Source organism: Polypterus senegalus, chromosome 5 (assembly GCF_016835505.1).
Source record: "Polypterus senegalus isolate Bchr_013 chromosome 5, ASM1683550v1, whole genome shotgun sequence".
Classification (NCBI taxonomy): domain Eukaryota; kingdom Metazoa; phylum Chordata; class Cladistia; order Polypteriformes; family Polypteridae; genus Polypterus; species Polypterus senegalus.
The window spans coordinates 208203518-208315872 of NC_053158.1; the positions used below are offsets into that span (position 1 = coordinate 208203518).

General features: G+C 53.3%; 4 protein-coding genes across 10 annotated transcripts; 3 read left to right on the forward strand and 1 right to left on the reverse strand.

The window, feature by feature from the left end:
- Nucleotides 1-39799: 39799 nt before the first annotated feature.
- Nucleotides 39800-44211, forward strand: higd1a (HIG1 hypoxia inducible domain family, member 1A). 2 transcript variants are annotated; one of them, XM_039754055.1, is made up of 4 exons: nt 39800-39930; nt 41730-41828; nt 43044-43175; nt 43817-44211. In XM_039754055.1, the coding sequence occupies exons 2-4, from the start codon at nt 41735-41737 to the stop codon at nt 43873-43875; spliced, it is 285 nt and encodes a 94-aa protein (XP_039609989.1). In that variant the 5' UTR covers nt 39800-39930; nt 41730-41734; the 3' UTR covers nt 43876-44211. The 2 variants fall into 2 exon arrangements, with proteins under 2 accessions (XP_039609989.1, XP_039609990.1); XM_039754056.1 differs by lacking the exon at nt 39800-39930 and adding an exon at nt 41553-41658.
- A 9591-nt stretch (nt 44212-53802) lies between these two features.
- On the forward strand, nt 53803-71624 carry ccdc13 (coiled-coil domain containing 13). 2 transcript variants are annotated; one of them, XM_039754064.1, is made up of 16 exons: nt 53803-53906; nt 59622-59883; nt 61653-61801; nt 62320-62462; nt 62864-62941; nt 63120-63236; nt 64235-64339; nt 64564-64731; nt 66510-66686; nt 67522-67725; nt 67808-67902; nt 68662-68739; nt 68835-68954; nt 70268-70404; nt 70519-70627; nt 71094-71624. In XM_039754064.1, exons 2-16 carry the CDS (start codon nt 59660-59662, stop codon nt 71260-71262), a joined length of 2073 nt encoding a protein of 690 aa, XP_039609998.1. In that variant the 5' UTR covers nt 53803-53906; nt 59622-59659; the 3' UTR covers nt 71263-71624. The 2 variants fall into 2 exon arrangements, with proteins under 2 accessions (XP_039609998.1, XP_039609997.1); XM_039754063.1 differs by having other exon boundaries at nt 53804-53906; nt 67802-67902.
- A 667-nt stretch (nt 71625-72291) lies between these two features.
- On the reverse strand, nt 72292-94969 carry LOC120529856 (ALS2 C-terminal-like protein). 5 transcript variants are annotated; one of them, XM_039754058.1, is made up of 28 exons: nt 94846-94968; nt 91325-91500; nt 88002-88121; nt 87805-87919; nt 87251-87443; nt 86897-86962; nt 86421-86622; nt 86152-86280; nt 84473-84598; nt 84190-84260; nt 82819-82885; nt 80404-80603; nt 79300-79365; nt 79127-79225; nt 78810-78971; nt 78605-78716; nt 77456-77533; nt 77144-77274; nt 76645-76848; nt 76434-76530; nt 75996-76153; nt 75637-75687; nt 75376-75552; nt 75027-75069; nt 74255-74316; nt 73557-73706; nt 72512-72608; nt 72292-72428 (listed from the first exon to the last, which is right to left on the reverse strand). In XM_039754058.1, exons 3-28 carry the CDS (start codon nt 88086-88088, stop codon nt 72372-72374), a joined length of 3000 nt encoding a protein of 999 aa, XP_039609992.1. In that variant the 5' UTR covers nt 88089-88121; nt 91325-91500; nt 94846-94968; the 3' UTR covers nt 72292-72371. The 5 variants fall into 5 exon arrangements, with proteins under 5 accessions (XP_039609992.1, XP_039609994.1, XP_039609991.1 ...); XM_039754060.1 differs by lacking the exon at nt 91325-91500 and having other exon boundaries at nt 86421-86619; nt 94846-94969; XM_039754057.1 differs by lacking the exon at nt 91325-91500.
- Nucleotides 94970-99664: 4695 nt separating this feature from the next.
- Nucleotides 99665-111982, forward strand: xrcc2 (X-ray repair complementing defective repair in Chinese hamster cells 2). The gene is made up of 3 exons (XM_039754069.1): nt 99665-100058; nt 106078-106159; nt 109512-111982. Exons 1-3 carry the CDS (start codon nt 100020-100022, stop codon nt 110189-110191), a joined length of 801 nt encoding a protein of 266 aa, XP_039610003.1. The 5' UTR covers nt 99665-100019; the 3' UTR covers nt 110192-111982.
- Nucleotides 111983-112355: the final 373 nt, after the last annotated feature.

The following is a 112355-nucleotide window of genomic DNA, read 5'->3' on the forward strand; positions in this document are numbered from 1 at the left end:
GTACCATTGTGGGCATGAAAAGTACTTACTGTATGCCATAAAAGAATCGAAATAATCTTGGACTGGATATGTGCATACGCATACCGTCAGTAGGCACCTTTTTTTGTGCTTAGGAGGGTTTTGGTGCCAGGCGGTATAATGATAATGTACTCGCCGTGTAAGCCCATCTTGTAAAAAGCCTGGCCTCCTCGAAACTACTGAAATCTGTCGAGATGTCCGCTAATTGAAGGGAACTCCTCTGGGCGTCTCTGTCCTCGGAGGTCTCGTTTGGCCGATGTGTTCGCCTCACTGGTGTATCCTCGGAGGTGCAGCTGTTACCCCGACTCCATCTGGACAGACAAGACGCCGTGAATCGGGGTGTGAATGTCTCTCGTCTGTCTTTTATTAGGCCTTCCATGTTACACTGGGCCCTGATGGGGTCTGCAGCCGCCCCTTTGTCCTGCCTTATTCCTCCCTCTGCTCTTTAAAGTGAATTGTCTGTCTGTCTGTCTGTCTGTCTGTCCCTTTTAATTGTTCTTAGCGTAGACATTCTGTCTGATTGGACCAACTCTCACTCCTGATCTTAATCTCCGAAGTCCCCATTGTGAAATGTCGTATTTTGTAGGCCGTCCAGTGCCAGCACCTGGATTGTCTTCGTCGGCTCACTGCCAGTGGAGCTAATCTAAACCTGTGTGACACTAAGGGTGACACGGCTCTGCACCTCGCCGTCACCGTTTCTAATGTTGCCCTGGCTCAAGTCTTGATGGAGAACGGTGCCAACGTCAATGCAGCTAACAAGGTATGTTGATGCAAAGTAAAAAGGACGGGCAGCGTAGGCATCATTCACGGCACAATGCGCATCAAGTGACAGACAGACTTTGGTCATTTCCACGTCACTCTCTAAATTGGCTGTCGATCAGAAGGTTTGTGTTTAACCTATCAAATGACCAGTAGAGAAGAGAGAATGGAGTCCTGTGCAGCACTGGTGTGCGATGGGAGAGGAGAGGAGAGGAGAGCCTGCACATGAATAGAGTTAACTGGTAAAGCTGGACGGGCCTAGCGTGTTTAAGAGGGGGCGTCGAGTCAGTGACTGGCAACCTTCAAAGAGTACTAAGCTGGCATAGCTGCTGCTGTCAGATGGCGTCCTCTGCCGGTGTCAAGGTGAGTCATGCCAGACACCTAAAATGAGTTACTGGTGGGCTTCCTGTCTGTAGTTGAGTTGAGTATCCAAACTGCCACCTCCTTGACAGCATGTGGGAAGTGAAAATGGCAGCCCTTTGGCAGTACCCTGTTTGTATGTTGTGCCACTTATACTGTTCTCATCTTCTCTAGGATGGCTGCACCCCTTTAATTCTGGCCACTAAACTTAATGATCACAAACTTGTGGAGTTTCTCCTGAGCAATGGCGCTGATGTAAACAGCAGAGAAATCACATTCAGGTAAGTCTACTGGGCCTCTGCCGGGCTGGCACAGCTTGGGCGTCATGCCAGGCCGCCTTCATTCTCTCCACCCCCTCCTGTTGTAGTCCATGTGGGCGAGTCGAGGGTTACAGTGCCTCCTCCATGTCCTTTCTGCTCTCGCTGTCGCCCCATTGTGCCTACCTGAGCGGGCACGTCATCGTGACCTGTCGGCTGTGTTTGCTGTTACCCTGCTTCTGTTTTATGTCCATCTCGAATTTGGACAGAAGCAACCTAAAGAAAAATAAACCTTTAATCTCTGATATCTAAAGGAGTGAAGCTGCCATGTGGGGTCAAATTGTAACATCTTATCAAAGAAAGAAACGTCCTGTAGACCCCTAGCAGGAGAAAAGCTGCTCGTGGTATCTCTTCATTTCTCAACGCCATCATCGACTACGAGAAATTATTAATCAAGAGAGGACACCGACTAGAGAGGTTCATTTTATAAACGACTGAATTTACGTAACGGCGTCCATCAACGCACACACTTCACTCTGATTGGTTCATTGCTTTACACCCATCCTCCATCAGGGATGACTTTACCTCAGGCGGGCAAAACAACGTGGCAGGTGGGCCGTGGCACCAAGTGGGAGGTGTGTGGCACCAAGTGGCACCTGTGAGTACCGAGAGGTGACTTCTGTTTTAGTGCTCATGACAGTCTGCACGGATCTTCAGCAGCTCTAGTCAGGGTGACCTAAGGCCTGAGAGTGAAGGGGCGTCTCTTAAAGTGGCAGGCAGACCACCACACGGTTTAGGGGGTCCAGTAACTAAAAGCTCGACCTCCTACTGTTATTTTATTAATCCTCATAAGCAGAGCGGCGTCTTGAGATCTTCATGTGCGCTCAGGTTTGTAAGTCAAGTTCAGACCAGTAAGCCGGACCTCCGCCATTTAATGCTTTATATGTTAAAAGGAGGATTTTGAAATCTGCCCTGAACTTAACTGGGCGCCAGTGTGAGGACGTGAGGACTGCGGTGATGTGTTCGTATTTTCTAGTTCTTGTAATAATTCTTGCAGATTAACTGGCGGCTGAATGAAGACCAGTCTGAGCATCGACTCGTGATGAGGAGCCTTTTGTGCAAGTAGCCGATTTGTAGGCTGTCTTTGTTCAGACGCGGAGTGCGTGCACAAGTCCTGGTCTACACAACACGCTCACAGCAAACTACTCCACCGTGTATCATTTATGCACATAAAAGCACAAAGTACTTGAAACGCGCCTTAAACGGAGCGAACGCGACAATATGAAGACGTCCTGAGATACGGAGACGGCTGACAGCAGAGGAGAGGAACATTTGGTTGTTGTTTCTCACATATTTTAGAATTTCTATGATATGGTAAATGGCCTGTATTTGATATAGCGCCTACTAGAGTTCAAGAAGCCCCCTAGGCGCTTCACAACACAGCAGTCATTCACCCATTCACACACACATTCACACGCTGGCGACGATAAGCTACTTTGTAGCCACAGCTGCCCTGGGGCACACTGACAGAGGCGAGGCTGCCGAACACTGGCGCCACCAATCCTTCCGACCACCACCAGCAGGCAAGGTAGGTTAAGTGTCTTGCCCAAGGACACAACAGCTGCATTCTCATGCCGGGAGCCAGGATCGAACCTGCGACCCTCCGATTGCTGGACCACCCGCTCTACCGACTGATATTGGATCAGTTATTCTATGATGTTGTATACTGTCATATTCGTTTCTCATCATGGTTGTTATTGACTTATGTATTATTGGTATTGACCTTCTAATATTCTTCTTCTTCTTGGAGTTTAGCTACTAAGCATTTCACTTGACATCGCACGGTGTGTGTGTAACAGACTGCTGTTCAGTATAACAGAGAGGGTCCCAGCGCTGAAGATCTTAGCTAACCGTCCTCTGGCCACCTCTTGTGTCCCTGCGTCGTCAAACAAACACATGGCACATGGGAAGGACTGCAATGCCGATGGCCTCTGTGGCTCCCACTTGTTTCAGTCCTCAGACCGACTCTCACTGTACGTGCGCCTGGGAACTTTCTGTTTTCAGAGTTCCTGTTCTTTCTGACGAGTCAGCTGGTTTTTCTTCTGGTTTCTTTGTTCAGCACCAGGGCGTATGCCCGCGGGTGGGGCTGCTGACACTGCCAAAGGCCACATGCCTGCTGCTTGCCTCCTAAAGCAGATTTGCTTACCCAGCGTGCATGTCGTCCATGCCAGTGACTCCTTCTGCCAGTCTGCTCCTTGGCCTTTATTATGTCAGACATGCAGCTCAGAATGTGTTCATCTTTTCTTTCTTTCTTTTCTTTCTTTCTTTCTTTCTTTCTTCCTTCATTTGAGACACAATTGGAGCCCAGGTGAGTGAAGTGACTTGCTGAGGGTCACAGAGTGTCAGTAGTGCCATATGAACTCACAGCCTCAGGGTTTAACCACCGTGCCACACTGTGATGAGAGGCGGGTGGCACCTGCACACCTGGGCACTGCTAGCCCACCACTCTTCACCCACCTCCTGTGTTTTGATGTATGATGGTCTGTCTCTCTTGTTATTTCTCCTGGCTATGGTTTCGTGATTCTGTTTCCTGTTTTTCCGCTGCTCTCTCTGCTTATTGACGGTGGCTTTGCCTTCTGTGGATTGAAGCTTTTTGCATCTCTCCTGACCCCAAGCTTCCATTACTACTCTTGCTATAACCATGCAACCCACATCCCTGATTGAACAGTGCCCATCCTTCATTTCTGAGAGTTTACATGAATTACAAACGCTGTGGGCTGCCAGGAATAAAGCTAAGTGTCTGTGCAGGTAACATCATCCATATTCTTCTTCTTCTTCTTCTTCTTCTTCTTCTTCTTCTTCAGATCCCCTTTGGTCTTTGCGGCTATGAATGGCCAAACAGAAATGATGCGGCTGCTCCTTGCTCATGGGGCAGATGCCTCCCTGCGGGACTGGGAACAAATGAGCGCATACGATCATGCAGAGACTTTTCCTGAGTGAGTTGTTTCGCAGTAATCGCTGTACGGTAAGATCCTCGCCTCGTGAGCGCCCTGCTGGTCCAGTGCTGCCCAGTGGTGGTCCGCCTCACCCTCTCACCCTCTCCCCTCTCACCCTCGTGCTGGTTGTGCTGTAATGTACTGCCAGGTGTGTACACTCTGTGTGTGTGTGTGTGTGTGTGCGTGTCTGTATATGTAGATTTAAATTTTAATTTTTTTACGGTCAACGGCTTGTAAAGCTGCTGCACACAACAACAGATCGTACAGAAGAGCTTTTACGCCCATATTTGTTAATTATCTCTCTCTCTGGTTTCTTCCTTGAGTGCCCTTCGTTCCTAATGGTTTTTAACTTCAGAGATGTTGTGCTTGCTGCCCCACGGGGTCCAGCATTTGGCTTCATATGCCATCTTTGCCCTTCTCTTCAGACTTGGCGTGTTGTGTCCTTTCCTTGGGTTCATCTCTAGGCAGCCTGGCTTTTCTTCCAAATCCCCAATCTGCATTTAATTTGGGGTTGGCACGGATGTGCACATTTCCGTGCCCTTTGAGGCACCAGCACCTTTTACTGGGGGTTTCCTGCCTTGAACCGCGTACTGCCAAGGTAGGCCTTACAGGTTTGAGGACAGACGGACGTGCGAATTTAACTGAAAGAGATTTTTGAAGACGTGCCCATCCACGTGGCCTTCAGTTTTCATGACGAGGCTCGTTTCTGTGGGTGAGAGTCGTCTTCATCGGCGCCTGGTCACTCCATACCTCGAAGCAGGCAGGGCTGAGGCCAGAGGAGCTCTTTGAAGTTGTATTTGTTAGACGGGCACACATGAGCCTGACCAGCGGGGTGGCACTGCTGGTGTATTCTACCTGAAGACCTTGGAGGAAGCTTTGCATTGACCTCTCCATCTTTACATTGACTAGTCTCGCTGGTAAGGATGGATGAAAAGATGAGATCACGAGTCCAAGAGGATGACAGGTTGGGGGTCTCGCTCTCCATGCTAGTAGGGGATCTTGGGACCAACTTGTGTTTCAGTCCCTCCTTGTCTTCGTTCTTTTAGGTTAAAGTACTGAGTGTGCAGACGCGCCTCGCGACTTTGGGGCTCTTCATTGTGTTCTCCAGCTTCCTGTCCATACTGGAGGAGTGTGTGTGTGTGTGTGTGTGTGTAGCGTGTTTCCATTTTGTGCCCAGTGCAGCGCCCAGTGCAGCGCCCAGCAATCCCAAACTATAACAACCCAATCCCAGCGTGCCGTTTTGAAACTTGACGGGCTGACATTTGCCTTCTTGTTGTTCTCCGGCAGACGTGCTGTGGAGTTTTTGAATTTGGAGACCGTTTTCTGTTGTCAAACGACTGTTTCCTCAAGGACACGCTGTGACATTGTGGGCCTCTTGTCCCCTCAGGTGTCTGCAGTTATTGCCACCAAAGAAAGTTTCGAAACACAATGAGCTCGACTCCAAGGCCACGAGGTTTGAGGCTCCAGGACGGCCGTCGAGTGCCGCGTATGTGGAAGGTAAAGGCTCTCGTTTCACTTTCTTTATGTTTAGTGGGCGTCCAGCCCTGTAACGAGGGGTCCTGCAGGGCTTCATTCTGGTTTTAATGAGGACCCTGTTTGTGCTGCTAATTCATTTTCATTGAATTGCTTTTTGAGATCTGCTCCCCTGAATGTCTTCATTTTGTTTTTCATAAATGGCACCCAAACAGAAGTGAAACGTGACGTGAGGGAGCCAAGAGAAGACCACCTAAGGCAGGGCCTCAAACTCCAGCCAGCTGCTTTCACTCTCGGCGTTCATTAGCCTCGTTCTTTCATTCCGTGGCCTGTTGCTGCTCTCGTGGTGTAGGAGCAGACGTGTCCGATGTTGTGGATTTCCTCTTTTTTTCTGAGACCACCGCAGACCTGAGCAGATCCTCACCCCTGAGACCTTCATCTCTCTCTCTCTTTTCAGATCTCGCATGATGGACACCAGTTGTTTTGGCTCATTTTGTGTCTCGTTGTTGTCCATCCCTCCATTATCCAACCCGCTATATCCTAACTTCAGGGGTCTGCTGGAGCCAATCCCAGCCAACACAGGGGGCACGGCAGGGTGCCAGCCCACCGCAGGGCGCTATCTCGTTATTGCTAAAAGGATCAATCGAAGGGGTCTGAGTCTTCAAGATCAAGTCAATGAAAATGAATGGAAAAGAAGTGAATTAGCAGCACAAACTGGTCACCCATTAAGAAAGGGGTGAGAATGAAAACCTGCAGCCACGGTGGTCCTCCAGGACGGAGTTGGTGACCCCCTGCTGTCAGACATGAGTTTATTTAAAAAGAAAATAAATGAAAAACAGTCGGGTCCACCAAAGCGCCCGCCCTGTCTTGTCCTGAATATGCTGGTGGGCTTGTGCCACTTTGACCCGACGCACACCAAGGGGTCCCACGGGGCTCAGATTTCATCACGACTCACGAGGTTTTGGAATGAATGTCATCGTGTCATCGTCATAAACGAATACGTTTTATCGTAGAGTGCGCAGACTGAACGTACTCACTGAGCGCTCCTTGTTAGTCATTGAAAGTCAAAGACATGTGACCAGCGAGAGGAGGCCATGCAGTCCGTTTGTGTCGCCACACGAAGAAGCCAAGTGTTCCCCTTCACGCTCCATCTTAGACAGCGTCCATGACAAGTGTGACAAAGGAGAGGAGCATCGCGTCATTTGTGCAGCCAACGTTTTCTCAGGCTGACAACCTTCATGAGGGCCAGAGATGAAAAGTATGAAGGCACATAAAACTGAAAATGGCCGTGTACTCCAACGGGAAGATGAGAAGCTGGAATGCTGCTGTGCTGCCAGCTCACCGTCCACCACTGGAATATCGCGCTTAAAAATGAACCTGACCTGTCCATCCACCTGGTGCCTCGTAGCAGGAGAGCAGCCGGGCATTGGCCTCAGAAAAGGCGCCAGGGTTCTGTTTGAGTTGGAACTCAATGGTCATGGTGATCAGTCGAGGACTTCAACCCATCGGTCGGCTTCTCTTTAATCCTCGCGGACCCCTGCAGACCTCCACGCTGATGGCTCCGTTTTGTTCAAAAGACCCTGAATGGTGTTCAGCAGAAACAGAAGCACTTGGACTTTCCGAAAACGTCCTATTAAAGCACACAGGGCAGCCCCGGCTTTGGTCGGTGACGTGTGTTAGGGTCCCGTGACGGAGTGGGTCGAGCTGAGCGGCCCTGGGATCAGCAATGAGGAAGCTGTGGAAGTGCGGTCAGCCCGGCCAGATCCCTCAGCGATGTTCTGGGGGTCATTAGGCAGACAGTCTGAGCAGGATGGACAGAGAAGAGGGACAATGGGGGGGAAAGAAGTCAGTCAGGGCCGTGAGAGAGCGGGGGGCTGCAGAGAAGAGACCCCCATGTACAGCAGTGGGGCGCTAGTGGTGCGTAGGGCAGGAATGGCCGCTCCTGTTGAATGCTGTGGAGGAGCAGGAGCCACCGTCTGCTCCCAAGAGTCTCCTGGGCGAAGAGAGCAGGACGTGCGGCGATGGAGACACAAGCCAGCTAATGGTGGACCCTTAAAGGCCGTCCTGGGCGCAGGGCCTCGTGGTGGTGCCTGTCGTTACTTTAGCTTTTGATTTAGCCTGATTGATTGATTGAGTGATTGATTATGCTTTGAACCCCCATGACCTCTCTTTATATCGGAGACTGTTTAGTTATTATGGGTTGCACCGCACGCTGTTAGGACTTTATGAAGTAAAATGCACTAAGCCCTTTTGACGCCCCCACTCTCGTTGTCTCCTTTGGTCTGTTACTGTCGATGCCAGCTGCAGGTAACCTGGGCGTCACGGCCTGGCGTCGCTGTCGTTGATGTGAGATCACCTGCCGCTCTGCACGTCTCGCTCGCTCGCTCATGGCCTCCCCTGTGGACTTTCCTCTTGTCCTGCTGGCTCTCTCATGCCTTCTCGTCGTCTTTTCTGTTCCACAGACCTGTCCGAGGACAGCTGCAGTCTTCACATCATCAGCCTCTCTGAGGACGACTTCACTGGGGTGCCCCTGCATGAGCTCCGAGGCGGAGAAAATGACCACTTGGATGCACGTGAGTCGTGTGAGTCGTGTGAGGCAGCGCAGCATCGGGGTCAATTATAGCGAAAGGTCAGTAGGCGGATTTGGAGTGGCGTCTGGGCTGGTGGAAGGCCTGCCAGTGTAGGTGTGCCAGGCAGGGCAGTGAATCATGGTGGTGGGCAGGGAGCAGGGGCTGATGGCTCACCAGTTATCCAGTGTTGTGTGAAGAGCGTCCCGCTGTGCTCTCCTTCCAGTAAACCGCAGGTCCAGACGTCAATTCTGTCCACGTGACACAAAGTAACTGGTGTAATCCCAGTGTCTACAAACAGAATCCCAGCTCGCAGTTTCTGGCCATTTTATAGAGCAGTTGAATAGAAAAGAAGGGGGCCCATAAATCAGAAGTGTGTCCTTGAAGGAGCTCGGGCTGCTGCTACGCGTGTCTACAGCAACGAGACGTGGTCCACGTGGTCCGATCTGGGCCTGCATGGTGACGAGGGGCTGTGGCGTTAACCCTCCTCCTCCTCCTCCTCGTCGTCCAGAATCTCCGCACTCGCTCCTTCAGCAGGCTTACCCGGTCAGCACAGGATCCGCCGTGAGGCCACGTTAGAGTCGCTGGGCAGTGGGAGGGAGCAGCAAGAGAGTCGCCAACTGTGCCATCCTGTATCTTGCATCGTTAACCAGTTAGTGACCTCTTATGACTTCTGTCTTTGAACTTAGCAGTGCGGACTGAAAACTTGTCATTCGAAATGCACAGAACTTGAGGGCTTCAATGGCGGCCTTATTCCTATTGATGAAAACTAACATGAAATATGCTGTGTGAATGTTAGCTGGCACCGCTGCCCCTTTAAACCCAACAGACAGACACGCAGGACACAGGAGAACAACTCTTAGAAGATTTGTAATTTCTCTTTTCTCCTGTTCGCTGCCTCCAAGCACCACAGCCACAAAAAACACAAGTAAATACAATAATGGCCGCAATTCTCTCTCTCCCTCTCTATGTAGATTATATATATAGAGAGAGAGAGAGATACAGAGATAGGCTGGCACGGTGGCGCCGTGAGGAGACCCTTAATAAGGGTTCACTTCCCAGGTCCTCCCTGTGTTTAGTTCACATGTTCTCCTCGTGTCTGCCTGGGTGTCCAGCGACATGCATTGGCCATCCAAAATTTTACCAAGTGTGTGTGTGCCCTGTGGTGGGCTGGCACCCTGCCCGGGGTTTGTTTCCTGCCTTGTGCCCTGTGTTGACTGGGATTGGCTCCAGCAGACCCCCGTGACCCTGTAGTTAGGATGTAGCAGGTTGGATAATACGTATAGATAGTGAAAAGGCGCTATATAGGCGCTGGACACGGAGGCACATTATAAATAAACTTTCTTTTTCTTCCTCGTGTCCCACAGGCAGTACACAGTCCCAAGCACAGCGACTGAGACCCCAACCCAAATAAAGCGCACTCTTCTTCTTCTTCTTCTTCTTCTTCTTCTTCTTCATCCTCCCGATTCTGTCCCCCGAGTGGTGGCCGCCATCTCCTTTTATCAGTCACCCAGAAGAGCTCCAAATGCTTGATTGCAGCGCCCCCTGGCAGTGCCTACAGAACCCAACAGGGCTGCCCAAACTCCAACGCCGCGTTACTCGTGTGTGTGTGTGTGTTTAGATTTAATCGGGTTGTTAGGACTGATGTGTCAACGTGTGTGTCGTGCGATGTCACATGGCATTATGGTGACCCTCTCGATGTCAAATCCTAATGTATTTCGAATGCTGCAGTTTTAGGACATTAGAGCACGCTGGACGAGGACCGGCCACTCCTGTCCACTAATATGGTCGAGTTCTGAAAGCCCTACTTGGTCGCTTATTCCATCTTCCTCATGTCTGTGTGAAATTGACCCTCCACAAGTTGCCAGCGGTGTGTGTCCCCGTGATCTTGATGAACTCCAAACAGAAGGTGACGTGACGTGACATGATGGCTTGGGAGCTCGCCAGCGCCGTTACGAGAGTAGTGTGCCAAGTGTGCCCAGCATTGAAATAACCTTCTCCGTCGAGCATCGGCCCGCTTCACATACAGGATTCCCTCCAGACTGGCATCTCGATATGTCACACAATCGTGTTATTGTGGTGTCACTTTGTCATTCATTTCTCTTGTGTTCCTTTGAGATTTCAGAAGGTGCTACTTAACGAAGCGTAGGATGACCGAGATCAGGTTTGGCGCCAGCCTGCCCAGCGTCTGTGTGGTTTGTAAGTCGACCGATTGCGCCGCGTAACGTCGGTTTTGTTGCAGAGCTCGACATTTGCCAACTCGAGTTTATTCCAGCGTGAGATGTTCGACGACGTCCTCCCAGTTTGGGTGCACTGGGAGCTCCCCAGGCTTTGTGTGTTGCTGTGGCTGTGGTGGACGTTCGGTGTTTCGTGTAAACTCGTAGACGTGCAGCGTCGGCGCGTGGAGTTCATCTGTTTCTGCTGCTGTTGTTAAGACGGCTCAAGTGGTGACGTGGAGGGGACGTCGAAAAATAAGCAAAGTGCCAACCCTTTTTCAAAACGTTTTGAACTCGATCGGTGGCATATAGTCGGCATCGGGACATTTTGTTTGTTTTTGTCGCCGACAATTAGGTCGCCATGTGTCACCGTCTGGCCCTGCCTGCTGACTAATGTGCCGCAGTGACGTCTTCGTCTTCGTCTTCGTCTTCGTCGTCGTCCTCCAGATCTCCTTCCTGTTATGTGCCAGTCGTCCAAACCACGGGAGTCGCCGCTTGCCAGTTTGTTCGCTTGCCGTTTTTTCCCGCTGTTTCTTATCCGTAGCCGCCTCGTATCTGTGACTTGGCATTCTTAGAGTGGCATCGGGAGTGCATGTGTGTGGCGGGGCAGCGAATCTCCAAAATAAAAACAAAAGAACAAATGTTTTGTGTGTTTCTTATTTTTTAACAAGGATGGGCTGCTAGCCGGACGCTCATCTCTCCTCCAATCACATCCGGACTCAGGATCAGCAACGGGAGATTGTGGAGACCTTGAGGAGAGAGAGAGACAGAGAGAGAGAGATGAGGAACGTCGAGCGAGAAGCCTCTGAGGTCGGTCAAGGGTCAAAGGTCACGAGCGGACGTGCTGCAGCCCAGACGAGGCGAGTGATGGAGGAGGAGGAGGAGGCGCTGAGATTCACCGACTTGGGTCACCAAGAAGGACGTGCAGATGCCAAGTGCCAATCGGGAAGGAGGATGAAGAGGATCTCCCTGGAGGTTAAGCTTCACCCGCTCACCGTTGTCGTGATCCAGACGGCCATTTGTGCCAGCAAAGCCTCGGAGGCTTCAGCAAGTATCGGCAGGGGGCCTGAGCTCCTCGTCTTTCAGCAGACTTGCCTACGCCACATGCTCAAGATCTGACGCTGCGACCTCGTCGCCAAAGGAGAGGCTTTACAAAGACGTGCAAACGAAGACGATTCTGATGGCTGGCAACGTCCTTCGAATGGAGAACCTTGGGATCCCAAAAGCTACAATGAGAGGGGAACCTCCAAACGGCCGAGAGGACGTCCACGGGACCCTCGGAGGAGAAGATCTGAACAGGACGTGAGCGCAGCAGAGGGCTCTGCCAATGACCGGCTGCCCGCTGTGCTATGTGGCATGAAGTAAGTGGAGGCCTTGAACGGTCACGGCACGAGTGGCATACAGTGGAGCACTTTAAAGGAGACTTTATTTTCCCATTTGGTAGTCTGCGTCTGTGTCGGCACTTTAGTTATGTTCTCGTTTTATTCGGTTTCTCTTACTCGCCCAAACTATTAAACCAAATAAACACTCGCAGTTGGGTGGGCCGAGGGGGACTCCCGCTGCTATGTTGACACGTTTGGTCCTGGTGGGCAGTGTGGCCTACTGGATGTGACACAAGCACACCAACGAACTCCAGCCTGTGATTGGCGGTCGGCGTATCGTCATGTGACCTGTGAGACCGACTACCTGTGCAAGACACGCGACTCTAGCGTATTTATAAGACGACGCACGAGTCGGCTCGGCTGCGGTGATCTCTCAAGGCCTGTGCCCCCCATCGAGCACGACGGGGGGCCCACCATGGAGCGTTCAAACACACACCTGAAGTGACGACGTTTCTGCTTTGTCTTTCAGGGCCCCCAGCGATGCCACAGCCTTTGTTCGGTGGAGCAGAGTCTCCGACGCCTGAAGAGAGCACGAGGTCCGCAGCGGAATCTCCATTTGTGCCTGGCACCATCGTCCAGAGTGAGGGCACTGAAGCTGGAAGAGAGAAGAAAGACGAGACCGTGTCGCCAGTCCTGGGTTAGTGGGGTCATTTCAAATTCAAGGCGCTAGATTGTCCAAAGTCGGTAAACCTAAAGTGTCCGGCGTGAGGTCCTGTAATCTGGAGGGTGAGGGTCAGAGGCGGGCACAGCAGGCACACTTGAGCTCTGTTGGCCCCCAGACCACTGTTACAAACAGTTCTGCAACTGGAAATGTCTGAAGTTCTTATTCAGAATGACGACAGCCGTTCCATCCCATTGACTGTAAATGATTATGAAGGAGTTGAGTAATCTATACATGTAAAGGAGAGTTGCGATCCGAGAGACTGTGTTTGTGTGTTTGTGGCGGGATCGAGAGTTAAGGCGGGGCGGGGAGTCACGTGATCATCTCCCCTCCCATTCACGTCATTTCATTCACGTCATTTCGCTCCGAGCTGAGCTCCGCAGCTGACGCGGTCTTGCCGTTTTTATCCTCAGTGTTCAGTCTTACGTCGGCCTTCCTCGGGCGACTTCACTGCGCGTCCTTCAGGAGATCCACCAACGCAATCGAAAGCTAAAGCAATGCCAATAAGTGCCAGTGCTTCAGGAGGACTGGGGACCACAGCGGGCACCAAAAACATTTAACATGCAACAAAAGGACCCCAAAACGGCACCTTGTGACTGCACAGAAACGGCGAGACCTGCACAGTGTGGCCTGTAGGGGTCGCTGCAGAGTCAATATTTGAACGTTCTTAAAGGCTTCTTCTTCCTTTTCCTTTTCTCCTCCCCAGGTGAGCTTTGTCCTCCTCTTCCTCGCCCATCTCCAACTCACCTGCAGCGACTTTTTTTTTTTTGCAATTAAAACCCAGCTGTCCTCGTCAGGAGCTTCCTGCTGGCCTTCCAGGCTCAGTTTCAGTGGTGCCCACCAGCGAGAGGAGCCACACTGTACCACACCAGGATCAGAGCCACGTCCAGCTGGCCCATCCTGACCCAGGAGTACTTCTGGGCCACAACGCTCCTCCAGTTAAAGAAAAGCGTCCTGCGTGAAGTTCTCTCCTGGCAGCAACCAAGGAACCCCCTGCGGTCTTGTGGGAGTACAAGCGGGACTCCCGCCAGAGGGAAGACGGACCCCCAGGAGGCTGCTGCCCTCTGGAAAGAAAAGGCAAACCCAGCTCAGCCGGGACAGACAGCCATCCATCCCCCAAAAGCACGCACTATAAAGGCCTCCTGCCCAGGTAACTGATCATCCATGCCAGCCAGGATGCCAGTCCATCCTTGCCTTCCATCCCAGCAGATTTGTTAGGCTGGCTTGATTTCATTTTTGAATACTTAGAATAAATTATCAGTAGGTAAGAGAGACCACCCAGTGGTCCAGGCTGTCTCTGGGCCATCAGGTGAGACACAACGGCAACACTAAACGACGGCCTGTCATTGGTGGAGAATGTTCTGTCAAATGTCATTGGCAGGATTGTCACATCAGGTTGGCACTGCCAATCTGGACACGTGAGGGAAGAAAGGAAATGAAGTAAATGTGGAGGCCGCAAGAATTATTAAAAATAAATACAGATAATGTCCCAAGCTCCTGTAGTGCATTCACACGAATGAGAGGACCGCGGGCGGGCATGGGCAGTGAGGTGGGCAGGACTTGGAAAAATCTCTTGGCAAAAGTCTCGTCTTGTCTCAAGATTCTCTTTTATAATAAACGTATATATTGTGGTGGTCGGCTGGGGGCTATGGACAGACCAGGGGAGGGCAGCCACCCTGGTGGGTATGCAGGCCACGGGGATGGACTGTGGAAACTCAACCTTATAGGGGCCTGTGGCCACCACCAGGGGGCGCCCGGACGAGTGAGGGGTCCTGGATGTCAGCACTTCCACCATACCCGGAGGTGCTGGTGGACGAAATACCAGGGACACCAGGAAGTGCCACAGGAAGCTCATTAGGGGGCACCTGGAATACATCCAGGTGGAAATAAAAGGGGGCCGCCTCCCTCCAGTCGTCGGGAGGAAGAGGATGAAGCTCGGAGGAGAGGAGTGGAGGCGGTGAAGAACGGCCCGGACTTGAAGGTGATTGGTGGAAGGACGCTGGGTTGTGTGCGGGACTGTGCTTAATGTGAATGGTGTGTAAATAAACGGGACTTGCTGGTGTCTGCCTGTTGGTCTTTGGGCTGCCTTTCCACAATATAGATATAGATATAGTAGATAGATAGATAGAGAGATCTGGATAGATAGATAGATAGATAGATAGATAGATAGATAGATAGAGATAGAAGAGAGAGAGATAGATAGATAGATGGAGAGAGAGAGAGAGAGATAGAGAGAGAGAGATAGATAGAGAGAGAGATCTGGATAGATAGATAGATAGATAGATAGATAGAGATAGAGAGAGATATCTCAGCGGCCCCCTCACTGCCCCCTGCTGGTCACCACTCCTAACATCAGCCAGTTCTCAGGAGGTTCCTCACACCATCATCACCACCTTCTTCTTCCTGCGTCTGTGCCAGTTCTGCACCCGACTACACACCACGTCCTGAACTGCCACTCCTTTTAGTTTGATGCCCACCCTCTCAGGTGGCACCTCATCAAATGCTCTCTGAAAGTCCACATCAATCATCTCATCTGCTCCTCGTGGGATTCCAGCCTGTTAGTTAAACACGACGTCCCTCTTCTGGCCGTCCTTGCCATGCGTCTTACTCTTAGTAATTCCTTCCACTCGTTTTCCTGTAACGCACTCTTCACGCTTGGCATGTTCTAAAGAATGTCCAGCCTTAGTTTTGCACCCACTGTGTTGACCCTAAAACACTGAAACCAGGAAATGGCCGTTTGCTTCATTAGCCTAGCAATCCAATTGAGAAAGAGAAGTCGGTTGGCACTTGGAGGGTCCAGGGTGACGTCGTAAAGCCCTGTGTCTGCCAGGCGTTGTGTTTCCAGTCCTCCTCCTCCTCCTCCTCCTCCTCACTTGGTGCTGCAGTGGACCATGAAAGGCCGATGTTCGTGTAACCGATGCCACTGTCATTCCTTTCACAGAGTTTGTGTACTCCGACTCCATCAGTCTGGGACCACCTAACCTTCCAGCGAACTCCGGTAAGACACCAGAGACGAGCGACCGGCAGAGCCAGGCTGTGCCCCCCAGAGCAGCGCATTTGGACCTGGCAGCATGGGCTCCTGCAGATGCTAACGGCACAGGTCAGTGTCTGGACACGGGGACGCTGCTCGCTCCCCGCCGTTTAATTCCAGTCTCGGCTGCCCGATCGTCTAGCTGGGGGGGCCATGGCAGCCTTTCGGGGCATTGGACACCTTAAGAGATCCCACATGTTTTGTGAGAAATTCCCCAGAATTTCTCCATTTAGCCGAAAAGCTTTTATTGGATTGCAAAGAGGAGCAACCTTAGCCTTGAAGTCTCCCTTGAGCCTTTAGATAATGCCATCTGCCTTGAGTGGCATTAGAACTGCTTGGCCCTGCCCCAGCACTACATGGCACGATGAATATGCGGCTGTGCTGTTTGAGGCCTCTCTAGGATTTGACCAGCAGACCTGGCTTAGTAAAGCGAGACATCACAGCGGACGAGCTCGGCCATCTAGATAACCGTATGCTGGCAGAGTGGCCGTCACTTTGTGTCACCCCAGGAAAGTCACTCGACTAGTCCACAGTTGTGTCCGCTGTGCGCGAAGCCCCAGAAAGTGAGGCTTACGGTAAGATGTGCCAGTCAGGTCATCGGCGTACCCTTCAGCTGCTGTGACGGTGACCTCTTCAGTTGGCTCGCGGAGCCATTTGCACACCAGTCCTTGTCCACACTGCACAGGATCGGTCACTCAGAGGAGAACTTCTTCTTCTTCTTCTTCTTCTTCTTCTTCTTCTTCAGCTCAGGGCGTGAGTGTAACGTTCATCTTTCCGGACTCGCTGCCTGCCTGGCAGGGAGTGCAGTGACTCGCCAGCTAGAAAAGCTTTGGCATAAGAAGCGTCCTCCCCACCCAAAGTTTAAAGCCTCACAAGCACTTGGACAGTCCAACTGGGATGAGAGACCCGCCGTGTGCGTCGTCATTTGCAGCAGATGTCTTGGGACGCATTGCAATGCCACCATGGCGCCCCCCATGGCCACTGTTTGCCCATTTGACTTTTAAAAGCCATCGGTTTTATTTTCGATGCCACTTTACATCGCGTTGAGTTAAAGGCCACTTGACACATGCAGGGGCAGGCTGGATATGACAGAAAGAAGTGACATCTAAAGAAACCTCTGATTAGGTTGGCAGCAGTTTAGGGAGCCAAGCTGAACTTACTTGTGCCCCCCGAGTGGGACACTTACTACCTTTTGGTTTTTGTTCTAGATTATTCGGATTGGGACTCCAGTAAGAGTGAAAGTCTCCCACAAGACGTCACCAATGTGTCTGCGAAGAGACACGATGCTCCCTCGGCCCCCCCACCGGATCCCGCGGACCCCCAGAACTCAGGCAAGGACGTGTGGCAGTCTTGAAAAGGGTCAAAGGGGCAGAATCCCCCTGTCACCTGTGTGGTGGCACACACGACAGCCCCCGATCCTCTGACGTGAGCAGGGGTAGAGATGAAGCAAACGAACTGCAGGACCCCCTAATGGGGCTGGTGGCCTTCGGCTGATTCAGAGGGTACTGCGACGCCAGTCCAGGCCTCCACACTTTACTCTGCCCACATCCGTCGAACGGCTAACAAGGAGAAAGCAGCCAACTGAACTTCAACAGCAACCGTTAGATTTGAGCCAACAGGTGACTGGGGGGCCTGGCAGCTCCTGAGGTCCGACGGTCCTGGAGAGGATGGCATGCCAGCTCTGTGTGTGGCACACGTCATGAGTACTCGGCCTTACATCCTGTGAATTGTGTGCCACCCTTGTCATATTTCTGTTGTATTCAGGGTGACTTGTGCCCTCTTCTGTTGTGTTGACCCCCCGCTGCACGCCCAACCTACCGGGGGGGGACGGGGGGTCTCTCTCTGAACTGCCTTTCCCAAAGTTCCTTCCATTTTTTTTATCCTATAAGGGTTTTTTGGGAGTTGTTCCTCGTCTTCTTTAGAGAGTCAATGCTGGGGGGCTGTCAAGAGGCAGGGTCTGTTAAAGCCCACCGTGGCACTTCTTGTGTGATTTTGGGCTGCACAACAATACGTGATATTCTATTGTATCGTCTGCTTCACCCTCCCTTGAGATCTTACAGCTGGCAGATGGGTGACAGTGGCTTTGGTGTTTCTTTCAGAGGGCAGCTCTGCTGAATGTCACCTTTTATGTTGTCATTTCACAGATTTTTCCGACTGGGACTCCAGTGACAGTGGAAGTCTTCAAGGAGACCTCGTCATCCCGGTCCCCAAAGAGAAGGCAGATGTGTCCCTGAGAACGTCACCAGTTTCTTCACACCCCTCTCAAGCAGCCAAGGAGCCAAGTGGGTCCTGTTCTTCTGTTTGGGGAATTGGGAGTAGGAGGGAGGGAGGGAGGGGCGGCACGGTGGCACAGTGGGTGGCGCTGCTGCCTCGCAGTTAGGAGACCCGTCTGGTTTCGCTTCCCGGGTCTTCCCCTTTCTGGGTGTCCTCCCACAGTCCAGAGACAAGCAGGTCAGGAGCAGTGGTGACTCTAAATTGTCCCAAGTGTGTACTTGGTGTGTGTGCCCTGTGGTGGGCTGACGCCCTGCCCAGGGTTTGTTTCCTGCCTTGCACCCCGTGCTGCCTGGGATTGGCTCCAGCAGCCCCCCGTGACCCTGTAGTTAGGATACAGCGGGTTGGACGACGACGAACTGACTGACATTAAGAGGCCGCACATGAAAAGGGAAGGCAGCCACGCACTGATCGCTCAGACCCTCACCAGACGTCACCCGAGACCCCACTGCCCGCTCCGCCCGCTGTCTCTTGTGACGCTTGCCATGTCCTGTCCCAGGCCCGATGTAGCAGGTTGGTTAATAGATGGATGGATGGATTTTTCCCCCACTGTGCCATCCTGGGAAGGGCTGGGCGATGGCAGACTCGGCTTCCTTGGTTTGCCATTGCAGGGATGGGCCAGCTGGACGTGGCTCTGATCCTGGTGTGGTACAGTGTGGCTCCTCACGCTGGTGGGCACCACTGAAACTGAGCCTGGAAGGCCAGCAGGAAACTCCTGACGAGGACAGCTGGGCTTTTTATTGCATTCATCTTTTCCATGACTCACACTGAGCGTCCTTTGCTGTTTTCCAGATGTGACGCCCAATGAAACCAAAAGGCATGTGGGAGAAGCTCGGATTTCCTCAGGAGCTTTACATCGGCCTTCTAATGCCGCAGTTCCGTCTGAGGAGACAAATCACGTGAAAGGTGACAGCAGCTGGAATTTGACAGCCAGAGCCGATCCTGGCAGCCATCTTAAGAAGTTAGGGAGCAGAGCCGTCAGGGAGCTGTGAGAATGACAGGCGGACGGAGAGAGGAATGAAAAGTGGGCACCTCAACTGGTCACTCGCCGTGGAGCCTTGCCGGAATACAGTTTGTCCTACCCCAAAGATCACGTGACCGAGGACAGCCAATCGGCAGGGCCTTTTCAAGGTTTGGCGACCTGCCACAGTGACCACCGTCTCGAACGGTGACCCATGTTAACGCCCTCCACTGGGACGCTGGACTGGTCACCCGCACCTCTGGTGGCTCCACGGCCACTTTACAGTTTACAAGCGAAAATCCAAAGACCAGTTTGAGAGAACCCAGTTAGGCAAATGGGACAAAAACGGACCCTAATTGACGTATTATTGTGAAAAGTGAAGTTTATGTGCAAACAAATCTGTCAGGCTCAGTTTCAGTGGTGCCCACCAGCGTGAGGAGCCACACTGTACCGCTACATCCTAACCACAGGGTCACGGGGTGGGTCTGCTGGAGCCATCCTAGCACTAAGTCCGACACCGGGCACACGCTGCTCAGGCCGTCTCTCGCATTTCTTCGCTCCTTTTTATTTTTTATTTCGTTCTTCTTCTAATAATTTCCATCGGGTGACTTGGCCTTGGCACACGGCGAGAGTAAAAAGGCCCGGGCGTGTGGGCAGGCAGCCCCCCGCTCTTCCTCCTGTTAGTTCCTGCCGTTTCGCCTTCGGACTCCTTCAGCCCCAGTGAGGTGATTTCAGGTTCGGTGGGTTTGCTTTGCTGCTTAAATACGCTTTGCTTTGCTTTATGAGGGGCTTCGCTGCAATCGCGCCTTTCAAATCATTAAAAACGCCCAGTGGTCCTGGCGAGAGATCCGACTCTACCAACGTGACGTCCACATAAACGTACAAGAAGGGGGACGAGGTGGGCCCGGGAAAGCTTTACATCCGTCGAGTGTAAGATGATCCGTGACAAACTAGGAAAGCCCTCGGGTGACAATCGGGTTTAAAATGGCCCAAGATCTGCCAGGACAAACTGGGAGACAAAACTCCAGCAAGAAGCCTTGGAAGCAATTCCAGGGTCGGCAGCAAGTCTGGGCGTGGAGGCAGAAGTCCTTTGTGATGGGCACACCGGTCTGCCCACCACTCGCCTGTCTGTTAGACCCGTGCTGGGGTGCCCAGTGGCTTCACGTCTTTGTCCTTGTAATTGATCTCCTTGTTTAGAGAGCCGTTGTTTTGTGATAAAGGCGCTATATACGCGCCCGACCCGACACAGACTGGCAACGGACGCACGTTAAAATGCTTTTATCGTCTTCAGCTGAGGTCCTCGTCTTCCCCGTGTCCCTCAGCGCACCACAACACCCGACTCAGCATCCTTTTATAAGGCACCCGCAAGTGCGCCAGGTGCTTGATTGCCCATTTCCAGCTGCACCCACGAGGGCCCCCTGGCGGTGCCCGCGGATCCCAACAGGGCTGAACCAAACTCCAAATGCCATGAAGCCCTGGGGGAGTCCGAGGCACCGCTGCCATCTAGCGTCCACGGGGAGGTATTGGGTCCCCCGTGCCTGCTCCCCCAGAACATATGCTGAAGGGGCGTCCCGGCCGGGCATGGGCCCCGGCCGTCCGCCACAACGGGAACGTTACTCTTGCTGTTGTACTCAAATGCTCCGAGCACAGCGGTGCCACATTCAGGCGTTTGTCTGTTTTTAAGAACTGTTTCTAACAGTTGGCATTCCGTGTGTGCCCCCTTGTCTGTCTGCGCGCTCGTTACTAAGCGTCCATGAGTGGCACAGAAAAGGGCGTGCGAGGAGGAGGGCTGTGGCACTGCGGTGCTGGAGGGCTGCGTTTCGGCCCACGTTCTGATTTACTGTCACTACACGTCGCTGTCATTTTAGCCGACTTGCTCTTTAAGGTGGGGTGGCACGGTGGCGCAGTGGGTAGCGGGTATTGCTGCCTCGCAGTTAGGAGACCCTTAAGGGTTCGCCTCCCGGGTCCTCCCTGCGTGGAGTTTGCATGTCCTCCCCGTGTCTGCGTGGCTTTCCTCCGTCAGTCCAAAGACATGCAGGTGAGGTGGGTGGGTGTTTGTGTGTGTCCTGTGGTGGGTTGGCGCCCTGCCCGGGATTGGATTCCTGCCTTGTGCCCTGTGTTGGCTGGGATTGGCTCCAGCAGACCCCCGTGACCCTGTGTTCGGATTCAGCGGGTTAGAAAATGGATGGGTGGATGGATGCTCTTTAAGGTTCTGAAGCCGCCCTTCTTTGTTTCTTTTTTCTTTCACCCAGAGGTCCTCAAATTGTGGGGCGCAAAGTAACAAAAAGGGGGGGCGCGAAGATGTGAAAAAAAAAGAAAACAAGAATCAAAAATACGAAAAGTCCATCTGTTGAAACCAAAACCAACGAACTTAAAGCACACGCTGATACCAGAACAGTAAATCTAGAGTTAGCTAAACGGCGATAAGCGTGAAGTAGGGATGGATAATAAAATGAAAAGGACACATTGGCATTAGCGGGCTCCTTTCAAAGACGTTAGGGGAAAACTCGGGTCGCAAATACGGAAAGGCTGAGAAGCGCTGCCGTAACCTCACAATAACGGGCACGGGGTGATGCCAGCAGGTGCCCAGGGGGTCTGAAAGGCCACCGGTTTCTTCGTGAGAAGTCGACTGAAGCAGACGCTTTAATTTGTGCCAAAGCAGCCGTTTGCACAGCAGTTCATTTTCTTTGCCATCAGCAGGTTTTGTGGGCATCGTGTCTCTGTAAATGTGACGTCGTAGGGTGGGCACAAATGGGGTCAAGTGAGCTGTGCGCCTCGCTGTCATTTACCCGCAGTGACAATGACGGGTTCTTAATCTCAAAAAGCAAGTCTGTGCTCATTAATGGCTACTAATAAAGAAAGTGACTGGAAAGAAGCCCCTCGGCCACTGTGGCCCACCAGACCCCGAGTCTGACTGCCCACAATTAAAGGGTACAAACATTTACGAATTTCTCATGGAGCAGATAACTGAACAACGAGATCAGTTGAAAGGAAGAATGACGCACTGAAATAAAAACCTGAACTTGGGGACCCTCCGCGTGTCCCGAGACCCTGTGAGTCCTCAGCAGAGCAGGCAGCGCGGGGTCACAGCGGATGTGCGGTGCCTGCCAGAGACCACCACCTCAGAACCGTCTCCCGTTCCCATGATGCTTTGCAAGGCCTGCCAGGGAGCAGCATCTGGTGAGGTGGTCTCGAGTCTCAGTCCGGACCCTCTTCCTCTGTCCTTCCTAGTTGGTGGAACGTGGTGCCCACCTCCACCCATCTGGCCGACTGACTGAAAACAAATCCGCAGCTCCGGGATCTTCTTTTATATCATTGGCTGTCTTGCTATTGTTTGAGTCACCTGTGATTGTAAATGGTGGCACTCATCGTTTGTCACCTGTCCCACTCTGCTGGCTGAGCACACGGGCCCTCGCCTCATGTGTAAGTCGCTTTGGAGAAAAGTAGCAACCGTGCTGTGTGCCATGAGATTTGCTGCCCTCCCGACCCGAGTAGCATGCCACTTGAGGGGTACGTCGGCTGACCTTCATTAGAGTGTCATGAGAACTGTCACCAGATACGTAACCCTGTCCCTGTGCCACGCTGCGTCTCTCGGCACCTACAAGTCAGTGAGCGCTGGAGGAGACGGCACAGGATTTGTTGCCATTTGTCAGGCTTGGGTTTGGGGGGCAGAAGCACGCGGGCACTGCCCAACATTGGAACGCCGCCAGTGTAATGATCTTTTTGATTTTTTACACATCGCTAGTTTCTATTCGTAGAGAGTGGCACGGTGGTGCCTCAGAGCTGAGATCACATTTTTGGTCCATCGGGGACCCTCAGCACGCCAGGTCACCATTTAATGTACCCGAAGCGAGTTCAGTTCCTCCTTCCCTTCAGTTCATTTTGTAGAGTTTGGTGAAGTTCGCTCATCACTAATGGGGTCCTCGTCCCGGTCCTCTAATTCTCTAAGGCATCACTTCAGTTGATCCAATAGAATTATTTCAGTTAAATGGGGAGTCGCGTACTCGGAGACATCGATGGCAGTTAATGGGCAGAGCCCTCAGGTACGAGCCGAGTTATGGGAATGATGAGCCTGCAGGAGTCTTGGAGTGAGGCCATCACTGGGACCCCTCACTTTCTGACTTGTCCCTAAACCTTCAAAGCTCCACCACCGAGTTAGAATGACAAGGACACAAGTTCAGGCCGTTAAGACATGGCAGCGCACGGCCACACCACAAGTGTCACCACCCTAATAAAACACGCGTGTGTGTGTGTGAAGATTAAATAAGTAATCATCTCATCATCACACCACTTGTGTCGCTGCCCACCGCCCCTGCTGTCCCTCTGCTCCTGTGACATCGTGCCCACCGGGCCCACTCCAGGGCTGGGCTTTAGTGTCCTTAGAAAATGCATCGCAGTGTCATTCCAACAGATGGCGTATGCACCCAACACTCCAACCTAATAACATCTAATGCCACCACACTCCTGGTTTAACTGCGGGGGTCTCAAAGCGGGGTCCTGGAAGGATTTTTATTCTGCTCTCGTGTCGCTGCATTTGGTGAGGGCGGACCACCAGAGGTCTTAATCGACTTCAATCAGATCAGTCCCCTCCCTGCCGTTCCTTGTTTACGTTTTCCTTTATTGTCCTACAGGATTCTCCACAGCAGGGCAAACGTTTGCGGTGTGGCATCTGTTGGCATGAATGCTGCAATGATTTTAATTACTGCATGAATTGTAAAATACATTCGACAGGGTGAACCTGCCATTTTATAGATACATACATACAGTATGCCCAGTGGTGTCCTTAAACTGGCAGGAGGTCCGTGAGTGATGCCCACCGCCGGACGGGCTGAGTGAACAAAATGAGGCTTTTCCTTTTTTTTTTCTCAGATGTGCCGTTCAGTGATGGCTGTGGATTTGTTTGTGAAGACGAGATGTCGCCAACCAGGAGTGCAACGGCAGGTCTGTCTGGGGATAGAAGCCCTCCATCTGCTCAGGCTGCCCACGTGAGGGGTGAGTGCACGAGTCATCGGTAAAAGACCCCCGTAGCGACCCACCGTGGACATCGGCGAGTCTCCACTTCCTTTTGTGACGGCCCAGGACTGCTCATCCTCTCGGACCGGTCCTGGGCACTTGTGTTGGCACACAGACAGGGGCCTAAGAAAGGTGCTGCAAATTGCCAGGTGGCGTTAGAGGGCTTCATCGTGGAGCAGGTGGTGTCCTGTGCCCTGTTCTGGAGAAGGGGACCTGGCACTTTGAGTGTGTGGGTTTGCGGGGGTCTCTAGGGGGCACTCGGACGAGGTGGTCACAGGAAGTTGCTGAGGTTGGGAATTACCTGTGAAGTGCCCCCTTGAGCTTGGAGTTGTGCCAGGCCGTAACGGGCAGCGAGGCATCATGCTCAACAGAGAGCTGGTAGTAAGTGGATGGTGGGCAGTGACACCCATCTTACAGACACCTCCAGAAGGGGCTCCTCAATGGCAGAGTGGCCTTGGCTTTGGTTTCTTGCGTTCTAACTGTGTGTTGTTACTGCGTGTTGTTCGCCCATCTTGTTTTTGGCACTTTTTATTTTCAATTAGATGTGTGAACGGGCACCGATGTGTGCCACTCTGAGGTCAGCTGTGGATCCCATAGACAGACAGGCAGCACTTAAATTCTCCCCTTGAGACAAAGAACTTTTTCCAGAAGGCCCCATAAATAAAGAAATTGATCAGCAAACAGCAGCAGCCCCACTAGGATGGCAACAATGAAACAGTAAAGTTGGCGAGCGCTCTGGTGAGGTGCCCCTGCCACCCTCCTCTTGACGTGTGCCACAGAGGCGCTTGTTCAAAATGGCTGTCGGCTGGCTCATCGTCACGGCAGCCCGATGCTCACCAGGTGGGCGTGGCCGTGCAGGTGAGGTGGGCTGCTGCTGCTCAGCCGCTCTTACCAGTTACTCCAGTCAGACAGCTGGGATTTATAAAAGGCTTCCCATCATCCTCAGACAAACCGAAGACGTGGAGTCCAGTTGACCAGCAGCTCTGAATTGACCGTGACAGAGCGAGCGAGTGTGTGTGAGTGTGTGAGTGAGTGTGTGTGTGACGGACCACCAGGCCTCTTACTGTCCTCACCTCATAAACGGGGTCTCGCTGACGCCTCAGGAATACGACGAGCCGCCTCTCCGTTTGCCTGACATCAAAGGTCCTCCGAGAGTCTGGCCAGCTGTGCCATCAACAGCCACATTTGTGCTTCACGAGATGAAAAGAGAAAAATAAGAGTAGGCAACACAAAGAATAAAGTAAGGGGTGACGGCCAGGGAGGACAGAAAAAACGAAAGCTGCAGGGCCTCCGAGACCACCCGGACCCCACTAGGCAATCGGGTGTGAGACACAGAGGGTGGGGTGCCTGGCCGACGGGAGTCGTTTCTGTATGGAGACCTGTATAGGGCTAAGGGGCCGGTGGAGGAAGATGAGGCCTGGCGCCCGAGTACCTACAGAAGGGCTGTCGAGACCCCGTTAGTGACCACGGGATGGCGTTTACTGCTCCCTCCGATCAGAGCAACGCAGTGAAGGCAGCCTGGCAGGAGGAAGACTTGTGAGAATTTAGCACGTCAGCGAGGTGCCAGGGAGGCGCACAGCGGGTTAAGCTACTCGCTCTGTTTTAAAGGGGCACAACTGCTGGCGTCTTGTGATATTTTTCAAAAATGACCCAAACAATTGAATTGAGGGGCGCCTGATCAGTGAAGTCCTACAAGATTGCTTGGCCTTTGTTTGCTGTTATTTAGAATATTGAAGTTCATTCAAGAAGTCCCCTGATTTTAGTTCATATGGGACAGGCTGACTGGGGTCCTCGAGACCCCCTTCTACACAAAGCCCAGGAGATGGAAAACTCACAAGGCTGCCAACTCAAGTGTTTTGTGAGGCTGCGTCGCCCCCTAGTGTCCACTCCTGTGTTTCAAAATGGCCAGACGCATTGGAGTTCTTCTTTGGAGGTTCGGTTTCACACTTCTGTGGTTGATTGCTGCCCACTTTTTATTACTTTCTCCTGTGCAGCTTTGACGTTTCCTAAGTTTCCATCTTCTTTAGTTTTACTTTCTTTTGTAATTCTGAGTTGTCATTCATATTGTAAAGTGCATTGAGGGGCTTTCATGTCAGAAACTCGCTGTGGTTGTGCATTTGTGACTCGAGCTGGACGTGGAGAATCGTCTGTCTGCCCGCCTGCCCACCTGTCTTGTCTACCCGCCTGTCCGTCTGTCCCTCTGTCCGCCCACCTGTCTGTCTTGTCTTGTCTGTCTGCCTGCCCACCTGTCTTGTCTACCCGCCTGTCTGTCTGTCCGTCTGCCTGCCCGTCTGTCCCTCTGTCTGTCCATCTGTCTGCCTGCCCACCTGTCTTGTCTACCCGCCTGCCTGTCTGTCCGTCTGCCCGCCTGTCCATCTGTCCATCTGCCCATCTGCCCGCCCACCTGTCTGTCTTGGCTTCAGCTTCATGTCTTTCTCCCATCTTTACCTGACCTTGTCTGAAGTGAACAAACGAAGATGAAGCAAAGGTCTGCGCAGGACGTGGCACTGGATGGCAGGTGCCCTTCCACGTTTGCAGCGTTTGATAAACTCGTCCCTTAGTTTCAGGCTGGCAGTTCTCATCTGAAGGTGTGTCTGCTGTCACTCAATGCCGGTGACCTGCTGTGCTGTCACTAATTGCGGTGACTTGATGCATCTTCCGTCCCCCTGATTGAGACGTCCTGCCATCTGGTGCTCAGTAATTTGGATTTTTCAGTCAGAACCCGCTTCTCCCAGCATCCTTGAGGTTTGCCCTGTTGGTCTAATCTCCGTGTCACTCGTGCCATAGCAGATCAAATGCCATCAAGTGCTACTCGGAGGTCTGAGACGATAGTTCAATGTCTAATCGAATGTATACTCTGGAGAGGACCCCCACAGAGAGCCCCCAGTGGAGACCACCCTAGTAAAGTAGCCCTGGATAAGGAGGTCGGGCCCAGGAGGTGCGTAAACTGGGACTGTGATGGCCGATATGAGCCCCTTGGACATATCGGGGGGGTTTCTCGTAAAGAAAGTCCGCCGCCTTAACCCACTGAGCACCTCGGACTGATGGGGCCTGGGCCAGAAGTCGGAGCGAGACCCTCAGGCTGCCCACTGTGCCCCCACGTGGCTCTGAAGACGTGCCCAGTGGGTTTTTATGTCTTGAAATGTTGTGAGCAGTGAGGGGTGGTCTCGTGCTCCGATATTAATGTGTCTCTCAGATTACGTTAAAAGGTGTGAGGGGTGCTGGGAGAGACCACCCGTCGTCGTGTTTGCTTTCTTTCTTTCTGCTGCATTACGTTCTTCTCTTGTCATCACCAGAAACACTCCATTCAGTCTGGAAGAGCGCCGGAGACGAGCGACGTGAGCAGGTGGTGATGGAGGAGGAGCGGGTACGTGTGGCGGCTCGGGGAAGTGGCAGCGCCCTCTGTGCCTTTAGGTGTGCGCCAGTGGGAGACGAGCTGCGAGATCTGCCAACTAACGGGCAGACCGTGGCCCACCCCGGCTGGCAACATGCATGTGCAACGAGTCGACGCTTCAGTCATTTTAGGAATCGGTGAACGTGTGACTGCTGTTGTCGTAAAACAAAATCAAGTTTGGGTCTCTAATGGAAAAATAGGCTTTGACGGCCCGGCGGTCTGCCAGGAGGTAAACCGTGACGGCCAATGAACTGCTCCGTAGTGAGGCCAAGTATCCCACAATGCACTCCTTTAAGAGTTGCAGACATGAAGACGTCTGCAGGGTTTGGTGTGTTTAGAGAAATGAAACCTTTTTAAAGTTTGACTGAAAGGCGAGGCGTCAACGTGTTTGATTACATTGAGTCTCGCGCCATAACGGCTCAGGTCCATGCAGGGCACATTGGGGCTCTGCCCCCTGCCCACTTGGGATGTCCAGTGTCCGGCCAGTAATTAACCGAAGTTCAAAAAGAGTAAAACGTCACAAGTTGAGAGGTGACGATTGTGTTCGGTTTGGCTGTGAAGTGAACACGGAAACAAATCTCGTGAAGAAACGCAACCCGTCGCCGCTGGCTGGCAGCGCCAATCGGACGACCCACAAGTCCTTAAAGCCACACAGCATCGCCGTACTTCTGTCTTATGGCTGTCGCGCTATTCCACCGAGTTAATGATTTCCGCTTGTTGGCGCTCATGTGATCTTTGCCATTGCTTTTTGAATTGGACTCATTTCATACTCTCTGCCCCGCTCTGCCCGCTCTGCCTCTGCCTCTTTACGCCGTTCTACTTTGTCTTCTACTCTTTGGCTTGTATTTCCGTCCCCACGAGGTTTTCACTTCCGGGCTGCTTGTCAGACAGTCGGTCATCGTCCAACCTGCTATGTCCTACCTACAGGGTGACAGGGGTCTGCTGGAGCCAATCCCAGATGGCACAGGGCACACACACTACGGTCCATTTAGGATTGCCAGTGCGCCCGACCTGCATGTCACGGGGAGGACATGCAAACTCAAACTCCACACAGGCAGGGAGGACCCGGGAAGCGAACCCGGGCGGGTCTCCTAACTGCTACCCACTGCGCCACCGTGCCGCCCCATCACGGGGTGACTGCTGGAGCCAATCCCGGCCGGCACAGGGGAGGGCGCAAGGCAGGAACAAACCCCGGGCAGGGCGCCGGCCCACCGCGGGGGCTTTCCTTACTTTCTGATTTTTCTTTTTCTTTTTTGAAGTCTTTCGGTTCTCTTTTCGACGCGCTGCCTTTTCTTCTTCGTTTAGTCGTGACGTGCCATCTTGAACTGGACGATTACAAACGAAACAAACCGATTGTACGTCTAACCGGACAGTCCAGAAACGGGTCGAACGGAGGATTTTTCATCAATGACTTTAAACGAGGGAAACGTAAAAATGAGTACGAGCGTCTGACGAGTGAGAGGTGATTGGCCCGTGAGAGGAGGGCGGGACTTGAGGAAATCTCGCGGCCAAAGTCTCGTCTCGCGGGACTTGAGGAGATCGCGATGATAAAAGTCTCGTCCCAGGATCTCCTTTCATAAGCGAGAGATTTTCTCACTTCCTCTTGCTGTTCATTGGCTTTGGAATGGCATTCTGTCTGCCACGGCAAGGGGTCTCGTCTCTCATAACACGAGTGACGCTTTAGAAGAGAAGCGACTCAAGCCTGGCGCTCTGGGGACACCTCGGGCACACGTGGGCTGGAACTCCTCTGCGGGCAGTGCCAGCTGCGCCAGTTCCCTGGGTGGACTGAAAGACAGAAGGGAGGCCGAGGTGACGGGGAGCGAAGTGGCGAACGTCCCGGGCCTGCCTTTGCTTTCATTAAGCGACTCTCGTTTTCTTGTCCTCTGCAGCGGCTGCAGCCTAAGCCCGGTGTGGACTCGAGCAGGACGTGGAAACCTAAAGACCGAGACGCCCAAAGGCATCGGGACAGGGCAGCTGGGGCGCAGCAGGTGGGTGTCATTCACTGATGGAGTCAAGTGGCTGGCTTGGTTGGGTGGGCGTGAAGCAGCCATTCAGTCCCCAGTCTTGTTCAGCTCGTATCTCCAACTTGACACCGACCTCGAGAATCTGACTGTCCATCTCTTGTGAGCCCACCCACCGGAGAGACCCCGGGCGCTGTACTTGACTTTGTGGAGTCTCTCCTGGCAGCTCATTTCAGTCCAGTGTGACTGTCCAGTCGGCCCGTTCAGCTCATCTGACGTCACCGTACTTATGAAGTGAGCGTGAAAGAGACGGGCGAGGCGGCCTCATGTGGTGGCTCGCTCCTTAATAAGTTACCCCAAAAGCCAGAAGTTAAACAGATCAAAAGAAGTGGGGTGGCACAGCGTCAAGAATCGGGGTCTTTGGCGTGCTGGAAACGGAGGGCCGAGTGTCACCATCTGTTTAGCTGTTTGTTAAAGTTTGGACGTTAAATGAAACTCACAAGTGTGCCAGGCAGTCCTGTGCCAACCACAAGGCAATGCTGAGTGCCGGGACAGCAGGCAGTTCACATTCGCCAGCGTGTTACAGGGCACACCTGGGCACACCTGCTGGGACGCCACTCATCCTTCATGTGACTCAAACTCTCATATCTGACACCTTCTTCTTCTTCTTCTTCTTTCGGCCGCTCCCATCGCCACAGAGGATCATCTTCTTCCATCTCTTCCTGTCCTCGTCATCTTGTTCTGTCACACCATCACCCGCATGTCCTCCCTCACCACATCCATGAACCTCCTCTTACCTGGCAGCTCTGTCCTTAGCACCCTCCTCCCAGTACACCCAGCGTCTCTCCAAACCAACGCCATCTCGCCTCTCTGACTTTGTCCCCAAACCGTCCCACCTGAGCTGACCCTCTAATGTCCTCGTCACACCCAATGCCAGTCTTCACAGCCTATATCACACAGCTGGTCTCCCTCACTGTCACTCTTGCTGACACCCGTCTGTCACCGATCACTCCTCACACTCTTCTTCACCTCTCCTTCTGCTATGCTTGCGGTCGACCCGTCAGACGTCCCCCAATTTACAGGTGAGCATCAGATACCTCGAAAAGACCAGAGGCTGGCGCGTCACCACGTCTGTTTTCCGCCTGCATGTTGTTTCATTTTGTTTGTGCGGCTCCATGAGCCGCCGTACTTGTGCCACCCTCAGACCGGCCGAGTCTCATGACGCAGTGGCTCTCGCTACTTTATGGGGGGCCTCCTTTTTTATTGTCCTCTTCATTCGACCACTCACTGCCCCCATCTTGTACCCACTGGCACTTTGACTTTCTGTATTCTTTTCACCCTCAGCTGCCAAGACGAGATGCCCGGCACAGTCAGATGCAGCCAAGAATGTCGGCCTTCAAGAATGGAGAGGCCATGAAGGAAGAGTGGAGGCACGCGAGGCAGCTGGAGCGACGTCTGCAGAGGTGCGTTGTGAATCCCCATGGCAAGTGACACCCACCTGTGCCAGTGCTGCCCGCCACGTGGAATGAAAAGCACAAAACTATAAGGAAGCAATGCAGCAAGTGCCCCTGGCCTGCGCCCCCACTTTCTTCTGAGCAGTGCCCAAAGTGGACCAAAGAAGCTGAGAAACGCACCTGCCTGAGCCTGTTGGGCATCCCATTCCAAGCCCGTGGGCGCTAATATGGAGTTGGGAATTTGAGCCACGATGGTGTGTTGCGAGGTCGGTCATAACGTTGGCGTCCCAGTTCATCCCAAAGGTCTGAAGTCCACGCCCTGTGGAGGCCATTCGGGTCCCTTCACGTCTTTATGGCCCTGGCGTTGCTCAGAAGGGCACAGCCTTCACAAACTGGGTCTAACTCAGCCCCTGCCATGATGCCACTAAACTCCTAGCGCTTACTGTAGTGCTCCCCTGGCATTCGCCAAACCCTGACAGTGAAGTGTGATGTGTCACATCTTGATTGACATTACGTTACGGGGACCTGCTTTTCATTTGACTGAACCCAGCTGGCCGGCTCCTCACTCGCTGCTCCCTTTTCTTTCTGTCACCAGTCCGGGGACCGCGTCTCTGATGGCCTCGGCCCGGTCATGAAGCCCCTGGCGCTCAGTTCTTGTGCTGCTGTTTGGAACTCCGCTGAGCGTCAAGTCACAGATGAAGGCCATTTTTACGCACTTGAGTTCTCGGTGGCCCCAGTCTGCGGGTATGCATGGGCCACCACTTTGTGGCTGAGGTGTCATCGCTCATTGGCGCGTCCACTTGACAGCACTATTAGCACTTAGCGTTGACCGGGGCAGAGCTAGCAGGACAGAACTGTCACGTACTGGCTGGCGGCCAAGTTGGCATCCTACGGCCGTGCCACGTCTAAAGTCCCTGAGCTCTTCACTGCGGCTCTCCGCTCCGTCTGATGCGCCTGAACTCAGTCATTTGGACGAGTTGGCCATTTAGTGTTTATTTGGTGCCCACATGTGCCACTCGGTGCCCCTGCCAAGCCGTTCTGCCATCTCAGATGGAGGATTGCAGGAGTCATCGGGTAGAGGGGTCCTGTCATCGGATTGGCCGATAGGCGGTGGCGGCTTGATGGCCGAGGTCTCCAGGACTCTGTGAACAAATCCGAATCGTATTATGGGATGTCATCGACTGTGGAATTCCGCTCGGCACTTGTAATATTCCTATTGTGTCGACATGACTTGTGTCCTGCCCTGCTCTGTGTATTGTGACCTCGCTGCAGGGGGGTCTCTCGTTGAATTGCCTTTCCGGAGGTTTCGTCCATTTTTTATTTTTCTTGTCTTCTTAGAAAGTCGAGGCCGGGGGGCTGTCAAGAGGCAGGACCTGTTAAAGCCCACTGCGGCCCTCCTTGTGTGACTCTGGATGATACAAAAACAAATGGCATTGTTTAGGAATGTTATTGTACTTGAGTCGTATGTCACGCGTGCCGTTTTTTTAAATGTGCCTCTGTTCCCAGGATGCGGGACCACCCTAATGTCATCCGGGGGTCCGTGTGATCTCGCTGCTTGACTGTCACAATCACAGTCTCTCGAGTCCTCACTAAGCACAAGCCAGGGGGCTCGGTGCCATCCTCCTGTCCCCTCCTTCACGTTGAGGGTCTCGCTGATCCTTCCTTCTTGTCTTCTGTGGTAAATAATGAAGGGGTTTGGGGGCAGCCATCCATACACCTGAGAGAGAATTGGCTGCAAACGCGAAAAACGGTTGAGGAAAAAGACAAGAACTGCACAGGTTAGAAATCGTGGCGGGAAGAGGAGGGACCTTGGGACCCGACCCGGAAATGACGAGGTGACACCATAGAGGACCTTTGGGATCAGTGCCATGTGCCACCCCCTTGTTAGGAGCCCGCGTGTGACGCTTCTGGTAGTGGGCGGCACATTGAATGTGAAGGCTCAGAGCAGACTGGACGTTGGTGAAGGTGGCAGGCCATCTGGGCATGGCTTACCGTTTGCCTACTGCATTGTTTCGGGTCGTGAGTTTATTTTTTATTCTATTTCCTGATTTGTTTCTTAGTTTTTAAATCGCCCACATGTACTGACGGTGAGCGTTCCCCCTTAACGTTGCCTCAGCTGGACCAGAGTTCTTTTCCCAGACGGTGCTCCTCCCAGCCGTTCAAACCAGCGGACATTCCTTGGACCCGTGTCTTTTGTTTTTATTCAGATCTGTTTTAATGTGTCAAAGGGTCCCGATGTGAATAGCAGTTGACAAGGCGGCCCCCTAAAACTTGGTGAGCACACAAAGTGAGTGTCTGAGCAGCTGCAAGGCCTCTTTCTCTCATGCCAGCAGGGCCCATCACAGACCCCTAACACCATTAATGGTCCATCACAGACCCCCTAAAACCAGTAATGGTCCATCACAGACCCCCTAACACCAGCAACGGCCCATCACAGACCCCCAAACGCCAGCAGGGCCCATCACAGACCCCCTAACACCAGTAATGGTCCATCACAGACCTCCTAACACCAGTAATGGTCCATCACAGACCCCCTAACACCAGCAGCGGTCCGTCACAGACCCCCTAACCTGCACTGACCTTGCTTGTCCGCTGTTAGAGAGATCCGTGGCTCTTCCTTCTGCTGTCCATCACTCAGTAACACCGTCAACCGAATAAGAAAGACCACCACAGATGAAGAAACAAACGGCCCGTCACACACACCTCAGTTACTGGCCTGAGGCCACAGGGGGTCTCGCCAGCTGACCCAGCAGCCTCCTCCTGCATGGAGAATACAGGTGGTCTTACCTGGGCTATGATGGTGACAGATAACAGAAAATGTAAAGGGTCCGCCCCATTAGCTTGGCCTTCATCATCACCCTCCTCATCCTCCTGACTCCTCGTTTCTTCTTTTAATGAATTGAGGTGTCAGTCAGTTGCTCCCCTCTGTCTCGTGTGCCCCCTCAGGTCCTTCTTTTAAATGACCAGAACTGTTTGTGCAGTGGTCAGGAATGACCAAGTGGTCCCGTGTCATTGAGGGTCTTAACAAAAAGTACTAACACTTTGAGAAGTTCCTTGTGTAAGCCGCAGACAGCGCCCCCTGTGGGTCATACAGGTTTCAAGTCTCTCTTGTTGTCCTTCAGGCTACAGAAACAGAACCAGGAAATAAAAGAGACGATCAAGTGTCACGCCAGTGCCCTAGGAGGACTGGAAAAGGCCATGGAGGACTCTGGGAAGGGGGAGATCCTGCGACTCGGCTCTTCAGCATGTCAGGTACGCCTCGCCTCACTTGTGCCGGGCGCCCCCTTTCTGCGCTGTGCTCACGGTGCTGCTCTTGTTTTGTGGACCCTCCGACAGGCTGCTGCGTCCCAGAAGCTCCTCGGACGCTGGGTGAAATGTGCCTCGTTGGCACAGCTGCAGATGCCCCAGCAGAGGAGGAACAGGGCTGACCTGAGCGCCCGGGTGAGTTCTGTCTGTGTGTCTGTGTGTGTGTGGAGACCACAAAGAGTAGGCGGTGGGACGGGGTGACGTCCAAAGGGGGTCCTAGCCAGGCTTCAAAATGGAGCACAGAGACGTGCCTTCACAAGAGGCCAGCTGACCTCCTATGTGGACATTGGCTTAGCATACAGGAAATTGAGAGCTCTGGCCTTTTAGGGGGGCATTCACCTCTCTTTACTTTGACCCTGTGAACAAAACGTCCCCCAGGGTCTCCTCAGGGGGCTGTCGTATCAACTGAGCACGATGTCCAGCCATCGCCGTGGCCGGGCCTCCTCTGCTGTTGTCTCTGAAGCTTTTCAGGGGGGCGAACATCAGACATTCTTCACTATGCAGAAGTGCACGTCCCAGGGGGTCTCCCTCCGCCTGATGTTGCGCACCCCCTCGGTCTTCAGGCTGCTAAAGTAGAGAACTCTGGTCTGGCCAATGGATGAGCTGTGCCTTCTCCATTCCCTTCCATTGTGATTTGGGACTCGGACAGACGTGCTCTCCGTCTCTCTGTCTGTCTGTATTTTGGGGGTCTTGTCCCGTTCGCTCCTAGTGTGCCGCCTTCTCACTCTCTGCTTCCACTCTTGAATCAGATGCAGCAGCTGAAGGAGAACTTTGCTGATCTGGAGGGCCGGATTGAGCGGATGCAGGCGAGAGTGCGGCAGTGGGAAGGAAGGAGAGACTTCATCCAGTCCTCGGTCCGCTGCTGCTCGGCCTCACAGTCGCTCAGGAGGCTGGAGGAGCAGATTGCCAGGTGGGTCCTGCAACACGGGCACAGTGTCGCTGTTGCCACGGCCATGCCAGGGTGACTCTGACGCTGCTTCTGTTGGAGACCACATCATATTCGGTGGCATGGACACTTGTAGGTGGCACACACCTGCCACTAATTCCCAATGCTGCTGCCCACGCTAATGTACGACACGCTGAAATGACCTCCTCATCGTAAAGAACTCTCAGGCTTTTCTGGATTCTTCTCGTTTGTAGGCTTGAAATGCAAACCTCGAGGTTGAAGCCATCAGGATCTGCGCTCGGGCGACTGACTCCAACCGGTGAGTGGCCTCCGCTTTACGGGAATCACAAGAGAGAAAGTCAAAGCCAAGCCTGCTGTGATGCTTCACGTGTGAAGGGCCGAACACAAAAACTCACCGATTTTCATTAGCCCACCTGACCAGGGGCATCACGATTTGCTTGATGCTCCGCAGCTCAAAGTGGCAGTGGACAGATAAGTCGTGGCAGGACCGATGGCCTTGTCATTGTCACCTTGAAGAACTGCAGTGTCCGGCCCCAAAAAACGAGCAAGGAGGCCAAGATTAAAGATGACAAGACGGCCTCTTTGGGTCTACCTAAGCACAGCACGAGGGTCCCTCCCCGGCCCCTCTTCCTCCTGGCAGGTGTGCCCATGCCCACTACGTCTCGTTGAGTTAACCAGAAGAGGCCTGAGGACTAAGGAGGGTCTCGGGAAACTCTTTAGAACATTCTAGACGAGAAGAGGCCATTCAGCCCACCAAAGCTCGCCAGTCCTGTCCACTTCATTCCTCTATAATAACGTCAAGTCCTGCTGTCCACCACACCACCTCTTCCTAAAGTGGGTGTGAAATCCTCCCTTCACAAGTGTCCAACGGTGTCCTCGATGACCTCATTTTAAAGCCACTGCACTAATCCCCTTACACGCTTACTCTTCTTGGGCTGTCCGTCTGAAAGGGCCGCTCCATCCCTGGGACGCCCGTCTGTTGTACAAGGCACAAGGGGCCTGACGAGACGAAACCGACATGAGAGCCTCTTAAGGCGGCCCCAAAATCCAAGATGCCTGCTGACCCCCACTGCTCAGGCCCGTCCGTGGTGACCTCGACTCTCAGAGCTCAAGAGGTGCCCCGGGACTTGCGTTTTATTGCAGGGCTGACAGTTGCTGCCTTTAGCGTGGAGACGTAGAATCCCAGAGTGACCTCCCTGGGTCCCCAAGATGGACCAGATGTGCGCTTGAGCCGGAGAGGACTGGGTGCCACAGGCCTCAAATACACCCTGGGCAATGCAGTAGAGTCCAATGGCACAGCTGACTTGTGAAGAAAACTGTCACGATGCTGCAAGGCCAACGTGGGCCAAAGGGGATCCCTTTTGTTTAAAAAGGAACTTCACAGGGAGATGACTGATGGGTGGTCTCGTAATAATGAGCTGACCTACGGCACACCTGAGTCAGAAGACGGGCCATGTGGAGGCTGCCACCCCTGCCCTCTGCCCTGGGCGCTCGCTGGTCATGGTCACCCGGTGAATTCTCCTCATAAACACCCGTCTTATCTCCCGTCACGTTTTTAACTGGCTGTTTCCTCTTCCTCCTTAAACCTGACAGGTGACCTGAAAGTGAGCCGAGATGGCTGGCGCTCATCTGTCACCTGTGGCCAAGCTCTGCACACTGAGACTGAAGTGAAGTGAAGCAGGTGTGAATGAGGACACGCGACATGGAGCTCCCGGTCTGCATCGTCGTCTCAATGCGCCATCATGTTGTTGCCTCAGGTGAACTAAAGATTGATTGATTGGTTTAATGATCTGCCATTGCAAAGGAGGACTCGCAGAATCAGCGACGGGTCACTCACACCAGTGGTTGGCACAGACATGTCGACTGACCCGGGGTGCGTTCTGTGTAAAAGGCAGGCCCGGGGGAGCTATGGCGGTGTCATGTCATCTTTAAGTCTGGCCAGCAGGGGGCGCATGCTCACTAGAATTGCAGTCACTCGACAGCTGGCATTCATGCCAACACCGGGACCCTAAAATGAGAAACAAGAGATGGCACTCGCCTTGAAATGCTGCAGTTACTCCTGCAAACAAACTGAGGAAGCCCACAGGACCCCCGTCTTACGGTGTTTTAGCGGGGCCCCCCGATGCTCACCGGTCCATCCGTAGGACAGCCGTCTGATTGACTAAACTGGGCCATTTTCTACCCTCAGAAGAGGAGCACCTGCTGCCATCACTGGCCGTTACCCTAATTAACCAGTGAGTGACCAGTCAATGCACCACCATTTGATTTGCTTTCACAAGATACACCCTTGAGCCCCTGATTGCTGTCTGCTGACCACCCTGCACCCGCCAGTTCACTGCCAGCTCCCTCCATGGGCGAGTCTTCGGCTCACAGACAGCAGCGGCGCCCGCTTAGGCTTAGCCTTTGACGTCAAAACGGTCCTCCTGCTTGTGGCCAAGAAGGTCCTCAGTTATGCATTAACTTGCAGTAAAATGATCAAATATAATTAGGGACATAAAAATGGCTTCAAGGCCGTCTCGTGATGTTCTCTTCTGGGTCGCCTGCTTACCGTATGGTTGTAGTTCCTCATTCATTTTCGAATCTGGACAGCAGGGGGCACCCAGCAGCACTATAATCACACCAACTGAGGTGGAAATGAGGAGGTCAGCTTCAGGTTTGGCTCCACGGTACCGTGAGGGTCTTCTTTGTGTGACCAGGCTGTCGATAAATTAACACAACTGCAAACGGTAAACATGGCAGGGCCACCCCTGGACTGGGCAGTAGGAGTGGCAGACCTGTGGAGTGCTGGTGGTGGCGGTGCATTGGAGGAAGGCTGAATTGTGGTTAAAGTCTTCCTGGCCAGCACATGACCTTCCTAACCCTCACCGAGGGCCTGTGAGTGTCCCCCAGAGCCACACTGCACAGATGGCCCTTTGAGTGAACACATTTACAATGACATTTCCATCAACTGCCTTTCTAGAATTATAAAGGTGCTGATTATGCAAATGTGATCTTTGGCATGATGGGTAATTGCCCTTGGAGGCACTTGACAGGTCAGGGTCACACAGAAAGTGGTCACAGTAGGTTCAGGGAGTCCTTCAGGCTCGTCGTATTCAACGTCTGCATTGTGTGTAAGGTTGGCGCTTGGCACCACCACCACTGAGTTAAGACATCGGGCTGAGGGCTTGGCCTGATTCTCTTACTCGAACCCAGGTCTCCTTACTGCGAGGCAGCAGCGCCACCCACTGTGCCGCCCCTATGTAAGGAATATATAAAATTTAATTAAAAAAAAAAAAAAGATGCCGGGATGAGGGTTCAGTGATGTCATTGTCACACCACTTAGAGGAGACGCCAAGTGCCCCCATCATCTCAACTGCACCAGTTCCAGGCCTCACTTGCACAGCAGGCTCCAAACACAAGGGCAGGAACAACATGGCTGGCAAGTCCGAGTGGCGAGGACCCCTGCTGGCTCCGAGTCAGAAGTGTAAAGCCTGTGGTCACCAAAATGATTCTAAGAAGCAAGTCTGAGTGGCTTAGGTACTTTGGGATGGTGTTGACTGTGAAAGGCACTATATAGACTGACAAAAGCATGTGGTCCACAATACAAGGTGAGAATCTGGCTGACCAAGTACAACTGGCAGCTCTTCTCCTTACTTCAGGCACTTGCGGCCATCACTGTTGACGTGAAGCCTTCATGCCATCTCTCTTGATGGTCAGGAGTAGCCCAGTTAAGGAAGCACAGAGGGTCAGAAAGAATAGCGGCTGGACAGCAAGTGACCTCTGTTGGCAGGGTGAGATAATTGGCAGTGCCAGACTTGTCCAGTTTTGGCTTTCATTTGACAAGGCGGTCAATCAAGTAACAGTAGCTGGACGGTGTGGCGTGTGAGACACAGAAAGGTCAAAGCAAACTGAGGTGCAACATGAGCTGTCGCTGTCATATCTGAGGACACAGTGACCGCCCATGTGCACTAGTGAAAGGTCATTTCACGGCTTCGAGTGTCCAGTCCATGTAAAGTGACCCGTTCACATCAAACCAGTTTGTACACCGGGGTGTGTACACGAGGCCTTTTTACGTCGATACTGCACGGTCGGTGGCTCCTAGATAAGGTGCTATATATAAATAACGTTTGATCGACTGAGCCTGACTTGCGCCCAGGGCCGGTGTCTTGTTAGTTTTGCTCCCTCGGCCAAGCTTATTACTGCGCCAACCGACTGTTCGGTAAACTAGCCCGTGCGGCCGGGTTTCGCCCGCCACTCCAAACCTTATGATCTGCGCCCTTGGCGAACACCTCGTCTTAATGGTGGCGCCGGCCCCGCTTGCACCTGCCACTTGCCTCCGGTGGTTTCCTACCCTAGAATGTCCGGCATGACCACCGCCGGTCACAAACGCCCCGTTTCGGGCGGGGGTTCTCTGTATGAGGCTGGTCTTTTTTTTTTCCTCGCATTACATGGAGCTGCAGGACATGACACCGACTTCTCCAGCGCTCGCTGCAGGACCGTCACCGCACTGTACAGCACTCTCTGTACCCGAGTGCGGCGGCCTCGGCAGCGGTGCATTGTGGTAAATGTAGTCTCGCCGTGTGACGCGCTTCGCGACTTGTCGACTTTCGCTTTGGTACTCGGCGTTTCAGTTCTCACCACGCGTGTGACTTTTACGTGCGGCGCTGACTCGCGCGTGCCCAGACACTCTGCTTGGCGTGGATTGTTCGCCGTCGGCCGCAGTCACGTCAGGTGGACTCCAACGTCCGAAATGCCGCCCGGCGGGTTAAATTGAGCGCCAATGAGGCGAGCGCGCTGATTTTTTTTTTCTAGTTGTTCCCGCCTCCCTGCTCACGCTCTCTCAGTGACGTTCGATGACGCAAGAGGCGCGTGTCCCCGGTGCCGGCTGTCCGGTATAAAGTGAACGGCGGAGAGGTGAATTTCAGTGAGCTAAACCCGTTACAAGGCCAGTGAGCGTTTAAAAGGTAAGGGGGATGTGAGAGCTGGGAGTTCCCGTTAGTACGTGGCAGGAGCTGCTGGCACGTTCGGCGCTGCTCAGCCGGCATTTTGACGGACGCCATCGGGGAGCCCTCGCCGGTGAGGATTAAACGGTACTGACCCCTCGAGGGTGCTGGCCAGTGACGTGAAGTGACATTCCGTGTCGCATCCCGTGATGACCTGACGTTTTGTAAGTGCGGTTCGCTTAATGTTACGAATGTGGTGACGCAGCGGTGCGGCCGGGACTTCCTGTCCATTTTCGGAAGAGCACAGATGGAGAATTGAAGGGCCGAGTGACCTGACCTGACCTCCCCACTGAGGGACGGCGAACCCCCGAGTCCGGCCACCATTTTAGAGGCCCAGACCTCTAAAGAGGCCTGCTGCGGGAGCAGCCCCGAGGCCAACCAGCATCCATTGAGGTCAGTAAGGGTTCAAGTGACCCCGCAGAACCCATGGCGTTGGACTGGCAGCACAAGGTCACAGGCCCAGTCCCGTGCACTGCACTGCCGGTGTGACCCTGACGTCACCTGCCACCGTACCTGCTGTTGAAATGTGGGGTGACGTGCAGGTGTGTTATGACAGGTGACCAGTAAAACGTGCAGACTCTGACCTTGAGTGAGTCACAGGGGTCTCTACAACACACACAGACTGATGGTCTCAGATTTCGACAGGCACCTCGACTCAACAGGTACGTACGGTTCTGCTCATTCCTCTTAGCTTCACCCTCCCAAGTGTCCGTAGTGGGCAGGCTTGGTGTGGTGGTCCCACATGAATGTGTTGAGGGGTCTGTTCTCTAATCTGCCCTGCAGTCCACTTTGACATGATGTCACTCGCTGTCCTGTCTCTATTACAGTGTGCAGGTAAGCTGGTCATGCCAGCAGGTCGCCACTGTAACAGATGAGGATGCGTGTGCTGTAACTGACTGAGGAGGACCTCCGAGTCTTCATGAAGCTGAAGCCCCCCCATCTGCCCTCCAGCCTGCTGCACTGGGGTCCGGGAACACAATGGAGGAGCAGATGCATATGCGTTTGCCACCTCTTGACCGTGACCAGGCTTTCTGTGTGCGGCTCTGTGGAAACGACTGGTGCTGCCAGGACCCCGGCCTTCCTGACAGGTCCATCGTAAATTACCTGCTGCTGGCTGAATGCCACGTGAGTGGCTGGCATCTCCAGCTGAAGTGTGTTTTTCTTGATGATTTGAGGTCCACATAAGGCTGTGGGATGAATTAATAGCCGGAAAGGTGGGCTTGCAATATTCCAGCTGGCTCCTGGTCAGTATCTCGTTTGGACTTGACAGTGTTTTCGTTGGCACGTTATGGACTTTGATTTATTTAAGCTGAAGAGCACCTGAAGTCTGCCTGTGAGATCAAAGCCAAGCAGAGTGCCTTTGGGTCAGACGGGCGCTCCTGGCCATCAGCTGCCAGACCAGATCCTGCGGCCCCTTGTTCTCATGACGGCGGCGCCCGGCGACAGGCTGCTGGGGGACTCGGATTGAGCTGTGGTTGCGTAATCGCACGTCGTCTACCTGCCCTGTGGCGTGCGTGTGTGTTTTTTTTTTTCTGGATTGCTTTGTCATCGTCGGTTATTTGATTGCAACACCTTGTCTCTGTGTAATTATCCCTCGTATATAAAGAGGCAGGCAAGGAAGCGGTGACATTGTGCCGAGAGCCAATTCAGTGTGTCGTGCTCCTCCGCTTGTCAGGGCAGGTGTCTCCGGTAAGGCTGGTGGGGGGGCTGATGGGGGTCTTTGCGCTTCCCTGATGCTAATGTTGTTCTTTCTGTTACAGCAATCATGTCTGCCACCAGCAGCGTTTCCTCGTACTCTGAGGAGGGCCAAACATCCAAACTGCTCAGGAAGTCCAAAGAGGCTCCCTTTGTGCCAATTGGTGAGTGGCTTTTTCAGTTCACGTTGCGCGGATACTTTGTTTGGTGGGCACTGTTAGGAATGCCCGTTGACGAGTGCCCACCGACTCATTGGCTGGCCAGTAAAAGTTAAGGTGCGAGCCTAACAGTGCCCTGTGAATCCGTTAAAAGACTAAAGGGGTACACGATGATAAGAAGACCCATTAAGCAGAGTTGTGGTGCGTAGCCCAGCTGGTACATCGCGATGGCATCACCAGTTGAATACATGAATGAGAAAGCAGCAGTTTGGCTAAAGATCAATAAAGTCGGGGAAGAGCAAATAATAAAAACATACACAGAAGTGGGGGCCACAGACAACAAGTACGGAAGACTAAGTGAACAGAAGGTGGACTCTCGGAGACCCCCCTCACCTCCCACCCACACAACACAAAAGAGCCAAAGCTGAAATACTCTGAAAGGGGGTCTCCATGAAAAGGTAAATGGCAAACTCGGAGGGGCTTTGAAAATGGTAAAGCATCTGCCCCCATAGTTTATTGTCCGGGGTCCCAACCTGACAGAGCACATGGGGGTCCCCAGATGGCACCAGAGTGAGTGAAGATAAGAAGGACTCGCTGCTCTGTGCAGACGTGGGGTCTTGTCAGGTTTGTTTTATTGGGCTCTGTGTGCTCTGGGCACTGTCAGGACCTCGGGCCTCCATGTGGATTTCAGTCCATCATCCCAAAGGCTCCAACAAAGAACACCTGAGAACATCCAAGATCTTCAGATGGACAGAAGTAGCACTGCTGCAGGGGGTCCGAGCAAAGCGTCGTGTTTCTGTCCTCCGTGAGCCCCACTGCAGTTGTGGAATTTTCAGTATTTTCCAGAATGTGGCAAAGGCAGGCGGGCAGACGCTTCACCATGTGAGTAAGTGCTGCTAAACAAGTAATGTGGAGCGGGCATAACGGCCAGAAGGTCCAGGGGTACCGAGTTCAATTGCTGAATTTTTGTTGCCATTACATGCTGGTGGGTTTTCTTCCTGATGTTCAGATTGGGTTCTTTTGGGGCTGTAAACTGTCCCAGTATGAGGGAGTGTGCACACCCAGCCTCCTCTTCTGGGATGTGCTGCTCTGACTCGTGTGGTGACCCGTCCTGTCGGGGGCCGCGGGTCCTGCCATTCCGTTAATCGCGGTCCTAATCCTGAGCTCATGGATTGGAGCGTCCCAGGTGGTCACGGCTCTCTTGTCTGTCTTCTCTCCAAGGTATGGCGGGCTTCGCTGGGATTGTGGCTTACGGTCTTTATAGGCTGAAATCCCGGAACACGAAGATGTCTGTCCACCTGATCCACATGCGAGTGGCCGCACAAGGATTTGTCGTTGGAGCAATGACTGTGGGTGAGTTAAGTGGTTGTCACGGGGGAGAGGGGGTCTGGCACTCTTAAGGTTTATGACTTGCAGGTCCTGTTCCATCTTGTAGGAAAACTGCTGGGTCATTGGAGGCGTTCAGGGACCTGGGCGTGTGATTGGTTAGAGCTGGTGCCTGTCACGTAGCCTGTGGCACTTCATTTATTTTGTACGTGGCACACTTCCCAGTTCACATTCACAAATCCTGCCTCACTGTTTTGCTGAGAAGGTGCCATAGACGGCTGCTGTGTGCCATGTTGCACTTTTGGCAAAGCTCCTGATGGTGCAGCACCAGAATACAGTTGGTTAGCACAGTGCCACACGTCCGCCTTGAGCACGTTATAAATCAAAGAACTTCCCAGTGGAATTACAAAGGGTGGGTGTGAGCAGGAAGTCTGCAGAGTGACGTGGGCAGGATCCGAGTGCCAACACTGCTGGAGTGTCACTTTGTCCCCGGTGGTGGCCTTTTTAATTGAGCAGCTCACCGGTGTGCTTGGCAGTGTCGAGTGCATTTTTAGTGCAACGCCTGACACCCCTCCTGATGAATTGGCGTGTAAATATGGGATTCAGATGGTACAACTTGGGCACACCCCGGCACCGTGACAGCTTCTTGTTGTTGTTTTGTCTTACAGGGGTGGTCTACTCCATGTACAGAGAGTACTTTGTGAAGCCCCGGGAGCAGGAGAAGTAGTGACGCCGACCACCGTGATGCCTTTCATCAGCGCCGCAGTGCACGTGAAGCGCGTCTCACAAGTTTTATTAAGAGTTTTGTTTTATTTTCTTACACTTAAACGTATTTATTAATTAACGTTAGAGCGTGGCACACATCCTCCGAATGGGACCAGAATGGCAGCAGCGTTTACCAGACTTGAACACTTGACTTGGCAGCAGGATGAGTGGCAGAGCTGATCCTCATACCCAGGATGGAGCAGGAGACGCTTTTATTTTTATTACCAAACCTGTAAAGTATTTAAATTCTAAATCTTGAAAGTCCTTCTTACTGACCACATAAACCCTTCAAGTTGACCGACTGTCTCTGATCCTTCTGTTCTGAGCTCACTTATCACGCTTGTACCGCCTTGGCACACCTGAGTTACGCCTTTTGTCACAGTGTGCACAGTTGCCCACAGCTGATGATTTTGTGGCCCCTGCCGCTCTCTTTATTCCTAAGGTGATGGCAGGATGGTCACAGGACTTGCCTGGCACAACATGATTTCAGAGCTTTAGGTGGGAGTGATGTCTGCATGTCCTCCCAGTGGCCTCCCATTGTGGCACATTTTAGCACACACTCGACTAAGTTCATCTTTCACTTGGCTGCACCTCCACGATTTACGAGGGTCTCTGACATTTGAACCGGAGGCTGGATGGAGCAGAGGCCTGGGCTTGACTGGCACGTCTTAACTGGCAGCACCTGTGGCACCTAAACAGATGAAGGATGTGGCCATGCCTGGTGTGACGGCAGCAGCCCCCAAAAGTGATAACAGATTTGCCCCCTAAGATCAATAAAATGCTGTTATAATTCATGCCATCTTGAGTTTGCTTTATGAAATTTTCTATGGTGTGACTGCACCACCCTCGGCTGCAGCTCTCTGCCACCTGCTCCATCCGCTCTCAGGGGGTCCACAGGTGCCATGCGCGCACACGTGACGATTATGATGTTCAACGGTGTGTTAGTCTGATTTGTAAAGGTGGGCACAAGGGCTGCGACGGGCTGATGTCATGGAGGAAAGGAGACGAGGCAGCTGGCACAGCAGCAGTGAAGACATCAAAGGCTCCGCTGGAGGGTCTCTCGGCTGTCCCGTGGGTGTGGACCCCCTGGCCTGTGGCTACCGTTCAAGAGGGCGATCAGACCCCTGAGCGCCAGGCCAGCTCAAGTTGGAACAGGTCCCTTGGTATACCAGGGAACGCGCTGCATGAGCCTCTCCTAAGGCGGGCAGTGAGAGAGCCCACTGTGGTGTGGGTGTGAAGACACCCGAGAGGTCATAGTTTGGGACGGGGTCCGAGCAGGCAGCTGTCTAACGACGACTCCACTTGTTACATTTATGAAGGTGGCTGGCAGATGAACCCACAATGCACTGCATGTACAAGGAGCCAATGGGACGAGTCCAGGGTGAAAGGCGCTGTAAAGAGCAGCCCAGTGTCTGTGGGGCGTGTGACCTTCAGGTGGGCCGCCCAAACGTCCGCCGCCACGACCGTGAACTGACGTGAGCACAGGGTGGGCTTGTCCATCGATGAAGCCGAGTGCCACGTCGCCCTCTTGGTCTTCAAACTGGCGCAGTGTGAGGTTGGGTGCACAGGCTCCCCTGCACAGTGTGTGTCTGTCCACTGTCTCCATTACAGGGTCCCAAAGCAGACCCCTAAATCAGTGAATGTGAGAGCCAAACTGGTAACGGTGCTGAGGATTCTGAACGTGAAATCTGAAGGATGGAATTGGGTTGGTGGTCCGCTGACATCCTGCAGTCAAAGAAACAAAGCCAGGACCCTTGTACAAAGGTGGCAGCCCACCAAAGCAAAACGCCAGGAGGGCCGGCAGCCCCCATCTGTCGGGAAGCTCTTTGTGTTTGACAGCCTCAGGGCCCCCGTTGTATCAGGCAGACCACCTTGGGTGCGGCCACAACACTGAAAGTACAAGCGAGGTGAAGCCCGGAGAGGAAAGGAAACTCGGCATTGTGAAGGAACAGCCCGAGGCGCGGCACCCGACTGCTGACTCACGGTGACAGTGAAGCGACGGCTCCTCACCTGAGAGAAGTTCACTCGCGCTGGGTAAACGAGTCGACTCAGAAACACGGCGGGCACCAAACGTCAGCGAGTTACCCTCCGCCTCTCCTCCTCGTAGCCCCGAGTTACGACGTTTCAGACAGACGGCAGCCCCAAAGGCCCCATGTGACCAAACGATGACAAAGCAGGCAGGGCGTGGCTGAGGCACTCTTGGGGTCCATGACATTCGATCACTTCGGGTCAGGGGGTGAGTGTGTGCTGATGCTTGGCACTCCTCCTATTCTGCCCACTGTGGAGGTCTGCTTCATGCTGAGGGGGCTCAAGCCCTTGTATCGAGAGGAGCCTGTCCCTTTTGTCACCGGTGCCTTTTTCAGGGCGATTGGCCGATGTGCCGTGAAGCCAGTGGGGATTAGGGGGCATCGTTTCCTTTCGAGACCCCCAGGCTGTGCGTCAGCAACAGGAACGGGAAAATCAAGTAATAAAATGGACCTGGCGGGCCTGTTTAATAACAAGTGTGTCGGGGGGCCGAGTGTCGTCAGTCAGGCAGGACTCGCCCACCACAGCCTCACTTCCAGCTGCTGCCCACGGGTCACGCGTTCAAGTTTCTGCGCCTTCACCCCCCACCCCTCTGTGACCCTTAAGCGTGCGTCTAACATTGATGAACGTCCAGAAGTTGTCCTCGGGCGCTGCTCCGGGCTTCACGGTGGTCTCAGTTTTCCATGTTACGCTGCAGCAGGTGAAAGTCCCGTTTCAGTGGAATTGCCGTTGACCTCCATCAGCTCACAAAGCCCACCTGCCTGAAATGAGCGACTTTCAGTTTATTATTCGGCCCCATTTGAGCCCTAGGGTGCTCCGGTCCCTTCAGTAGAAGTGCTAGCGGGTTATTAGAGACACCTGCGCCATAGCTGCAGCAGCGCCAAGGCCTCTCTTTCGTGGGTTGAAAGTCATGGGCCCGCCCGCCTAGTGTTCAGATCTCACGTCTGTCTGCTGAAGGTCATGCCACGGGGCAGAACGCCAACAAACGGCACACTACGGCGTCTGTTACTGGCCCGAGGGTCTTGGCACTTCTGCAGGCCTGATTACAGGTAAGCTGAGGATATGTTGAGATGGGCACCCGTCAGCGCCCTCCAAAACAAATGGCCAAGCCGCAGTGCGCCCTCTGGATAACAAAGGAGGGCTTATGGATGTTCAAGGATTCTCTTTAAAATGTAAATGTAATGTTAATGAAAAAGAACCTCGTCCACCGTAATAAAAGGGTGAGTGTCCGTGTGTCCGGCCAGTGGCTGTGTCTTTGCCTTTCCAACAGATGGCGCATCACAAATATTAACACTGTTTTTACGAATCCCATACCAGATGGCATTAAACAGGGACCTTCACTCCCTGCAGCACCGCAAACGTTGATTTTTTAGACTTTGACCCCTTGGAGGGGTCGCCCGCTGGTGGGGTTATTAAGGCGACCCCATATGTAGCTTTAAGAATGGTGTGGCACTGACCCATCAGCATTAATTCAAAGACTTCATGTGAACAGTTGCGCTCTGTGACTGCCCGATTCAAACAGGATGTGCCCGTCACGGGGCTGTCCAGGGTGGAGTGCCCTCTTCCTCCAAAACCCGAATAAACGCTGCATGCCCACCTGAGGGACTTTTAGGACCACCGTTTGGTAACTTCTGTGATATTTTGTGCTGCTGTTGATTTGTTCTTTTTCTCTCATTTAACGGCTGCACCAAACCTTGAGGTGGTGACACATCATCATCATCATCATCATCAGTACCAGCGCCAGGGGTGCCTATAAGAACGGCAGCAGACGGCCATCAGTGCAGCGCCGGCTACGATACGAGCTTCATGCAGTTGATGTTCTTATCGTTCTAATTTCATCAATGTAACCATTTTATAATCTCGCTGCTTCTTCCTCAGTTTGTCTAAATGACTTCAAGACTATTGTCCTTCTGCCTTAAATATGGAGCTGCTAGAAGACTGCTACGTTTAACATTTCCTTTACGGGTGTGTACTTTCGTGTACTTTATGACTTTCAGGTCTTTCTTATTTATTTATCGTTCACTTTTCTTCCTTCTCTCCTTTTATGTAAGCTGAGCCTCGTGCTTCGCTATTCAGATTAAGGTGGTTAATTACAGCGAACGATGCGCCCCATTGGTTCTTTAACATGTCAATAAAAAAGAAAAAGAAAAGCGACGACAACAACAACGACTTCCTCACAGCCGCGTCTCTCGCCAAGTCGTCGATGTCGCTGCAGACCGGAGTGAAATGGGCGTGACTATCATTATCGACTTCAGCCAATCATATATTACATTTGTGTACGTCAGGCACTGATCAGCCAATCGAAAATTTAAACTTCGCGGTCAGTCACCTCTTTAGTTAACAAGTCGCTAATCGGTGTTATTTGTCATTCATGTCCCCCTTTAGCCAATTGCCTTATGGATACGTAAAAAGAAAGGTGGGAGTCACTTGTAAATGTGGACGGTCCAGATAAAGTGACTGTAAGAGACGGGGTGTATGTTCGTAAAACACACCAGCGACGGTACTCTACTGGTGCCACCATCTGTCGAGTGCATTATTAAGACCGCAGTGTATTCTTGTCATTTAAGGAAAAAATAATGACAATAAAAGTTTGGATATGAGATATTTATCGTTACTAAACAACGTCTGAAGAAAGTTTAAATGAACATAACAATACAAACTTGTGTCCGCCTGATTTTAACGGACTGACGTGGACTTAAGTGTGGGCTCAACGTGATTGAGTCGCTCAGATTAAAACAAATGTTTAACTGTTGTTGTTATCCCGAATGTCCAAATGAAATCGTCGCCTACATTTAACAAGTCACCTTAAAGGCGGGCTATAAACGTACTAAATAAACTGTCAGAGTTAAACCTTTACTTCTATAATACACAACCCTAAAATGTGTTTTATTGTTCTCATTACTATTTATGATTCATGTATTCCTAATATTCCACTGCCCACAGATGAGCCTCAGTTCTTTCTTTGCTGATGTCCCTCAGATATTCGCCGCTCTTCATGTCTGCTCTCAACACACCAGCAGCTCCAGTGAGTTTCCTGCCTGCGGATCTCAAGTTTGGTTTTAATTGTATTATGATTACAGAATATTAACAATCATACACTTGACACGCTCACGTTCAGGTATCAGGGAAGAGAAAACGTTAAGAAAGCTGCCAATAAAATTGTGACTTTAAAGAAGCCATCGGCTGCCTTTTATTATTTTTATAATGAAGTTTATTATGTTAAATGATCTGTGAAGAGCAAATGTTATGCCTTCAAAAGAGAATAGTTTTGCAGTTTTTGTGACTGTGCACCTGTTAATCAGGGGATTCAATTGTTTCACTTTTGTGGATCTTTATTACTTTTGGGATTTTAAATACCTCTGTAAGATCATCCAATACATGTTTATTATAATATTATTATAATAATTATACAACAGTCACATTTAGAGAGAGACACTTGACAGACGTTTGTTTGTAGTTCGTATCTCATTGAGCCTCCATTTGAATCCGGCAGGTCCACTGGGGTGACTTTAGTGTCTCGGAGACTGAAGGAGGAGGCCAGGAGTCCATCTGTACAGCGGGCACTGACGGGCATCGGCCTCACGACTGGTAACAAGATAGAGATGGCAGAGAGGGCAGCTGGGCATCATCCTATATGACTACACAAGCAGACGGCACATTAGTAGCACTCAGAGTCTCTATACACCAGTATGGCCCTGACAGAACAACCAGTACAGCGGCAAATGACACCACTTTACTGGTCAGCTGGCACACACTGCACTGGGGCTGCCAAGTCACAGCCATTAAATCATTCACTCTGGACAGCTGGGAATTTATCTCTGCTAAGGCATTTTTTAAAATGTTTGTCATAGGTTTATACTGAAAAACTGGATTATATTAATGTAGTTATCTATAGGATAGATAGAGTGAAAGGCGCTATATGATAGATAAATAGATAGAGTGAAAGGCACTATATGATAGATAGATAGATAGATAGAGTGAAAGGCACTATATGATAGATAGATAGAGTGAAAGGCACTATATGATAGATAGATAGATAGATAGAGTGAAAGGCACTATATGATAGATAGAGTGAAAGGCGCTATATGATAGAGTGAAAGGTGCTATATAATTAGACAGATAGAGTGAAAGGCGCTATAAACATAGATAGATAGATAGAGTGAAAGGCGCTAGATAGAGTGAAAGGCGCTATATAGATAGATAGAGTGAAAGGCGCCATATGATAGATATTGCTCAAAAAAAGTAAAGGAAGCATTTTGAATGGGAGTTCAGCATCAAGTCAAGTCACTGGTGGTCTACTGATGGGCTCAGTTAACTGGCAGAGGGGCTCATCAGTTTATTAGTTTCAACTGCTTTGGTGCACTGGGGGGCAACAATGAGACGACCCCCAAAACAGGAATGAATGGTTGAACAGGTGGAGGGAGGCCACTGACATTTTGCCCTCCTCATCTCTTTTGTCACTCGTATTTGTCTACGGTCAGCGTCACTACTGGTGGCATGAGGCCATACGTGGACCCTACAGAGCTGGCACAGGTAGTCCAACTTCTTCAGGATGGCACATCAATACCTTGTGGCATTTCCAGAAGGTTTTCTGTGTCTCCCAGCACGGAGGAGATTCCAGGAGACAGACAGACAGACAGACAGAGAGACGGTTTTCATTCCCATCTTTTCGTCCCTAACTCATCGTCATATCAGTCCATATGAGTCGAGATGTCCAGCAGGATTTTCTCCATTGAGATCTGCTGTGTGTCCCTTTAATTTCTTTCAGCAGTGTACACACACACACACACACACACACACACTTAATGTCAAGACCTTAGAATAACGAGGTTCTCGCTGTGAGTTACGGTTTTAAAACAGTAAACCTTCACGTATGTAAGCAACAGAAAAACTACTGTAAGAAAAGTGCAGAAACAAATGTGCCGGTGCTGTCCTAATAGCAGCGTGAGGCTGTGTTGCGGTGACCGGTCGCACGATGGACGTGTCCTAAACGTACAGCAGGACAGTAAGCGTGCACTTCAAACGGCGATTATGGCGACACTGACACGCATTTACAGGTTTCTGTTACACACTCAGGGTTTATTTCTTGTATTGAAAGTGTGACTCGCACGTCGAGCTCAGTAAGCCCCCCGATTTTGGACAGCGGGCTGTAAGTGAAGAGCCGGTCTTGATCCGGACGCTCCGTTTCCTGCTCCTGCCTGCGAGTCGAGCCGAGCGAGTGCCGTTTCTAGACGGTGTTCATACACGAGGAGGCCACTCCGTATCTATCGTCCCCACCTAACACAAAGCCGGACTCCGAACTATTCAGCATTAACTGTACGTCCGCTTCAAGAAATATTCACAATTCACAATAAGGATGAGTCGGTGGAAGTGAAAGCACAACTCGTCTCGTTTGTGCATTGTGACACACGGACTGATCAGAGAATACATTAAAGAGCACGCATGTGTATGGACGCCATATAAATACTGTAATATGGAAGGGGGGTCGACGATTAGCCTGAACGGAGACACACCGAGAATTTCAAATCTAGAGAAGTTCATGAACAAGGCAAGGCGTCCGTTCTTCTTCACATCAACACGACTCTATTATTATGTTTGACACTCAGAAATAAAAAGACAAATAAAGAGAGGGACGCGTTTATCAGAGGAGACCCTCAGTGTTGCTGTCTGTCCTCGACCGGCGACTCCAGCTGAAGGTCAAGTTTATCAAAGACTTCAAAGTGTAAGTGATGTGGATTTTAACTTTCACTTCAAACCCAGATTTACATTTCTACGTGTCCTCTCGTAATTCACGACTGAGGAAAGGGCCGTCTGCTCCCAACACCACGGGACGTCCCGCTGACCGTCTGCTGGTCCATCTTCTCACTCACCGAGAGACTTTCTGTACTCCTCCGGCACCGGCACATCCACAACGAGGTGAACTCGGGTGTCCATCTTCACAACGGCGCCTGCCGCTCTTCACAGAACGTCATCAGGTAGTTGACGAGGCCACCTGTCCCCATCTGTCCGTTACCCGGCGGTGACCTTAAAACCATTTGGATGACACCTGGGGCTCTGAAGTCATCGCGGCTCTCTGCTATTCGACAGATCACAATAGGAAAGTAAACTTGGACTCGTTATCTGAACTCGGTTACCCGGCCCTCATGGTGAACTCCAACGGTTCTTCATGCCGAGTCCTCCTGGAGGTCCCGCTGGTCTCTGCAGCCCCCCGTCACGGTGGACACCTCAGACTGTCCCATGGAGTGTTTGTCTTGTGCCAGCCGTCCGGTTTGGGCCTCCTGTTGTCTCATAGAAGTGGACACTTTGGACTCGAGTTCAAACTGAGAATTCGTCTGTGCTTCATTACAAGAACTCTCGTTGGCGGGTATCTCAATCTCCATTATCTCAGAGTATTATGAAGACCCCAATCTGGACACGACCTAAAGTGATCTGCAAGTCAGATAAAGACGATTATTGGCACCCCTTGTAAAAATTAGTAAGAAGGGTCAAAAGAAAATGAAAATCCCCGTTTGCTGAAGGAATGTCACCTTGAGACACAATAGAAAAACAAAGCCCTCGTCAAAAAGTACAGATTTTTATAAGGGGTGTCATTAATAGTGGAGGGCACGTTAAATGAATGCGACGCATGAAGAAAATCTATAAATATGTTAGCAGCATCCTGGCAGTAAATTCAAAGAGCTCCTTCCTGCTGGTCAGATGAAGAGCAGACTGAGAGAGAAGAAGAGCTAAAGGACTGAACGACCTAAACACAAATGTAAAGTCACATAAAGTCCATCAACGTGTCTGCTCCACAGCCTACTGAACCACCAGGGGTGTCCTAAGAAAAGAAGAGAAGACAAGAGACACGTGAAAGTCAAACACGACAAGTTTAACAGACGGGGGTTTGCAGTTCACCTGATTTTTTATTAACATCCAATTTCCAGAAGATCATCCACTGTATATCAAATCGAAATGTCACCTGTAATTAAATTGAAAGGCTCTGTGAACATCGCGACTGCCAGTCTGGGTGGCGCGCTGCCCATTGCAGGACATCATCTGCACAAAACTACCATGAAATTGGATTCAAATTGACAGTACAAAAACATTATTATTATTAGTTGGTATTACAATTTCGACACGTTACTCCAACTGAAGGAACTAAACTGAAAAGAATAAAAGGAATATCGGGCCCCGCTGCAGTCAAAGCGAACTTTCTCGAAAGCCAACTTCACGACGCATTAACGGATCCGAGTTTCTTTGATGCTTCCTGAAGTTTCGTTTTCCACGCACAGTCGAGGAGTTCTCGTGAAACTCGCTTTGTGGAATTTGAAGAGTTGCCGGTACCGCGGAGTGCCGATCCACTTCAAGTCCTGAATATAAATCAGTTACTACAGCGAAAATGATTATTAATACAAACGTATGGTTCACGGTACAACCATAACCATGCAAAACAACGTTATTAAAAATACGAAGAAAACTGTGCAAATGTCAAACGTTTTCATTTCGAAGCACACTTACTTCCATCGTCAAAAATACGAGCTATTAGTTTCGTCGCTTCTTCATCTTTCGTGTAATGGAGTTTCGTCGCTGGGTACAACGGCAGGTTATTTAAGAGGAAACTCTATAAGGCGGAACCTCAAAGAGGTAGGGAGGGATCGCGAACTGTGACGCGTTTAGTTAAAGTTACACTTGCGAGACAACTTCAAACGTTGATAATTGGACAGGTGAGTTTTTGGTTGTCATAGACGAACAATAATCTCATTCGTTGAAATTCTGAGTCAGCCAATAGTATCCACTCGCATTTCCAGTTATCCCGCCTTCAGATCCGCCCATAATGTCTCCGGTCTGCAGCAAATCTACCCGGAACCCGACGCCATGAGCACCGCCTTCCCGGAGTGACGTCACAGCAGCCACGCCACTGTTACCATAGAGACGCCGGGCGGGCGCCTCGCATCAAGAGCCGTGCCGAGTGGAGTGTCGCGCTTGTCGGTGAGTACGTACGCCGTGTCTGCGCTTCGACTCGTTCAGTCTTTTACTTTTAAACAATTCCTGCGAATGGCGAACGAGGAGTTTACGGGGACGGAGCGCAGGTTATGAGGCGCCTTTCACGGCGGGGATGGCGTCGTGCCCCCTGTGTGCCGCTGCGGTGTTAGTGTTGGTGGGGGCTGCCCGGTGAACGTGACGCCTCCTTGTTGAGTCGCGTGGCCGCCCGGTAGAACAGGACGGAATCCCGGCGGGGCTGACCGCTCCCTGCTGTAGTTTTCGGGATTTGGCCTGACGTTCCAGTTTATTGTCCACCTGCCTTACGGCGCCCTTTCCGTTGGACCCTTTTGAGGTCCACTTGCCCCTCTGCTTGTTGCTTCGTTCTGTGAAAATCAAATGACATCCCAGCGAAGTTCACCGAGTGTTTAAAATCGGGGTTCAGAATGAGAGCCGGGCCTGGCGAGAAGATTTGAAAGAGAGAGAGAGAGACCCCCCGAGTGTCTGTGCCAGTCAAAGAGAGGGTGGCAAGTCTGGGTCCTGTTCATTATGCCATACTGAGGTGGTCTTTGAGCTTCAAGGGTCGAATATACAGACCAGAAAGTAAAGTGGGCTCCAGAAAGTCATAATGGAGACAAAGCAGGCGATGGGCCGCCCCACGTCATGTTAGCTGGTGAGTGGCAGGCGAACGATCGACGTTACCCATCAGCGAGGGTCATTGCTTGGTGTGACCCCGGCTGGTGGCCCGAACAGACGAGGAAGTGAAAGTGAGCCTGTAGGATGGTGGGGGTCTCTACTAGTACTGTGTGCCACTCAGGATGGCATTCATCATACGTGTCCTGGACTGGAGGCAGCTGTGTGGTAGTGACATTCTGAGTCCCCTTCACCACCATCTGTGTTGCCCTGTGCCCGTGAGCTAGGCAGATGCCATTACAGTCGTCTGTCTCCACATGATGAACGCAGACAGATCAGGCTGCTGTGGGCTAAAGCTGTGCCAGGACACCATGCCCGGGCACCATGGGCTGAACCACTCTTGACTCCTGTTAGGGGGTGGCAGGGTCTTTAATGCCTGCTGTGTTTCTTCAGCTGTGCGGTGCCATTCGTGCCATGCCAGTGTGAAGTGCTTGTTTTGAATGATTGGACTGGGGTGAGTGTGTCTGGGTGGTACGTGGTGACCCCCTTGACTAAACCCTAGGCTGTCCAGTCGACTCCCACCCTCTGATACCAACTGGCAGCCAAGTTATTTATGCAGTGCCATGCGGCCTAAGGCCAGAGGTGCCAGGCTCGCTGTAACTCGCAATGATGTCTGGACAGCTGAACCCATCCGGCCTCACCATGTGGAGACAAAGAGGGGGCCGGAAAGGACTTATGAAGCCCACCGTTTAGTGTGAGTCACGCTGTTCACCTGCTCTGAGTCCAGAAAGCACACCATGCCTGGCAGTGCCACTTGAGGAGAGAGCCGGGTCGCCTGGCCCTGGTGACTCGTGTCTTTGAAGTGCTGCTAATGTCACCCGTGCCCATCTGACTAGGCCTCGGTGTGCCACAGAGCACCCATCTTTGGTGTAAGCGTGCCATTTCAGTGCTGGCACCATGGCTCCAGGTCACTCGGCAGCCCCTCTGATGTGACGTCTTGTTGAAGTGACGCTGCTGAGAGTCATATCTGGTGCTCTTCGAGGTCCCCTGTGTGTCCCCTGTGTGTCTCAGCGTCAGTCACCTTTGTCCCTCTCAGCTGCCATGTCCCTGTTTTAACACGATGGCAAACAACCCCCTCAGCCTTCAGAGTTTCAGATGCGTTTGTTTGTTTCCTCAAACTCGAGGGGCTGATTTGGACATCGGTGGGGGCCGCAGGGCAGAAGCAATGAGCCCCTGGCTGACAAGTGGCAGTGTTCTGCCCACCTGGCACTGCACACACATGGGCAGCCTTTAAACATGGAGACATCAGAGGGGAGAGAAATAAGGACCTGTCTGGGACACCTTGGTGACAAACGGTGGTCCTCACCTCAGAGAACGGTGACAGCCCTTTAAAGGATGGCAATAAAAAAGAAGACAGGAAGAAACGAGAGGAGGGCACTCGGCCCATTTGTCACTCGTGAGTGCGGCCACTGAGTGTCTCACGTGCCATGTGGTGACGGGGGGTGTGCCGCATGTGTGTGACGTCACCTGGGGGACCCTTTAAAAGGCCTGCGTCTCGCCGGTCCTCCAACTCCAAGGCTGCAATTCGCTCCTGGGGTGCTGCCCACTCGGTTACGTCACCCGTGTCCTGCTCGTGAACGTGTGGTGACGCTTTGCCGTTTAGTGGAGTCTGCTGGTCGCCTTCTCGACGCCCTTGAGGACCCTAAAGACACTTCAGTCCCATGATGCTCGGCTTCGAGTGCTGCTATGTCTCCCGTTGGGGTCTCATTAGGGTGCCCGCCACGTGACGTCTCCCCTTCTTTTCTGTTCGGCGCTTTTTATAAACGTAACCCGACATTTGCACGTCACGTGTTGTGTCAGTCCTTGTCAGGGGTCTCTTCCTACAGGACGGTGGTCTCCCATCTTGTATTCTTGTAGCGCTCAGCACTTTTCCATTTCAAGCTCCGTTGTCCTGAAGTTCTTCTGGTGGTCTCTTCTGTGAGTGACCTCGACCTCCGGCTAAAGACAGATTGGAAGAGCAAGGGTCAAAGGACAGACAATACAGTACCCCACTGTTTATTGTGGGGGGGCCGCAATGGGCTTGAAGAGACCCCTCCAGCCTTGACTCTCAAAGAGAGACCCCCTGCAGGTAGGCTGGGCACGCAGTCGGGGTCAAAACAACAGAAATATGACGATTCAGGGGGCTCCACGGGTGGTCTCGCTGACCTGAGCTCCAGTCTGGTGGGCCGCCTCACCACTGTCTTTGTCAACGTGTGACACTCGTTTGGTGACGTTCTCCCAGTTGGCTCACTGCCAGGTGAAGTGGCACACTCAGGGTGCCATTTGTGGGATTTGAAGCCAGAGCCTTAGCTTCTGTGCCATGCTGCCCGCCAGTAACGTTGGCTCTTTGTAAAAAAAATGACAAATATTTGATAAATAAAAGTGCAGTGTGAGTCATGTGACTTCTGATCCACTGATTAAGTGCTGCCACTGGCACTGATGCCCATAGTCTTATGAAATGTGCCAGGCGACACAGTTGGCTGTAGTGTAATAAATAATATTCAAGAAGGAATTGCAACGTGTCGTTTGATTTGCTTTGGAACGTCCTTAACGGATGTGACGCCATCTGCCAGGTTTTCCCTTTTCCGGGTTTTCTGGGTTCTTCTTCGTCTTTTTAGTAAGTGACAAGTCTGTGTCTTGGTGGCCGTTTGTGAGATTTCACCCCTTTGACTTCTGGGAGACCCAGAAAGCCGTCACACTGTGCTGGGCTTGAAGCCCACCGGCTGAGAAAGACGCCCGTTTGCCCTCTTTAAGTCTCTGTGGGGACTTCCCAGTCAGTCAAACCCGCAGTGACCACCGCAGTGTGACATTAAACCACATGCTGCCATAGCCGACATGTCACAAGATCTCTGGCAGTGACTCGGCCGCATTGAGCTCGTGGGCCCGAGTGTTGATTTGCACAGGTGGCGCCGTGCCAGTCCTTCATGAGGGCCGAGCTGAAGCCTCAGCAGCGCATCGGGCAGTTTGAGCCGCAGGACCCCCAGCACAGGCGGGCAGACAGACGCTCGTTCCATAAATAGATTCATTAGTTGACACACACACACGAGAATAAATGTAAAGAAATAAAACTCAAAAACCTTGTGACATGGCAGTCCCAGCCCCAGTGAGGCGCTATACAGGCGGGCATGTGAAGGACCCCCAGTCCTGTTGGCTGAAAGTCCTCAGCATTGTTGTGCCGCGTCGTTCATAAAGGCACTCAGTTTTGTCCTCATTCTCTCCATCACCACTATGACCTCTGGGGGTCTACAGCGTGTACCTTTGTAATGAGCTTGTTGACCCAGTGGGCTTCGCGTGGAGTGACATCACCAGCCCAGCCCACCACAGTGGCCACCACAGACTTGTAGAAGATGTGAAGATGGACGTCACTACCCTCATTCCAGATCTGCGGTCTGCCCCTCCTTCTATAGCCCCTCTGCATTATGAGACCAGCCCATCCGGCCATTAATGTGGACCCCCAAGTACCTGTAGGAGTGGACCACCTCCACATCTACTCCCTGAGTGGTGACCGCACGCCGAGGCTCTTTGGCTTTGCTGATGTTCAGTTGCAGACACTCCTCCCCCAGACTCCCCCTCATCCGGACCCCCCGGGTAACCCGACCTGCTGTCATATTTCTAGTCTGAGGTGCTCAGAGTGACAGGCCCGTGCCTTGTGCTGCTCCAGCGTTTCCCAACTGGTGGTCACCCACTTGCAGATCTCGGAGGTGCCCCCTTAACAGGGATGGCACTGAAGAGATGAAAAGCCAGAATCCTCACAGCCCTGTGCGGTGGGTCTGGGTGGTCTACCACAAGAGGACTGGCCTCTCAGGGGTCTTCATGATTTGAGATTTAGGCACCACTGGTGTAGTCATGAGGTGACGCGCTGGCCTCCTTACAGTGCAGCAGTGGCACTTTCTGGAGCCTCGGTGACAGAGGACACCACAGCGCTGGTCACCTTTTAGAACTCGAGGCCCAACTCCCCGTGCTGTGTGTGGCCTCCCTATTTGGTCTTCAGTTACGGACAGTGATGGTCAGAGGTGGTGGCCTTGTCACTGGCCATTTCAAGTGACTTGTTGATGCTTTGGGGGGACCGTCATTTCCATCGCATCTCGTCTTTCGTCCTTTGTGCCAGTCTACTAGTTAATGACGTGTCCATCTTGCATGTTCTGCTGTCAGCCGAGCCGTCACATGACCCAAAGGGACCCCCCCCCAGCCGTGCCCACCTCATTCATACGAGACCCTCGCTCCAGAAGCCGTCGCTGAGTTGACGTCCCCACGTTTTGTGCTCTCAGCCTGTGGCCTTCTGCTCTGACAAAGCGGCCATTGGGAGTTCGGGTGCAGGCCTGCTCTTCATCTTAAAGGCCCTCGTCATCCTCCTCTGTTTTTAGGTTGTCCTTCCTTCAGATGCCTGTGAGGAGCCACTGGTGGCCGTTGGATGTCAGCCTGGGGGGCTTCTTCACTGCAGTTGAGCCCCCTCAAGTTCACTCACCTCTGTCCTCCGTTTCTTTGTTCTTCCTGTCAGCTCCGCCATTTCAAGGATTCTTATAAGCCGCGGGTTTACGCTGGGTGGGTATGATGAAGTGTCCCCTCGTCACCAGTGACCTGCCATCTCGAACCAAATCCAAATGCCCAGCCAGAGTCTACAGGACCGGCGTTGCCCACCCTGCTTTGCCCTTTTCCACTTGTCAAGCTTGGCACACCTGCCAGCTTAGCCACAGCTGAACACGGGCGTGAGGGACCTCTGCTGGTCTCAAACCTGCCGTAGCGTCCCACTTGACTGCCATCTGCGCCTTTGTAAGGTTGTAAGAGCAGAGCGGCCCTGCCGGGCATCCCCGTGTGCTTGTGACGACAAAGTCCAGCCTGCCCGAGTGTGCCCTCGGCGTGTCGATGCTGGCAGCTGCCATGCCTGTAGTGTCAGAAAACGTCCACCAGACTGAGGAGTGTCACTCAGGGTCACTAATGGCCAAATGTGAGCCAACCGAGCAGCGTGGCACGGCACCCACGACTGACTGTGGTCTTGAAGTGCCACGCGCGAGTCCACATGTTTCATACGCCGTGTTGCTTGTGTCTCCACAGGTCCAGTTTGAGGTCCAGTTTGTCCCCGAGCGTCCGCCATGATTTCCAGCGACGCGGCGGTCAACGAGAACCTCCGGCTGCAGTTTCAGGCCCTTCAGGAGCAGCAGCAGCGGCGGCTCCAGAAACAGATGGAGCGGAAACAGGAGAGGGTGCAGCGGAGCGACAAGACCCCGGCCAGCCAGACGGCGGACACGTTCCGAGTGGGAGACGACCTGCACCTCCTGGACGTCATTCGGGACTCGCCCGACTCCGTCAATGCCAGGTGCTGCTCAGTAAGCGCTGCCCTGTTGGCGCTGCCAGGGCTTTGCTTGGCTTGATTCTGCTACGAAGACGCAGCTTTTTGTTTGTCTAGTGTACCCCGTGACGCCTCGTGTTCGGGTGCGAGGCGCGATGTGAGCCTTCATTTTAGTGCTCAGCTGGGGGGGAAGTGGCGGAGCAGACCACCGCAAGGAGCCGGGGGACTCGTCGGTGGGCACCAGTGACGGGCAGGCAGTGCGGCGTAGCGGACCTCGGACTGAGCTGAGGATGTGGGCTCAGATCTCACTGCTGACATTGTGCGGCCACCGGGGGTCACTGCGCTCGTCTTCGCTTCAACTGGAAACGCAAACGAAACGGAAGCAGTTGAATGTGAAATGTGGGAGGAGCTAAGATACGATAAGAAGATACGACACGATAAGACGATACGACGATACCATACGGCAGCACTGAGTGGTCCACTGCAGCCTCTCCTAAGGGGTACTTTCAGGCTCCAGGCCCCCCTTCTGTGACTTTGCATTTCCATTCCATTCCATTTCAGATGTGCCCAAGCTGGCGTGCCGCGCAGGTTCATCTGTCACTCATACTTTAGTTCCGTTGTCATCACGTCTCATGGAGGTGGTCCTGCAAGTCTGTAAGACCCCTCAGCGTCACCCTCAGGCTGCAGACGAGGACCGCCGTTGTTGGAGCCGAGCTTGGCGTTATGAGCTCTTGGTTGGCACTGTAGGCTGTGCTCTGATACTGTCACGTGTGCTAAGTGACACTCTTGTTGTAATTTTGATAACTCAACACCATTTATTTCTGTCACACATTTTCATACAACAAGTAGCTCAAGTGCTTTACATAATGAAGAATAGAAAACTAAAAGACACAGTAAGAGAATAAAATCAGTCAACGTTAATTAACATAGAATAAGATTAAGGTGGTCCGATGGCCAGGGTGGACAGACAAAACAAAAAAAATAAAATCTGTAGGGATTCCAGACCACGAGACCACCCAGTCCCCTCTGGGCATAATGTGTTCTGCCACCACCTTGACTTGCGACACAGTAAACGCGCAGCACACGTCACATCAGGAGCCTGAACTGAATTCCAGTGGGACATTACTGTGGGGGTCCGGCCTACTCGTGTGACGCCCGACGGAGACAACGAAAGTCTGGTGGCCTCACAAAGGCCACAATTAGAGCCACCGTGGGTTGCCATCGCGCTTGGCAGGAATGAGCTGCCAAACCTGACGCTTGGATTGCAGGATTGTTGGTTGATCCTTTGGCAGAAAAGACCCCCCAAAGTCCAACAAGGACCCAAATAACCAACAGCGTAGTGCCAGTTTGGGGCTGAGGCTGGAGGAGTCGGAGAGGTGGGAAGGTCGTTGGACTGGACTGTGGTGACGATGACATGGCAGCTGAGACCCTGAGCCAAACTATTTGTGGACCAACCAGCCCGCGTCCCCATCCTCGATGTAAGCTCTGACATCTCGAGGGTGCCCCCCCCGTTCTGGTTAGTAGGACGAGAGCACAGGAAGGCCTTGGAGTCGAGCCACAGCTTCTCGAGACGGGAGGGAGCCCATTGAGTGACCCTGTGAGAGGGCCAGCAGTGGCCTTGGGGACACACTGGAGGGACCCTCTTGAGCGTGTTGTTAACGGTCTGGGCTGGCGTGTCTGTGATCGGGGCGTCGGTGGGGTGGCTGGTCCTGTGACGCTGGCCTTGGTGCTGATGATGGGATGCCTGTGTGAAGTTAAGCACCACGCCACTCGGCTCTTCCTCTCTTCCCTTTCAGGCTACTCGAGGATGAAGTCGACCAGCTGCAGAGTCAAATGAGGGAGCTGCGCGATGAGAACAGCAGGCTTCATAAACTCCTCAGTGAGAAGGACTTTGAGATCAAACATCTGATGAAGAAGAGAGAGGAGGACAAGCTGGCACTGGCCGGTAGGTGCCTGCTAGGGGAGTGCAATGGAGGAGACCTCGGAGTGTGTTCAGACTTGGGTGGTCCTCAGAGGTCCCCCGGTCAGGTGACAGCAGTGAGATGTGCCATCAATGTGTAGAAATCGTCCAGGAGTAGTGACGGCGACACACATGGCATCTTAAGACACTCTGTCCAGCCAGCACCCCATTGTCCCATCACCTTCCTCACACATCAGACCTTCTGTCAGCTTTACGTGCCCACGTGTCACACGCGGGACTGACGTGTCCCCCGAGCCCGAGGTCGTCCTCGCTTGCCTGATCTCACCTTGAAGTCTGAGCACATCACACAATGACATCTGTGACATCATCATTCTGTCTGGTGCCATCCTCACGAGGCGCACCGCACGGCCAACAAAGAAAGATCCACAATCACAGCCGAGCCCGGACCCCCCACCCCTGTTACGGCCCCCCGCTGCTAACTGTGAAGGACTCCTCATGGCGCCGCCGCACTTGACGTTTCCATTTCTCTCCGTTTCTCGAAGGGACCTCTGGGATGGCAGGAGACATCGCGGCAACAAAAATCGTGGAGCTGTCCAAGAAAAACCGGGAGCTGACGGCCGAAACGGAGCGGGAGAAGAGCAAAGTGAAGCAACTTGTGAAGAGGATCAGGGAGCTGGAGCGGGAGGTGAGGGGCTGCCCACGCCGGCCTTCTTCACATCTTGTCATTCCCAGAGTGTCTGTCCCTAGTGCTGAGGGACGAGGGACACCCAAAGCCAAGGCCATCGGCCTGATCAAAGACTGGCAGTCAAGACAAGAAAGGGGGGGGCCAGCACTGACGACCGCCATATTTGATGGCACTGCGTTGTCCTCCTCCTCGGGCCTTACGCCCCACTGAGGTTACAGGAAAGGACCGATATGAGCACTTGAGTGCCCAAGGTGCCCAGCAAAGCCCTGGGGTAGGTCGCAGTGGGGTGGGCATCTTGTTGTCCCTTCACTGTCAGGCCTCCCGCATTGGGGCGGGCAGCAGGGTGTGGGTGCTGTGCCACTGATTATGACTTCATTTCTGTTTATTTTTTGTAATCTCAGCCCGTGTGTGCCAGTGCCCATGATGGAGCAGACAGCAGAGGTCACCCGTCCGGCTCGGCGAGTGCAGAGAAGACTTCGGTGAGGAATACGTTTAGCTCTTCGCCTGCAGGACTGCGCTGCGCCCTCGTCTGTCGTGACATTTCTGACACGCCAGTCAGTAGGCACTGACGAAAGGGCACAGCTGGGTGCCATCTTGGGTGTTCACGGGCATCACGGGCGGCCCTCCCCTCACGACGTGTCCTTCTGATTTTTTCAGCCCGAGAATCCTGAGGTCAGAGCTCTGCAAGAGAAACTCGCGGCGGCCAATTTCAAGATGTCCGAGTACAGGAATCAGCTGCAGACTGTCCGGCAGGAGCTCAAGGTCGCCCACAAGGTACGGAGCGACGCCCGAAACGGTGGGCACGCCGGAGCGTCCCGGGGAGTGATGAGGGGGCCCCTGCTTCTCTTTTGTCGTCCCCCCATCTCCAGGGTCCTCCTTCACCGCTCTCGCCCCGTCGGCCATCTGATCAGCAGCTAAAGGTGGTAGGGAGACGCAGCAGGCGAGGTGTGTGACGGGCGACCCTCCCAGCTGGCACACCTTCCATAGGTCAGGGGGGGCTTTCAGTCCAGTAGCATGTATGGCTTTCCATAGTCATCGTTTTCCTCCCACCCTGCAGCGTCTTGCTGGTGTGGGGGGCAACAGGAAGCTGGGGGGCTTGTCAGGCTTCGCCGCTCTTCTGATCCAAAGAAGTCAAATCTTCAGACACGTAGAGTCGTGTTTACCTCGTCACAGATGTCCCCCAAGTCATTAATCGCATGACACCTCCATCTTGAGAACGGCGGCCCACAGAGTGCGGCACAGATGCCCCCCTTTTAGTTTCGATTTTTGTACTTCTGAGGTGGAAGATCTCAGCTGGCATCGATGAAAAGCGACTGGCAAACTGGCCGTTATGTGACATCGTAAGAAAGGGGGTCTGCACATGTGCTTCTTTCATGCCCTCTACAATCTGTGGCTGTGTGCTCACTGGCACCTCTCGTGAAGCGAATGTGCCGTACCAATGGGACCTCCTCGAGTCACCTGTCCGCCAGAGAGCCCACCCTCAATGTCCTCACTTCCTCTCTGAACAAACAAGTCAGCCCAGTGTTGCCATCACAGCTGCGTGCAGGTGACGTGTCCCTATCTGAACACCTTGGCATTCTCCATTGGTGCCAGACGAGTACCCGCCTTGGGCTTTGCCATCTTTCTTGCTCAGGTCGACTGTTCCGCCCTCATTGTCCCCGTCGGTTTGCTATTCCTTCTCCATTGTCACATCGTCTCTTGCTTAGAGTTGATGTCACCCGATTGTTTGATGTCCTGCTGCAGGCCTGCATTGTGTTCTTTGTCATCGACAGGTTCTGGCAAATGAAGTGGGTGAAGAAGTCAGCATCCAGCAGCTGGTGGGCTCCCCGGGGAGCTGGCGTGGACGAGCCCAGCAGATCCTGGTCCTTCAAAACAAGGTGTGGAAAGGTCTCGGGACGGGCACGGGGGGCTCCGATTTGGGCTTTGGCTCTCGGCCACTCCTTACTGACCCTGAGGCCTGGGAAGATGGCGGCGAGGACTCTGGTCGCTGAGCCCCTGCGTCTGTGCCAGATCAGCTGATTCATTGGCTCGTTGGGCTCGCCAGTCGGGGGGCTCAGTGGTGGCCTTTATCCTCACCGAGGGGTGTGTCCTTCGTTCTCAGGTTCGGGATCTCGAACAACAGCTTGGCCAAAGTTCACAGAGGAAGCGGACGTCGCTCAGCGTCGAGGAGGAGATGCTGGGATTGGCCGCCCTGCACAAAGCGCCGTTACAGGAGAGAAACCAGAGCCGCATTCGCTCGATGGAGAAAGAGAGGAAAGAAGCCGTGGAGGTGAGTGAGCCATGACCGAGCAGCGGCTACAAGGAGCAGGACGTGTGCCACCTTCACCCTCCAAATGTTGTCAGCCTTCAGCGGCTCGACTCGGAGGTCTCATTCTCGTGACCCTTTGAGCAGGGGGCTTCCATCTCGAGTGCACATCTCCCCAAGGGACATCGGCTGTGACAGTAGGGGACGACGCCCTTCTGACGCTGCTGGCTCTTTGTTGTACCAACGCCATCCAAGCTTTACTTTTTCCGAGCCCAGTGAGCTGAACTTTTCGTTTCATTTCCCTTTTTACGTGTCCATCGAGTTCTGTTTGGATGGCGTAAGGCTGGCGCTCCTCGTGTTCATTGGACGCAAGTTCACATGAATGTACTCAGGACTCCCCTTTGGAGACGCTGCCCGCCATTTTAGTTAATCCTGGTGGTCCCCGCGGCGCCCGCCCACGTGGTGGTGAAACAGGAGAGACTTTAATTAAAAAGAAATGTAATGGCGGCCAATTGTGGCTGCTAAGGTGACGCAGTTGGCACCACGTGTTCTTATAGGTGCGCTCTGGTGTCAGACGCTGGCACTGTATCCGATGGTGCTCAGAGAAGAGCATGTGGCCGTGATATATGTGCCAGTGGGCAGCTACCCTCTCTGATCTCTGTCTCTGTCAAAAGCGTCAAACGTCACTCCGTAACAATCTCCAGATGATGATGATGATGATGATGATGTCTGCCGAACAAACGCCCATCGCCTCAACACAAGAAAAGCTTTGGGACAGCCAGCCAGCCAGCCAGCCATATATTGTCCCTGCAAGCTGCAAGCGGGTATTTGAGATAAAGAGCCCTCATGTGCACTTGTCGGGTGTCCTACTTTTGAAAACGTGGCGGCTTTAAAGGCCAAGAGCGGATGTGACATCGCGGAACCGGAGGTGACATGCTGACATCTGAGCACCGGAACCGGAAGGGATGTCTTCAAGGTTGAATCAGGCAGGTTTGCTCGTGTTTGGTCTGTGGAGACAACAGAAGGTGGTTTAGCGCCCACTAGACCCACCCAAGGACTGGCGTGGAATTACCCTCACCTGGTCCATACAGCTTCCTCCTACTCACGTGTGTGTGACACTAGCTAAGCGGAGGCGAGGTGCGCTCCAACACGTGGCGAGAGGTAGAGCGACTGGTGTGTGAGTGAGGAGGGCCCCGCCCAGCTCCGTCCTCCTGAGGGCCCCGCCCAGCTCCCCCACTCCTGAGGGTCTCGCCCAGCTCCCTCCTCCTGAGGGCCCCACCCAGTTCCATCCTCCAGAGGCCCCGCCCAGCTCCCATCTCCTGAGGGTCCCGCCCAGCTGCTTACTCCTGAGGGTCCCGCCCAGTTCCATTCTCCAGAGGCCCCGCCCAGCTCCCTCCTCCTGAGGCCCCGCCTCCCCTCGGCCCACTGTGTCTCTCGGATTCACACAAATATTTCGCTCCTGAAACCGAATTGTGATTCTTAGCGCGATGAGAGAATTCACAGAATCACCCGGAATGTTCAAACAAATTCTAGGAAAAACCCCACTCTCAACCCGTGACGTAATTCACTCGTGAAAAGTGGACGGACGGACAGACGGACGTTGGATTTTATTATTTGTAGAGACAGAGGTAAGAGGGACAGTGAGATGCCATCTTGATTGCTGCTGCGTGTAGTAAAGATCTCTGAAGGGTCATCTGCATTGGCATCGGGATGTCATGAGTAGCGGAGCACCAACTGCCAGTCTGCCTGCCTGCCGTGCCCTTCATCTCTCGCTAATGTCGTTTTATTTCCGCCGTCTGCAGAGGCTCGCCACGGACTTTGAAGCTTTGCAGAAGGAATTTGAGGAGCAGAAGAAGAAGTTGGACGCCTCAAAAGCGAGAAACCAAGTGCTGGGCAGCGAGGTGAAGTCCCTCAAGAGTCAGATCTGCACCCTGCTGGAGAAGGGCAGGCACGACGACGAGCTGGTGGATGCCCTCCTGGTAAGAGACGTGAGTGGGCTGTGCCTTCAGACATTGGCACAAGTCGAGTGGTGGCTTGCAGGCGGGTATGAGGGGGGCTCGATGTTGTGACCTTGTGTTGCTGAAGGCTCCGTCGGCCATCTCTTCAGGTGACGGTGTCATATGGTGTCGCCCCTTCTGTTAGTAAAGTTACAGAAACGTGAAGCTGCAGCCTTCGATTTGCCCACCGCACTGGGCACGAGATGAACTCGCCTCCACCGTGTTTGTAGGTTTGTGACGATGACACAGGTGTGGGTTTCACTCTTTCCACATCCGCGTCCTGTCATCTGCCCACGATCTGTGCAGCCAATGGGAGGCGCCACAGTGCCAGGTTAGTGGGCGGGCTCACTGCCATTGTTATACCATGCCACGCCCCCTCTGAAATGTTTCTACAGGCACATAGGAGGTCAGTAGGAGGGTGGGGGACAGGGGGGGCTTTCAGAGGAGGAACTGGGTGGGGTGCAGTTCTGCCCCCGGGACCTTTCATCAGAGGACAGATGGAGGGTCCGTAGCCTCCATACCAATGGGATTATCGGTCCAGAGGGTCCTCATTTTCATCCGTATGGTGACACGGTGACATTCACACTCGCATGTGCTAATCAACACGTCGCCACTCGCTGGCGATTGTAAACGAAATCCCAGACTGGAGCCAAATTGCTGCGTGTGGCCCTCACTGACACTTTAGTGACACGTCTGAGCCTGTCTCGGGTGTCCTTGTCACAATTCTCATCACAACCGTAAAGGGTCTTAACCCAAAGCACTGGCCTCCCCCGATGCCCACCGCTCTTTAAGCCCCTTTCTCCGCTCAATTCCACAGAAACAACAGAAGCAAATGCAGGAGCTCGTGAGTCGCCTGAGCCAGCAGGAGCAGAGCAGCAAGATGGCGCAGCACAGCCAGCAGGGCGGCAGCAGCGAGACCCTCAAGCACAACTCCTTGATTGAGCAGCTCAAGCAGATCGTGACGGAGCGAGAAGGCAAAGTGCGAGAGCTGGAGGAGGAGATCAAGCAGCTGACCTCCAAGGTGACCGAGGGGCCCTCGTGTGGTTTTGGCTGTGCCGTCACTCGAGCCCCCTCAGATGCTGAGTCGTGTGTTACAGAGACAGTCGAGGGAGGAATCCAAAGCCAAGATGGCGGCGGCAGCGGGCGACTCCGAGGGAAGAGCAGATATCGACGGCACGGCAAGGATCGGCTCGGCCCGGTAAGACCCCTGCTTGGACTCGGTGGCTGCTAGGGTGACGCTGTGGGCACCGCGTGTTCTTATAGGGTGGGCTGGTGGAGGAACAGATCCCCCCCCCTACATTTGGGATTTGAGGGGCAGTTTAGACAAGGAGGCAGTGCCAATCACTGAGCCACCATGCCATGCCTTGTAAGTGTGCCGGGGTCTCGGGCAGACCAGACCAGGCCAGGCCAGCCGGACCCCTTTGTGTTTAACTCGTGCCATTCATTTGTATGAACAATAAAACTGAAGGGGACACCCGGTAGGCCATTAGCCTCAAACCACGCACTTGTCTGACACACGTCCCCAAGACCCTCAGGGGACATGTCACAGCTTCGTATGGAGACACTTGACGGGCCCCCTCCTTGCCCCCTCGTCCCACTTCATTTCTGTGCAGCGAGAGTCACCAGGGGTTAGTGGTGCCCTCGCCCTTTCTGCTTCGCCGATGTGCCATAAAGTAACATGACCAGGCACACTTGCTGTTCGATCACATGTATTCTGTCACTGTCACACTGTCACTTCACTTTAGGTCACCGTTTCACGTATTCCGTGATTGTAAAGAAATGACTTGAACTTGAAAATACTCGAGTGTCCCTTTAAGGTCCCTGGCACCCACGGCCGGTCCTTTGTCACTTGTCTAGACAGACGCTGGCGTAGTGAACTCTCATGTGCAGGACTGGCTCTCTCGGTGCCCGCCCACAGAACCACTCACACCGGGTGACTTTGCCCTTCTCTCCGCAGCACCGTCTCTGCATTGGGCCACACGTTAGTGGAGTCGACGGCCGCCCGGCCCCTGTCTGCGAATGCCGCCGATACGAGGTGAGTAAGCCGCTCGGTGAGACTCCGATGTCACGGGCACGTCTTTTACTTCTGATGCCCGTCTTTCTGTGATTCCTTTCCTCTTTCTTCTGCAGCACCAATGTGGCCGAGCTGAAGTCACTGCAGGCCCAGTGCACCGAGTACCGAGCCGTGGCTCAGGCCGCCGAAGTCGAGCGAGAGAAGCTGCTGGAGCTGGTGACCGTCCTACAGCGCAGGTAGGGCTGGCAGGACCCTCGGTGGGCACACCTGACTGTGGCTTGGGCTGCAGAGGTGTCGTCACTCGTCACCGCCGGTCCGCGTAGTGCACGTCTCACCTAAAACTCAAAGGTGAAGGAAGTCGCGGCTGCCGAGTGTAAGCGAAGGGTTAAAGGCACACGTGGTCAGCTGGTCTGAAGGGGACGACGCGCTGCATGAAAACAAGATGGCGGCTCAGGGGGCTGCTTTGTCTCAGCCACTTGTGGTGGCCTTTTAAGATTACGTGACACTCCCCACGTTTCCATCTGGGACTCTCAAGCCGTCTGTTCTTATTGGCCAGTCGGGGAGCTTCAGCACTGGGGGTCTGAAGTTCTCATCCCCGTGCAGAGAGGCCACTCGCCAGTAGGGACAATCAAGAGGTGACCTCGGGCGTGTTGGCAGCAGCCAGTAAGTGGCACTCGTGTCATGAGTTATAAAACCTGCCAGACATCTGTTACGTTGGGGGGGTTTAGACACTTTGGGGACATGGGCGGTGGGCACAGCATGTTAGATCCTGCAGGCGGACCCCTATTTCCGTTTGCCAAGACTGCCACAGCTCACCTGGGGGGATTGTTAGTGCAATGAGTTGATTGAAAGCAAAGGCTGTAAGTTTATTGGGGGTCCCCTGGGCATCAGGAGACACACAGTCAGAGTGAGAGAGCGATGGCACTTTATGGGTACCCGTTGATGGCCAGTAAAGAAACAATGGAGGACGCCACTGCTGAGGGCTTTCAAATGACCTGGGGGTGGTAGCAGGGGGCTTGTAATGGGAGGGAGTGAGGGGTCCGTGCACACAGAAGTAAAGAACAATTAGTGGGCTGGCATCAGGGAGGGGTCCTCATTCTGGGACTAAACGCAGACCCTTAGCGGCACCCCCTTGCCTTGTGTACCCATCTGACATCAGGACCACCTTCACCCGCCGAGCCCATTCACAGTTGACTTTTCAAGCCGACGTGTCATCTCAGACCCTGCAGGCTCTTTAGTGGGGGTCTTCACTTCTGCCCATTCTGTCTCATGTAGCCGATTGTGTCCCATCTAAGGTGGGCTCCTGGCTTGTATCCAGCTGGGCGATGAGTTCTGGACGGGAATGCGGTACTCGAGCCCCACACAGAGGCGTGACGTTTGTCTTTGGACCCCTGCCGGCCCCCGTGTCACCTTTAGGAGTTGATCAGGTGGCTCAGAAGGCTCACAAGTTCAGCCATTTTGAAAAAGTGGACCCCAGCACTGAATCCTTTGCCCCCACCCTCCCCGGCATTCTCCATCCGACTGACTTCTTCTTCTTCTTCTTCTTCAGATTGGATGAAATGAAAGGACTAAGTCTGGAGGCCGAGCAGAAGCTTCAGGAGGAGCGCAAGAAAGCGGTGGTCCTGGAAAAGCAGCTTGAAAAAAACAAGCTGGAGCGGAACGGCCAGCGGAGCAAAGTGACAGCAGGTGAGGGTGGCAGCACCCATGGCCACGGAGTCCTCGAGGGCCTGGCAATCAGAAGTCCACAGCGGACTGGCCCAATGGCAGGTGACCCCTCTGCTCTCATGTCCTTTATTTCAGGTGCCATGTTAAGCAGCTCTAAAATGAACAAGACGGAGAGTCTGGATGTGGCACCTGCTGGCTTGGCACCCGGACCCCTGGAAGCTCAGATCGAGGAGTTGAATGTCAGGTGAGTCTGTGCATGTGGGCGTTTGGATGGGACCCGTCCTCGGGTTCTTGTCATCATTCATCTCGTATGGACTCGGCCAGCTGAGTGACCGCCATTAGCCGCTCGGGCCGTTGGAGTTTTCACTGATCTGCCAGCCAAACATCCAGAGAGATACGAGAGGGCGCCGCCTCAGTCCTAGGAAGGCTTTAGGGGGCACGTCACACACCAGCTGCGGGCACTCATGAGCGTGGGCTAGCAGAGCAGCCGAAACTGGCCAGTGGCATCACCAGGAGTGAGGAGAGGGGCTTCAGATAGGACAGGGAGGGGGAGCACCACTAGCCAGGGCACATGCGGGTCCTGCCCAAGTTATTAGGTTACTACGTGACGACGTGCCCCCCAGTGATATCGTCCCTGTCCTTGGTGTAAGCCCACCAGGCGTTCACTGCCCAGTACCCGTGCCATTAATTGTGTTTTCCTTCATTTTTAGGCTCACCAGCCAAATGGAGCAGAATGCCACCCTGAAGATGGCACTGAGGAGTTCTCAGAAGTCCAAAGAAGACGACCTCAAGCTGTACAATGAGATGATGCGCCAGGTGAAGCAGGTCTTCCTACAGGCGCTGTGGCAGCACAGACAGGACAAAAAGATGAGCACTTAAGGCAGCGCCATAGCTGAAGAGTGGGCCGACTACAGGACTTTGGTGGGCTGCCCATGCAGCTGGCATCACTCTGGACAGGGGGAGTGAGGCCACAGGTGCGGGTCACCAAAGTTGTTATTCAAATAATGTGGAGAGATGCCACTCAGTCGGGGGGGGGTCTCTCTTGTCCAGTCGGACCAGCCTGGTAGAGGTGGTCCGAGAGCAATCATGTCGGGTGTAGCAGGAGTAACACGAGAACTGCGGCGTAATCGATGACAAACACAGGGACGAGACATCGAAGGTCAGGGCCACATGTCACACGTCGACGTGACCCTGATTCTTCTGCGGTGTCAGATGAAAATAAAGAAATGTCTGACAACGTCTGAGACGAGTCTGCGTGGGTGTGTGCCGAACACGGGGGGCTCACCAGTGGTCTGCTCCTGAACCAGCGCCATGGGCGGCCGGGGAAACTCGTGAAATGTTTGGCTGGGCAGTGGCAGGGAACACGGGAGGACGTGCCAGGCCAACAGTTGGCGCTGCACCAAATACGACCTGCCGTCACATCCACCCCGACCCGCGACAGGTGGTCCCGGACATCGCATGGTAGTGGGTACTGAATGGGGACAGTTGGCAGGTCATGATGTCTGTTGCAGACGGGGATGCCACACTGACACCTCCAGCTGTTTGTCTTCCAAACGGGTGCGTTGAGCCGATTGTGGGCAGCGAATCGACCGGACCACCTCAACTTTGGAAGCTCATTGCACTCCGTGATCTTAATATGTGATGCCATCTGTGGTACCCCTGTGACTGGCCGCTCCACACGCGTGTCAAACATGTTGTGTGCCAACACCTGCACTGGCACTGCCTGCGTCTGCTCAGACTTCTGAGGGTCTCCTCGCTGCTCTCGTCACATTCAGCAGTAACCAAGCCCAAGATGGCGATGAAGGACACCGATGCCCGGGACGTCACACCCGCCCACTGTGGCTCTTGGAGTGGCGCGGCCCAAGGGGGTCTCTCGCTTACTGAATAACATCCCGTAATACCATTGGATCTCCCAGAATAAAACTCTATTTTAAATATCAAACAAAGGACATTTGAAGTTATTTACAGAGAGGACCCCCTCAGACCCCTCAGTCCGGCACGCGGCCGCGTCGAATCTCGTCCTTCTGAATGTGTTCGTAGCAGGACTGTGGAGGCAAGAAGAGGGACAAAGAAATGAGAAGCTGGGGGGCTCGGGGTCCGAGACACAGGCGGGTGACACACGGCGTACCTCAAGTGCCGTGAGCAGGAAGTCGTACAGCCCCCCGGTGCCGCTGGGGTCCATCATGTCTCGGATCAGGTGGATCTCTGCACCCAAATGCTGAATCCTGCAAAAGCAAAAGGGGATTCAGAAAAACCGACGAAGCCCCCCGATTGATAAAAGCACAGTGATCTGCCGTTTTTCGCTGGCTTACGGCCCACCCACTCGACATGGAGGGCCGCGGCCCCAACGAGTTTGTCATCCTAGGCTGCTGGTGCTGAGATGTCACCACGCCCCACAATTTGTCACTTTGCGTCTCGATTGCTGCCAGGCGATTCGCTTTTTAGTCAGAAAGACGGACGACTACGCCAAACTTCTGGGGTTGCTGGGGGCTCTCTTCAGCCGCTTTACTTCTCTCGTTTTTAAATCAGTCGCTTGCTGCTCATGCCACCCTCCTGTCATTTGTACCCGTGCCCAGCCCTCCTCCACACTCAACTGCCTTTTCAGACTCGTTTGCAGTTTACATTTTTTCCCACAGGGGTCGCTGTTTTCACTTTTTTTGGAGCTTTAACTGTAAATTGTGTCCCAATAATGACAAGTGACAAAGGGAGCCGCTACACCTGTGAAGTCACCGGCAGGTGACCCCAGTGAGGTCCACCCAAGGCCGTGAACATCATTAACGTGTCAGGACACGGCTGATGGTGGATGTGAGTGAAGACCACGTGGACCTTCAATGGCTTTGATTTGGCACCACAGCCACGGGACACAGCAGCAGAGCTCCGGGTCAAGAGGGACAAAAGGCCACCGCAGACACCAGTCAAGAGGGACAATAGGCCACCGCATAGCTCCAGGTCAAGAGGGACAATAGGCCACCGCTGAGGCCAGACAAGAGGGACAATAGGCCACCACTGAGGCCAGTCACAAGGGACAATAGGCCACTACTGAGGCCAATCAAGAAGGACAATAAGCAACCGCAGACACCAGTCAAGAGGGACAATAGGCCACCACTGAGGCCAGTCAAGAGGGACAGTAGGCCACTGCAGAGGCCAGTCCCGAAGTCGCAGATGTCACCTACTTGGCCCGGGACACCACGTAAACAAGCAGCGGCAGCAGGTCGTCCATGGGCAGCTTGTAGTCTCGGTTCAGCACCCACGCCACGCTCTTCTCGATCTCCTCCAGTGTCCTGAGCAGGGTGGTCAGCTTCAGCTGGGGATTGGCCGTCATGCTGTGGGGACAAAGGTGACACTTCAGGCAGGCTAAGACCAAGGAGACCTCAGTTTGTGACAGGCCACAAGGGGAACAGGACAGGAAGACCCACCCAAGTACCTGGATGGGCAGAAGCTCTAGAAATTATGGGATTTTTTTTTTACTGTTTTGTTAAATGGAAGAAATGCAGAAAAAAAAATTTGTCTGAGCTTCATCCTGAAGTGTGACGATGACATGGGACAATGGACACGTTGGTTTAGTCACCACATTTGTACGTCCCCCTTATTAAACTCCGTTCACCGGTCATTCACAGGAATCGCCTCCTCATCTTCCTCGGACCCTTCTCACTGTTTCCTGTTTTTTTAGGAGTCATGGTGACCAAGGCCATAGGAGGTGACACCTGAGTAGCACATGTGACGGGTGACATGTGACTGGGATTGCACCCCACAGACACTCAGCCCCCTTCCAGATGTCCTGCCTTTCCATCCCACAGCCTGCAGGACTGTCACCACTGGCTGCGTTTGGGGTCCGTCAATCAGATGCGGTGACCCCCGCGTCCCCCCTTACCTGATGTTCTGCAGACATTTGATTGCCGACAGGAAGCACTGGTCCTTCACCAGGGAGTATCTCTGCAGGACACAAAATGACACATTTGCAGTTGGATGTGACATCTAAGCAGGTGGCACAGACACACAGGACGAGCACAAAAGGGGCCATCGACGTGTGGCAGTTCACTCCTGACTGCCATCTGAAGAGGACACCACCCTGCCAGAAGGGACCACTGAGAAGGGCTTGGGGCTTGACGTTGGCACGACAGTCGAAACAACGTGTGGCAGCTGCTAAAGCGGCAAACGCACCTCGGGTTACGTCGTAGAAACTTCTGAAGACAAATTGAGGAACGTTACCCTGGGACCCCACAAGAGAGACCACCACACTTCAAGAAAGACTGAGTGGCACGTGAGGCTGTGCAGGGGAGAGCAGCGCAGGACTGAGGATTACACGGGCAGAGGGGACAACGTGAGGGGCTCGTCCAGCTGCTCAGGACCCCCCAAGGTATCGGTAAGGGAGATCTAGCGGAATGAATCTCGTACTCGAGGACACCGATTGGTGACACAGGGACAAACAGCCAAGCTGAAATCTGGACGACAGCAGAGCAAACCAAACGAGTGACAAGTGACAAGTGATCTCCTCACGTGTCTCAGCTTCCGGTGTTCTGCGACTTGTCACGAACAGCAGTGCCACCGCGGCAGAAATGTCTGTCAAGCAGCCACACGACGGGAGATGACACACAGACAACTGAGAAGAAACGAGGAGGTCTCAGTCGGGGGGACCACCTTACCTTGCTGGCTGTGAGGTGAAGATCCGTCAGCGGCCACAGATGCCTTAAAAACAAAAAAGAAAAGAAAGAAGAAGAGACGTCCATTAGAAGAAGGAGAAGAAGAAGAAGAGGCGGCAGCTCTTTGCGTCAGGGGTCATCAGCTCAGGGCCCACCCGATCCGCCAACCCTCATCATCGACTTGGTGGCTGGCATGGAGGTGCGGGTGACACTGAGGGCACACTGATCCCATTCATAATGGCAGGCACCCACTGGATGGTCTCACACTTTCCACTCGTCCCCCTTTTGGATTTCTTTCAGCTGGCAGTGCGAGACCCCAGGCCCTTGGCACCCCCAAAGAGGCTTCACTTACTTTTGCACGTCAAGGAACTCGAGGAGCTTTGTGTCGGACAGCAGGCCCAGGTGGACGATGCCCTGCCAGTACAGGCCATTGTCCCTCTCGTGGTTCAGCATGTACAGCATGAAGAGCTCGGGGCAGAAGTGGGGCAAGATGAGTGGCAGGACGAGGGCATAGCAGCTGAGGCCACATCTGTGGGCAGAAGGAATAACAGAAGGCCATCACTCGTCACACTTGTCCCCAGACGCCCAGGCCCACCCCCATTCCCTAACGTACCCCGTGTCTTTGTCTTCAGCTGCCATCACAAACGACTCGGACAGATGGGCCCTAAAAGACAAGAGGCCATCAGAGTCCCCCGATACCTGAGGTCCCCACTGGCTGACCCCTGATGAAGGAGCCAACGGCCCATCCCCTGTCCATCAGGTCTGCCGAGTCGATATTCGTTAACGGTCACTTTGGACCACAAAGCTGGAGGGAGGATGGCACTACCCACTGGCAAACTACCCCCAGCAGACTGGCACTCACCTGTGTTCTGTTTCACCTCCATCTTTGAGTACCCCCCCCCAGTAATCTGCCCAGCCTTTACATATTCAGCGTCACATCATGGGGGCCACAGACAAGAGTGCTGTACCCACCTGACAATATGAAAGATCTTGGTGGCATGGCCCTTGACCTCCTCCTGTGCCATTCTTAGTAGGTGCTTATTTGCGCCCATTCCGGAGTAGGTGGCCTGGAACGCCATGGTCAGGAATCTCACGAGTTTGCCCAAAGGGTGCACCGACGACTGGAAGGCCTGAAACATCGAGAAAGGAAGAAGAGTGGCGGTCACAGCGAGCTGGCGAGTCCCAGCACACCCAGCTGCAGCTGTTCACTCCTGGATGGCATCGGAGGTCTCGTGCCCACCCCGTGCCACTTGTTGGCGGGGCTGGCCGAGTATACAGATATACTAAAGTCCTACTGATGACACCTGGAAGGGCCCACTCCACTGATAAGGAGTGGTAAACGCCGTGGGTGACCTGCCAACGTGGGCCCACAAGGGTCCCCGGCTTGGTTGGCACACTAGCCCAGCGTACCTTTTTCAAATAAACTTCCAGCTGCTCCACCTCTGTCACTTGTTGGAGGTCCTGGATGAAATCCGAGTTCTTCACTGGCACGTCGCTACTCGTCCTTCTGTCTCTCAGGGGACAAAAACACAAGAAATGACACCCCAAGACAAAGACGGGGCCATGGCAGCCTCCCCATCGCCCACACGTAGCCTCCACTCAGAGCGCCTGCCCCGCTCACCCGCTGAACACGAGGTACTCCTCCGACCCTGTGCCCTCGGGTGCCCCGCTCAGCTGCTTCTTCATCGCTCTGCTGCTTTCGACGTGAAAACCGAGGAAGGCCTCCTCAGAGAGATCAGCCGAGCCGGACCGCAGGTACTCTTCAAGCGGGCCGTAGATGCCCACCCACCTCGTCTCTGTGGTCAACGTGCCGATGCCCAGCTGGCTGAAAAGCAATCACAAGATGGAGAGGAGAAGGTGACTTGCCAGTAGTGGCACCACATGATGTGGCACCACGCGGTGTGGCTCAGAATGACCCTAATGACAGCACGTCTTTGTTTTATTTACAGCATATAGCGCCTTTCATGCTCAAAGCCCTTCACTGAGACACGGTGCTTGTTTGTCACCTAAATACCCCCCCAGTCAATCCTCAGGGCAGGCTGACACATGCCAACACGTTGGAGGGCGCTATATACAACCCAGATTTGTGACCAGCGGCCAAACGACCGCTCACGACTTACAGATGCTGCACGTCTTTGGCACTCCTGTCACTGTCGGCGGTCATCAGGACTCCAGTGGTCTGCAGGCCATCTCCAAAGGTGCTGCTGAAGACCCCCTCAATGCTGTAGCCGTTGGGCAGGACCATCTTGCCCTGTGAAGCACGATGACAGCTGAAAGACTCGAGTGACAGTACATCAGTGCCACTTACCGAGGGGCTACACTGGCAGCCCTCCCTTACCTCCCACCCTAACCGATTCGATAAAAACCACAAAGTCGTCGTTTACGCCGATTACACGAGACGTGAGCACGGCGTCCCCCTCTGTAAGTCGCACCTTGCCCCTCAGCTGCAGCTCCTCGGTGAATTCACCTTCAAACGCAGAATCGTCGTCCGACAGCAGAGTCCCGACTCCCTGGCAAGAGAAGCGCACAGAGACAGTGGGTGAGGGACGCGTGCAAAGTACGGTACGGACCACCATTAGTCGCTAGCACAGGCCCAACAGCGGGTTCCCTGCCATATTCAGTATGTGGCGCCTTTCAGGACAAATGGAGGACTGAAAGGTCACGTGACTCGCTCAGACTGGTAGCCGTGGTCCATGTCTGCCACTAGGGGGCGATTTGGTCCACAAAGCTTTTAGATGTTTTGATCTTTGACGACACAAACAGCGCCCAAGAAAATGTGACTCGAGTTGTTTGGGGACATTTGGGACCCCCGGTGCTATCCGAGTCACTAAACTCATTCAACCGATGACCTTCTGCTCAAGATGTCTTGGAGTCACAAAATGAAATCGAGGTGAGGTGCCCACCGAGACTCTTGAATCGAGTCCCCAAACTAGACACACGTGGCACCGCCCAAGTTTCAGTTGCGTCACAAGACACCTCCAAGGCGTCTGCTTTTGGATTGTCCCGCCAATGACACAGATGGAGAGGTCCGGTGGTCCGAGCCTTTCGACTGCTTCGTGTTTCTGCTTTGGACTTGTGGACTCGGTTTCTTCTTTTCACGAATCGCGTACTCGAGGACTGCGGCGGGAATTAAAGGGAACAAATGATGCCCCCTAAGAGGATCTGCACGAGGAGACGTTAGAGGCGAGCGCCAAATGGCCGCGTGTGACGCTCTTAGGTTGGCACCTCGCTTTCTCACTCTGCTCCTGAACATTCGTGGGCCTGGGGTTTTCAGGAATTCCCTCTCCCACTTCAGAGTTGTTGGACCTGCTTCTTCAGTTTGAGGCTGCAATTCGGGGTCAAAGTCTCACTCTGAGAGCCTGGCACAAAGTCATCGGCGTGCCCCCCCAGACTGTCCCCATGTCCCACACTTGTCCTCCACTGCCTGCCCACCTATCGGCCACTGGCTCAAGGCAGGTCTCCCATCACCACCCTTGGACTTCAACCCCTTTCCTTGATTCTTTATTGGACGCTCACACACTGCTGGCCCAAGCTGACCTGCAGGGTGCCCACGTGCGCAGGCGCCAAGCAGACGTACTTACAGTCAGCTTGTTGTTGACGAAGCAGCCCTGGTAGCAGAGGCCTGACTGGGTGACGACGACTCCGTGGCCGTGCCGCTGGTTGTCCTGCCACATGCCGATGTAGCGCTGCCCACTGAAGAGACACACAAGACACCGGTCAGTGGGCATTCGGCTCACACTGCCAAGGTCGAGTGGGCGCACTCCTCACACGCTCGGGCCCCCTTACCTGTCGTAGTCCTCCAGGACCCCGTAGCCGCTCTTCTTGTTATTCTCCCAGTGGCCCACATATCTGAAGGTGGCCTTTTCACCTCTGGACTTCTCCAGAACTCCAAAGCCATGGCGGGCATTGTCCAGGAAGAAGCCTCTGTAGGTCAAGTTGTTGCCATACCTAAGTGGAGGAGATGGAGGCGTCAGGCCAAACTCACCTGTTGAGGTGGGCACCATGCGTTAAGAGACCCCAGAGAGGACGGAGGTGTCACTTTAACGACCAGCAGCGCATTCTGACTGTGGTCTGCTCCCAGCGGGGTCTCCCGTGCTACTTACTCGCAGATCCCGTAGCCCTGCATTTGTCCCCTCTTCCAGTGACACTTGTAACAGTCGTGTGCCTCGCCTCCATGGCAGGGAATGACAAAGACCCCAAACCTGAAGAGCAATACAAGAGCCGTGTGAGCAGTGCCATCCTCCATACACCTCACTGCCAGAGCCCCCCTACTCACCCGTGCTCCTGGTGGTCCTTAAAGTCGCCAGTGTAGTTTCGCCCATCCTCCCAGCTTAAAGTTCCTCTAAAATAAAAAAGAAGCCCATTAACTGGGAATGGCTGCCAGCACAACCCAGGGGGCCTGGAGATGGAAAGGACCACTGGCCCAATGCATGGCCACAATGCCCACGGGGCACCCCCAGACCTGGCACACAATGACAATGCCAGGCTGGTGACACAAAAGAGCAGCAAACTGCTTGGAGCTCTGGGGGTACAGCGAGAGAAAACTGTGTGGTGGCAGCTCAAAGTGGTCTGCATGTGGGCAGTGCCAGGGCAAAACACGCACTGCCATCTTTGTCACAAGAAGAGTGGTAGCAGTGGGCTGCATGAATGCCACTTTGAGTTTCTGCAGCCTGCGCTCACAATGACACTGGTGGCTTCAAGAGCTGTGTAGAGATATGAAAGGCGCTATATAAATAAAATGTATTACTATTATACCGTTGCCAGCTTCCAGCGTCAGGATCACCAGGTAAAGCCACCTGACCTCGAGACTTCTGTCCTCCTCACTTGATAAATCTTAGCAGACGTTTGTCACCAACAAGTCACGAGCCCTGCTGCCCACCACGCTGCTTGGTCACTTGTTCCCGGTCCCTTTGCACTTTCTTGACCCGCATCCATCTCTGTGCCATTCTAAAGTGATCCACTGGACTCTTCTAACTCTGGGCCAGTCATCTTGTGATGGCTGCCTCTGTTGTCCTACTGGTGGACCTGAGCCCATGGTGCCAGCACGGGCCTGATGCCACCGACTTTGTAAACGGCCTTGGTCTTTGACTTAGCATTTTGGTTTTGGTCGTCTCCCCATTTCCTGGTACTTCTCTCCACCTGCCAGGGGCTCCTTACATCCTGCAGTGTTGGCAGTGAATTGGGGGGCACACTGGCACACTACCATGCCACGATATATTTTCAAATGGCACACCACTGACTTCTGGGCCTTCCCACAAACCACTGATAAATACTGTGACCGACAGGACTGTGGCATCAAATAGGGGTGGGCCAAGGTGCCACCTCTTCACCCAAGCCCAGAGTTGGCCATGCTGCCCCCTGGCACTGCCAGCATACTCACTTGCCGTGTAGTCTGCCACAGGTCCACTGGCCTTGGTATGTGGCGTTCTTAAAGCGGCCTAGATTTCTGAATGTGTACTCAGCAAACCGAGATACCAACGACTGCTTCTTGTTGTCTGTTTCTTTGCCCCACAAAGGGAAGTCCCGGTGCCCGCTCAGACACTGGCGGATTGCTTGGTCCAGCTTCCACTGCCACACCACCTGCAGAGATAACACAAAGGCACGCTGGGATTGGTGAAGCCCACCAGGTGCACAGAGGCCTTGGGGCAGCAGCTCTTTGACACACAGGATGCCACCTCACGTGCCGAGAGTTGAATGACCGCGTTGCCACCCCAAGTGACTGTGACAGTGCCCGGCTTGCGGAGTCTCCAGAATGTCAGTGGCCACCAGCACAGCAGTTCTGGGGTTTGTTTCATTGAATTCACATCTCTGTCTTGGGGGTTTACTGGGGGATTTTCAGACTACCATCTCACATTGGCACATCACTTCACCAACCTGCCCACTTTAAATGGGCGCCTAAATTGCTGTTACAGAAGTAGAAGACCATCTGCCCACTGAAACAGAGCGGTCCTGTGTGGAAGTCCACTGTGGCCCCCTAAGCTTGAGTCCAGGAAGGAGGAGGAAGAGGCACCTAGGGGCCCTTCAGACCACCCAGAGGCCACATTAGATGTCACGTGTAACGTGAGAAATGCGAGGACTTCATCTCAAGATGTCGGTGTGATGGGCATAAACTTCAAAGCGTGAAAGTGGCGCACGAGGACCTGAGCACAGCAGCCGGACCCTCAGCTCCAAGCAGGCAGCAAACCCACCGAGGGTGAACGTAGCTGAAGATCCAGGAGGAACGTCGAGGGCCGCAAAGCCTGCGCAGTCCAAAAGCGACACCTGCCACATCAGCCTAAGGGTGGCAGCGACAATCAACAGGGCACTTCAGCCGTGGCGGGTCGGCTGCCAGAGGGGTCCTTAGGATGAAGGGGGTGTGTGTCCTGCGTGTTTGCCGTGTGTGACGGTGAACCCCTGTGACCTCTTCGGCTCTCCCAATTGTTGTAGTGCCCGTCACTCGCGCCCCTCGATTTTCTTCCGTGTTTCTCTCGTATTCCACCTTCTTTCTGTCACTTAACTGCCGACTGTTTTTGCCTTATTAAGGTAATTCACTGTCTGTTACGGTGAGGCAGGCCCCCAGTTCGACTACAAAGCCCCCCAGTGCTGCCAGTCTGGGATGGACACATCAGCGGGTCAGCCGACTTCCTCTTGGTCAGCTCTCCTTGTTGTGGCGACGCGCCTTACCGAGAAGCACCACACGAGGCACACTGCGGGCTGAACGACTCGCCCAAATCACCTTGGAGACGAACGTCTGCCCGTCACTCCAGCTAAAAAGTCGCGTCCTTCATCTGCGTCTTCGATGGCGTCCACCCTCCTCTTCTCTGCGCTGCGTTGGTGGAGAAGCTACCGGAACTCCAGCAAGGAAGGTCGTGTTTAGGGCTGGAGTGGCGAGGATGCCACCGTTGTTTTGGGTAACCGGAGTGGACCCACCGGGGGGCGTCACTGAGTTTTGGCTTTGCGTTTCTTGGGTTTCCCTTTGTGTTTGTTTTTGGTATTCCTGCGCGTATTTTGACTTTTATTGTTTGCTCTTTTGTCATTTTTGTGACTTTTTCTTTATTTAGTATTTGGACTTTGATCTTTTCTTGAAATGCAGCCATTGGCTTTGGGATTTCTCAACTATTTGGAGTTTTGCAATTCTAGAAATATTTGGGTTGTGTCCTTAAATAATGAGCACCTCGTGTCACGGGCCACGTTCTGAGGGCTTCTGTCCCCTTTGGTGACACCCAGGATGACACCCCTGACTCTCGGTGACGTATGACAGCTCCAGAGTGACTTGATGTCTCCTGGTGTCACCCCCCAATTGTACTTGACGTTTAGGGCCGAGCGTCTACCGGACAGACGTCATTGTTATAAGTGGGAGGTCCAAAAATGTCCACCAGAGGGAGAAATCCCATCAAAACCCCGGCTTAGATACACAAACAGGGCCTTGGCGAATCTTCAGAGTTCTTATCCCAAAATGCTCTGTAAACACAAGGAGCTCCGCAGAGCACACAAAGTGACGAGTCCAGAAAGGGCCACATGGTCAGCAATCCAGACAAAGGCCAGCAGTCAGAATGACCCGCCAGAAATACAGGGCACAGGCAACTCCTAGTGGTGGTGGGCAGGTGAGGGACACAAACAAAAGTCGGTACACATCTGGAGGAGGAGCCACAAGGACATGAAACGAGGAGGTGAAGCCCCCCGGCGGAGATGCCAAACCAAGACATGTGGACATTTACGTCAAATGCAATGAAGATAGCTGACCCCTGGCAGGAGATGTGCCAATGTGAATCAGCCCAGCTGACCGGCCACCATAACTTCACACAAAGTTACCAACCTCATGCTCGGCTCGTTCTGCAACCAGAATCAAGTCGTCTTCTGGACTGGTGACCCTGATGCATCTCCTATGGGAACAAAGAAGACGATGAGAAGAGTGCCAGGGCGGGCAAGGCAGGGCGTTCAGGCAAAAAGAGGCGGAGTTCAGCGCAAGCCGACGTCCATAAAACACAACACCAAACCTGGCAGGCATCCGACTTGAAGAGACCCCCGGTGCCTAACAATAAAAGAAACAATTCCACCAAATCGAGCCCCGGCTGCTTCATCACAGCAACTGCACACACGCGGGCGAGGGTCTCGAGGGGCTCCCATGTCTCCATTACAAACTCACTACAAACGGAGGGTAAATAAATCGACGCCCCCCCGTTTGGTCTGATGACATCACCCACAGGCCTGTGGCAGCAATACATAGAGTGGACTCCAACTCCCAGCAGCCCCGGCAGTGCTGTGCTATCGTGAAAGATGAGGCACAGGACTGCCCCACAATCGGATCACAAATGCCAGTACACGAGGGTCCTCACTGTCTGTACGTTTGTGTCTGTGGGGTCCGCTCTGCGTGCGTGGGTGGAGTTCTTCATGGCACAGCAGGAAGTGGTCAGCCCACCCTTCACCTGCTTTGCCGTTGACCCTTATGTGTTTTGTGGGCTTTCGCCCGTTTCCTTGTCAGTGAAGTCGTCACCACTGTTGGGGTTACTCGGGTGGGCATTGTTGTTAATTGTCTATAGTCTTCATCATCAGCCATTGGCGTGAGCCCACTGAGTCAAGGCAGGGTGGGCCCCTGGCATCCCTAAACAGAATCCCGTGACCGCCACAAGCCCTCTGAGCAAGCAGGCCAGGATGACACAGCGTGACGTCACCGGAGCCCGTTGACCCTCTCTGTGCCCCAGTGACATTGTTTGTGTTTTGTTGTCACTGTCCCGTCTCTCCGCTCGTCCTTTGCTTACGTCATTTGCCCCCTGGTGTCACCTGGCCGGCCTGCCTGCCAGTCCCTGCTGGGCCATCGTTTGATTTTTTTTGTCCTTTCCATTGAAGTTTTGCGTTTTCTGCTTTGGTGGCCGCGTGTGGTGGCCTTGTAAAGGGAGCCATCAGCTTGCCAGGTGTCATTCCTGCCTGGCGCCCAGCGGCTCCAATGATCGGGCGGACAGACGGGTGGGACTTTGCTTCATTTTGGATTTTTATCTGCTACAATGGGGGGCCGCCAGTCGACTCGACCTTTCGCACGGAATTCTAGGGAACGGGCCAACAACAAAAAAGAAAAAACGAGAAAAACTAATAAGCAGAGAAGTGCGGCAAATCACGAGGGCACTCGACGGCCAGCCGGCCAGCCCACCCACCAGGCAAGGCATCAGAAGAACGGCGGGCGACATGTCACCTGTCACAAGTCTCCTCCACGATGGCTTCGGCCCACAGTGTTGTCAAGTTGTAGCTGCACACATCGGAGCCCTGGAAACGAGAACAGACGTTCAAACTGCGCCCACCTCAGCTCCTGCCAAGACCTGGCCCTTTGAGGTGGCACCAGGTCTCCAGCTGGGAGGGACTTCTTTACTGTCACAATCTGACGGAAAATCAAACAGATGAGGTGCATGCTGGCTGAGTGGGCACCCTGAAAAAGCCTACTAGGCTGTGTGCCAGGATGGTGCCCACCGAGGGCTCACCTGAAGCAGCAGGAGCAGATCGTCAAAGAGCAGGACTCGGTCGTATGCGGACCGCCCCAGGGATGCCGAGATTGGCACCTGTTTACTGTCCTCTTGAAGTCTGCGGGCAGGCGTGCGGAACAAATCCTGGAAAAGAAAAAAACAAAAAAATGAGGTAAGTGATAAGGGTCTCGGCCATCACCCCTCTGTAAACCCACCAGAATGCCCGACAGGGCCAAAAGGCCACCAGATAGACAAAGCTGAATGGCATCAAGCCAAACTACAAGGCTGCCACCCAGGAGCCTGGCAAGGCTTAGGAGGACACGCCAGGCTGGTGGGTGCAGCACTCGTGCAGGTGGGCACAGTGCCCGCTGCCATCTCCCCATTCATTCATTTGCTCATTTCCTGGACTGTTTAGATGGCCACATAACATTGGGTGGTGGTCATGTGGTCCCCATGGCCATTTCCCTGGTGACGCGTTTTGTTTTTAGCCCCTAAGGGTTTAGTTGAAGTAGGCAGGTGTTTGCTGTCTAAAGCGGGTCCTTGTGGGCTTCGCCCAATGGCCTGTTGGACGAGTGGTCCCTCCTCTCTTGCCTTGTGTATCTCCCGGTCACAATTTAAACTGTGGCATATCAGTGGCACTTCTTTGACATTGACAGGACTAAACTGAAGTGAGTTTACTTCATAAGAAGAGAACTGGCAGTGTGCGCCCAAGGACTGGGCACCTCTCCTGGTCAGAGCCCACCGTCACCAGCACAAGACCTGAAAAGGTCGAGGAGGGTGACAGTGCACATCACTACTTATCTGTCATCCCTGGTGTGCGGCAATGCAGTGATGGGGGTGACCTTTGAACTTGTCACACACTGTCACACCACTGTCACACCACTGCCAATGTGGGAAACAACACATCATCTCAGACCACCTGCAGCTTGGCTTCTATGCCGTGGGCTCATTAGAGGGGCACAGTGCCACCTCACCTGCTCCACGACTGGCAGCATTTGAAGGGACAATAAGACCCAAGTGACAGCATACCCATCCAGCGCACGCACACACACACCGGTGGCAGAGGCTCCATCGCGTCACCCCGGGCAGCCACACTCAGGCTGAGACTGAAGAAATGGCTGCCAAGATGAGGACAGCAAAGTGCGGCCACTCAGGAGGAAGTGCAGGTCACGATGACAGCAGGAGGACACAGCGAGGGCAAGGAGGACGTGAGGAATACAGAAAAGACCCTGGCATTCAGTCAGGCTGAGGAGAAGAGCCCACCCTACACTTTTCATGCCCCCCATTGTCCATACCGTTAGTACATGTGAACTGTTGAGGTTTAAATGCCTTGTGGCAACCATCAGTGACGTCCTCAGGTGGGCACAATGAACTGTCAAGAAGGCTCGCCAGCACCGTTACTGCTAGATGCCCCCTCTATGCTTGCCGACAGGTGCCCAATGGGTTTGTTTCACCAGCGGTAGGGCACCTGCTCAGCCTAGGGCCACAGGACACCACAGCCGGCGGCACCGAATATGACGGGTACCCAGCTGCCTTTCACTCAGGACACACTGCCCACCAGCACGGTGACCTTTCCGGACCCTTAAGGCATTTCTTCAGTCTCTCGTCTGCCCCAGTGGTGCCGGTCTGTGTTTGCGTCACGCTGTGGCCTTGTGACCAGAAACTCCACAGTCGCTCACCCGCTCCGGACCACCTACCGTCAACTTCTGCCCCGTGAACTGCCACAGCACCTTGGTCGAGTTGGCTTCATCCAGGACCTGGCTGACATAGTGCTGCAGTCCAACCAGCTCCTTCAGGGCACTGCCCACCTCCTGGCACTCCTCGGCCTGCAGTGAAAGGGACAAACGTTAGGACGCTCGCTGCCTGCCAGGCGATCCACAGAGACGGGGAGGCCGGGCACGCTCGAGTCAGAATAGATGCCGTGGGACTCTGCATTGATGCCCGGGTTTTTTATGGGACATCGCACCTGCCGTGACCCTGCCGCTCCAGACACACCCAAGTGGCACACCTCGTCGTCAAAGAGCTGCGTGAGGACCAACGCGTACTGGCTGATCTGCTTCTGGATCCTCTCGTGGAAGAGCTGATGAAGGCAGACGGACGCGCGACTCCCCGACTTTTGCACGTCACTCACAAGCCTCTGCAATTCTTTATTCTTCTTCCAGACGCTGCTGTAAAAAAACAAAGAGTGGCATGAGAGACACTGAGAGTCTGTCACCGCCGGCATCACAAAGGACACACAGGCAAGCGCAGGATGACTCCACAAAGAGCATAAGGACAAGGGAGTGTGTGAAGGAGCGGGCATATGAGGGGCATCCTACACCAAACAACAAAGGAAATGAGCAAGAAGAGCAAAGTGGCCAGCGGGCACAGCCAGGCCTCCCAATTGGAGCCCATCATGCACAAGTGAGGACACTCAAGGACAGCGCTGTGCCAATGTCTCACCTCATCTTCCTGGACAGGAACTCAAAGCCGCCCAGCACCACGACATTCGTGAAGCAGGAGAAATACCTGAAAGATGAAATCGGGCAGTCAAAGATGGCAGGGGCAGCTGAAGTCTCCATGCCCCCCTGGCAAGCTAGCCGATAAGTCCCACTGGCACACAATCATGCCGGGGAGCAGAAGTCACCACCTCCTGTGGCCCCAGCGATGCCCATGAGCTCAGAGAGGTGAGGCAGTACCGCAGCCTGTGCCCATGGGACCCCCACCGTCATTTTCATTTCTGTAGTCTCTCTCTGTCTGCCATTTCAGTCCTGGAATAAAAGGCCTAACAGACGTTGGGGGGCCGCGCAGACTTACTTGATGTAGGCGTCTCTGACACCCCTGGCATCACCGACGAGGTAAATGCCCCGCACACCTGCCATGGGCTCTTGGCACAGCCAGCGGCTCAGCGATGTGCAGTTCTCCTCCAGACGCTCGCAGAAGGCACAGAAGCCCTCGCTCAGCCTCATGATGTTCTGGGCCTGGCACTGCCACCTTGGATCGGCCGTATCTGCAAGGGAGGAAGATTGAACCTCAAAGTCACAGTGAAGGAAAAGACCCGTGGCATCACGTTACAGATTTCGAGTGCCTTTACAAGGTGAGCCCTCAACCAAGGCTCTTAAGTGATATGAGGGGCCAAAGTGGTGCCAACCCGGACCCCAGTGCTGCCTCGCAGTGTGATCACAGGCACGTCTTTGAGGCAGGGGCAGAACATCCAAACTGCACAACATCAAGGCAGGGTGGCACAGCGGCTAAAGCCTCAGCTGTAAACCCAAAGGCGCGGTTTAGCTGTGGGGTCCTCGTTGGGTCACTAAAGCTGCACAACAATCTTAAAAAATCAGAAACGATAAATCAAAAAGTGCCCGCCTTACCATCCTGGGGCAGCTGGTCAAGAACGGCATGCCTAATATCAGTCAAGTGCCGCAGCAAGGCCTCATCGGCATCCAGCAGGGTCCTGGCAGCGGCCGTGCCATATGAGCGCACTTCCTGCAATGAGGACACAAGACATCAAGCTGGCACTAAGATGTGTGCCCACAGTTCTCTTGCCAGGGTGAACATCAGTACTTACTGACGAGTGCAGCTCCTTGGCAGTGGACTCGCATTCCCAAGACACCACGCTGCCCGTGTGCTGCCGCCAGTGGTCACAACTGGACATAGAGGAGCTGGCCTGGGTTTACAAATGGCACACCTTCAAAAAAACAAAGACAGGCATTAAGTGACAGGCAAACAAAAGAAAGAGCAAGGCCAAACCACCGAGCCACCCTCTTCATGCCCTCTACTCCTCAGATTGGCATTAAAGACAACTTCCACCTGCAGCCATCTGTGATGAAGAGGAGCCGCGCATGGTGCCCGCTGAGCTCAAACTCGGGTTCAGGTGACTTCACTTCTAAGTTACTTTGAGACTTCGGGGGACTTGGTAAGGTCACAGTGGCAGTTCACGAAGGTAGACATGGTGGCCTGTGTGCCCAGTTCCTGACCGGCCCTAGTGCCACTGCCTGCCCATTTTTGGTTTTGACTCTCAGAACTAAACATTTAAACAAAGACAACAAAGCAGTATGACTGCCCCCCAGGTCTTGAACCCATGTCTGTCACCCTAACCTACTAAAATGTGGCATGTCTACCCCCCACTCAGGGGTCTACTGCCCTCCACTTTGGGACTGAGTGCCCCCCACTGCTAGGTGGTGTTTCCCGCTCTCTCTTTGAGGCTGCCTGCAGGACTTGACCACAGCCTGTGCCATCCCTGAGGTCCCTGTGCCAGCTCACCTCATCCAGTCAAAATGTCCCACATGTGAAGATGTGGGTGTAAAGTGGTGCCACCCTTCCAGCTTCAGGGCTACATTTTGACAAGATGCCATGCTACAGCTCACCAATCAGGACTTTCTTCATAGAACTACATGTGCCTGGCCTGTGCCCATGTAATGCTGACCAGTAAAAAAAAATCAATGTGCCAGCCAAGTGTGTGAGGATGCCAGATGAACCCGAGTCTCTGCAGGGCACAGCCCAGGGTGACAACAGACAGGTGGCTGACTTCTGAAGGTCAGGATAACCACATGCCATGCCTTGTGCCATCTTTATTTTGCCTCAGCAGTCTGTGGGGCCTGGCATGGACAAGAAGGGCACCTACAGAAATTCATCAGCAGTCACACAACTGTGCACACATGCCAAGGCCTGGCCTCAGGTGACCTGCGCACTTGGCCCCGTTTGTCTTCATATAGCGCCTTTAAGCATTGCATTCTTTGTCAAGGTTGGTTGCCACATGGACTGGTAGACCCTGTGCCCATCTGAGTGACCAAGGCCACTGCATCGACTCCTGTGGCACAGCCTGATCAGCAACAGACAGCAGAAAGCAAAGAAAAGCCAGCAGCCCCAACCCCCGACAGACAAGTGCTGATTGTGCCAACGTCATCTCTGGTACCACAGCTTCCCACACGCGACACTTCCTGGTAGCTCACATGCTGCCCCCAACAACTTCCTACAATTGGCCTTTTGTCGTGTGGTGAAAAGCTCGCCGTTGAGGTGCTGGCAAACATCAAGTGAGTGGCTGGCGCTAGTATGGCGAGTCCTGTCGCCCGTCTCGTCACCCCAGGCATTCTTATTATCACTCAGACCTGGTAATGAAAGCAGCATCCATGACGACAGGACATCTGACCCGCTGCCACACAGCCTCCCAAATCCTCACCTCTGGTGCTGCCCCTGCCCAGGTGGTCTCCTAGGTGGGCCCTGCCCGCCTTGACTAGTACCAGGGCCACAGTGGACCACCTAATGCCAATGAAGGCCCCTTTTTAATGAACTTCCATTTCATCTGTTCAACATAAGAGATCCTCACAGGCCGACCCCAATAATGCAGTCATGACAGGCATTCAGGGTGAACTGTGAAAGGCGCTATATGAAGTCCACTTACACCCGCCACTTCCTGCAGCTGAAGCCTGAGGTGGAGCAACTTAATAATGATCCCAGGATTTTGAGCCCCTCAAGCACCTCCAGAAAATGCTGCAGGTGCCACTTGCCACCTTCAAATGCCTGCCCAGCTCAAGCACGGGGGGCCGAGACCCTCTTATGACATGGACGGTCAGCTTATCTCTCCTGGTTTTGAATTCACTGCTCCAGCAGTCATTTGGATTAAAAGGTGGAGGCCCCACAGGAGGACAAAGGCGCCAAGATCTGAGGTCAGGGCCAGTCAGCAGGGCACTGCCCGCCGTGCCATCACTCCCCACTTAAAACAGTTCTGTCCTTCTGTGTCCGAGGGTGGCACTGTGACAAGCCTTTCTTTACCCGCTTGCGCCATAGGTGCCCCTCTTCGCAGCACGAAGGCGAGTCTGGAGTCGCCAACACATATGGAGGGCAAGAAGGAAGGAAGGAAGGAAGGAAGCAAAAATGAAAAAAAGCAAGCAAGGTGCCAGCGTGCTGACGTACTCACCGCCCAGCGCCCTGGCGGTCCTGCTGCTGGATGACACAAAGCCCCTCGACCTCGGGTCTGCCGCACATTCAGTTGGCGGCGACAGCAGTGCCTGACTGTGAAGCACTGAGGGTTTCATCAGATGACCTCACTTCCTCTGTCCACTCACGTGGTGGGCTTCCCAGAAGGAAGTGGAGCAACTTTAGATCTGGACAGCCGGGTGCGTGCATCTGTGTGTGTGGGCGGTGGGAGGAGGCCTTGGTGTGGCAATCAAGGAATCGCCGACTCGGGACAAGGTGGACAGACGGCCATCCAATGCCAGCAGAGGGTGCCAAGGCTCTTCCTGGGAGGCTCTCTCTGGGCACCCAGCAGGCACTGGGCACACCTGCTTCCACCACACTGTAATATGATGGCAAGAGGCAGAGGCCAAGCCACCAATCACCAACACTCCAGGAGTTGGCAGAGGATGACAGAACACTTCTCCTGATGCTGGCATGCCTGGGGAGTCACCAACATCAATAGCAGAGAAAGCGGACAATGAGCAGACACAGTGGACGACGGGCACAGGCCCACACTGACTGCCTCCAGCATTCCTGCATCCTGGACAAACAACAGCAGCGCCCTTTGTATGTGACGTGGGCACCACATTCAACTGCAAGCGTCTGACAAACAAAATGCCTCCTCTGTACCACAACATGTGGGCATTTGGGGGATGAAGGGTAGAAATCTCCAAGAACTCATAAAATACGATGATGAAGGGGCACAGACGGGTGACACTAGCCTGTTCTTGAGCTGCCACATACCCAGCAGTGGCTTTTCCAGTGGTGCGCATTGTGCTGTTTGCTGCCCAGCTCTTTGCCAGACCCCCTCACTTCAGTACAAAAAGTGCACAAAGACAAGCAAAGGGCACCCACCATTCAAGAGGTGGCATTGACTTCCTAAGTTTATGTCTTAGAGTCACAAAACTGGGCATACTGGCATGTGAGATGGCTGACCTGGCATACGGCTATCATGAGCGCCTTACAGCCGTAAGTGGGCCTGCCTGCCTGCCGGCCGGATGCCACTGGCCTGTCCCTCTGGCGTGTTGAGCATGCTGTGCCCGGCCCCATCCTCTTCCTCTGCTCCTTCCTCTTCCAATTCTTTTGTTCGACAGACCGCCCTCAGAAACGCTCTGTGACAGGAAGACAGAGAACAAAGGCGGTCAAACTGCCAGCACCTAATGGCAGGGGTGCAAAAACAGTAACGAGCAAGACGTGGCACAGAGTGACAGAACGGCATCAGACCGATGTGCCAGTCCTGTGGACCCGAGTGTCAAACTGGCAGAGCCCGCAGTTATGACGAGCAATGTCTACTAACTCCAGGCCTCCATCGGCCAGTAACACGAATGGCATGCAGGCAGAGGGTCCGCATCACAGACACACACGTGACACCTCCAGACTGCGTTGGTTCACCATGTCCCTCAAAAGAGACGTCACATTTCTATTCAGGTTTCTCATTTTCAGCTGGAAAAGCTGGGTGGTCTAATCAGCAAACAGCTGGGGGCGGCCGTTAGGAATTCACAACTGTCCGACGCTGGCATCGTGTGGCACAGTGGGGCTGCAGGACCTGCTTATGACTGGACAGCAGGAACTGACGTGAGGCTTCAGGTCCGAGCGCACTCTTACTGACCGTGGTGCCGGACAGCGGGCATGTGTGGCATGCTGACCACCGCAGTCCAAAGACAGAGCAATATGGCGACCTCTGCAGGTCATATAGTGCCCTGCATATCTCTCTGTCCACCTGGTGTGTAGTGCCTGTTACGTCAAGCTGACTCGGCCGGCTTGTAGCGTTGTGGTCACATGTAGAAGTTGGAATTTCACTGGACTCTGGACACGGGGCAGTAGGAACCCGGCGGCCATCTGCTTCATATATAGCACCTTGTCTATGTCTCCATCTACACCCCACCTTCACTCTACCCAGCAGCACCAGGCTTCAATGCCAGGCTCGGCCTACCTAAGACAGACCAGTGCTGGGCAGTCAAACCACAGCGCCCTCTAGCGGCCTGGGGGTCATTTACAAGGATGACATGTCTACGAGGGGCTGCTCCTTCAGATGTGGTCAGGTTGGTCAGTAGAGCATCTTGGCACCAACTGGACGTTGACCTGGACCCGAATTGTAAAGGCCCCTGCCAGCCAGTAAGCAGGGGGCAGCCGATGATGAAGGCTCAATGGGTGGACAGCGTGGTGGAAGGAGTAGAGCAGCCAACCCACGAGTGCCCCCTACAGTCCACACCCTGAAGTTCAGCCCCTCGTGGAATTGGGCGGAGGGTCAAGAAGGGAAGATGGAAGAGAATTTTGAAAGGCTGCATGAGAGCAGAAGAACATGTAGAAGGGACAAAGGTGCAAGAGGGGGCTTGGTCGGCAAGAAGTCAGCTGGTCTGCCGTGGACAGGAGTTGTACAAAGTGCAGGGGTCAGTGGTCAGAGACCAAGGAGAGGAGGAAACTGAGCTGGACACGAAGAGCAAACGAGGGATGAAGGTCAGCAGGAGAGAAAGATGATGGGTTAAGAAAATGGAGGAAAAGCGGGGAGACACGAAATGAGATCGGGTGGGCAGCATCTGACCTCAGTAGTGGACCCCGAGGATCCCCCCAGTCCTGGTTTTGATATCTCAGGTCAGCAAAGCCCCCCCATGACTGCCGTGTTTCGACATGTCAGCCCCATTCTGCCCTTCCTGCCGTGACCCCATTCCATTCATTCATTTGTAGTTTACATGGTCCGCCAGGTCAGGGGCCTGTCGGGTGAACCCTACCTCTTACACCACCCTGCCCCCCATCTGAGCCACATGCCACCCCAGGTGCCATGCCGCACCAGCCCGTTTGTCCGTAAAGAACGTGTGCGCCACTGTGAGCCCACGCTGCAGGCTCATCCAGGATGTGCGTTGCAGGTGGTCTTCCTGTCTGCTCTTCTGTCCTCCGTTTGACATCGCCAGGCATGCCCACTCTAATTTACACCCACACGTGTCCACTCCTCTGCCTCAGCCTCCTCTCCTTGCCCAGGTCACCATGTAAGCCTCACTCACATCTCTCTGCCAGGTTAATGCCCATTCTCTGGCTTCACACAGGTTGCCCCTCCAATTCTGGGGATACCAAAGCAGAAGACTTCATATATAGTCCAATGCCCTTCATGGCGCCAACCTCCTTAGTCACCTTTTAAGACACATCAGAGGGACAGTGACCTTATTCTGACTCCTTATTCTGATCATGCCATCCGAGGTCTTGGGGTGGTACAAACTACATACAATTAAACGTTACGTATGCCAGTCAGACATTTCATGGTACCTGAGGCATCTGCCATTCATTCTGGCCGTTTCTAGGCAAAAGGAGGGCACCACACAGCAAGCATGCCCCATTCACACTGGACAAACATGACATGCCAGCCAGCAGTTCAGCCAGGAAGTGAAAAGCACCAGCGTGCCAGCCGCAGAGCCAACAGGAGGTGCCCCCTTAGAATTACGACAGTTCAACAGGAAGTGCTCCTTGCGACGTTCATGCCACACTGGCACTAACACAGAAGAACCTAAGGTGGGCAAATTCACTTCACCTTTTCAAGGGTCACAAGCTCAAGACCCTCGCCAGTCCTACCAGACACACTGGCACAGGTTGACACCCCCCTTAGTGTGTCCTTATCACTGAATGGCGTGCCCACCTGAAGGGTGGGCACTCAGTTCAATGTCCACATCAAGCTGCTGGAGAATTTAGATCTGCAGTTCAGTAAAGCACATCTGCACCTGAACAGTTTTATATAGAGCCTTTCACAGCTACAATGACTCAATACACACCTCAGCCTCCTGCCAAAAGCCTCCATGCCAGGGACTGCTGCATCAGGAAGTTGACAAGTGCCCAATGCCAGGGTGCCAGTCTCAAGGCCATTCTCCATGTAGAAGCCGCATATGAGTGCCCATCACGCCTTTGTAGCTGTTCCCACTACTGTGGTCTTTCACTGGTGGGCGTCTCGGTCATCTCCATGTGCCGGACAGGAGAACTGATGACAAGTAAACATCCCAAAAGGGCTGGGTGGGCATTAGCACCCAGCCAAGTGTGCCTGACTGAGCCTTCAAAATGACAGGTGGGCACTCTGGTGTGAGACGGGCATGCGAGAGCATGCCAGGCTGGGCACGTGCCAGTGTTGAATAAGCCCATTTGACGCAGGCAGCCTGTCATTGTAAGGCTGCCAGAGGTGTGCCAGGGGTGTGCCCATGCCCAGCCCACGGCAACTTTCGGCGACTTTAACTGTCGACTTTTTAACGCGGTGACTTTACAAATCTCACCAGCCTCTCTGCTGTCCGTCACGCGTATCACCTGTGTAGGTGACAGAGTCGCGCTTGTCACCTGTCACCCCGTCGTTCGGGGCCTTCCTTAAACTCTAAGGCTCCGCCAGCCCCTCGACGCTCCCGGGTGGAGCGCCCCTGCCGCCCCCTGGACCGTCCGAGCCTGGCAGGAGTGACCGGCCGCTGGCCCCGCGCTCGCCTCACTCCTACCTGCCGTGTCCGGCCCGTTCTGTCCCCACTCAGTCCTCCGCCACCACCTCCTCCTCCTCCTTCGGACGATCGCCTCCAAGTCACTCCGTGATCCGAACTCGGCCGGCGGCGCGCACGCTCCTCGCTCGCCCCCGCGCATTCGCGGGATCCCCGCACGTCTCCGACACGCCATCCCGGCATGCACTGCTCGCATTCCTGGTCTCCGTGGAGACTGGAGTCGCCGCGGGCAGGCGCGCGCGCGCCGGGCAAAAGTTAAAGAGCGGCGGCGAGAAACTGGGACAGTCGGGAGAGCTGGAGCCGAGAATGGGGGTCGGCGAGTGCACGCAGTGACTGGATGGGGACGCCGCGCGCTCCCGATTACCCCGGTCGCATTTTTTAAGACGCCCTTCTGTGAATAAAACGTTTCACTTGAATTTCTGCAAGAAAAGCGCAAGTGTTGTCTTGAAGTGGGCCGCGCGCGCGCGTGTGTGTGTGTGTGGGGGTGTGGGCGCCCCCTAGTGGACACAAGTGTCTAATAGGCCGCCGGGTTAGGGTAGCATCAGAAACCAAAAAAAAAAAAGAGAGAAAGAGATGAAACACCACGTTGTGGGGCAGAACATGAAGGCAGCAAAGACACAGGAAAGAGAAAGTGCTAGAAGGCGGTGGGCAGATAAATGAGCCCACCATAAGGACCAGAACAGGCCCTCCTGAACTGATGGGTTGTAAGAGGATTGGGTGAGCCACCAGAGCCACCGCCTGGCATACTGTAAGTGGGATAGGCACAAAATTGTGGCACAGGGATGCCTCATCCCCACCTAGCTCACCCCCCATGTCACACAATCTGCAGATGCCACTCTTATCATATCTCAAGTGCCTGAGGGTGACCGTCACAAAGTCTCTGTCCAGCTCTGTGACAGTTAATAAAATGTGTGCCCGTGCCCACAAGCTTATGGAGTGACACACAGTGTCAAGCTTGGCATTTGGCCTGGTTTTTCATGAAATAAACGCATCAATAAAGTCAATGACAAATATGAGGAGCACTTCCTGTGCAGCACGTGGAGCGGACTGAGTGACAATGCGGGAGATGGGTGATCAGGGGGTGACGCTGGCAAATCCGTTAGGGAACGCAGGAGAGACAGTGGCAGGTAAGTTGGTGGTGGCAGTAGGACCAGGTGGTCTCATGTCGTTGGCCAACACGTTTTTGCCTCGATTCGGCAGACGTGGCACTTTGACTCCAAGCCTTGGTCTGCATGTGTCCTCGTTCCCATGGACGCCTGGCCTTGTGACATTTCAGAAATGCTGAAGTCCGGGAGGTCAAGGAGGGTCGGGTTTCAGGCGCTCACTTTGCGGTTCTTCGTACTTTGACTGCAGGTTTTCAGTCGCCGGTTTCCACTTCGACTTCGCCATTCGCTTCATTGAGTGAGCAGCCATTCAGCGGTTCGGCTAAATTAAGACGAGCGTGAAGGTGACCGTCAATAAGGGAGTGGAGTGGCACTGAGCCAGAGTGATTCAGTCACCAGGGGACCCGGGGACGGCCGCTCGACTTGTCGTCTTCCAGTCCTGCCATGTGAGGGCATCACCGAGGCAGGCAGTGCCGGCATCCAGCAGGGGGCAGCAGTGTGGCCACTAAGGTGTTGCTGCCATTGCCTGATGCTGCCTGGCCATACGGTCACCCCAGTGAGGCTGGTGAGCATTTGATTGGCCTGCCGGAGCGTGCCCGCTGAGACGGTGGGCAGACCACCCTGCTGTCACCCTTAGAGACACCGGACAGCAACTGGAGGGCTGTGGCAGGATAAAGCCGTGGTGGTAGTGGGCTGAGGGGGGACGGCGTCTGTCTCAGGGTTACCTGATGTCACCCTCGGTGCACGTGACCATCGGATTGTGGCAGTGAGCAGAAGGAGAAGTCACAGAGGAGTGGGAGACGCTGAGGGCCGCGTTTATGAAAGCGATTTGCTGAACACGATGGAAACTGACATCTGCCACAGAGTGCCAAGGAGTGGCCGTCCCACCCTCGCTGGAGGCCGATGGCCTGGCAGAATGTCGTCTCATTTTGTGTTCAAAATTCTCCATTCTTACCACAAGCCTGTTGGTGTCTGGTCTCCTCACAGCCACCTTAAAACACTTTGGCTCAGACGTGTCATGAATGAGCCAGCATCTCTCAGTGGATCTCCTCATGCCCGCTGTGCCCACTTGGTGCCACTGCTCTACTGCCAGGCTGTTCTCCTGCCCATGGAAAAGTCATTGGAGACCTCCAGGATCATCAGAGGAAAAGATTCTGTCATCCGATTGGACGTCCAGCCCAGACTCGCCCATTCAGTCCACAATAACTTCAAGTTGAGTCCTGCTGCCCACTCACTTCCTGTATGCCACGTGTCTGTGCCTTTCCTCCTAATGCTGGTGTGTCATTCACCCTTCACAAGTCTTCAGCAGTGTCACCCCCGTGTCCCTGATGATCTCATTTTCAAGTCACCATCTCGGTCCACTGGACTCATGCCCTTCATCGTTTTAAACACCCCAGTCAGGTCTCCTCTTCATCTTTTACTCTTTTCTCATCACTCACCCCCTGTAGCCCCCCATAATCAGCCTTTCTCTAGTGCTGTTATGTCTTTATGGAGACCAGATGAGGCCTCACCAGCTTCAGCAGGACCCCTAGTGACTTTTAGTCTCGTGTCCTCGGACCCCCTGCAGATTTTGTTTTTTTCTGTCCTCCAGGCCATCGCCCATCATTGTTATTCGGCGTTCATTAGTATCGACTCATTTTATTTTTAACATTTTGTCTTTTTTCTTCATCCTGTAAAGCATTTGAATGAAAATGTCTTCTAGAAGTCAATGGTGTTGTTCTTCCGCATGTCAAGGCGCTATATAACCTGGCATTCTGTGAGCCTTCTTAATGAACACTACGACTCCTAAATCCTCCTCATCAGGTGGACTGTCAGACCACCCATTTTAACTTCCTACATGTCAAACTTTACATTTACTGACATTACGTGCCAACCCACCACCCATCTTGGCATCATCTGTGAACTTTACCAGCTTGTTACTTATATTCCTATTGACTTCACTTAAACATATTAGAAATATCAGTGGCCTCAGCACTGCCCCCTGCCGGACGCCACCCTTAACGTCAGCCAGTTCTGATGAGCTTCCTGTCACCATCACCCCCTGCTTCCTGTGTCTGTGCCAATTCTGTGCCCGTCTGCACGCCACACCCTGAACTGCCACTTCTTTTACTTTGATGCCCACCTCTCATGTGGCGCTTTGTCCAATGCGTTCTGATTGTATCCTTTTGTTGCTTCCTGACAGAATTCCAGCCGGTTGGTGACACTCGTCCTCCCCGTCTCTTCTCGCCATGTGTGGCTCCATCTTCTCCTTATGAATTCCTTCCATTCATTTGCGGGTGATTCATGTTAAGCTGAGTGGCCTTCCGTTGTGCTGATCTGCTTGATCTCCTCTTTTATGACAGGGTCTTATCGGCCGTCTCTGCAGTCCTGGGCACCAGTGGCTTCCACCCGCACTCAGCAAGCTCCTCCGACTTCCTCCGCTCAGAAGCCAACGCCGACTTCATGGCGGACCTGGCTGGGCTCCATCGCTGCTCCTCACTTCAATCAGCTGTGCTTTGCTGTCTCTTTAAGTGCTGCCATCTCTCTATGTGCACTAATGGCGTCTTTAATAACTTGTCAGGTTTACACTTGCTTTACCCTCGAGGAAGAGCGCCGCCCGAACGTCACGAATCTCCCCAGCAAGCCTTCCAGTTTTGACTGGCGGGCGCAGACATCACTTTAATCCAGAAGCTTCTCTTATTTGGAGCAACTTTAATATTGTACTCAAAACTGAGCCTTTATGTTATGAGCTCAAGAAGGACATCCAGCTGGCAAGTCCGACGGCCCCCTTATCAAGGCTGGAGTCTGTGGGGTCTTCACCTGGCGTGGCCCCTCACTGTCCCTGCTGACTTCTTCTCCAGCTGGTGGTAAGAATTGTAAGATAAGAAGCAAAGTCCTTTCCATCCCCTCAGCACTTTCTAATTTGAACTCTTTACAGACGGGTGACCACTTTGGGCCTTACAGTTTTCTTTTTTTCTAAGCAATAACGCACAAGAAATTTCTGTTAATGTAATTCATACGTTTGACCCTAAAACTACACAAGTAGGCAGACAGGTGAGGTGGAGGTAAAATGTGCTGACTGGGCACTGCGCCCAGAAACTGTCCTTCGGTTACTTTGGACTGGCAATTAAATTCATAAACTCGGAAAAGATATTCGCGACTTTGCTGCTATGAACACTTCAGCGAGTTCTTTTGAGAATTTCACTTTCAGTGCTCCTGGCTGGCAGGCAGGGTGGTGCAGCGGTCAGGCCGCGGGTTCAAATCCCACTACTCACACGGTGTGACCCTGAGAAAGTCACTTCACTTCACCTGAGCTCCGATTAGAAAAGAAATGAAACCCAATGAACCAAATAAAGGGTCTCAATCAGCAAAAATGGACTTTTACTATTAGGGGCATTTGTAAAACATTTATTAAACCATCTCATCTTTAAATGCAAAGCAGTTAGAGCGATGGCATGGCATGGCGTGGTCTTCCTATCATAAAGCATTTATTCCTTAACTTTCCCACCTCTCAGTTCTCTGAACCACAAATGTCGCCTGCTTTGAGCGCAGACGTCCGGGAATTCTTTGCGCCCCCGTCTTTCATTTTCCAAACCCGCAGCCCGTCCCTACGGACGCCGATCTGTTGTTTGCGAAGGTTTACATTTAAAAGGCTTCATGACAGGCACGTCATGCGTGAGATGTCGTGCCCTGCGTGCCGCCGGGGAGCCCGCTTCTTACGGGCTCCCTCGCTTCATTGGAGTTTTGTATTTGTTACTAATGCGTTTCTTTCGATTTCTTTTTGGACTTCTTCTCGCTGCTCCGTACGTCCACATCGCCGTTTAACCCTTCGGACACGAGGAATCCCCCGTGTAACGAGCGCGAGCGCTAGCGCAAGCCCGAGACACGGACTGACTCCGCCCATTGTAGTGACAAGCACACATGTCGTAATGCAATTTCCACGGGAGCCACACCCCCTTCACGTAGCGTCCGCAAGTTCGTCAGACGCATGGCGCGCTGCTAAACCCGGAAGTGGGCGGGAAACGGAGAGGTGGCGGGACGGTTGAGAGACGTCGTCTAGTGAGCGGTCGCCACTCAGGCTCGAAGAGGTGCGAGATGGCCCGCGAGGCGAGGCTGACAGAGTCCGGCACGGAGGTAAAGGTTCATGCAAGTCGTCGCCGGGTTCGGTTCACAAGTTCAGGGTCTCACAGGTTCAGTCCTGGCCCAAACGCCATCACTTCTGTTTTCGCAGACTTGACTGACGGCCGTCGCGGACAGCCGGCAGGGCAGGGCAGGGGCCGGCAGGGCAGGGCAGGGGAGGGGAGTGTTGTGTTTGGAAACGCTTCGGCCTTTATAGCGCCTCCCTGGGGCTGCTCGTTTACCTTTAGAGCAGGGGTCCCCAACCCCCGGTCCGCAAGAGAACTGACGACAACGGAGACTCGCGCATTGAAGGGCTACAGCAAAAAAGGCGGCCCCCTTCACTGAGGACACTTTTCAGAACGCTGGGTGGCCGGCCGGGGCTTTGCAGCGGCGCACAGAGAGGGGACAGGTCGAGGTGAGAGGGGGTTACAACCAAGTCTTTTAATGGCTTCCCCATATGACGCGAGTCTACAGAAATCTCGTTACTACGAAGTCCATTCAGCAGCAGATACTTTTATTACAACGAAGTGACCGTGAAATGTCCGAATGAATCCTCCGCAGAGCAGTTGTGCACACAAATTCCCAAACAGAAACATTGTGAAAAGTGTCTTTCTTGGAACTTTCCTTGTGCTGTTTTTGTTTTCTGTGGTTTTCAGGGATACCTTTTCCTTTTTGTTCGTCAACATCTGAAAAACATCCTCAATGTCAACATAACTCAATGTCACCCTCCTATAGAAACGGCAGACAGGACAAAATGACAACAACAGTGTTAATGTTTGTGATGTGCAATCTGTTTGAATGCAAAAAAAGAAGAAAAATCTCGGGTTACAAAAGTATGCGAACTGCTGCATTTGAAGACGCCGAAAAAGCCGTTTTTATGTGGTTCAGTGACGCTCGTTCAAGAAACATTCCTACTAATGCGGCACTCATTCAAGAAAAGGTGAGGTTTTTAAACTCTCTTGGGACCTCCGTCAGCGGGACAACACGCCGTGAGCCTGCTGTTTCCCTGCCCCGGCAACGAGCAAACAATCTTAGACAGAGGCGGCAATCGCGCTTTGGGACGCACTTCAGCGTGACGATGGGTTGGGGGGTCCCAAAAGAGTTCAGAAACCTCACAATATGAAGAAGAAGAAGAAAAGGATGATTCAGCTTCTGATTGATAACTGTACTGCCCACAACATGCTTCAGCATTTAGATAATGGTGCCATTGGGTTTGGGCATCCTTGGCACCCTGAAAGTGTATTATCGCAAGAAAATGCTGAGAAAAATTCTCGTCAGCATAACTTGTAGATCGATAGATACTTCATTAATCCCAAGGGGAAATTCACACACTCCAGTAGCCGCATACGGATAAAGACTAATATTAAATTAAAGAGTGATAATAATGTAGACGGGCAGAAAGGAGCCGCAGTGGGTAGTACTGCCAACTCACAGTTAGGAGACCCGGGTTCGCATCCTGAGACCCCCCTGCGTGGAGTCTGCATGTTCTCCCTGTGTCAGTCCAAAGACATGCAGGTCAGGTGCATTGGCCATCCTACATTGTCCCATGTGTGTGCCCTGTGGTGAACTGGCGCCCTGCCTAGGGTTTGTTTCCTGCCTTGTGCCCTGTGTTGGCTGGGATTGGCTCCAGCAGACCCCTGTGACCCTGTAGTTAGGATATAGCGGGTTGGATAATGGATGGATGGATAACTTGTAGACAGGCGAAGGTTAAAATAACACGAAAGAAGCAAGTGAAGCTCCTTCCAAATCCAACATCCTGTCTTTGTGAGGCAGCGTTTTCTGCAGTGGCAGCAACCAAAACGAGATTACGGAGTAGACTGACCACTTCGCCTGTCACTGTCTTCCATCGTCCCCAGATGGGATTGTCTGGTTGCTGGGAACCCCACCCTTTCTGCATTATGTCACACTTGTATAATTTCTATTACGATATTATAACTTAATAATAATAGAAATGTAATGTAAATTGTGTATAAACCCGCCCCTGCCCCAGACCCCCCCACCGGTCTTCTAGTCAAGCGGTCCTTGGTGTTAAAAAGGTTTTAGAGGTTTTGTAATTCTTGGCTGGCTCGCTGTGGTTTGTTAAGATGTTTGCGGCTCCCGTGAACAGTCGAGTACGTGTGGCTGTCATCGGCGTGCGTGTTCAGCAAACTTGCGCTGTTGTCCGAGTTTATTCAGGCGCCACATGAGTTAGAGATGCGGTGCCATTCAGTAACATTGTGGCCCAGTAGTGCGTGGCTTACCTCTACGGACGTTTACTGAAATGTCACCTCTGAATGGCGACACCAAGTCTGCTTGTTTTCATTCACAACCCACATTTTCTTTTGATTTTTTTTTTTTTTCTCTCCCTGGGACAGGTCCCAGATGAGCAGCGGTGTGTCCTTTCACAAATCTAATGTCACATCTTCATGTCACTTGAGCAGTTTGTGATTCTGGCTGACAGAGGGACTTCCAGATGCCCCCCAGTTAAGTTAAAGTTCACAAGTGGGCAGCTGATGAAGCAGGAAACTTAATTCTGCCGTCCAGTTTGTCCATAACTGTCTGGACGCTGCAGACTCCTCGACCAGAATGCATTTCATTTTTATTTTGCCTTTAATATTACAGTCCCAGAGTGGCGCCCGGTCAGACATCTCCAAGTGAGCCCGGACTCCTCCATCTTCCATAGATTGTCCATTTCTGACCAGTCAGGAGGCAGCAGGCCGTAGACAATCATCCCAGTTCTGGAGGTCACACGTCTACATACGCTTTGTTAATAGTTGGCAGCTCTGCCTTTAAATTGTTCAGCTTGAGCCAAATGTCTCGGGTCACCTTCAGCAAACTTCTTACCGTAACTGGCTAGAACTTTGGCCCATTGCTCCAGATAGAAGTGGTGTGACTGGGACAGGTTCGGGGGTGTCCTTGCTCGCGCACACTTTTTCAGTTCTGCCTTCAGATTTTCAATTGCATTGACGTCATGGCTCTGTGATGGCCACTTCAGTACCGTGAGCTCGTTGTCCCTTGGAGTGTCCATTTGTGACTTGCTGAGCTCTTGAGATGTTGCTGCAGTGTGTCTCCGTCATCTTCCTTCCTCGTGATGCCGTCTGATTGGTGAAGTGCGCCAGTCCTTCCTGCAGCAGAGCTTGGCGGTTGATTTGGTGGTCTTTGGCTTGTAAGCCTCACCCTTCTCCTCCACACCTAATGATGGCCCGACAGTTTGGTCTTGGATTCATCAGAGAGGAGGACTTTGGGCCAGATGGTAGAGTCTTTGTCCCCAAGTGCCATTTCAAGCAGCAGCCTGCCTTTTTATGGGAGCTTTGGAGCAGGGGCTTCCAGGGGATGGGGATGTCGGACTCGTTTTACTGTGGATATCGAGACTCGTCTGCCTGTGTCCTCCAGCATCTTCACAAGGTCCTTTGCTGCTGTTCTGGGATAGATTTGCACCAAAATGCGTCTCCTTCCTGAGCGGAGTGACGGCTGGGTGGTCCCCTGGTGTTTGTACAGGTGAACGTGAAGCCTTCAGGTGTTTGGAATTTGTTCCCAAGGATGACCAGACTTGTGGAGGTCCACCTTGTTTTTTTTTGAGATCTTGGTGGATTTTTGTTTGTTTATTTCCATTGTGTCAGTCAACGAGGCGGTGAGTTTGATGGTCGGCCTTCACATCCGTCCACATGTTGACTCCAAATGGGCTAATTGGCTGTCAGAAGTGAATTGTCAAAAGGCTTGGCATCGTTTTCTGGAATTGTCCCAAGCTGTTTGAAGGCCCAGTTAACAAAGTCTATGGAAACCTGTGACCCACTGGGATTGTGATAATCGTCCAGAAAAAGTGAAATACTCTGGGAACACTGGTGTGGAAAACTAGAAACTGCCCTGCGCGGGCAAAGTAGACGTCTTAAACAAAAGTTTGTTAGCGGGCTTCTAAAGTGAGTTTTAAAGAAACTGCCCCCCTGTGTATGTAAACCTCTGGCTTCAACTGTGTGGACGGGAAAAAATCAGTTTTGGGTGGCGGACTCGTGTGGACATCGGCGCCTTCGGTGAATACGGACACTCTGATGCGAGGCCATAGACGGCGGTGCTGCTCACCCATTGGTGTGTTCACTCTCACACACTCACTCTCTCTCTTTCACGCACACTCTCTCACACACTCATGCAGACTCACTTGCACTCTCTCATACACATTCATGCACTACCACTCACTCTCTCACACTCTCACTTGCACTCACACACACACACTCTCTCACACACATTCACACATTTACTTACACACACTCACTCCCACTCTCTCTCTTGCACACTCACGCACACACACTTGCTCTCTCACTCACTCTCACACTCTCTCTCGCACACTCACTCTCTCATACACATTCATGCACTAACACTGACTCTTTCTCTCACTCTCTTTCACACTCACTCTCTCACACACTCTCACTTGCACTCACACACACTCACTCACTCTCACTCACTTGCACACACATTCGCACACTCACTCAGACACACTCTCTCGCACACACTCACTGTGTCTCACACTCTCTCGCACACTCACTCGCACACTCACGCACACACACTCTCACTCACTCACACACTCACTCACTCACTCACACACACGTGCTGTAAGAGGAGTTTTATTTTAGTTTATTTTTTTGTGCTTACCCTCTAAGGACCAGGTAAGATGTGACGTGTGACTTTGATGCCAACAGGCTGGTGCTAAATGAGCAGACAGGGTGCGAGGTCATGGGGTCGTTGATGCCGTGAGGTTGCGTGGAAAGCAATGGCGAGGAACTAAAAGAAGACGACGCCTCGTGACCGGAAGCCAAAGCTGCACCTTACGCGTCTCTTTCAGCTCAACAACAGCAGGAAACAGGACTGCGGCCACAAAGGGGGCCAAGTCGCTTCAACAGGTGTGAGCCCCCTTGCCAAGGGTTACATGGCTGCTGCTGACATCGGACTGGACCCCCCCTTTGTCTGGGTGCTCCTCGTTATCTCTGTGGAGGACGCCCAGAACACAGAGCACCGTCCACGACCTTGGTGGGCTCATGGAGACCCCCGGGGCCTCCTGCTTGTGGGTTGATAGGATGATAAGGATGTAGAAGGTGGGTCTGGTTCAGCCGTTTTCACACCAAGTTGAGGATCAATTCAGTACATTTTATTGAATCAAATCGACCCCCCATGAGAAAGAGAGCCAGGCCAAGAGAGTGACCCCTAAAAAGGGCAGAGAGTGGGCTTCCCCAGTTTAAAAGCTCATCCTGCACGGACCCTCTAAGTGACAATTTGGATTTTTTTCCCCTTTCATATTTCAGTGTTCAACATCAGAGACCCGCCGACTCCTCCAGTTGAGCGAGACACGTCTGTGTGCCGGTAGTGAGGTGAAGACCCTCCATAGTGAAGTTTAGCCCACCACACACAGCTGTCAGCGGACGCCGAGGCTCTCTGGTAGGCACGTAAAGGCTTCACTTGGCGCCGCAGGCCGTCTAACCATGTGGCCCAGTGAGGCCAGAGCTCGACGGCAGCGTTGGCACATTTTGAAGGTGAGAGATGCGCTCGATAGAAGATTTGAAGGTGAATCATGTGAGATGGAGATCCTCGTCCCACTGAGCTCTGGGATCTTTGAAATGGATGGACTGTTTTATTTATTCTGCCGATGCCATCTGAGTCCTCGAGACTGACTGGTATTGGCGGTGAGGGAAGTCGGGCAGGTTCAGTTTCGCCAAGTTTCAGATTTGAAGGCAGTGAAAGAAAAGTGCTGCTGGAAAGTGAAACGTTTGTAGGACGTGAGGACGTGGCCTGTGTGCAGATGACATTAAAACCTGCGCACGTTTGAGAAGGCGGGCAAAGGCGGGTATCGTGTGGAGTGCCGTCGATAAGAGCGTTTGTGTCTTCTGAGTGAGTGAAGCACCATTGGCCATGACTGGGACTTACTGGGCACAAAGCAAGGAATATAAAGACGTGCAGCAGGATTCACGTCTAATGAGGACCAGGGGCGTGCGTCCGTCTGTCTGTCTGTCCGTCCAGTATGTTTGTCTCCCAGTAATAAAACTGAAATTCACTTCTGATTTGTCAACAGCTACTGGCCAGACTGGGGGAGAGGCCATCTCTGAAAAGTCTGCAGCTGCCGATTTTCTCCGAAGTGGGATTCCCAGGCCCTGGTAAGGATCATCGTCCACTTGACCAGCATTTGTAAGTTGAAAAGGCTTTGCTGATCGGGGGGTGTAATAAAAATAAGTGCTGCGATCCTGTAACGGGCCAAGCTGGGTCACCAAATGGCTGAATGTCACAGCCCAAGTGACCAGCAGCCTTCGATGATGTGCCACGCCAATGTCTGCCCAGCCACTGTGCAGCAGATAACGGAGTGTCCCGTACCGGAGGATCGTAAACACAAACTCGTAATTTAGAATCCGCGTTACCCTGAAGTTGGAACAGCGAAAGCTCCGTCTGCCTATTCGTAACAAGGAGGCCATGAAAACGGGCAGAGCTCGTGGTGCTGCCACTTTCCCGCTGGACAGTTGTGACGCGACTCCTAATGAATGAGCAGAACCCGTGGTCCTGCAAACCTTCACGGGACTTTTACAGCAGACGTGTGGCCCCCATCAGAAGACGCAGCGTTACAGTGACGTCGCTGAGCTGCAGTGCGATGTCACATATTTGACAATTGGTGACACGACACAAAGAATCAAATGGCCACTTGTGTGCAATACTTGTGGAGGAACTGCGTTTACGTGCTGTGCAGAGCGGGCTGAGGTCAGTAACGTCCACCCGGCACCAAAGCGCTCAGCACGTGCGTCTCCAACTGACGTAAAGCTTTTGAACGTTTGTGGGAAGGGTGGCACGGTGGGTAGCGCTGCTGCCTCACAGTTTGGAGACCCGTCTGGGTTTGCTTCCTGGGTCCTCCCTGTATGGAGTTTGCATGTTCTCCCCGTGTTAACTCCCTCAGTCTAAAGACATGCAGGTTACGTGTGTGTGTGTGTGTGTGTGGCCTGTGGTGGGCTGGTGCCCTGCCCAGGGTTTGTTTCTTGCCTTGTGCCCTGTGTTGGCTGGGATTGGCTCCAGCAGACCCTGTGACCCTGTATTGGGATATAGCGGGATGGACGATGATTCACTGACTCACATTTGTGGGAAGTTTGCTGTTAATCAGAATCCATCGGTGACTCTTTTAAAGTTGACACTTGGAACCCGCAGCACTAAGCCCCTCTAAAAGAGGTCAGAGGTCAAGAGGAGACGTGGCGGAGAATCCCAGAGGGTCTTTTTAGTTGTTCTTCTCTGGCATTATACACCAGGGGCCTCGTGTAACGGCGTAGGCACAGAAAATTCCAGATACGTACATCCAAGTTTTACAAATCCCAAAGAACGGGATGTTTAATGCACAAGGACACGCCCACTGCCCCTCCCCGACTCCACCTAGATTTTAATATATTTTAATATGCAAATCAATGTAACTGTCACCTTCCGTTTAGTTAAAAGACAATGGAAAAGGCACATGGAAGAAAAATAGAAAAAGAATTTCAGAGAATGTGAAGAGGAGGCAACGACAAACGTAGAATGTGTTATAAGAAGCGAAAGTTCAACTTGAGAAAGTCGCACAGTGGTCCGATATCGCAGTCGACGTGAAAAGGCGAGTCGCAGCCCACCCTAATATTACAAAGGCTGACCCCCGGGTGATGCTCGTCTTGGGGGTGGCCGGGTGACCATCTCGCTGTGTGCTGACGGAATGTTCTGGAGCCACAAAGTGCAACGGAGGGCCACTGTAAGAGATGTGGCCATTGAACTAAGTAAGGCACCGAAGGGCAGGCCGTCCTGGGTGACAACAGATTGGTTAAAAGTAAACCTGTGGTGACACCCTGCTGCCTACATTTAAGACCAGTTGGAGGGTCGGGGTCTTCGGGTGCCTGCACACTGCGACACTTTCTGAGACCCACAGAGCAGCACATGCCTTCAGTTTACATCGGCAAATTCACACTCTGAGGGCACCTTCATGGCATAGCGATGGCACAGAGTGCCACAGTGGAGCAATGCTGTGCTCTGTACTCTGAGGTGACTTGCTGTCCTTAATGCCACACCCCTGTGACTGAAGAGCTGCCCTTTACATAGGCTGTCCTGCCATCGATGATGTGATGCCAGCTCATTATTGTGGTGATTCCTTCCTGGCTGAGGTCACTTGGGCAGCACCGTTGATCCAGCAATGTGTGTGTGCGGCTGACCGCTCCGATTCCATTTGGAGAAGCGGATGTTGCTGTGAATTGCCCTTTGGTTTTTGCCAATTCAACCAACGTGTCAGGAAATCTTCTCTATCTGGACGACAGGCGGGTAGCGCCATCCTGTACAGCTGGCATGGCGCCACTCAGTGATGATTGTGAAATACCCGACTGGCCAGCCAGTTCACGCTGAAAAGCTCAAGAGTGGAGCAGAACTTCTCAGAGTCAGCCTTTGTAAAGCCAGCGCCGAGAGGAGAGCTCTGGGAAATCATCTTCATCCTCATCATTGTCATCGTCGTCTCTAAATACGCAGCCCTGAAGCAGCCAAGGTAATCAGAGTCGTTTGTTCATTCTGGGCGCCGTTGTACTGTTGCAGTCACGTGAAGTACATTTGTAAACGCCTTGCAAGTGTCTTTGGTACATTTGATAAAACCGCGTCGTGGACGTGAATCCGCTTCGACGTCTGGGCCGCCAGGAGATTGTGCGTACGCTGGCAGGTGAGACCGACCGTCTGCTCGTCGTACTGCACGACCCGCCCTCCCGTCTGCCCACCCTCTGGCCCTTCCCGTTGTGTATTCCAATCTAAACTTTTTCATTCTTCTGTAGAATTCCTTATTTAGAGAAACTGAAAAGAGCCTGGTGGTCCATTGTGATCTTGTCATTCTTTTCAAATCCTGTGCTGGAATCCACCCCTGCCAGCGCCTTGGGATTGCTGCCCTCTGATTGGCTCACTCGTTGGCTCGGGTGCGACTGGGCACGTGAAGGAATCCGAGAGACCCCCAGGCGCTGGCGGCTTTTTATTTTTATACACTTGATTATTATACAATAACTCTAATGGCAAATAACACAGTAATGAAAACCTGCCCCTCAAACACAAAGGTCCAAGTTTTCAGTTTGCTGCCATTCTCTGTATGAATGCCAAGGTGGTCTGCAGGATTTCCTTTGGATGCTCTTCCCGTTAATTTGTTTTTGGTGTAAACTGTGGGAGGTTTTGTGGGCCCACACGCCGTCACCACGTCACGCCGTTCAGACTCCCGCCTGAAGCCCAATGACTGGCCTTGCCTGTGCTGTGGCGTCTGGACCTGCCACGTGGTGCTGCTGCTTCATGACAGAGCCTGTTGTCTTGAGGACACGCCCACTGTGACACCTGGGTGGAGGTGGCACCAGTGCCCTGCTGCCTTCCTCTGGAGGTACGAAGGTGATTTGTTCAGAGGTGGCCGGACGCTGGAGCCTGAGGCAGGCTTGTCCCTCTGCCAGTGTGGACCCCCTCGTTCTCCTCTCTCATTGTTTTTTTTTTCCTTTCTGCCAGGTGACGTCGTTGAACTGCATGGAGCTGAAGGGACCGGCAAAACCGAACTCTTGTATCACGTGCTGGTCCACTGCATCCTGCCCACCGCCCAGGGGGGCCTAGAAGTGGAGGTCCTGTTTGTGGACACCGACTTCCACTTCGACATGCTGCGGCTGGTGGCCCTCTTGGAGCACCGGCTGCCCGGGAGCCCGGAGGCGCTCGTCCGCCGCTCCTTGCGGAGACTCACGCTGGTACAGTGCAGTAGCTCGGTGCAGCTGCTGCTGACGCTCCGTTACCTCGAAAGCCTGCTGTGCGGCCGTCCGGCCCTCGGGGTGCTCATGCTGGACAGTCTCTCGCCATTTTACTGGACGGACCGGAGTGCCGGCCGAGAGGACACCCTGAGGCGGTGCTCGGAGTTTCTGCACAAGCTCGTCAAAGACTACCAGCTGCTTGTGTTTGCGGCCACTCAGGCCCTCATGAGAGCAAAGTCGGGCGAGGGCAGAGCGGCGGCAGAGGGCGCCACGCCCATGGACGGCTACAGGCCGTACCTCTGTCGCGCTTGGCAAAGGATGGTCACGCACAGAGTGGTCGTGGGGCGGGCCGAGGGACCACTCTTCTCACTCGCCTCCCACAGCCTGAAGAGCAGACGCACATGGCAGTGCCACTTTGGCATCGGGGAAGGGGGGGTGCACTTTGTGTAGATTGGCATTGATTGCAGTGACTGTGGAGTCCACCAGGGCTTGGGCTTTGAACCACGGCCTGCCAGTCTCCTCATCTTAGGGGCTCTGTGGTTAGAAGCGCTGCTTGATTTTTATTCTGTCCGTTTCTCTCTGCCCATTTTGTGCCCCTTTCTGTTTCCCCCAGCGTTGTTTTGTTGAGTTACATTCCCTTCTGACGCTGAAGGCTGTCGTCATGTTGATTATCACCGCTCTTCAAGTTGGTGGTGTTTACTAAGTAGAAGGTTGAAGCAGTGCCAACTTGTCACGTGGTGCTGAATGTCACCGTGAACCTTGACAGGGCTGTGTCCTATAAACTGTGGCGCTTGTGGCCCTGAAGCACCATAGGAGGACAGGAGACTCGGGGTCATGAAAGAGTGGCTCCAGCACACTTGTGACTTTCTGAGCCGCACGTCGTATTGGCGTCACACTTCGGGTTCTCATGGCTGCACCTCCTGGGCTGGCACAGGCCGAGTGTGAAGATGAAAGTGTCGCCATGCGATCAGGTGCTGCGTTTACGTTGCCGAACAGAATGAAGCTTTGAAGGTGGCACCAGCAGCAGACTGGGCAGGCGCTCAGTACCCCCAACTCCATGCCACTGTTGCTCTTCGACATGTCACGTCTGATGTGTTTTGTATGCCGCCTTTCGCCGAGTGCTGTCTCAACTTCACAGGTAAAATAAAATCCCAGCTTGACAAAGTGCTCGGCTTGAAGCCACCGACTAACACTCTACTTCAAATCAGAAGAGAGGTGCCCTCCATGCTGCACTCGCATTCACCCATGGCTCCCTCTAGTGTCCCATTGTCCACACTACATTTGTCACCGTGTGGGTGTGTGACACGCTGCTTACCTCTAAAACTAAGAGACGAGGTGACACAAGTGCCACAAACTACACATCGCCATTCCTAAACCCTGTAAATGACGTGCCTGGCTGGCACCATAACACACAAACCTCCACCAGCTGACCGTCACTTCCACTTAGGTTTGAAAATGCCAGGACATTCTGACCTGCGGAGTTGTGCTGCATAGTGCCAGCTGTCTTGTCCCCAGCAGCCTTCATGGCCCATGAGTGGCTCCAGCCTGGCCACACATCACAAATTATGCCCAGGGTCTCCTCCTTTAGGTGCCAGCCATGGCTTGTGACTTCCCCTGAGGACTTTGTTACTGTGCCAGGTCAGACCCTCTCGCTCGTGATCCAGACACTGCGCCGCTCACCCATTCCCTGCGGCCCATGAGTCGCGTGGCCTCAGCTTTGGCGGTGGGGTACCGATCTGAGGAGTCCAAGAGGATGGCAGAGACGCGGCCCTTATGCTCTCAAACCGGACCCCCTTCACGTGCCCTTAATGTCCTGTCTATGAAAAGCAGGAAGACGACCCACCGAGTGAGGCAAAGTAGAGGACAGGATGGCACTTGTGGGCCGCATGGGGCACATGTAGAAGGGACTCGGGAGATAGTGGGACAGTAAACCCCACCACTGCCAGTCCCAAGGGTCTTGGCCAAAATACCTAATTAACCCTTGAGATGCTGACACGAGAGAATGAGGGTTAGAAGACCAGGAAATAAAGCGGAAAAAAAAAAAACGAGGCAGCAAACTCGCGAGGGTAAAGCCACAGTCGTGGACCACTGCCATGCCGGCTTTAACACGGCCACTTCTGGACGCCATTACTCGTGCTGCACCCATCCACAGCTCGAGTGCCCAGTCGGACCATTTGGACAAAACCTCACTACCCCAATTCTTATGTAAGGCTGACCTTTCAATAAAAGAAATGAAATAAATAACTGAGTGAGTACCCTGAGTGGCGAGACGTGGCACCATCTGCTTTGTAGTGTGGCAGCTCCTTATGTTTGTACGGACCAAGAAGCCACTCAGCAGAGACCTCGCATTTCTGCCAATAATCCCGTTGGCAATTCCCATGAATGCGGTGAAGTGGGACGGTGAGGCGACAACATGGTGCACAATGGCGGCGTGACAACCATAAAGGATAACGACATGGCACAGCAGCAGTGAGGAGCAGAAATCCACAAATGGAGGGATGCCCTGCTGGGACCTTTGGGGACACCCGTGACATTTCGGTCACGTCTGCTTCTGTATTTAGGGTTCATTCACTCTAGCGTTTTCACATCGTCTCTGAATGTATCTCCATGCCCA

Bases quoted from the DNA above. Each gene is read 5' to 3' on its own strand.
- LOC120529856 (XM_039754057.1), bottom strand. From the start codon at position 88,088: ATGTCCAGTTGTGACCACTGGCGGCAGCACACGGGCAGCGTGGTGTCT. The intron at 86,963-87,250 runs GTAAGTCTGCGC...TTCATCTTTCAG, and splicing joins GTCAGAGACGCCTACATCAA to GTATTTCTCCTGCTTCACGA. The intron at 79,226-79,299 runs GTGAGTAGGGGG...ATTGCTCTTCAG, and splicing joins AAGGACCACCAGGAGCACGG to GTTTGGGGTCTTTGTCATTC.
- ccdc13 (XM_039754063.1), top strand. From the start codon at position 59,660: ATGATTTCCAGCGACGCGGCGGTCAACGAGAACCTCCGGCTGCAGTTT. The intron at 64,340-64,563 runs GTGTGGAAAGGT...CTTCGTTCTCAG, and splicing joins TCCTGGTCCTTCAAAACAAG to GTTCGGGATCTCGAACAACA. The intron at 67,903-68,661 runs GTAAGACCCCTG...TTCTCTCCGCAG, and splicing joins GCAAGGATCGGCTCGGCCCG to CACCGTCTCTGCATTGGGCC.
- higd1a (XM_039754055.1), top strand. From the start codon at position 41,735: ATGTCTGCCACCAGCAGCGTTTCCTCGTACTCTGAGGAGGGCCAAACA. The intron at 41,829-43,043 runs GTGAGTGGCTTT...CTTCTCTCCAAG, and splicing joins GGCTCCCTTTGTGCCAATTG to GTATGGCGGGCTTCGCTGGG. The intron at 43,176-43,816 runs GTGAGTTAAGTG...TTTGTCTTACAG, and splicing joins CGTTGGAGCAATGACTGTGG to GGGTGGTCTACTCCATGTAC.
- xrcc2 (XM_039754069.1), top strand. From the start codon at position 100,020: ATGGCCCGCGAGGCGAGGCTGACAGAGTCCGGCACGGAG. The intron at 100,059-106,077 runs GTAAAGGTTCAT...ATTTGTCAACAG, and splicing joins TGACAGAGTCCGGCACGGAG to CTACTGGCCAGACTGGGGGA. The intron at 106,160-109,511 runs GTAAGGATCATC...CCTTTCTGCCAG, and splicing joins AGTGGGATTCCCAGGCCCTG to GTGACGTCGTTGAACTGCAT.